Below are 127,042 nucleotides of genomic sequence, written 5' to 3' on the forward strand. Positions count from 1 at the left end.
ATTAAAGAAAGGGAGTAAATTTATTTTATTTTCTGTGCATTTAAAAGCTTATTATTAGACATGTTTTTACATTTGTTTTATTTTCCACTTTTAAGTAATTCGATCTAAATGAAGTGAGCACAGTAGCGTAGCGAGGGGGGGGGGGGGGGTGGTGGGACGGCGGGGGGGGGGGACATATACAAGAGACAATCATCTGCTCCTTATTAGTCCACCGTCGACCCTGATAGCGGACTAAGAAGGAGCTTTTTAACTAAATTAAAATGATCAAGTGACAAGTTCAAAGAAGGGCGGGTGGATTTTAAAAAGTTTTTGCCCATTAAAACATTTGCATCAAAGTACCTTTCAAAATTTGGAACAACATACCTGTGTGAACAAACATTTTCAAGAATGAAATACGTGATGAACAATTATTTGAAAGCAAACTTGGACCTCGAGTGTGTTGTCGACCCCCGACAATGTTTCTTTCAGATTTTTTTCTCCGGGTGGGGGAAGGGGGGGGGGGAGACTTGAAATTTGTATATATTTCTATATACATTGTTTTCGTTGGGGGGGGGGGGGGGAGGTGGGGGGGGGGGGTGTCTCCGCCACCCAAAAGAGATTCCTTGAAGAAACCGGACCCCAAACTGATATTTGATAGTTGAGATGCGGCCCTCGGGCTGAAAATTTTGAAGACCCCTGGCTTATATTACATTATATATATATATATATATATATATATATATATATATATATATATATATATATATATATATATATATATATATATATATATATATATATATATATATATATATATATATATATATCAGGAGTATCGATATATCTCACGCCTCTTAAGCTTCAGCAAAGGGGTCGTCCATAAATGACGTCTCACTTTTTTGCAGATTTTTACCTCCCCCCCCCTCCCCTCCGTCACACATCGTCACAAAGTCAGAATAACGCCTTAAAATGACGTCACCTCATCTTACAACCCCCCACCTCTCAAAATTGCAGTTGAATTTTTTTTTTAAATATGATATTTTTCCAAAATCTTGTCTGAGCTCTGTCAACAGAGAGTATTTTTTATCAATTCCTATTACAATTTATTAAAACAATTTTCTAAAACACGAAATAACGGCTAAAATATTCGCTTTCTTACATTGCCTTTTTTACAATGCAAAAGTGTGACGTCACACCACCTGGAACCCCCACCCCCCACCCCCCACCCTCAACACATCACCGTCACGAAATTACGGACCCCCTCCCCCCTACGATTTCGAAGTCATTTATGGAGGACCCCCAAAGCCGATTCGTAATTTCTCGAGAACATTTCAAAACATTTTGACTGCTGTCATGTTGTTAAGTTACAAGATGAAAATAATAAATCTATACTGCTTAGCGCAAATTTCTCTTGACGATCTCACACGTTATCTAATACATTTGTCATAATCTATACGAGTGGCGAAGAAGGGAGATTGAAAGGCAAGCTGCAAAGTTGAATTCTTTCAATGTTTCTTATCAAAGTTGGTAAACAATTTTAGTAAGGATAGTTGTTAAATCTCCCTCTTCCAGAATAACATTTTTTTTTTTACTTTTTTTTTTCTTGTTCGAATTGATATGAAATAATAGTTACTTATTTATAAGTACTACCAGTGGGCAATGAAGTTTCTGTATTAAAAGTTTAAACAGTTTTGTTTGTTAGGTATAAAGTTAAAAGCGTCTAGTCAGCAAACTCATCCTAAATTGTTACGTCAGAGATGGTCTCGTGTTTTTGTCTGGGAAATGATGGCCTGAATGAAAGCCGAGGTGGCAGCGAGCTGGTGGAAATGTACTGAGTGAAAACCAGGAGTGCCCGATGCGGTTGGGCGCCGCCCGGTCAGGTTGCTGTTACACCCATCTAACCGCTGCAGCTGAGGAAATTCCAAAATAATTCGATAGCCCCACTCCCCCGCATAATGCACGCGGCGACCCAGGGGGGGGGGGGGGGGGTGAGTGGTGAGGTGGGGGAGTACGCCCAGCCTGTCTGGGCTGAGGCAATGGTAAAACCAGATTGCAACATTTATTTTAGAGACATTTTCTGTGCATTAAAAAAAAATCATCCGTTGAAAATCATACTCTATTTAAGCTTTTTAGAACTACAGTTGCGATATTTTGACATCTTTGAATTGTATGATGGTAGTTTGTGGATCACAATGGTAGAGATTTAAAGTTTTAAAAAACCTAAAAATTGTATGATGGTAGTTTGTGCATCACGATTTAAAGTTTTAAAAACCTAGGAATTGTGTGATCAATGGATACTGTCCTGTTGCGTTTAGCAGTACGATACACTGCAAGGGTGTATCCAATAACCACACCACCCTATGTAAATCTATAATAATCTTTAACAATAGACTTAGGCCTTGTATAAACTCAGACCGTCAACTTATCTCTATACCAATCTCAATAAAGAAGAAAACAAAACTTTGGTGATTTCAAACTGACAATGAAGTTTCGAGTTTTAATTTTCCATAAGTATCATTAAGTCATAATCAAATATCACGCTCAACTTTCATGATCAAGTGCCATTATCAAATGTTTTGATCAACTTTCGTATTCAACTGTCATTATCAGCTGTCATCATCAATTGTCATAACCAAATGTCATAATCAACTGCCATATGCAACTGCCACAACCAATTGTCGTAATAAACAGTGAGAAACGTATAAGTACTAAATGAGTATAGCGTCCCAAGTTGGCGGGAATGTACTTATCGCATATGACTACAGTATTACAGAAACACACATATTTAAAAGAAAATCTTATGTTTTGTAATGGGATTCATGTTAATTAACGAATGTAAAATAATTTGTCAGCTATTTTTAACATTGAAACCTAAAACATCTTGCTCCTTTGCAATTATTTCTTTTAAATTTAAAAAACAACAACAAAAATACACAAAACAACAACAACAATAACAACAAAAAACAAAAAAGTCAACCAACAAACAAACAAAACAAACAAGAACAAAAAACAAGACAAAAAAAAACTTTCCTAATAGAAAAAAAAATGCTTCTGTTACTTAACCAAAATGTATGTACGGCTGTCCCTTTAAAATATGTCTGAAGTTTTTACTTGTCCTGAACTCTTGAACATTCGCACCGAGAAGTAAAGTGTTATTCCCCCGCAATCTGGTGGATAGTTTCATATATATATATATATATATATATATATATATATATATATATATATATATATATATATATATATATATATATATATATATATATATATATATATATATATATATATATATACATACATATATATATATATATATATATATATATATATATATATATATATATATATATATATATGTGACCTAGGCTAGTTGCATCTATCCTGTTCGCAACGCCAAATGTGACCTTTCCCGAGTCTATCCTGCCCGACAACGCCAATTGTAACGAGTTGAACCACTCATGCTACACAACATCGACTACAGTAGAAAGACTCGAAGATGCAGGTTCGCTATTGATCCTTTTATTACATGAATCAAGAAATGTTTCAATATAACACAATGAATCAACAGAAATGTTTCACAATAATAGTCTGAATCAACTGACCCCCTAACAGTCCTCACTAGGCTTCATATAACTGAATCCACATGTCTATTGTCCTTCTTAACACAATATAACCAACTTGAGTATGTCACACAGACTGACTGATCTAAAGCAAGCGACGACGACGGAAGAGAACGAGTTCAGTCGTCCCCTCCTATTTATGCCTTGTATCCGTACTCGTCTCCGTACTTGTATTCCTCCGTAATCGATACTTGTACTCGATGTCTCCGACCACTAGTTGCGTAGTTCTAACATACAGTCCGTGGAATAACATCTGCATCCTATCAATCAAAGTTGACAGGCCGTCTCACTCCTCGTACCGTCTCCCAAAATAGCACGCGTTGGCTTTGAGATTGTTATCAGCCCGACCCAATAAGCCACCTGTTATGTTGCGTCAGACTGCAATACTGCGTCTCGGCTTCTCGTTCGTTATCAGATTTGTAACTAGTAGTTAGGCCCACCCTAGCTACATCCACCCCTGCCTTTTTTTGTGTGTTTTCAACCACAAACAACGCCTGGCAGGTGCACTCCTCCAAAGTCAATCGCATAATCGTAAAAAATTTTATTGTTCCACTCACTGTCCACGACGTCCCATTCGTATACGATTGCCAGTTATACCTATTTCACATATCAACTGTGTCTACATCGTCTTCCTGAGACACAAAACAGTTCTAGAATTCACATCCACCCTTCTCGTTTGGTGCCTTCACCAGTTCACTTTTATAGCTTTTTTGAACCGTCTGTTCTCATACCAGCGCGACCATGAAAGACTTGATGGTTGCTGACAAAAAATTTCGTCTTCCTTCTGTTCCTCAAACTTCTCCGCGGACCACTTATCTGATGGTCTACTGTCTCTCTGCTTCTGGAAGGAACGGGATCCTCTTTGTTGCCGTTATCCTCCACTTGTGTATCGCGGTTGTTCTGATGATGGTGATATGGTTCCGGGATGGGTATGTGAATTTCCGTTATAGTTTCCGGTTCCCTAATTGTCTTGGATTTCCTTGTGTGTAACTGCTCTTCTTGCCTATTCCAATATTTCTTTAATTGAGCAATGTTCGCCCACCGATCCGGTTTGGCGTGATCGATGGGTCTTATCTTAAAGGGGCCACCTGCTGCTTTAGGCATCTCCACGACTTGCCATATCTCCTGTCCCCAGAGATCGTGGATTTTGTTTCTGCCTAACGGGTGGCTACGCAGTAATACCCTGTCATTCAGTTTGAGTGGCGGGTCCTTTGTCTGTACCGGCGGTTCCCTTCGCCGTGCTTCATGTTCTAGTCTTTCCTGTACTACCCTGTACATTTCTCTAATTCTTCTCATATGTTCATTCACATATTCCAGTGCGGTGTATGAGCCAGTCATACTCTCCCTTTTTCCTAAGAACAAATCAAGAGGGAGTCGAGCCTCCCGTCCGAACAGCAACATGTATGGCGTAAAGCCGGTTGTGGCATGGGGTGTGCAGTTGTATAGATATACCAACTCTGGGAGAAAATCAGGCCAACGTTTTTTCTGTTCAGGTTCTAGCGTACGCAGCAAATCATGCATGCTGCGGTTGAACCGTTCACACTGTCCGTTTCCTTTCGGATTAAATGTGGTTGTTCTAGATTTTTTAATCCCGTAGTGGCTGCACAGTTGGTTAATTACTTCTGACTCGAAAGCCCTTCCTTGGTCAGAATGTAATTGTCTTGGTATGCCATATTTGATGAACCAATGTTCTATTAAGACCTTTGCCACTGTTTTGGCAGTCTGATCTCGCGTGGGCACCGCCACCGTCCATTTGGTGAATACATCAGTCATTACCAACACATGTTCCGTCCCATCCGATGATTGCTCCAACGACGTAAAGTCCATAGCCACAATCTCTAGTGGTTTTGTCGCTAGTAGGTGTCCTGATGGCTGTCTCATTTTGACAACTGGCATTTTCGCATGCTGACACCTCACACAAGCCTCACAATGGCGTTTGACCTCCATTTCCATATTGGGCCAGTAACACCTCCGTCGTAATATTTTGTGCGTCCTGTCCTGACCCTGGTGTCCTGCCCTGTCATGTGCCAACCTTAGCACTTCTTCTCTTAACTGTCCAGGCACCACCACCTGGTGTATTGTCCCATCAATTTGGTCATGAATTCTCCGCATGAGAACACCATCCTCTATACTGAGACGGTCCCACTGACTCAGTATTTTCTTTGTTTCTCGACCAAATTGTTCTCTTTCCCTTCTTCCTGGGAATTTTTGTTCCTGGACGTATTTCAATAGCGGTTGTAAGCCACTATCCGTTTTCTGGGCATCTCTTATCTTTTGGTGATTAAGGCAATTAAAATCACTATTGTCCATATGTCCGGGTTCCGTGGATATGTGCTCCACCCCGGTCTGCCCGTTCTGCATCACTTGTACCCCATGAGGGATATCTGTTGACGCTCTGACCACACATATTCCTGTCAGTGTTTCTTCCTCATCACCCGGTCTCTCGTAAGGATTCCTTGATAAGGCGTCCGCATTGCCATTGGACCGCCCCGGGCGATACTTTATCTCTAGGTCAAAGAGTGCCAATTCTGCTGCCCATCGCTGTTCGATGGATCCCAACTTTGCTGTCTTTAGGTGGCTCAAGGGGTTATTGTCAGTGTATACCACACATTTAGCACCTAATAGATAGTCCCTGAATTTCTCAGTCACAGCCCATTTTAATGTCAAAAGTTCTAGTTTCATGGCGCTGTAATTTGTCATGTTCCTCTCTGATCCCTTCAGAGCTCGACTTGCATACGCAATAACCCTGAAACCTTGCTTTTGTTGTTGTGATAGCACAGCTCCCAGACCTTTAGAGCTGGCGTCAATTTCTAGCCGAAATGGTTTGTCAAAGTCTGCGTATCCCAATATCGGCGCCTCTGTCAAAGCCTTTTTCAATAGCTTAAACGAGTTCAGGCATTCATCAGTCCATAATTCACCTATCAGTTGTGTTTTACCTTTCTTTTTCTCCTTACTGTGTTTCTTTGTCATTTTGTTTACCAAGTCATGCAATGGTGCGGCAATTTTTGCAAAACCCGGCACAAATTTTCTATAATAGGAAGCAAAGCCCAAGAATGACCTGACCTCTACCGTAGTTGTTGGTTGTTTCCATTCTTTAACAGCTGCAATTTTATCTGGGTCAGTGGCGATGCCATCCGACGAAATCACGTAACCCAAAAAATGTACCGATTTCAAACCAAAGCAGCATTTGTCTGGGTTCAGCTTTACTCCTATCTCCCTAAGACGGAGAAACACTTGTTCTAATCTTTTTAGATGGTCCTCCCAAGTTTTTGAGTAAACTAGAATATCATCCAAATACACCAACATTATTTGAAATAGAAAGTCACTCATAGCACTCTGCATTACTCGCTGGAATGTAGCAGGTGCATTAGTTAGACCAAACGGCATACGGGTCCACTCGTACAGTCCCAGTGGAGAAATAAATGCAGTTTTATGTTGATCGTTGGGGTGCATGGCCACTTGGTGGTAGCCACTAGCCAAATCCAAGGTAGAAAAAAATCTTGCTCCCCCCAACGCATCAAGACATTCATCAATACGAGGCAAGGGGAATGCATCCCTTCTTGTGATATTGTTCAATTTCCGGTAATCACAACACAGTCTTATCTCCCCTGACTTCTTTTTTACCACTACTATCGGTGCCGCATACGGGCTCGTACTGGTTGTAATAATTCCCTTTTTTAGTAGGTCATTCAGGTGTGCTTTCACCGCAGAGTAGTGACTCGGTGGTAATCTTCGGTAGGGTTGCGCCACCGGCTTGTCTTGTAGTAAGGGTATCTGGTGTTTTATTACTTCCGTGTACCCCAAATCACCCTCATACGAGGCAAATATATCACTGTATTTATTCAGCAATTCATTTAGTTTTGGGTCCTCAGTTTCCGGGAATGTATATGATCGGCCATCCTCTTTCTTCACCTCGGCCGTCACATTGACCGACCTAATTGTTACTTCATTACTGCTGGTATTGCTCAGTTCGATGCACTGTGCCGACCTTTGTACCTCGACGTTCTGTGGTACTCCTACCAGAGTATTAGGCGGTATAAAAATTTCTTCATCCAAAACATTTGCCACTAATCCTTGAACTAGTCCATTTTCCGCTGATGTGTATGTCCGCAGTAACACGACGCCTGCCCTCAGTGCGGCGCCACATGGTTCTATCATCACATCACCATTCACGCTTCTATCACCAATTTGTAATGTGATTGCCTTGACCGTGTTTGCCGGGACTGCTGTCCTTCCTCTGGTCTTGGCAAACCTGGCCAACTTGGATCCCCGACCTGGTGTGGTCGATCCGACAATATTTGTAAGAAATTCTGGCAACTGGCCAAGAATATTCATGCCCAACAGGCAAGGTATATTTGACACATTTGTCTCTAGGTTGTGTTTCGTAACGAACACCCCAACCTGCTTCAACCTATGTCCTGCCACCACGACATCCGCCAGAAAATAACCACAGTATGGAATGGTTAGTCCATTAGCTGCCGTCAGGCGCATGCATGTGTCAGACCTCAACCTATGGTCTTTTCCTTTCATCCATTTGGTGTAAAAATTTTCCGTGATTGTCGTCACCTGGGAGCCTGTATCCACAATTGCCTTCACCGCGATGTCCCCAATCGTAATCACCATTTCGGGACAGACTCCCATCATTTTGCTTCTTGGGCCATACCCTCGCCCCTCTGTAGCCTGGCCCTGCCTTACAGAGGACGACCGTTTCCCTGGCAGTACCGTGCCATATGTCCGGGTTGTGAACAAGACAAACAAATTGGCCGACCGTCGGCCGTCCATTGGAGTGATGGCTTGGCAGGACGCGGCCGTCCAACCCGTCCCTGTTTTGTCCCGTTCTTTTCCCGATTCTCAGCTGTTGTCCTGCTTTCTAACCTCTCCAAACGTTGGTCAACCTTATCTAGGTGGGCCAACAGTTGAGCCATCATGGTCTCCATCGTGTCGGCCCCTGTGGGTGGGGATTGTCTCTGTTCAGGTACAGAAACTTTGTCCACCGAACAGTTCGATTGGTCCTCATCCTCGGACCTGCGGATCGCTGAGTTCCTGACCTGAAGGAAGGTCAACTGCGGGTCTTTGTGGACCTCCTCTTTCAACTCTCTTCTTAGGATCGGGGTTGCCAGCCCCTCAATGAAATGGTCCCTCAGTAGGCGCACCTCAATGTCCGGTGTTTTGACCTTTACCGAATCAAAGGCCCTGTTCATCCGGTGTGAGTACTCCATCACACTCTCCGCCAATCTCTGCCTTAGGCCTACGAACCCTGCCAGCAGTTGCGATCCCGACCGTCTCTCCCCAAAGGTCTCCATAATCAGATCCAGCACCTTATCTGGATCTGATTGGATGGTTTTATCGTGGCATTTGACCTCTGCCCTGACCGTCTCTCCTATGCTGCCCATCAGCAGTCTTAATCTTTCCTCTGGTGACATGCCTCTCGAGGCCCAGGCCGCTTTGACCTCTTCACTGAACCTGTTGGTTAAAGTGGGATCCCCGTCCCCGTAAAATTTGTTAATGTGGGACTCTCTGGGTAGGACCACTATATGGGTCTGCTTCTCGTCCAGAGTAGACATTTTATTCCGTAAGTAAAACAAAAGAGTTCTTTCTTACCGTGTGTATATGAAAAAATTTTCCTCGATTTTTCACAGTTCCTGAATGTCCGAATTCACATACACACAAAACACAGTTATGCACAAGGTTGACTATGGGTGCCTAAATCGGCAAGTCTAGTTGAATTCATCCTGCCCGCAGCGCCAAATGTGACCTAAGCTAGTTGCATCTATCCTGTTCGCAACGCCAAATGTGACCTTTCCCGAGTCTATCCTGCCCGACAACGCCAATTGTAACGAGTTGAACCACTCATGCTACACAACATCGACTACAGTAGAAAGACTCGAAGATGCAGGTTCGCTATTGATCCTTTTATTACATGAATCAAGAAATGTTTCAATATAACACAATGAATCAACAGAAATGTTTCACAATAATAGTCTGAATCAACTGACCCCCTAACAGTCCTCACTAGGCTTCATATAACTGAATCCACATGTCTATTGTCCTTCTTAACACAATATAACCAACTTGAGTATGTCACACAGACTGACTGATCTAAAGCAAGCGACGACGACGGAAGAGAACGAGTTCAGTCGTCCCCTCCTATTTATGCCTTGTATCCGTACTCGTCTCCGTACTTGTATTCCTCCGTAATCGATACTTGTACTCGATGTCTCCGACCACTAGTTGCGTAGTTCTAACATACAGTCCGTGGAATAACATCTGCATCCTATCAATCAAAGTTGACAGGCCGTCTCACTCCTCGTACCGTCTCCCAAAATAGCACGCGTTGGCTTTGAGATTGTTATCAGCCCGACCCAATAAGCCACCTGTTATGTTGCGTCAGACTGCAATACTGCGTCTCGGCTTCTCGTTCGTTATCAGATTTGTAACTAGTAGTTAGGCCCACCCTAGCTACATATATATATATATATATATATATATATATATATATATATATATATATAAATATATATCTATATCTATATATATATATATATATATATATATATATATATATATATATATATATATATATATATATATATATATATATATAGGACTAAAGATACTTTAAAGTTCTCAAAGCCTAGCAGTGTTGTTGTCAGTGGCGTATTCAGGGTGGGGGGTTGACTAGACTGGATCCAGGGACCCTGGTTGTAAGTGTGGTATTCAGATTGCGTGGGTGGTAAAACTTCATCAGAGACCACAGACCTTCAGGGCGTAAAGTTTCCCCTGGCTACGTCTTCATGATATAGCTTCACCGCTCTCTCTTTTTTTTTCATTTCTTCTTTCGCCTTGGTCAAAAGAAAAAAAAACATTTGCAGTCAAGGGCGACAAAACTTTCATCCTTGCCGCTGAAGAAAAAAACAACATCTCTAGTTGCAGATGGTTTACTAGACGTTCATCACTTGCTCTTGAGAGCACCGATCTCCTGCGTCGAAAAAAAAGGCAACAACTGAAATCACCGTTTAATGGGGGTGGGCGTAGAGGCTGTGTCTAGACAGGAGTGAAAATGGGAAAAAAAAATCAACCATGTTTGAAAAAAAAAAAACCGTTTATCTCGTCTGCTTACGGGTACACCGTCTGCCGGTTTATTTATCTAACTTTGTTAAGAGACATCCGTTCACGTCCAGGACTGATGGTTATCTATTCTGGTCCTTAACGTCTTCCCCCACCCCTCTCCCCTACCCTACAGACCCGGAATTGTTGTTGTTATGACTGTCGGGGTATTTATTATCGTTTTTTTTGTTCTTCGTTTGTGTTAACACATTGCTGAAAATAGATGACATTGGCTGGGACTTTGCAGTCATGTCAAAAAGGTCGACTCGGCTCTATCAACATTCGAACTTTTTCGACTCATCTTTTTCAACATACATTATCTTTTTCAACAGACGAACTTATTTGTGGGAAACAAAAAAAAAACTAATTCGTCTGCGGGAGTTGACTGTCCCGCCGGTGTACCGGGAAAATTCCCGGTACTGTAATAGACAAAACCGAGTTAGATTTTTTAAAATGTTGGTATTTTACCATTCCTTCATGCCAAGGTGTAACATTAAAGCTTTAACGGAGAGAAAAAAAATGTACAATTACATTTTAGACTGGGGTTTACTTGGGGTCCCTTTTAAAAATTCTCCAGGCCCTCGGACACAGCCAGTCCATCCCTGCTCGTTTGTTCCGAAATTCGAACTTGTCGACTCATCTGTTTCAATATTCGAATAGATTTGTGGGGGAAAAAAATTACTTTTGCTATTGATGTTGATTTATTTTAAGATGTAATAATATAACATGGCTGCTTTTTAGTTTTAGTCGATTAATAGTTTAGATTGTTGAATTGTTATTCTAAAAATGATATTTCTGAAGTGGTAGGCCTACATCCTTTTTTTCTTGAGCTATAAGTTTTTATTTTGGAGGAATCTTTAAAGCTTACACCCACTCCACTCACTAAACGTTTAAGCTACGTTTTCCTATACAAGAATCAAGAACCACTGGCCGTTTCTCACCATCAAATTATTGATTCATTTGCATAAAGTGATGCGTCTATATGTACAACAAGAGTACACGTTCGACGATAAACTATTACATAGAAATAGTGGTTTGAAAAAAAAACCTTATTCTAGTGATGCGATCGATTTAGAGTTTTAGTATCTTCAGCAATCTTACAAGATAGTGAGTCTCTTCACTAAACGGACAACAGACCGTAATCGTTCAATGTTTAAAAAAAAAGTTCTTTAAGATTCCTGGAGATAATGTCTAAGAGACGTTTCATTATATAACTGACACTTACAAACACGTACGTCTGACGAATGTAAGTATCAGCGAATTGACTCTCCTGCGTCATTACCTGACCCCCAGACATCAGCTCCCCCACCGCAGGCTAATGTGTTTAGCATGTATTTATCTAGCCCCTGTCGTGGCGTCTCGCCAGGTATAGAGATGAGCGGAGCTCTGCAGCCTCGCACTGTCTGAACCGCTCAACAAAAACATGGTCTGCTGGCTGTGCACTTTTCATGATGTATCAACAGACTTCTACTTGAGGCACTCCAGACTTGACGGGTGTACACTTTTGTACACTTCAAGCTGTTTCAACAGACTTCTACTTGAGGCACTCCAGACTTGACGGGTGTACACTTTTGTACACTTTTCATGATGTATCAACAGACTTCTACTTGAGGCACTCCAGACTTGACGGGTGTACACTTTTGTACACTTCAAGCTGTTTCAACAGACTTCTACTTGAGGCACTCCAGACTTGACGGGTGTACACTTTTGTACACTGTTCATGATGTATCAACAGACTTCTACTTGAGGCACTCCAGACTTGACGGGTGTACACTTTTGTACACTTTTCATGATGTATCAACAGACTTCTACTTGAGGCACTCCAGACTTGACGGGTGTACACTTTTGTACACTTCAAGCTGTTTCAACAGACTTCTACTTGAGGCACTCCAGACTTGACGGGTGTACACTTTTGTACACTTTTCATGATGTATCAACAGACTTCTACTTGAGGCACTCCAGACTTGACGGGTGTACACTTTTGTACACTTCAAGCTGTTTCAACAGACTTCTACTTGAGGCACTCCAGACTTGACGGGTGTACACTTTTGTACACTTTTCATGATGTATCAACAGACTTCTACTCGAGGCACTCCAGACTTGACGGGTGTACACTTTTGTACACTTTTCATGCTGTTTCAACAGACTTCTACTTGAGGCACTCCAGACTTGACGGGTGTACACTTTTGTACACTTTTCATGCTGTATCAACAGACTTCTTGAGGCACTCCAGACTTGACGGGTGTACACTTTTGTACACTTTTCATGATGTATCAACAGACTTCCACTTGAGGCACTCCAGACTTGACGGGTGTACACTTTTGTACACTTTTCATGATGTATCAACAGACTTCTACTTGAGGCACTCCAGACTTGACGGGTGTACACTTTTGTACACTTTTCATGCTGTATCAACAGACTTCTACTTGAGGCACTCCAGACTTGACGGGTGTACACTTTTGTACACTTTTCATGATGTATCAACAGACTTCTACTTGAGGCACTCCAGACTTGACGGGTGTACACTTTTGTACACTTTTCATGCTGTATCAACAGACTTCTTTAGACTTCACCATCACGAGTGTCAGAATTTATTTTTTAAAAATGTAGTCACATATTTCCGGTAGGTAGTTTGTGGATTCACTTTTACCTTCGAGGAGTGTGATAGTAAAAAAAAAATGAAGCCTTGCTGCCAATTCTGATTAAACTGAATGTTTATAAGGAATATGCGTAATTATTAGCTGATTATGCTGATTGACGGGGTTATGAAAATAGCGGTGTCTAAAAGTTTCTCCCCGACAAGCACCGAACTCCTACAAAAGAAAACAACACTTCAGATTTTTCACTTTTTTGAAAAGTTAATTGAAACGAAAAATCTTGCACAGCGGTTGAGTTCGTTAACTTTACTACTAACACATTGGTTTTCTGTCGTTTGGTGGTGAATTGTTCACACAGGGTGTGTGGTACTTGCACATCCAGGGCCGAACTTTGTGTATTTGGGACAAATCGACATCCAGCGCCCCGAATCACACACCGCTAAATACGCTTCTCATAAAATTGTCTATCCCTAACTCTGTTCGCATTAATGGCGTCCCAATAAAGGAGTAGGGGTGTGAAAAAATCAGCGTTATAAATTCACGAATATTTACACCCCCTTCCCCTTCATAACAATTGTTCAGACATTGGAAAGGGGGGGGGGTAGATATGTTTCATTAGCATTGCTACCATTACTAAGCCATTCATCTGATCTAGGTGCTTGAAAAATAATTTTCTTTAATCCAGCTAGGTTGTTGTCAGAAATAAGATAAGGACAACTTTTAGGACAAAAGTTACAAATAGCCTACTCTGGGAAGAATAAAAAAAAAACCGCAGTGCAATACTGCAGCGAAATCTGGAATCAATGCAATCCGGGCGCTCACATTTTTCAAATGATTGTTCAGGTTGGTCTGTTGGTTACTGCTAGGAGAATTTGATGATAAAGTTATTAAACTAAAAAAAAATTACCATTTGTTAATACTTTATGATTTTAAGTAATAATTTATTATGATTTATAACTTTTTAACTTTACTAAACTCAGAGCTTGAAATTTATTTTCGTTAGAAATGTGACTCAAATTTGTGATTTAGAAACTGAATGGTTCTGAACACTTTCGCACTGTTTTTAAACACGCTTTACGTCACCGAAATGGGTGCACTACTCTCAAACCTGAGAGCTGTGCTTCACAGCACACCAAGAAGCTCTCTTGTTTAATCCCACCATTCACTGTTTATTCCAGCAAATTACCATCGCTGCCGGAAGAGAAATCAACATTTTTCTTACTTAGGGAAAGACTAGACCCGGTCACGACCTACTCCTGGCGGAGCTTTCACTATGTCCGCCGTCGATGCGCGGCAGGACGATTCAGTGTCCGAAGAATCAGCGATGTCCACATCGCTGAAATCGGATTTCAGTTCACAGGTAGAGTTTATAAGTAATCTAAGAGAGAATCGTCATCGAAAGATACAAAACAAAGTACGATTAGGTTTAGCGCGTCGGGATTAATATGAATGCGAACGTTGTTGCAAACAGCTTTGTAGTATATTGTAAAAAAAAAAAGTCAGTTACCAACTCGAAAGAAAGAAATCGGTAATTAAAATCAACCCATTAAAAAATGAATATAAAAAAAAAATGTTTAGTACTTCCATTAGCGTTAGCACGTTAGTACCATTAGTACCGGTGGCGTCAATAGGTCGGGTGTCGCCCATGCGATCCAGAACCCCCTTTAGTTGATGCTATCTCTATTTTACTCACTGTCCCTCACATTAACAGAGGTATATTACAGCCTTATTGCTAATCAGAGAAATACAAATTAGGTGGTAAAAATATATGCCAAATAAGCAAAATATATGTGTGAGGAATAATACATATAAAAAAACCTTAATAATAATAAGCTTTTAAAGTAGGAAAAAAAAACAAATTTGCTTTTTTTTAATAAAAGCTTTGGGTGCTCATAAAACCTCAAACATATTTTGAGATCTAAGCTTTTAATTTAAAAGCATGGTTGTTTTATTTTCTTATTTTCAGTGCATTTAAAAGCTTGTGATTATAAAGGTTTTATTTGTGTTTTCATGTTCCACTTTTTAGTAGTTCGTTCTAAATGAAGTTGACACGACATAGGCTACGACTAAAAATATTTGTTTTAAAATCCGATCAGTAGCTTTCAGTATCTAGAGCACAATTATCGGTTTCTGGAGCAAGAAATCAACCAGCCCTGACAAATAGTTCAGCGTCATCGATTAGCTGATCTAGCGATCGCTTGTTGTTATCTACCCTTTTATTATTGGATTCAGTAATTTGAAAGTGAATTTTTATGACGAGCATAATAATTGATATTTAGTAAAAAAGTAGATATTCTTGCATTATCATCGGAGATGAATGCATCTGGAAAGTTCAAATGAAATCGCTGCATTAAAAGCAACTGAGCTACAAGATTTGCCACACATCCCACAAACAAACGATACAACATCAACATAATTACGAGCTAAATACAAGCTTGTAATGAAAAGAGATTAATTTTTAGTCCGGCGGTAGGGGTCCGGGAGGACGGTGGATCTTCCCCCCCCCCTTCCCCCAAAGAGATGTCTGACAGAAACACTGGCCAGAACACATTAAGGGTTAATGCCAATGTTCTAATAACTACCAGTATCATGTCACGATAAATGTAACTGACAACATGGCAGACAAAAATAATTTTTTCCTAACTATGAACTAATACCTTTGATTGATGATTCCGCTCCTATCTTTTGAAAAACCGAAAGCGAATTAACCTTTGACCCGTCCATTATGGGAATTTCCAGCTCTATGGCACTCCCAGCGCATCAGGTTGTTAACTACAGCACCCATTAACACCTGTAATGTCCAGCCGTTAAAATAACCTGTCTAAATAAACTCAATGTACAGAGTGAAGAAGTGAGAGGAGGTAGATTGCACCTGACAAATGTAGATAGTCTTCAAGATGTCATGTTTTAGACTCTTGTTTGATGTGTCATATCTCATCAGGTAGCAATCTTTATGATAGAGAGTTAGGCCAGATAATTAATATATAAGACGTGGCTGTGTTGTTTAATTAGCTTGAGGTTTGATTTCATGTATCTTGTTAGCCTCTTAATATTTGTAGACGATAAACCAACACGTCAGTCCCATGGTTTTGTAATAAGAACTGGACAGTACATAAACTAAAGAAATTTTGTTTTCTGTCAGCATCGCTTTTAGTCTCCGGGTTATATTATAAGTGGGGTGTGTATATTTGCGTGTGTGAATGTGTTTGTAGTAGGGGGTTAGCCATTATATCCCCCCCCAAGAGGTAAACAATAAGAACAGAAATATGTATATACAAAATCAGTATTACAAATATGCAAAAGCTTTCTTTATTTTTAATAAGCTTTTCCCCAAACTGTTATCTTAAAAAAGATTTGAGGTGGGGGGGGGGGCACGAAGCCCCATCTTTTCTATCGACTAGATTAGTCTATGGTTAGGATTAGGAGAATAGGGTCAGTGTTATTTCCAGGATGAGTGTCAGGGCTAAGTTGAGATCTAGGGCTACGGTAGGTATCAGTGGAACGATGCTATGAAAGGATGGTCTTGAATACGTCCATTTAAAACATTACCAAACACCCGTTCGCTGATTGTTGACGGAGATTTGTCGACACTCCCTGCAGTCAATTTAAATATTGTTCCATAGCCGAACCCTTCGATTAGAAATTGACTTTGGGTGCGCGAAAATAGAAAAAAAAATAATGACAAAAAAAAGGGCTTGGTTGCTCGATAGAAACAAAACGGAATTAGTTTAAATAAATTATGACGAATGTGTTATCAGCGGCAAATCTACAAACCTCAGGGCTGGTATACGATATTAAAATAAGTAATGTTGTTCTTTTGTAAAGATTAGCCAACAGTTTTATAACTTGTATATTTAAGGAGAAAGGTTTGAAGTAAATTATGTGCTTCTGAAAAATTTGGACAAAACTGTTTGTTTTGTGTCACCTAAATTAATGTCTGATCTCACAAGTTAATACCCGAGGCATGGATATTGGTGTCAGTAAAAATCTAGAACAAAATGAACGTTCTTATGAGCTAGTTAAGTAACCTTCTATTAATCATATAGACATCGTTTATTTTTTAAGGTGGATTTGCAATGTTCTAGAAGTCAAACTGCAAATAATGTTGTATTCACAATACAAGCCTTTAACATCCTCTATTTAAACCAATGTTCTAGAACTACATACAATGTTCAATGTTCTAGAACTGCAACCAATGCTCTGATTTCTAGAACTACATGTAATGTTCTATGTTCTAGAACTGCATACGATGATATATTCACTTTCCAGGCCTGTAACATCCTATAATTAAACCAATTTAGAACTACAGTCAGTGTTCTGTGTTCTATAACTACAGCCAATGTTGTATGTTCTAGAACTAGAACCAATGTTGCATGTTCTAGAACTAGAACCAATGGTGTATGTTCTAGAACACCAACTAATGTTGTATGTTCTAGAACTACAGCCAGTGTTCTGTGTTCTATAACTACAGCCAATGTTGTATTTTTTAGAACTAGAACCAATGTTGTATGTTATAGAACTAGAACCAATGCTGTATGTTATAGAACACAAACTAATGTTGTATGTTCTAGAACTACATCCAATATTGTCAGTTCTAGAACACCAACCAATGTTGTATGTTCTAGAACTAGAACCGATGTTGTATGTTCTAGAACTGGAACAAATGTTGTATGTTCTAGAACACCAACCAATGTTGTATGTTCTAGAACTAGAACCAATGTTGTATGTTCTAGAACTGGAACAAATGTTGTATGTTCTAGAACACCAACCAATGTTGTATGTTCTAGAACACCAACCAATGTTGTATGTTCTAGAACACCAACCAATGTTGTATGTTCTAGAACACCAACCAATGTTGTATGTTCTAGAACACCAACCAATGTTGTATGTTCTAGAACACCAACCAATGTTGTATTCCCAGGCCTGTAACATCCTGGCAGAGCTGCGCGAGCAGGGAGAACTGTGTGATGCCGTCATCAGGGTCGGGGACGTCGTCTTTCCCATACACAGGAACATCCTCTCTGCCTGCAGCAGCTTCTTCCGTGCTCTGTTCACCAGCCAGGTAGGTGAGGTAGGTATCTGTTTGATTCTTGTTTGGTAGATACAGGTGAGGTAGGTATCTGTTTGATTCTTGTTTGGTAGATACAGGTGAGGTAGGTATCTGTTTGATTCTTGTTTGGTAGATACAGGTGAGGTAGGTATCTGTTTGATTCTTGTTTGGTAGATACAGGTGAGGTAGGTATCTGTTTGATTCTTGTTTGGTAGGTACAGGTGAGGTAGGTATCTGTTTGATTCTTGTTAAATAGATACAGGTGAGGTAGGTATCTGTTTGATTCTTGTTTGGTAGGTACAGGTGAGGTAGGTATCTGTTTGATTCTTGTTAAATAGATACAGGTGAGGTAGGTATCTGTTTGATTCTTGTTTGGTAGGTACAGGTGAGGTAGGTATCTGTTTGATTCTTGTTTGGTAGATACAGGTGAGGTAGGTATCTGTTTGATTCTTGTTTGGTAGATACAGGTGAGGTAGGTATCTGTTTGATTCTTGTTTGGTAGATACAGGTGAGGTAGGTATCTGTTTGATTCTTGTTTGGTAGATACAGGTGAGGTAGGTATCTGTTTGATTCTTGTTTGGTAGATACAGGTGAGGTAGGTATCTGTTTGATTCTTGTTTGGTAGGTACAGGTGAGGTAGGTATCTGTTTGATTCTTGTTAAATAGATACAGGTGAGGTAGGTATCTGTTTGATTCTTGTTTGGTAGGTACAGGTGAGGTAGGTATCTGTTTGATTCTTGTTAAATAGATACAGGTGAGGTAGGTATCTGTTTGATTCTTGTTTGGTAGGTACAGGTGAGGTAGGTATCTGTTTGATTCTTGTTAAATAGATACAGGTGAGGTAGGTATCTGTTTGATTCTTGTTTGGTAGATACAGGTGAGGTAGGTATCTGTTTGATTCTTGTTTGGTAGATACAGGTGAGGTAGGTATCTGTTTGATTCTTGTTTGGTCGATACAGGTGTGGTAGGTATCTGTTTGATTCTTGTTTGGTAGATACAGGTGAGGTAGGTATCTGTTTGATTCTTGTTTGGTAGATACAGGTGAGGTAGGTATCTGTTTGATTCTTGTTTGGTAGATACAGGTGAGGTAGGTATCTGTTTGATTCTTGTTTGGTCGATACAGGTGTGGTAGGTATCTGTTTGATTCTTGTTTGGTAGATACAGGTGAGGTAAGTATCTGTTTGATTCTTGTTTGGTAGATACAGATGAGGTAAGTATCTGTTTGATTCTTGTTTGGTAGATACAGGTGAGGTAAGTATCTGTTTGATTCTTGTTTGGTAGATACAGGTGAGGAAGGTATCTGTTTGATTCTTGTTTGGTAGATACAGGTGAGTTAGGTATCTGTTTGATTCTTGTTTGGTAGATACAGGTATCTGTTTGATTCTTGTTTGGTAGATACAGGTGAGGTAGGTATCTGTTTGATTCTTGTTTGGTAGATACAGGTGAGGTAGGTATCTGTTTGATTCTTGTTTGGTAGATACAGGTGAGGTAGGTATCTGTTTGATTCTTGTTTGGTAGATACAGGTGAGGTAGGTATCTGTTTGATTCTTGTTTGGTAGATACAGGTGAGGTAGGTATCTGTTTGATTCTTGTTTGGTAGATACAGGTGAGGTAGGTATCTGTTTGATTCTTGTTTGGTAGATACAGGTGAGGTAGGTATCTGTTTGATTCTTGTTTGGTAGATACAGGTGAGGTAGGTATCTGTTTGATTCTTGTTTGGTAGATACAGGTGAGGTAGGTATCTGTTTGATTCTTGTTTGGTAGATACAGGTGAGGTAGGTATCTGTTTGATTCTTGTTTGGTAGATACAGGTGAGGTAGGTATCTGTTTGATTTTTGTTTGGTAGATACAGGTGAGGTAGGTATCTGTTTGATTCTTGTTTTGGTAGATACAGGTGAGGTAGGTATCTGTTTGATTCTTGTTTGGTAGATACAGGTGAGCTAGGTATCTGTTGGATTCTTGTTTGGTAGATACAAGTGAGGTAGGTATCTGTTTGATTCTTGTTTGGTAGATACAGGTGAGCTAGGTATCTGTTGGATTCTTGTTTGGTAGATACAGGTGAGGTAGGTATTTGTTTGATTCTTGTTTGGTAGATACACGTTAGCTAGGTATCTGTTTGATTCTTGTCTGAAGGTGAGCGAAGTATCTGTTTGATTTTTTGTTTAATAGATACATGTAAGGTAGGTATCGATTCTTTTGTAATATATACAATAGCACTTTGCTAATTACTGTTTACTTAAATGCGATGAGGCCTGTTCTAACATTCCATGTTTCTTATTTCCCGCGCAGAACCCCACCAATCAACACGAGATCACGTTAACTCACGTGAACAGTGACGTCATGTCGGTCATCATTGACTACGCCTACACTCGACACGCCAAGGTGACGTCAGCGAATGTTGAGCAACTGTTGCCCGCGGCTGACCAGTTTCATTTCATGGGATTAGTCAAGGTACATATTAATTTATTATGTTGTATGTCGCAAATCTCGTCTAGACGGGAACATCCATTGTTTAAAAATTCTTGTACTAATCAAGCTATTCGACGATTTGGTCCAGTCTTAATCAGTCCAGCCCCGCTGCAAGCCTCTATATGGGTGTGACGGAGGCCTGTTTAACTCACACACAATTATTGTGTTCATTAGTATTTTAAAATAACAGCAACTTTACAATGTTAGAGAGGCTTAAATCAATTTAATGACAGACCGGGCTATTAAAGAATTTATTTTCAGACATCTATTTCTATTAGTTAAATGGTGAGCTTGTTTTCATCTAAATTCTCTATGCCGCTTAAGTTTGTGTGTGTGTGCGCATGTGTGTGTATAGCATGTAGCAAATAGTTTGATACTGACAATATTATTGCTATTTCATCTCTTAAGGACTGTTGTGATTTCCTCATATCAGAACTGTGTGCCGATAACTGCATCGGGATACGAAAGTTCGCACAAACCTACTTCTGCTCGAACCTGGAACAGCAGGCACTCAAGTACGTCCTGGTCAACTTCACGTCCGTCTATACCAACAGCAACGAGTTTCTTCAGCTGGACATTGACGAGGTAAGTCAACTGCACGTCGTCGTCTGACATCCAGCATTTGCACAACAGCTGACACAAGCAACATCCTCACTACAGCTGACACATGCAACATCTGCACTACAGCTGACACAAGCAACATCCTCACTACAGCTGACATTCAACATCTGCACTACAGCTGACACAAGCAACATCCTCACTACAGCTGACACAAGCAACATCCTCACTACAGCTGACACAAGCAACATCCTCACTACAGCTGACATGCAACATCCTCACTACAGCTGACACATCCAACATCCTCACTACAGCTAACACAAGCAACATCCTCACTACATCTGACACAAGCAACATCCTCACTACAGCTGACACAAGCAACATCCTCACTACAGCTGACACAAGCAACATCTGCACAAACTTATGGGTTTTGGTGGCTAACATAAAACACGTTAATAGTGATAGAGTGCATGTTTTAACGTAAGTGGCTAAACGGTTGACCTCCCCAGGTGTGTGAGATACTCCAGTCAGAACACCTGAATGTGAGAACAGAGGAGCTGGTGTTTGATGCTTTGTGTCGGTGGATCGACTACAGCCCTGATAGAAGAAAACGTCACATCGCCCGCCTACTGAGGACCATCCGACTCGGTCTACTGACTACAAGTTTTTTCGTCGAGAAGGTCTGTCTTGGTCTACTGACTACAAGTTTTTTTGTCGAGAAGGTCTGTCTAGGTCTACTGACTACAAGTTTTTTTGTCGAAAAGGTCTGTCTAGGTCTACTGACTACAAGTTTTTTTTGTCGAGAAGGTCTGTCTAGGTCTACTGACTACAAGTTTTTTTGTCGAGAAGGTCTGTCTAGGTCTACTGACCACAAGTTTTTTGTCGAGAAGGTCTGTCTAGGTCTACTGACCACAAGTTTTTTTGTGTGCATAAGGTCTATCTTGGTTAACAAGCTACTGGGTTGTTTGTATGGAGAAGGTCTGTCTAGGTCTACTGACTACTAGTTTTATGTAGACATTTTTTAACAAACTGTTTAAACATATTTGTGTTTTTCGTGGATTGTTGAAACTTGTTTTTGTTTTGTATGGCGTCATACGAGCTCCATTGAAGGGGAACTTGTCTGTTGTAATGAGTGTGTACAAACCCGTGACTGTTGCCCTGTGACCGGATGTTTTGCTCACCAGGTGAAGCCTCATGAATACGTTAAAGACAGCGAGCAGTGCCGTCCTATTATCATCGAGACGCTGAGGTTCTTGTATGAGCTGGACATGGATGATAGGAGAGAGGTGGACATGAGCAACCCTATAGCTAGACCCAGGATCCCTCATGAGGTGTTTACACATACGTTAGTTTAGTGGACAACCCTATAGCTAGACTCAGGATCCCTCATGAGGTGTTTACACATACGTTAGTTTAGTGGACAACCCTATAGCTAGACCCAGGATACCTCATGAGGTGTTTACACATACGTTAGTTTAGTGGACAACCCTATAGCTAGACCCAGGATCCCTAATGTGTTTACACGTACGTTAGTTTAGTGGACAACCCTATAGCTAGACTCAGGATCCCTCATGAGGTGTTTACACATACGTTAGTTTAGTGGACAACCCTATAGCTAGACTCAGGATCCCTCATGAGGTGTTTACACATACGTTAGTTTAGTGGACAACCCTATAGCTAGACCCAGGATCCCTCATGAGGTGTTTACACATACGTTAGTTTAGTGGACAACCCTATAGCTAGACCCAGGATTCTTCATGAGGTGTTTACACATACTTTAGTTTAGTGGACAACCCTATAGCTAGACCCAGGATTCTTCATGAGGTGTTTACACATACTTTAGTTTAGTGGACAACCCTATAGCTAGACCCAGGAGCCCTCTCGATTTTATTATTCATCACTTAAATATTTCAAGTATTTCAAACAATCATATTAAGATCGACTTTTCTAATTTTAAATTACTTTTAAGACTGAACCTGAATCACTAGATCGATAGTATCAAATTAAAGAGTTGAGGTAGTGTTAGATTAGTGAAAGCAGCAAACAATTACACCTCAACGACAGAAAAAAATACCACTGTTAACTTGTTAGTTAATGAAATGACAGTCAGACCAGAGTTTCTAAAAGTGACGTGACACTCGCCAGGTGATGTTTGTGATTGGTGGATGGAGTGGTGGGGCACCGACCAACATGGTGGAGACGTACGACACACGGGCCGACCGCTGGGTCGTCTGCCCAGTGGCGGATGCAGGTGAGATTCGACTTACCTGTCAGGTGAAACGTTTTTTTTAGTCAAGTCTGGTTTCTAATTTCTTGTACACTTTACCAACTAGAAAACAGCTGACTTGGAGCGGACACCGGAGAAGCATTTAGAAAAAACAAAATAAAAGAGTTCAGGGTATTGGTAACACATGCATCATACGAGCAGGGTATTGGTAACACATGCATCAGACGAGCAGGGTATTGGTAACACATGCATCATACGAGCAGGGTATTGGTAACACATGCATCAGACGAGCAGGGTATTGGTAACACATGCATCATACGAGCAGGGTATTGGTAACACATGCATCATACGAGCAGGGTATTGGTAACACATGCATCATACGAGCAGGGTATTGGTAACAGATGCATCATACGAGCAGGGTATTGGTAACACATGCATCATACGAGCAGGGTATTGGTAACAGATGCATCATACGAGCAGGGTATTGGTAACACATGCATCATACGAGCAGGGTATTGGTAACACATGCATCATACGAGCAGGGTATTGGTAACACATGCATCATACGAGCAGGGTATTGGTAACACATGCATCATACGAGCAGGGTATTGGTAACACATGCATCATACGAGCAGGGTATTGGTAACACATGCATCATACGAGCAGGGTATTGGTAACACATGCATCATACGAGCAGGGTATTGGTAACACATGCATCATACGAGCAGGGTATTGGTAACACATGCATCATACGAGCAGGGTATTGGTAACACATGCATCATACGAGCATGGTATTAGTAACACATGCATCATACGAGCAGGGTATTGGTAACACATGCATCATACGAGCAGGGTATTGGTAACACATGCATCATACGAGCAGGGTATTGGTAACACATGCATCATACGAGCAGGGTATTGGTAACACATGCATCATACGAGCAGGTTATTGGTAACACATGCATCATACGAGCAGGGTATTGGTAACACATGCATCATACGAGAAGGGTATTGGTAACACATGCATCATACGAGCAGGGTACTGGTAACACATGCATCATACGAGCAGGGTATTGGTAACACATGCATCATACGAGTGGGTCCGACCTGTTGGCTCACATTATGTAGAACTCTGGCAGCTAACAAAACACAACCTGCTGAGAATGAAACCATCGGGTGAAGATGGTGAGGGACTGGTCACCCACTCGGGAGTCCCACAGCCAACATATCAAAACAGTAAGAAAAACATAAGCCTGCAAAGAAAAATTCTAAACTTTGAGACTAGGAAGCTGGGTTTATATAAGTTAAAAAGTTAAGGAGACGATTGCAGGATCGTGTTGAAGGCTCTGTTCGGTGTCCTATGTCCTAGTAGGACAAAAGGTCAAGTTCATTAGCCCTCTGTCCCAGTGTTGACCTCTGTTGTTGTCTCAGGTCCTCGCGCCTACCATGGCATGATTACGATGGGCCATACGATCTACGTCATTGGCGGATTTGATGGGGTCGAGTACTTCAACAGCTGCAGAACCTTCGACCCTGTGAACAAAGTCTGGGCCGAGGCGCCGCCTATGAATTGTAAAAGGTAAGGACTGTCCCTTGGGAAATACTACTGCCCACACCCTTCTGGGTATCTCTTATGTCTCCATGTATGTAACGGTTTATGTCCTTTCCTTCTGGGTATATGATATCTCTAGATTTGAATGTGCTTTTGTCCCCTCCTTTGGTCTATATAACTGCAAATCAAAAGAAACATTTCCTACTGTCACTTAATGCAGAATTTGGTGCACATCGTCAGCCTAATTAACCAAGTTTAAAACACTGAGTATATAAAATTACTGTAACTTAGTTAATCCTTTACTGTACCGCTAATATAGTGTAAATATTCTGTAAAATGATAGTTTAAATACAGGACATCAGGCAAAGTGTTTGAACTGTTCATGAAGGTATTACAAGACCAACACTTACACATTAAATACACTTTCTATAGGTTAGGACAATACATACATAAATTATTATAACTCTACTTGTATTAACCCTAACTACTTGTTATCAAATAGGCACACGAACACTAAATACTACCGTACATTCTAGTTTTGTTTACACCAAGAGATCATTTCCACCAGGTACTAGACTAACTAGTTTATCTCCTTAGCTGCTGGGCCACCTTGCTATAGCTGCTGGGCCACCTTGCTCTAGCAGCTGGGCCACCTTGCTCTAGCAGCTGGGCCACCTTGCTCTAGCTGCTGGGCCACCTTGCTCTAGCAGCTGGGCCACCTTGCTCTAGCAGCTGGGCCACCTTGCTCTAGCTGCTGGGCCACCTTGCTCTAGCAGCTGGGCCACCTTGCTCTAGCAGCTGGGCCACCTTGCTCTAGCAGCTGGGCCACCTTGCTCTAGCAGCTGGGCCACCTTGCTCTAGCAGCTGGGCCACCTTGCTCTAGCTGCTGGGCCACCTTGCTCTAGCAGCTGGGCCACCTTGCTCTAGCAGCTGAGCCACCTTGCTCTAGCTGCTGGGCCACCTTGCTCTAGCAGCTAAGCCACCTTGCTCTAGCTGCTGGGCCACCTTGCTCTAGCAGCTGGGCCACCTTGCTCTGGCAGCTGGGCCACCTTGCTCTAGCAGCTGGGCCACCTTGCTCTAGCAGCTGAGCCACCTTGCTCTAGCTGCTGGGCCACCTTGCTCTAGCAGCTAAGCCACCTTGCTCTAGCAGCTGGGCCACCTTGCTCTAGCTGCTAAGCCACCTTGCTCTAGCTGCTGGGCCACCTTGCTCTAGCAGCTGGGCCACCTTGCTCTAGCAGCTGGGCCACCTTGCTCTAGCAGCTGGGCCACCTTGCTCTAGCAGCTAAGCCACCTTGCTCTAGCTGCTGGGCCACCTTGCTCTAGCAGCTGGGCCACCTTGCTCTAGCAGCTGAGCCACCTTGCTCTAGCTGCTGAGCCACCTTGCTCTAGCTGCTGGGCCACCTTGCTCTGGCAGCTGGGCCACCTTGCTCTAGCAGCTGGGCCACCTTGCTCTATGTGCTGGGCCACCTTGCTCTAGCTGCTGAGCCACCTTGCTCTAGCAGCTGAGCCACCTTGCTTTAGCAGCTGGGCCACCTTGCTTTAACTGCTGGGCCACCTTGCTCTAGCTGCTTGGCCACCTTGCTCTAGCTGCTGCGCCACTTATTCTCAACTTGCTCTAGACTGTACTTTGCCGTTTACTGTATTCGTCGATGTAACGAATGTTCAAGTTTTGTCCTCAACGCAAGCCTAGACACACCCAGGTCTTGTCAAAATGAGAACCTCTGGCCTGACAAGTCGGGCGTTGCAGAATTTTGGCAAGAGGCAACTAGTGATGGCCACAGTTTGACACCTAGTGAGCTTCATCTGGTCAACAGATTTTCTCTTGAAGAGTTATTGAATGATTGTTTTCGCTATATGTTATTTAAAGACAATCTCGATGTAAGCTGATGCATTTGCTCTTTCTGAAATAAAAGTCAATAGAATAGAATGAAAGAAAACAGACGAGAAGTAACAGAGAGATTATTTCCTAAAGTTGTTTTAGTTGAAATTAAGGAATGCCAATAAAGAGCAGAATAGAAATTAGCTCGTGAATCTTGCGTTTTTAACTAATTTTAATCTGAAGCCAGTTAATTAATACTTTATGCTAATTAAAAATACACAATTATCGTCTTAATAAGTGAAGTGACGTTGACGTTTGTTGTTCCAAGTGACTAAATTGTTTACATTTAATGGTAATTTCTTGACAGGATATTTACCCATTTTTTAAATCCCTTTCCTAATGTAAACAATTATCTTGATCAAATATATTCTGATATTTTTGTCTGGAATATTTGCATGCTGAGTTATCTTTCATTTCTGCGAGACGGGGGCGTCATGACGTCAGTCGATGACGTCAGTCGATGACGTCAGTCGATGACGTGCCTGGCTCCGTGTAGGCCTAATAAGTGCTGACAGACGGCATAAATTTGGGCATGGATCCACAGACTAATCGCATGGGTTGTTGTCTGGCATTTGTTCTTCTAATCTCGTTGCTGTCTGCACATGTCCACAGCCTAGCTGGCTTGATTAGCCCTTTCATTTCTTGCTATTTTCATCCTGTCACTCTTATATAAGCTGGCACGTTTGTTTGTTTTGTCTTTAGATAGTACATTTCTTTTTTAGGATTTGATTGAATATTGGGATATGCAAGTTGTGAAACATTGAAATCTCTAGTGTACCTTATGTGTATTAAGAGATGCGAACTATATATTTAGTCCCCGAGGAGGTTTAGACATAGTCAGTTTACGCTGACTCCTATTATCACATTGCAACCTTTATATTAAAATTTAACCACCTTTACATTACAACTTTACCACCCATATACTACAACTTTACCACCTTTTCATTACAACTTTACCACCTATATACTATAACTTTACCATGTATATACTACAACTTTACCACCTTTTCATTACAACTTTACCACCTATATACTACAATTTACCACCCATATACTACAACTTTACCACCATTACATTACAACTTTACCACCTATATACTACAGCTGTGCCACCTTTTCATTACAACTTTACCACCTATATACTACAATTTACCACCCATATACTACAACTTTACCACCATTACATTACAACTTTACCACCTATATACTACAGCTTTGCCACCTTTTCATTACAACTTTACCACCTATATACTACAATTTACCACCCATATACTACAACTTTACCACCATTACATTACAACTTTACCACCTATATACTACAGCTTTGCCACCTTTTCATTACAACTTTACCACCTATATACTACAATTTACCACCCATATACTACAACTTTACCACCATTACATTACAACTTTACCACCTATATACTACAGCTTTGCTATCTTTATACTTTCTGTATTCTCACATATTTCTTACTGTTCCATCTCTTGGACTCCTCCCTCCCCCCCCCCTCCAAAGCACACACATTTTGCTATCGTCCTCTCCTGTAAAGTTCATGGACAGTTGAATCGTCTGTTCAATTAGGGTCAGAAGTTATCTTTTGTTCTGCTGCTAATTCGATCTGTCAACGTCTCATGTAATGTTATGGTCATCCACAGCCCGTAGCAGGTGTAGCCTGCAGTTGATGTAGCTGTCCCCCCTCTAAGACCCCAGGTTTTCATAGCCTCCAATTTCCAACTATTTCCATCGCCTGTTAAAGCTCCCACACCCCAGAGCCAGATTAACGCTTCTCATGTTTGGCTTAAAGTACGCGTGGGAGTCTTCTATCGTCTATCACCGCGACACAAATAATATTTCTGCAGTTATAAAGGGTTGCGCTTATGCATCAAAATACTCTAGAATTAAATGAGTAATGCAATCTAGATTTACATTTATATTATTTTATTAATTTAGATTTTCTACTCTATAATTGCTTGAACCGGCGAGTCTAATGTTTACCCAACAACTGCTAGACTCAAGCTCAGCAAACTAGACGTTTTAATATTTAACACATAAACAGACCTATGTGGGCAAACCGCAGTTCAGAAAGAAATATCATTGAAGTAGTGTGGTTGGATACAAGATTAACATCATCACATGACAAGACCTAATGTCAAAAGATGAAAATAGATTGATGTTGAACAATGAGTTTGAGAATGTAGTCAAGCAGGAGATGGACGATACTAAAAGGACGTGGTTTAACATGAAGAGCACACCATCGGATAAGGTGGACCTAAAGACCTTGTAAACGTCCAGTAGTTGTAACACCATAAGTATCCACATAGACGTGGATCATTGGATAATGGGGACCTAAAGACCTTGTAAACGTCCAGTAGTTGTAACACCATAAGTATCCACATAGACGTGGATCATTGGATAATGGGGACCTAAAGACCTTGTAAACGTCCAGTAGTTGTAACACCATAAGTATCCACACATCCTTAACATCGTGGCTGTATCGGTCCTTGTGAAATAAAACTTTCTAAGTTTAGAACTGCAACATGTTGCACTTTACACGGTTACTGCAGGTGTTCTAGGTAGCTTGGCAGGTAAACAATGGATGCGAGATGAAATATGCTAACTTTTACATACTATGATTTTATGATGTAAATACTCGAAGGTGAGTGTATGTAGACAAAGAATTTGAAACTTCAGATATCTGTAAAAGAAGTCAATTAGTGGCTGCTGCTGTCGTTTATCTCATTAAGATTGTCTAGAAGAGGTCGGTGTTGGTTGGTTTATTTCTTATGTCTAAAACAGTTTGAGGTTGGCATTGTGAGGTACTGTATGCCACCTGGTCTGCTCATGGAGGGCATGACTCTGTGAGTGTTGTAGTGCCAGTTTAGTAGTTTAACTCGTTTCTTCTGTGGCTGTAAGACTTTTGAACAGGAAAGTTAATTGGCTTATTCAGACCCCTGCATCCGTCAGGTGTTACGTCAGTGTGGCTCTACTGGACGGCCACATCTACGCCATGGGAGGCTTTGACGGCCACGTCCGGCAGAACTCGGTCGAGAGGTTCACAAAGGAGACGAACCAGTGGAGTCTGATCAGACCCATGCACCACCAGCGGAGTGACGCTTCGGCCACAACCCTGAACGGCAAGTACCACTGGTGGTTAGACATTGATGTATACATTCTCCTGGACAACTAGACATTGTCTTACATTTATCTACACATTCTCCTGTACAACTAGACATTGTCGTCCATTTATCTAGACATTCTCCTGTACAACTAGACATTGTCGTCCATTTATCTAGACATTCTCCTGTACAACTAGACATTTATCTAGACATTCTCCTGTACAACTAGACATTTATCTAGACATTCTCCTGTACAACTAGACATTGTCGTTCATTTGTCTAGACATTCTCCTGTACAACTAGACATTGTCGTCCATTTATCTAGACATTCTCCTGTACAACTAGACATTGTCGTCCATTTATCTAGACATTCTCCTGTACAACTAGACATTGTCGTCCATTTATCTAGACATTCTCCTGTACAACTAGACATTGTCGTCCATTTATCTAGACATTCTCCTGTACAACTTGACATTGTCTTCCATTTATCTAGTCATTCTCCTGTACAACTAGACATTGTCTTACATTTATCTTCCGTGTAAGTTTGCTATTGACCAGGAAAGGTTGACACGTGTAACATTAGTTTGCTATTGACCAGGAAAGGTTTACATATGCGGTGGCTTCAACGGCCAGGAGTGCCTGAACTCGGCTGAGTACTACAGCCCAGACACCAGCCAGTGGACGCTCATCAACAACATGAACAACAGGCGCAGTGGCGTCGGCGTCATCGCCTACAACGAGTGCATCTACGCCCTGGGCGGCTTCAACGGCGTGACCAGGATGAACACGGGGGAGAGATTCTGTCCCAGGACACGCCAGTGGGTGGACATCCCGGAGATGTACAGCCCCAGGAGCAACTTCGCTACAGAGGTGGGTGGACCATGGGGGGGGGGGGGGTGGACTAGGGGAGGTGGGTGGACTATGGGGGGTGGGTGGACTAGGGGAGGTGGGTGGACTATGGGGGGTGGGTGGACTATGGGGGGTGGATGGACATCCCGGAGATGTACAGCCCCAGGAGCAACTTCGCTACAGAGGTGGGTGGACCATGGGGGTGGGTGGACTAGGGGGGGGGGTGGGTGGACATCCCGGAGATGTACAGCCCCAGGAGCAACTTCGCTACAGAGGTGGGTGGACCATGGGGGGTGGGTGGACTAGGGGAGGTGGGTGGACTATGGGGGGTGGGTGGACTAGGGGAGGTGGGTGGACTATGGGGGGTGGGTGGACTATGGGGGGTGGATGGACATCCCGGAGATGTACAGCCCCAGGAGCAACTTCGCTACAGAGGTGGGTGGACCATGGGGGTGGGTGGACTAGGGGGGGTGGGTGGACATCCCGGAGATGTACAGCCCCAGGAGCAACTTCGCTACAGAGGTGGATGGACCATGGGGGTGGGTGGACTAGGGGGGGGTGGGTGGACATCCCGGAGATGTACAGCCCCAGGAGCAACTTCGCTACAGAGGTGGGTGGTCTATGGGAGGTGGGTCTACAGAGGTGGGTGGACTATGGGAGGTGGGTCTACAGAGGTGGGTGGACTATGGGAGGTGGGTCTACAGAGGTGGGTGGACTATGGGAGGTGGGTCTACAGAGGTGGGTGGACTATGGGAGGTGGGTCTACAGAGGTGGGTGGACTATGGGAGGTGGGTCTACAGAGGTGGGTGGAGTTGGGGTTGTGGATCTACAGAGGTGGGTGAACTATGGGGGGTGGCTCTACAGAGGTGGGTGGACTATGAGAGGTGGGTCTACAGAGGTGGGTGGAGTTGGGGTTGTGGATCTACAGAGGTGGGTGAACTATGGGGGGTGGCTCTACAGAGGTGGGTGGACTATGAGAGGTGGGTCTACAGAGGTGGGTGGACTATAGGAGTCGGGTCTACAGAGGTGGGTGGACTATGGGAGGTGGGTGTGTGTGTGTAATGAAGTGGTGGATACTAGTTGGTAATAAGTTGTGTTGCAAGTCGGCTGGAATATTGGTGGTGAGGTATGTCTAAAGAGGTAGGTAGACAATTGGTATTCCGTTCAGCCACAGAAAATGAAATTCATAGTTAAAATCACGTTTTTTTACAAGCTGAAATAAACTTTAAAACTAATGGAAAGTAAATGTTTCAGATACAGTAGCTTTACTCGTTATTTAAATAGTATTTCTTTACAAAGAGAAGTACTGCTAGTTATTTGCAATCAAACATACAATATATGATTTTGTAATATGAAATGTTGTAAAAAGAATATAGTTTAGTTATATACAATGTGTTAATACATAGTTTTGTTATTTATATAATTTTGTAATCAAATTTTGTTTATAATTCAACCAAATTTATATATTTTTTACGTAAAGGGGAAGAACAATGAATTTCGCAGGGGGAAATAGTTTTTTAAGTTATTTCCCTTTTATCTTTGAAAGTAGCTGCCCTAAAGTGTAACTATTAAAACTAATAACTATCGTGTAATTATTATAACAAAGGAGCGGGAATCAATTTAATCTAGAATAATTTGCATATTCTTTTAGATAATTGACGACATGCTGTTTGCTATTGGAGGCTTTAACGGAGTTACAACCATCTTTAATGTGGAATGTTACGACTCGAACGCTGACGAATGGTAGGACAGGGTCAATTTTCTTAATGTGTTGACAAAATGGAATGGCAATTTCAAATGTTATCTAATCTACTTGACATTTTGGCCTATTGTAACCTTTAGAGTTTTCGAGAAGAAAAAATCAAATGAGCTCGGCTTCTTATTAAAAGATCAAAGCACAATATCATTGAAGTATGAGGCCAGGTGTGGTAGTTAAATCACTGAAGTATTGGGCCAGGTGTGGTAGTTAAATCACTGAAGTATGGTGTCAAGTGTGGTAGTAAAATCACTTAAGTATGGTGTCAAGTGTGGTAGTTAAATCACTGAAGTATTGGGCCAGGTGTGGTAGTTAAATCACTGAAGTATGGGGCCAGGTGTGGTAGTTAAATCTCTGAAGTATAGGGCCAGGTGTGGTAGTTAAATCATTGAAGTATGGGGCCAGGTGTGGTAGTTAAATCACTGAAGTATGGGGCCAGGTGTGATAGTTAAATCAGTGAAGTATGGTGTCAGGTGTGGTAGTTAAATCACTGAAGTATGGTGTCAGGTGTGGTAGTTAAATCACTGAAGTATTGGGCCAGGTGTGGTAGTTAAATCACTGAAGTATGGGGCCAGGTGTGGTAGTTAAATCTCTGAAGTATGGGGCCAGGTGTGGTAGTTAAATCATTGAAGTATGGGGCCAGGTGTGGTAGTTAAATCACTGAAGTATGGGGCCAGGTGTGATAGTTAAATCAGTGAAGTATGGTGTCAGGTGTGGTAGTTAAATCACTGAAGTATGGTGTCAGGTGTGGTAGTTAAATCACTGAAGTATGGGGCCAGGTGTAGCTACACTGAAGTATGGGGCCAGGTGTAGCTATTTTATCAACTGTCTACCTGTCATTTCGCCAGGTATGATGCCACCGATATGAGTCTGTATCGCAGCGCCCTCAGCGCATGCGTGGTCAAGGGTCTACCGAATGTCCAAGATTATATCTACCAAAACAGACTTTTCCGAAACCCAGACACTTCAACCAATGTCGACCCGTCCCCCGACTCTATAACCAACTCCGGGTGACCTCGACTACATCAGCAGTGGGGGTCCTTCATAGCAACTTTAATCCTCCACTACACTCAAAGAATCAACCTAAGAAAAAGGTTGGATTTTATTAAGCTAGAAGATGTTTCACTCATAATTTATAAGAATATACTTGTTTGCTTTGTTTTTTTAATTATCCGGGCATCCATTGTGTTGCTTGTTAAGTTTTATTACAGTTTACACGAAAAATTGATTTGATTTTATATACAAAACATTTGTTTCCTAAATCTGATATCAACTTCTTATAAACACATAGCATCAATAAACATCTTATTTCACAGAGTCCATGCATTTTCCAGCTTTTTGTTGACTTAGGGTGATATTTTTATTTCACAGATCTCCCCAGAGATATGCTATTCCAAACAAGGGCGTTAATCAATGTTTACATCATGGGAGACTACATGGTAAGTCCGTCTACAGTAATATATACATTATATATATATATATATATATATATATATATATATAGGCCTATATATATATATATATATATATATATATATATATATATATATATATATATATATATATATATATATATATATATATATATATATATATATATATATATATGCACAGCCCGCACAAACACATACGCATAATCTAATTGGTATGACTGATATAAAATACTGGCCACAGCACAGCCCTTAATTTGTGCTGACTATGTACCCTCTGGCTCATTTAAATATCGCGTTGTGCCCCCCCCCCCCCCTCCTCCTCCTCCTTTGCTCTCTCTCTCCCAGGTCTTAATGCTTGTATAATGGTCCATCCAGTTCCCTATCGATGTGAACGATTCCGCTGTTATGCTGCTTCTGTATTCGTTGAGCGCTCTTTAATAACCGTCTGACGCCGAGTCAGTGATCCATCGCAGTCAGTGTCAGACTTTGTCTGTAATCAAGTCTTCAAAACACTCGGACTTATTTGTACAATATGTCTGTAATCCGGTCTTCAAAAGACTTGGATTTATTTGCACAGACTCAATGTCTGTAATCAGGTCTTCAAAAGACTTGGACTTATTTGTACAATATATATGTAATCCGGTCTTCAAAAGACTTGGATTTATTTGTACAGACTCAATGTCTGTAATCAGGTCTTCAAAAGACTTGGACTTAGTTAATAGTTAAGTCTAGTCGTTTGGGAGTGTTAAAATTCATGCACAAGTTTGACGATATTTTAAAAATTATTTCTCTCCTTGGCCTATTTGTTACGTTAGCTTGGTCACTTTTGTATTACATGTTAATCATGTGTTTTGCAGTACTTCTAAAATCTGGTTTTTATAATGAAGTAAAATATTAAAATATTGCTTTAACGGATACCGCATCTGATTTAACTAACTTGAAGCTCCTTTCACATGTATTCCCCCAATTTCCTCTGACAGATAATGAATGATCAACAAGAGAGACTGAGTAAACGTCATCAAATTTTAAAGAGTCGAACCATCACGAAACAAATTTAAAATGTTCTTATTTTTAACTTGGTTTTTAGCTGTAAAGTAACAAAAAGCACTAAAGCTTTTCTACTATGTCCCATAACTCTTGGTGTACTTTCAGCTAGCCAAGTACGTTAAAGAATCCCAACCTCGGGTACTTTGATTTCAATTTTTACCTAAGTATTCGATTAAAATATTAACGTAACATTTTTAAAAAGAAAAAAAAACATCTGTTTGAAGCAAATTAAAATCACGAATGCAAACAAAAAATAAATGAAAGATACGGAACATAGCACGGATTTTGAGTTTTTCATAACTTTTCCTAGTGTGGTTTGCAACTTGATTTTTCTGTTTCCTTTAATTGTTGCAACTTGGAGTTATATATAACTGTTGTTTATTTATACTTTTACAGTGATTTTTACCTGTGTTAGTAGCTATTTAAAAAGAAATTATGTATTGGCGGTTTAAAAATTATTCTTATCGGACTTGTTGAAACAGTCATCACTTGATCTTGTAACTCAATTTACTAACCTAGATCCGTATTTGACCTTATACCTCAATCTACCAAATCCATATTTGACCTTATACCTCAATCTACCAACCAATGTTGACGTTATACCATGGCCTACCCACCGAAGAATAGAATCTTTGTAAAGAATGTTTTAAAACACGTCAAGTGCTGTGGTTCCTTTTTTGTGTGTGAACCATAGATTCCCAAGCATACTATAGTAACACAAATTAAGAGCCACGTAGACTGATCGAAAGAAAATATGTATGTTGCCCTGGAGCCGCAGGCTGCCATACGTGAATCATGTTGTCATTAATAGTTCAGGTAAAAACGACTTTTTAAAAAAAATTGTTAGTTTACTTTGTTTAGATCGATGTTGTAATTCTTTTCATATGATTTTGTTACCCATCTTTTATCCTTAAGCTTATACGAAAAAAATGGAAACACGTTAATAAGAAAATAAATAAATGTGTGACACACTGTTAATGTAAAGATCTATAAATTATTCATCTAATTAAGCCCATTAAACATGATGTGCACATCATTTCCCCTGGACGTGCGCGTCTGTTCTAGTAACTTCCCATCAGCGAGGTGTTGTTTCTTTTTTAAAGAGAGGAGCAATTTATTTAATCAACATTTCATCTTCATGCGCTGAAACAATCAAGCAGTTATTGGCCCAATCTTGTTGATGTACAACAAACCACATAACAAATTACACTTGATCTTTTATTTTAAAGCTTCTTTCAAGGTAGCAATCGTTTTTCCAATGCTGAGGACATTGCATGTTTACGATTTAAATGATGTTAAAAACAATAATAATTTCGCGCTTATTTAAAAAAAAACGAATTGTGGATTGTTTTGTTTAAGAGAATCTCCAATACCAGTCATAGCTAGTGTTCAGGTTATATATGCGATATTTGCCTAAAATTATTGGTCAAATTTTGCCTACTTGTGCAGTGTGACATTAGACCACTGTAATAAACATCGTAAATCCCGTCCCAAAGCTATCTGCTGATCTCGTAGATTTATTGATTGGTAACGGGTATGTTTGACGCTGTTGGCTCTAGATATCTGTTCACTAGCCAGTCGACGCTACAGACGGTATTAAAACTCAGCTCAGCATTAAACTCCGTCTAGTTTTGTGTGAGTGAATAGCATGTTCCCATTTGACGCTAGGCATCACAGTTTTACCCAGTAAAAACAATCCTTTGGTTGCCTTTAAAAAAAATCAATGTCGGTAAGTGTTGTAATTTCGTGTATTTATTAATATATTACCATTGTAGGAACGTATACAGTAATTACTGAAATATAACTTACGTAAGTAGTTATTGATATAATGTATCACTATGTAATTGTTGTCGCATACATTTTGATTGTATAAGCTAGTCTCGTCTGTCAGTGACAGTGGCCACAAGATAATCTCGGCAATGTTGGCCATTTTGTTTTTAAATTTAAAAAAAATAGTTTTGATTGATTTCACCATTCTCAATGTTGAACAGCGGCGTCCTACTAATTGATACAGTTAAGTTAATAATAATTTTAGCAGCCACCCTACATCTTGTCAATAGAGCGCTTTGTCTACGTGCTTTTAAACCAACAAATCGTCTAAATAATAATTCTGTTTGTATAATTATCTGATTATCTGACGCGTATTCGTAAGTTTTAATATTTTATCTTTAAAGCAAAAAAGAAAGAAAAACAAAAGCAAAGATTTCAACATTTAATTGCATCAAGGACAAACGGTAAAAGGTGTATTTTGATTTAAAAAATTATGTATTATGTATAAATCAGTTTTGATAAATATTTTTTCTATTTCATCAGTATTTTGACCCATTATAACCCAGTACTTGATAACGTAAAAGTAAACTTAACATTATATCATCGATTTTGTGAAAAACTATAAATTAGTACTTGATAACAAAGAAATCTGTGTTTTTGACCCACTTCTAACCAATATTTGACCACAAAAACTTGACAAATAGATCAATACTTTTGACCCAATTTAAACCAGCATTAGACGACAAAAACATGCTAATTTAATCCATATTTTTGACGCAAGTTAAACCAGTATTTGACCACAAAGACTTGATATTTTAACCGATACTTTTGAGCCAATTTAAACCATGATGAGACAACAAAGAGCTGACATAGTGTTTCAAGTTTTAATGATTAGACTGGACAGACAGAGATAGACAAGCAGCGTCGGTAGCTGCTGCAAGTCTCGTCCACCCGGCTCTACATCCATCCGTTGTTCAACATCGCTGTGGAGAGATAAGAAATTCAGTTGTAACACAGTTTACAATAGCAAATCACACTAGCGTTTTTTAACTTTATTATTTGGATTGTCCACATCTTGTTTAAACGTTTGGGAAGGCATAATTAAAGATGATGGGGATATTTTATGTACAATTTAAAATACCACTGGCATTTCTTGACTTTTTTTGTATTTACATTTCCCTTAGCTTTCCAGTTAACGATAAATGTGTATTATAATATCTTGCTAAAACTCATTTTTTTTGTGCTACCATTAATGCAACATTCGGTGTATAAAATACATATTAAAATCGAGATATTCATTTCTGAGATGAAATATATCATAATCCTAATGTATCACCAACTTTAATCCAAAACGATGTATTATTTGTGTCAGTGGCGTAGCAAGGTCGGATGTCACCCGGTGCGGCACTTAATGGTGTCACCCCCAGAGGCGTAGCGACCGGGGACAAACTTTCAAGTTTTCGATTTGCACCCCCCCCCCCTCAAACTTTCGATTTGCACCCCCTCAAGGTTTTCTCTATATATTTTGCTACTTTTTGCCTTGGTGTCACCCCCCTAAATGGTGTCACCCGGTGCGGTCCGCACCCCCCGCCCCCCCTCGCTACGCCCCTGATTTGTGTATATTATTTTAATTAGCTTCTTAAAAATGTCATTAAATATCCCATGTAAAGTTGTCTATAACAGTGTAATGTGTATGTAGCCATCACTGATGTAAACTTGTTTATAACATAATGTGATTTGTGTTTGACCACGACTTATTTGGTTTTCTGCCAGAGAGTGTGTAAGGCAATCGGCGCCTGAGTAGATTTACACAGCTATCTCAAGTAGCCAGACAGGACTAATCTAATCCTCTAATGAGTGCTCATCTGGACAGCTGCACTTTCGGACATGGGTGGCCCGTGTTACACTAGTCTACTGATGGGTGGCCCGTGTTTGTCTAGTCTACTGATGGGTGGCCCGTGTTTGTCTGATGGGTGGTCCGCGTTTGTGTCTACTGATGGGTGGCTCTTGTCTGTCTAGTCTACTGATGGGTGGCCCGTGTTTGTCTACTGATGGGTGGCCCGTGTTTAGTCTACTGATGGGTGGCCCGTATTTGTCTGATGGGTGGCCCGTGTTTGTCTAGTCTACTGATGGGTGGTCCGTTTTTGTCTAGTCTACTGATGGGTGGTCCGTTTTTGTCTAGTCTACTGATGGGTGGCCCGTATTTGTCTGATGGGTGGCTCTTGTTTGTCTAGTCTACTGTTGGGTGGCCCGTGTTTGTCTACTGATGGGTGGCCCGTGTTTGTCTAGTCTACTGATGGGTGGCCCGTGTTTGTCTAGTCTACTGATGGGTGGCCCGTGTTTGTCTACTGATGGGTGGCCCGTGTTTGTCTGATGGGTGATCCGTGTTTTTCTAGTCTACTGATGGGTGGCCCGTGTTTGTCTACTGATGGGTGGTCCGTGTTTGTCTACTGATGGGTGGCCCGTGTTTGTCTAGTCTACTGATGGGTGGCCCGTGTTTGTCTACTGATGGGTGGCCCGTGTTTGTCTAGTCTACTGATGGGTGGCCCGTGTTTGTCTACTGATGGGTGGCCCGTGTTTGTCTACTGATGGGTGGCCCGTGTTTGTCTACTGATGGGTGGTCCGTGTTTGTCTAGTCTACTGATGGGTGGCCCGTGTTTGTCTACTGATGGGTGGCCTTGTTTGTCTACTGATGGGTGGTCCGTGTTTGTCTGATGGGTGGTCCGTGTTTGTCTAGTCTACTGATGGGTGGCCCGTGTTTGTCTACTGATGGGTGGTCCGTGTTTGTCTAGTCTACTGATGGGTGGTCCGTGTTTGTCTAGTCTACTGATGGGTGGCCCGTGTTTGTCTAGTCTACTGATGGGTGGTCCGTGTTTGTCTAGTCTACTGATGGGTGGTCCGTGTTTGTCTAGTCTACTGATGGGTGGCCCGTGTTTGTCTAGTCTACTGATGGGTGGCCCGTGTTTGTCTTATGGGTGGTCCGTGTTTGTCTAGTCTACTGATGGGTGGTCCGTGTTTGTCTGATGGGTGGCCCGTGTTTGTCTAGTCTACTGATGGGTGGCCCGTGTTTGTCTACTGATGGGTGGCCCGTGTTTGTCTACTGATGGGTGGTCCGTGTTTGTCTAGTCTACTGATGGGTGGTCCGTGTTTGTCTAGTCTACTGATGGGTGGCCCGTGTTTGTCTGATGGGTGGTCCGTGTTTGTCTAGTCTACTGATGGGTGGCCCGTGTTTGTCTACTGATGGGTGGCCCGTGTTTGTCTACTGATGGGTGGTCCGTGTTTGTCTAGTCTACTGATGGGTGGTCCGTGTTTGTCTAGTCTACTGATGGGTGGCCCGTGTTTGTCTAGTCTACTGATGGGTGGTCCGTGTTTGTCTAGTCTACTGATGGGTGGTCCGTGTTTGTCTAGTCTACTGATGGGTGGTCCGTGTTTGTCTACTGATGGGTGGTCCGTGTTTGTCTACTGATGGGTGGCCCGTGTTTGTCTACTGATGGGTGGTCCGTGTTTGTCTACTGATGGGTGGTCCGTGTTTGTCTAGTCTACTGATGGGTGGCCCGTGTTTGTCTAGTCTACTGATGGGTGGTCCGTGTTTGTCTAGTCTACTGATGGGTGGCCCGTGTTTGTCTACTGATGGGTGGCCCGTGTTTGTCTAGTCTACTGATGGGTGGCCCGTGTTTGTCTACTGATGGGTGGCCCGTGTTTGTCTACTGATGGGTGGCCCGTGTTTGTCTACTGATGGGTGGTCCGTGTTTGTCTAGTCTACTGATGGGTGGCCCGTGTTTGTCTACTGATGGGTGGCCCGTGTTTGTCTAGTCTACTGATGGGTGGCCCGTGTTTGTCTACTGATGGGTGGCCCGTGTTTGTCTAGTCTACTGATGGGTGGTCCGTGTTTGTCTGATGGGTGGTCCGTGTTTGTCTAGTCTACTGATGGGTGGTCCGTGTTTGTCTGATGGGTGGTCCGTGTTTGTCTAGTCTACTGATGGGTGGTCCGTGTTTGTCTGATGGGTGGTCCGTGTTTGTCTAGTCTACTGATGGGTAGTCCGTGTTTGTCTAGTCTACTGATGGGTGGCCCGTGTTTGTCTACTGATGGGTGGCCCGTGTTTGTCTAGTCTACTGATGGGTGGCCCGTGTTTGTCTACTGATGGGTGGCCCGTGTTTGTCTAGTCTACTGATGGGTGGTCCGTGTTTGTCTGATGGGTGGTCCGTGTTTGTCTAGTCTACTGATGGGTGGTCCGTGTTTGTCTGATGGGTGGTCCGTGTTTGTCTAGTCTACTGATGGGTGGTCCGTGTTTGTCTGATGGGTGGTCCGTGTTTGTCTAGTCTACTGATGGGTGGTCCGTGTTTGTCTGATGGGTGGTCCGTGTTTGTCTAGTCTACTGATGGGTGGTCCGTGTTTGTCTGATGGGTGGTCCGTGTTTGTCTAGTCTACTGATGGGTGGTCCGTGTTTGTCTAGTCTACTGATGGGTGGCCCGTGTTTGTCTACTGATGGGTGGCCCGTGTTTGTCTGATGGGTGGTCCGTGTTTGTCTAGTCTACTGATGGGTGGTCCGTGTTTGTCTGATGGGTGGTCCGTGTTTGTCTAGTCTACTGATGGGTGGTCCGTGTTTGTCTAGTCTACTGATGGGTGGTCCGTGTTTGTCTAGTCTACTGATGGGTGGTCCGTGTTTGTCTAGTCTACTGATGGGTGGTCCGTGTTTGTCTAGTCTACCGAGTGGTTAAACTGGCATATATTGGTATCATCTGTACATAACGGCTCGCTTCCCTGTTTAGCTATCATTGACTTTTGGTTGTTGCCACTTTCTATACCAACTTCTATCTCCACGCATCTCTAATTTACTTAAAGCTTTAACATGTTTAAAAGTATTAAATTCTCTATAGACCCAGATCAGTTTTTCTTTCAGACATTTTTTCCTCCGTGTAGGCAGTTAAAACATTCGGTATTGGGTGTGCTTAAATGTCCGTGGGAGTATGTATTTTCTTTATAAATTATATTTTTTTTCTTCCAGTAGAGCGGTGGGTGTGCTCCAGCGAAGGAGGAAGAGTAGGGTGTCTTTTCTGCCCCCCCCCCTATACCCCACCCCCCACCCCCACCCCGCCAAATTGATGCCTGAAAGAAACTGGTTCTCAGATGTCGACAATTCAAACAAATAACGCGATGTTTTTGTTACATAATTTAATCCGTGACACGGGGTGACACGGGGGGTAGGAGCTGATGAGAAGAGATGCCGACACATTCATTAAGACAATGTTTACAACCTGACCTACGACACATTCATTAAGACAATGTTTACAACCTGACCTACGACACATTCATTAAGACAATGTTTACAACCTGACCTACGACACATTCATTAAGACAATGTTTACAACCTGACCTACGACACATTCATTAAGACAATGTTCACAACCTGACCTACGACACATTCATTAAGACAATGTTTACAACCTGACCTACGACACATTCATTAAGACAATGTTTACAACCTGACCTACGACACATTCATTAAGACAATGTTTACAACCTGACCTACGACACATTCATTAAGACAATGTTTACAACCTGACCTACGACACATTCATTAAGACAATGTTTACAACCTGACCTACGACACATTCATTAAGACAATGTTTACAACCTGACCTACGACACATTCATTAAGACAATGTTCACAACCTGACCTACGACACATTCATTAAGACAATGTTTACAACCTGACCTACGACACATTCATTAAGACAATTTTCACAACCTGACTAACCTTTTTTAACAAGCTGTCCGAAATTTGTCACCTCTGGAAACAGAGAAAGAAAAAAAACTTGTTATTTAGCAAAGGGAGAAATGTGTATCTACTGTCAAAAAGAATTTTAATGTGTACATACAGGTAAAAATAATTTGTAAGGGGAGAAATGTGTATCTACCGTTACTATAACAAGTTCTGAAACATCTTTTACTGTATTCAGTAGACTGGGCAAATGAGGATAAACTTTATCGAGACCCACAAACTATAATCTCAGGTAAAAACGGAAAGCTTTATTTTCCCCTCTAAATCAATCTTTCAGCGATTGAAAACAACCCACTTATACAGGTAAATCAATAACTCTTTTTGTAAAAACAATTGATTGGGCCTTTTTTATACTCTCTTATTGTTTGATTTTAAGCCAGGTTTGTATTTGATACGTCATTATTTTGGTCGGTCGTAGTACGAAACTTTCGTTACACGAGTCATGCGTAACTTATGGTACCAATAAAACGCCATTTGAAATTAAATGGACACCCGTTAATGCAGTCCCCTCAACCCAATTTGATTAGTGCTACGATATATTGACCAGATTTTACCTTTTTCGCTGTCCTTCTTGATAGCTGTCTTTAACCGGTTGAGGACGATCCAGCACACCTCACATTCTAGACTTGTCGGTTCCGACCTTCTGAATAGTTGACGCTGTAACCTTGACGACAGTAGTTGTAGGGTTTCCCCGCTTTCTTCCGGGCGGTCTTCACCTGAGGATAGGTGGAGCTGTAGTTACGTCACTCAAAGTGACATGCGCATTGGAGTATTTCTTGTGTATTGCAGTATGTCTTGTGTGTTGTAGTATGTCTTGTGTATTGCAATACGTATTGTATTTTATAACGTTCACTTTTCGAACCTGACGGTCCATTGGAGAAGTGAAGTAGAGTTCACCTGTTTCTGTGACCTCAGCATAAGTAGGGGTAGTGTGTTCAGCACTTCCCCCAGCCGCCTTTATTGCCCATATCGTTTGTTAGGTAGGCCTATATATCAGAGCTGGGTGGATTCAGGGACGTTCTGCTTACTTAAAACTGGATTCGAACTCGAGACTTTCGGGTTAGCGATTCAGCGCTCTACCGCTAGGCCGCGTTGTCCCTTCTATTGTATAATTTATATTGTAGCGTAATGTGTACTGTACTTTCGTGTTTTGCATTTTAGTTTGTTGTTTATTATACTGCTTTGTGTATTGTAGTATGTGTTGTGTAAAGTAGTTGCGTATTAAAATATGCTTTATGTATTGTAGTTTGTGTTGTGTAAAGTAGTTGCGTATTAAAATATGCTTTGTGTATTGTAGTTTGTGTTGTGTAAAGTAGTTGCGTATTAAAATATGCTTTGTGTATTGTAGTTTGTGTTGTGTAAAGTAGCTGCGTATTAAAATATGCTTTGTGTATTGTAGTTTGATTCCTGTATTGTAGATTGAGACTTAAGTCTTAAAGTATAGTGTAATATTTGATGTGCACTCTGTTACGATTTTGAATCAGGACTGGGTACTATGATGGCACCAGCTTACACGGCTAGATGTAGCTGTCCGACTTACCCCTGTGGTTGTAGCTGTCCGACTTACCCCTGTAGTTGTAGCTGTCCGACTTACCCCTGTGGTTGTAGCTGTAAGACTTACCCCTGTGGTTGTAGCTGTAAGACTTACCCCTGTGGTTGTAGCTATCCGACTTACCCCTGTGGTTGTAGCTGTAAGACTTACCCCTGTGGTTGTAGCTGTAAGACTTACCCCCGTGGTTGTAGCTGTCCGACTTACCCCTGTGGTTGTAGCTGTAAGACTTACCCCTGTGGTTGTAAGACTTACCCCTGTGGTTGTAGCTGTCCGACTTACCCCTGTAGTTGTAGCTGTCCGACTTACCCCTGTGGTTGTAGCTGTCCGACTTACCCCTGTGGTTGTAGCTGTAAGACTTACCCCTGTGGTTGTAGCTGTCCGACTTACCCCTGCGGTTGTAGCTGTCCGACTTACCCCTGTGGTTGTAAGACTTACCCCTGTGGTTGTAGCTGTAAGACTTACCCCTGTGGTTGTAGCTGTCCGACTTACCCCTGCGGTTGTAGCTGTCCGACTTACCCCTGTAGTTGTAGCTGTCCGACTTACACCTGTGGTTGTAGCTGTCCGACTTACCCCTGTGGTTTTAGCTGTCCGACTTACCCTTGTGGTTGTAGCTGTAAGACTTACCCCTGTGGTTGTAAGACTTACCCCTGTAGTTTTAGCTGTCCGACTTACCCTTGTGGTTGTAAGACTTACCCCTGTGATTGTAGCTGTCCGACCTGAGTGTGTTGACCAGGTCATCCATCTCCAACCAGCATCCACCACAGTGCTCTTCATATCTGCTCAACCCTAGAGGGAAATAAGTAAACTTTTTAATTTAACTTACATAGTGATTGGGCATTCAACCTTAGAGGGAAATAAGTAAACTTTTTAATTTAACTTACATAGTGATTGGGCATTCAACCCAATATGTAAAACAAAACGCTAGAAATAGCTGTTATATATTGTGGTTGTATGGAAGCAACCCGTATTGTGTGTGAAATACATATAAATTATCGTTACTACTAATTTGTATGCATAGAGTGCTAGAACAGCATCGAAACCCAACTTTACATTTATTATTCATACAACTGAGCAACAGTAAGTATTTATATTTCCCAATTTATCTCTATAATGGCCACTTGTAAGATGCAGACCTTTTTAAAGATGCTAGAAATATGTCTTCAGGTATAAGAACAGTTATAGAGAAGATAGAATAGATACTTCAGAACAAATGACATATCGAAATACTCCTACTCAACACGCACAATCCCACTAATTACATATACCCCCATTCATTACACATACACTCATTACACATACTCCCACGCATTAAACATACACCCACTTACTTAACATGCACCCCCCCCCATCATTAGATGGTAACAAAACGTGCATACACCTAATCCAACTCTCTGGATCCCAGTAACTCTCCGTGTAAAGAATATACAACGACACGGTCTATTGATTTTCCTCCATTCACTATCAACTCCTTGTGTTTGTATACATTATAATTAGCCTTATACAAATCGACCACCTCTGATTCAAACGTCTTATGCATCTAGTCAACAACAGGTCTATTTTTTGAGTAAAACATTTTTTAAAAAAAATACTCATAATCGTTACCGCCTGTTGTCTGATTACATGGGTGGGGGGGGGGGGGGTTGTTCAAAGCTTATACTTTATACTACAAAGAAAATAAACCTATCAATGCATCAGCTAGACGATCACGTGTTTGATCGACACGTTGCCTCTATGACGTGGTTGTCACGTGACCCCCAGGCTACCAGCGACCGGCCAGAAATAAAGCAGCTCACGCTAGGATCTGACCCCGGGGGCGCCTGGCATTACAGCCAATTGTGGCCTTGAAATCAAATTAATAGCATTTTTATTTCGTTACAACACAACTGTGGCAACAGTAATCGGAGGCGTTGTGTTATAAGGGCGACGGGTTTGGCCGTCTTCCTAGGTCATCTCATCATAGGTGCGTCTTCATATATATATATATATATATATATATATATATATATATATATATATATATATATATATATATATATATATATATACCACACTGAATGGCTAGCCTACTTCCAGCCGTCCCAATCTAGGCCACTGTCAAGATAACCGCACAAATCTCGCTCTAACCTGCTTAAAACAAATCTTTCCATTGAGAGTAGGTTCCCTTTGTTATTGGGACACTCCCTCCGCATCATTAGCTCATGCGGCACAAAAGATGGCATTTAGTTGGGACAATGACATATCACTGGCCGTAATTAGCATAATTTCACGAGGAAAATCAATGGGTTATCAGATTTTAATTAACCTCACGAATGGGACAAGAATCGATTACAAAGGCCAAGGGTAGAAATTAAATTTAATTCACTGTTTCCTTATTGACGACTAATTAGTTCATTTTATTTTAATATAATCGAAGCAGGAATCTCAAGGATTTGATAGTTTTTACAACCGCCATATTGTTGCTTCTTCTATTCTGCATTTTTGTCTTAAACTCCACTATACAATTATTCATTACCGGGTAAAAATGGATTCTATTTTTTAATTTACTTTTGTATTTTAAATTATCTTTTAAAATGTGTAATTCTGCAGTTATATATATATATATATATATATATATATATATATATATATATATATATATATATATATATATATTACGTATGTGATATGAAGGTGCGGAAAAAAATGACCAGTCCAAAATTGTAGTACCTCCTAGCAAATGTCGCTTGAGGATTTTGTAGGAACAGCTGCAGTAGATTCTACAATATATCTCTAATTTACATGATTTATGTGGTCTGTCTCATCCATTCAAACCTTAAATGTCAAGTTAGTTCAGCAATGAACGTGAGCCACCGTGTGGAGATTGTAACGTTTTATGAATGGAAAAATGAATGTACGCGCTGTATCTCACGAGCATCGGGGATCTACGGTCTTGACTCAGGTGACGATACAGGCCAGTGATATTTTAATGGCGTGTAAACACTAAAGCTTCGTAAGTCAAACACACAAATATACGTACACACATACATATGAAAACACCTGTATACCTCAATTATACAGAAACACATACGTTGACTAACACACAGAAACACATACACACAGAGATTCACACATTCACAAGCACGTATACACATACACCCATACAACCCCAAAACACATGCACACACGTATCAACACAACACGCTCCCCCCGTACCTCGCAGTTATTAAATTTCCTGAACAAAAGCTAACAAAATAACATCCCTGAGAGGGGCGGGACCTAATGGTTCGTGTCTCCTGGTCACTTGCCGGTGTCACGGCACGCACCTAATGATATAATGGACTCAAAGTGAATTTTAGTTACGGCCCTTGTCAGGTTCGATAACCGGGATAAGGGGAGGTAATGGTGAGAGTAACACTCACTCTTAAGAATATTACACGTTCTGAAAGTCTATAAATAGATTTGAAGGGTTAAATTAGGTTGTAGCTGGTATTAGTTGAAATCATAAAGAAATGAATAATTACCGTAAATTATTGTTTTTAAGTAGCTTTATTCAATTGAACAGATTTGTATATTTATACTTTATATACCCACAATTCACGCGAACTACACATTATAAAAGATCCATCATGAAGAGAACAGTTATTAATTACTTGGATTTTTGTACACTGCAACTCAGACACCTGCCTAAAATGTGTGAGCATTTGAGGACTCGCGCTCTTGACGGCGTCCAGCTAGTAGATGGACAGTACAGGGCAATTGAGCCTTGGGATGCAAATGATAAAGAAGAAGTTAGGGAGCATCTAAGTAACAATAGAAATTTCTTAAAGCATTGGGACAGTTATGATGTTGACGGAGAAAGACAAAATGAAATGCTTAGAGAAGCAAGGCATAGAGAGGTAGAAGATGCCTTTGGAGTAGATGGCCAAACTGAAGCACATCATACTACTGCAGCATCACAGCAAGTTAACGAAAGCGTAACAGAAACCACCATAGAGGCCGAAGCCATGGAGACAATAGCGATCAGAAATTCCATAGTAACAGGGTCTCAAAAAGATGGGAATCAAGAAAATTTGGAGGCTGTCGACGAAACAATAAATGATATTCTTCAAGATAACACTAGTTCAGAAAACATAACGAAACCGCTAAAGAAAATTAAAAGCTCACAAAGTATATCAGCAACAAAGGTATCAGGTCAACTGTCATATAGTCAAGCAATCAGTTCAAGTAAAAATCAATTACCTACAGTAAAGCCACCTCAAAGGGTCGTGACCAGTGCCAAACGGGATAGCAAACCAGCGGCTGGAAAGTTTGGCGTTAAAAGACCACCACCATCCAGCCCTCCAGAAACAGATGTTCGAAAGAAAACCCCAAATAATTCATGCTAACTCTGGCAACATTGAACATCAGGGGGGCTAGGGACAAACACATTATATAAACAACATAATAAATAAACACAATATTGACATCCTACTTTTTACAGGAAACTAACATTTGAACTACAGAAGAAGCAAATAAACTAGATGCATAATTAATATCGACAGTCTCAAGCTAAACATCACTCGATCAGCCCTCAAGTAAATTAACATTAGAACAGTCTTCTGTTTCCCAGGTTTTTAAAAGTGCACAACCTGAATGGTAGAAAGAGATACACACCTCACCCCCCCCCCCCCCCCCACACACACACACACTTCCCCCCACTCAACCTGACTGGCGGATTTTTCAAGGTAGCGTGCCCTCTTTGCCAAGGGTCAATTTTATGTCATGGAAAGTTTTGGAATGATAGATCAGTATGTGTACTGCAGAGACACTTCTCCCAAGGTCGTTTCTATTTCTGTCCATGGGCGGCTACAATGTGAACTTTTGACTCCTCAGCTAAGGACAAAGCACAGTAAACTAAGCAGTCAAGAGAAACCTAGTTTGCACACCTTATTTTAGTCTAGTTCTTATGCCATTTTATTTTCTCCATTTGATTATTATATATGCAATTGATGTTCATGTCTTTGATGCTGTGTAAAATCTATCAAATAAATAATTATTACTGATCTAAAGGTTTAAAACAATTGAATTAATAAAACAAAAAAAAAACTAAAAAGGAAAAAAAAAACTAATTGAGGACTGTATAGATATAGATGTTTGAAAGGGAAGAGTGTTTGCTTTTACGTGTCTCATTGTAATAACATAACTTTTCCGATTGCTTAAAATTTGTATCATTTTTACAAGCTTTTATTTAACTCACTTCCTCTGTCTGTCTGTCTAGACGGAAACGCAGGAGTGAAAATTCGGACAGTTCTACTTGACCGATACGATTCACAGTTGGCACGTGGGTCAAGACATGAAGACAATGCAATCTGAAACTAAATTTGACTTAATTGGATGCCTAATTAATTTTTTATGAATTAATTAAAATTTGGACCGAATTAGTAGGCATGTCTAGCCAACCACACCACACGCGTCATCACCTTCAATAGCTTCAATGGCTGCGTTCAAAAACCATTGCGCGCCTACTGAACGTGATGTTCAGTAGGCGCGCAATGGTTTTTAGTCATGTAACTCTATTGTAAATAAAACATGTAAAGTACTGAAAAAAAAATTCATAAAAAACGTTTTAATAACAAGCTTTTATGTAATGATGCACTAAAAAGTAGAAAATAAATTATAGACTACTATTTAAATAACTATAAAGAAAAGCGTGGGTGTCTTCCTTAACATTAGTAAAGGTATCCAATAGATACTAAAGTGACCCACGCTTTTCTTTATAGTTATTTAAATAGTAGTCTATAATTTATTTTCTACTTTTTAGTGCATCATTACATAAAAGCTTGTTATTAAAACGTTTTTTATGAATTTTTTTAATTCTCTGTTATCCCAAATTCATTTCAGCTCTACTTTTAAAAAAAACAAATTCCCCCCCTCCCCCCCCCCTCGTCCCCTCAGCCCACCACGCCGAGAAAAAAAAATCCCTTGAATCATCATTTAATTTTAATTACACATTTGCATTTTCAGTTTCAGGTTAGTTTTTAATTTTTAATTTTTCTTTATATTTAGACGTTTTGTATTACATCTATGTATATGTAAACCATCTTTAACGAATGAAAGCAGGCTACAAGTAAGAAAGAAATATTACTATTGTAATATATTGTAATATATTGTATTACTATTTTCGTTTTCATTTGATGTTCGAAATTATGTAAGAATTTGATGTTGATGTACTTGTTTTAAATTGCAAATAAAAGTATTTAAAAAAAAAAAAAAAAAAAATTCTCACAAATTCTATTAAACCTGTTTGATTAGAAAAATATTGTTCCCTTTCTTTTTATTTAATTAGTTATCACAAACATGTGAAGTCTACTTCATCTGCCATAAGGCCTGTCAAGTATGAAAGTATACATTCTTCATGCCATCTGAGCATTTGGGGTTTTTAAAAGTGAATTAGCGCTATTTGATACCTTACAAAGTGATAATACAGTAATTCTATGTGATTGGTTTGTTTTTAAAAGTTATAAACCTTAAAATTGATTAAGCTTGTTTGTAAGAAGATTGTATAATATCTGAGTCCCCTCAAGTGGAGGTGATATTTTGTATTAAATATTCGGTTTAAGTTTTATGGTATGTTTGTGAGTATTGAAATAATTTCTTCTAAAGGGGGATACATTGAAAGCTGTCTGCTCGATGTATATCTGCTTTTATATAAAAACAAAATGCATCTACCAATTCATTAATCATTTCAAGTTTTATCATACATTGTTACATCTATTATACGCATGCTTGAGTCCCTATTGCGGACTTTCATTCTTTATATTTGTCTGGTGTGAGTTAGTGTGATGTTGGAACTCTGTAAAATGTCTATGAATGAAGATTTATTTTAAAATTTAATTTTAAACCTTTTTATTTTATTGTAAAAGTATTACTATTAAGATATAGCACATATTAAACATATCTTGTATTGAAAAAAAAAAAAAAAAATTCTCACAAATTCTCACATATACTCACACTTCCTCAATCGCAATCTAACTGTGTCAGCTGACACACATTCTTATAAAAATACATACATGTATCTCTTACATCCACATCTACATACACGTACACATACAGAGGTATTCATACAATTAACTTTATCCGCTGTAATGTAAAAGCTCCAACCTAGAATGTATGTTTATAAACATATGCTTGGATCCACACTTGGGCCTGACATAACTATCTATTGTCGTTATCATTTCTACACTTTAAACCAATGAATCGACTCACACACATAAATTATCATAAAACACATGTCCTATTGTTATTGTTTTAACTACATGTAAACCTTCTGCGCACATAGTTACATGAAAAGACGCACAAACATATACTAGCATAAACACACACACAGAGTAGCATTAACACACAGAATAACACAAACACACACATAGTAACGAAAAACACACACTGTAACATAAACACACACACACGCAATATCATAAACACACACACAGTAGCATAAACACACACACACACAGCACACACTATCTAAAAACCAAACCACACAGTAACAGACACATGCACAATTTCACCACACCGAGCCCTCTGTCTCACACAGATTCTAATGTAATATTTTAATAATCACCATTCGCTTAATTAAATTTAAAATCATTCAAATTATTAATTACAAAATTTCTAATCGAGTCAGGATCTCAAGTGATTAAAGTCATTAAAACCTCCCCAATCATCTCTCATCCGAGCCTAACCTGCTCACTATTTGCCAGGTTTTTCCCGAGTGTTGAAACAGAAGTTGGGCTAGTTAGGGCTCATGATGATAATTGACACATAAACCTCTAGCAAATAGAACGCGAGTGTCGTCCGTGGCGAGAAAAGGTTTAGTGTCTCCCACGGGACAGTCTACAGACAGGGACCAAAACTTTTCTCACTAGCGTCGTGTTCAGACAAAACTATGTTAAATTAATATGGCGTTATATGAACAAAATAGTTAAATCGAAACGTGGGCTATAAAATAACCACTTATATCATATATATATATATATATATATATATATATATATATATATATATATATATATATATATATATATATATATATATAATGTATGTGTATTAAAATATTGCAAGTTGAAACTAATTGGGGGGTCGGCGTGGTCGAGTCGGTAAAGCTCATGGTTGCTAAACCGAAAAGTCTCGAGTTCGAACCCTAGGGCAGATGAGGCTCGCTAGCTGGGGACAGCCCCTCTTCTAGGAGAGACAACTCCAAAATTAAACAACTGCTGCCTTGTAATTTGTTCTTGGTTGGACAAAGGCTATGGAAGCAAATCCAAAAAGAAAAGCAGGCTGAAATCGGAGTCAAAGGCCTCAATGGCGCATAACCAATTGACACGTAACGCTTAATTGTGTTGGAGACGTGGTCGAGTCGGCAAAAAGCTTGTGGTTGATAAATTCGAACAAAGTATCGAGTTCAAACCCACTGGCAGATAAATCTCGATCACCTTCAACACTAATAATTAAGAACGAAGAAGAAGAAGAAGAAACTAATTGGGAAAAATGTTTGTTTCTTGGGGTAGTGGGAGGCGGGTGGGGTGCAAATGTATTGTGTAGCTACCATTTCTGACGGGATGAAAAGCTACCATTATTGTGTGTATGTGTGTGGGGGGGGGGGGGAATACCACTCATGGCTGGGGGTGGAGGTGGGGTAAATTTATTGTCTGACCACCATTCCTGAGGGGGGGGGGGTAGAAATATTGTCAGACCACCATTCTTGCACCAGCCAGTGCTAGAGATGAATCCTCACTGATAGAATTCAAGTCGTAAATCTCCAGGACTTAGCGCTGATTGCATGGGTTAATCTTGTCTGGTCACTTCTCGTTAGCCGTCAGGTAGCCGGTGATCTTAGATAGAAACCAGTCGTCTAAATGTAGAGACAGATACTTTATCTGCTGTCATCTGATGCTAGCAACAGATACCTACCACACGTTGAAACGGTGGGTTGACGGTATGAAAAGATACTGTTATCTTATGATGGTAGCAAAAGCTACCTTATAATAATCGCATGATGGGACCTACAGCTACCCTTTAAACAGCCGTCTGGTAGTATATGCTACCATCTCAGGACTACATGTTGAATACTAGTATGTGTACTACCAGCACCTGAAACCGGATTTGATCATCTGGTGCCAATCTATGTTAGACTATGCTAATCTTGTCGCTAAATTAAGTTAGACATGGATTTAAAGGATAGACTGCATGTTCCCCACTTCAGTCTATTTCCGTCTGTAGCTTGCTCGTACCCAGACTAAACTCAGCAACTTTCCCTCATCACCAGTGACATTCAGACAGGCTTTAGTCACATGATCTCTGCAAGCCTCTGTTCATGTTAAAACTATCTATTTTTGTACAGCAACTAATTTCTTATTGCTGGAAATTTTATTATATGTACTTATGAATAGTTCCATGCATTTAAAAATATATTTTGAGGTCATGGTTGCTGAACAGATAAGTCCAGAGTTCGAACCCCCGGGCAGATGAGACTCGATAGCTGGGGACAGCTACTCTTCTAGGATAGACAGCTCCAAAATCAAACAACTGCTGTCTTGTAGTTTGTTCTTGGCTGGACAAAGGCTATGGAAGCAAATCCAAAAAGAAAAGCAGGCTAAAATCTGAGTCAGCAGTCTATACGGCGCATAACCAGTTCACAAGTAATACGTAAATGTGTAGGAGGTAATCTTTTCCAACACTAAAATTTAGTAGAAAGAAGAAAGATAAATACATTTTGCACAATGGAAGTTGGATTAGTAAGTCAAACATTAAACTAAAATTGAATTAGAATTGTGTTCTAAATCTTGTGTAATGTCCATGACGTATAGAAATTAGGTAGACATATGTGATATCTGGGTCAGAACTTTCAATGCACCTAATCAATAGCTGAACATCCACGGTAGAGGTTGGAGGGGGTGGCTTATGGTCCAGGTTGGATGAAATGACCGAGTGGTAAATTATCTAGTTAGTAGCCCTAGAATTCACGATAGAGAACGTAGCAGATGAATAGATTACACAGCTCAGATTAGTAGCTGGTTCATGCATGAGGATCTAAGAATAGCTGGACATAGAGTTAACCACACAGCATATCTGCATGCTGAAATCACAGAGACAGACCAACACTACTTCCTCTACCCGATTGTTCATCAGGCTACGTTACTTAATTGATAAGCTTAAGATTTAGATGTCACATACAAATTATCTAGAACATCAAAATTAATACATCTTACATTTTTAAAAAAAATTGTTGCTACTGGTAGATGTAGCCTACATGTATTACTTGTCTAGCATAGTTATTACTCTTATTTGTATATAACATTTCTCCCCTAAAAAATCGACAAAAAAGAGTGGAGACGATTATTTAAACAGCGCAAATCCGTTAGCAAGGTGTATGCGCATGTCGGTGCAGTATCTAAGGGACTTCCGGCCATTACGAATGAAGTGTTTTGATTGGATATTTTCGGAGCTAAAACTGGACACATACGCGCTTTTTTAAAAGGGGAAAAACCCAAATCCAAACGAGACAAGATTTATATATTTAAAATCAGCGGTTCTAAACTCTTTACTCTGCTAGTATTGCATCTACATAATTTAACTAGTTGTCAATTATGTTGATAGGTCATCCTTCTAATTGTTTCTAATATGACTTTAAATTGTTCGATATTTTTTTACATAAACCATACAATTGCCCGGGTTCTTCCCCCGCCCCCCCCCCTTTGTATTCAGGTATTCAGGGGTACGAGCACCAGTAGTTGAGAACCACTTTAAAAGGAAATTTCCAGAGAGACTGGTTGAGGTCTTGTTTAAAATGTCCATTAAATATGTCAGGATGTGCTTGTGTATGTTAGGGAATATGAGCTGGAATGGTTGTCTTAACAAACAGAACTCGACATATACTTGAGGTTAGATGTCTGTAATGGTGGCAGCTGTATGTATCATGATGTATGGGTTTTGTATGATGTTATATACATTTTTGGTGGGTTTTGTATGATGTTATATACATTTTTGGTGGTTTTTGTATGGTGTTATGTACATTTTTGGTGGTTTTTGTATGATGTTATATACATTTTTTGTGGGTTTTGTATGATGAAATGGTGATTTCTATATATATGGTGGGTTTTATGTTGAGCTACTGTATCAGCAACATCTTTGATAGGTCTCGAGTTCGGAGCTCGGTCCGGACCTGTGACTGGGAATAGTGCTCACCACAATACCCCCTCATCTGCCGTGGTCAACAAAGAAATGAACTATACTTTATCAGCCCAATAGATCCCTAAATCTAAAGAGGAACTTGATTGCACTGTTGATCCGCTTGTACAATTTAACTGTCAAAAAACGACACAGCCACTGAACATCAGCCACTGTGTAAGTTTTAATTACTGACAGTTAATTAATCAGGCCACCTTAAAACTGCACGACCGTGCTAAATATGCTCTTCGTATGGACGTGTTCACATAAACAAGAGCGGGTTTCGCAAATAAATAAATACTAATATGAATAGCGAATCACTCAAAGCTAGTTATGACCGTGTAGTGCCAAATTCATAAAGCTGACTTGTTAAAACTCCATTTTCTCAGTGAAAACCGTAGAACGCCATATCGTTGTCGACCCACACACCTCAACATCGCCCCCCCCCCCCCTCCTCCCTCGGCGAACGCCATAGTGTTGTAGGACATTAGTTTTACAGTTCATCATCCGGATTTTCTTGTCCTCATGTAAATACGAGCAGACGACAGTAATCTTGATTGTGTCCCCCCCTCCCCACATATAACACGTTTTTTAGGTTAAACATGTGCAGTCTGCAGTAGGGATTCACTTACCCCCCCCCCCCCCCCCCCCCCCCCCCTTTTCGCAAGTTGATGCTTTTTTTGGCACAAAAATAGCGTGTTAAAATTTCCTGTCGAAATAAAATAAAATAAAATAAATCAGCATATCGAAATATGGGACAAATAAAATCCTTGAGAGGAATATGTTCTACAACAAAAGTTGGATATAGAAACTGAAACTAGGACAGGATTATGTTCTCCTACAAAAGTCGCTAATGATGAAATGGATATTAGGGCCATTACCATTCTCATCTGCAGTGTAGTCAATAAATGATATAATCAGAGGCAGTAGAGCATATCTGTTTTTTCCGCTCGATACATAATGACGAACACATCATAGATGAGTCACTTTTTTTCCCCAATCGACAATACAAAGACTTACAGGAGCTGGCTTTGTAAGGGGAGGGAGGGAGTAGCTGGGTGGGGTTTGGTCAGGTTTGGCTAATTATAATATACAAAATATGAGAAATAGATCGACACTATTAAGAAGGTCTGTGTTTTCTTTAAACTGGCGACAATATTAAAACCATGATAAACATGCTACAGCCATAACCATAATGGGATATGTACAGCACTCACAGAGGAACGTGTACAGATAGCAATACAACACATAATGGGACGTGTACAAACGGCAATACAGCATTCACAATGGGACGTATACAAACAGCAATACAACACATAATGGGACGTGTACAAACAGCAATACAGCATTCACAATGGGACGTATACATAGAAAAATAACATGCCACAGTAAGCATTACTGTAGAAAAAAAGTTTCTGAAACCGTTGTAAACTGAAGTCTATGATGTCAATTTAAGAATAGATTGTTCATCTTCCGCCCGTCTGCCCTTTAGGCTTTAAAGTATGGCCTCTTATCTTTAATCCGCATTTAAATTAATCCCTGAACTATTAAATTGTTTTACATTCATTGATTTAATTGTAAATCCTTGCTACATAAAAGTTAGAACGCGTTTATTTATTTTCTTGCAGATTTTTTTGCTCGTCTTTATAAGATTTAAAACCTGTTGAAGCAGAAGCCTTGCATGTTGTTTTCAGAACATAAAGTAAAAATATAGATCTAATTTTAAATTATGACGTCGCAAATTAAAAGTAAATTGTTTTATTAGGATTCGTAAATATTTACATATTGTTTCATTAAAAATAATCTGAGTAAAATCCTTCATTCGTAGTAAAATAGCATAGTTTTTTAATACATCAAAAGAAGTGTTTAAAATATTCTGCTTCAGTGACTTCGAATAAAACTATTAAAACTAAAGAGGAATATAAAAGATATACTGGAATTCTCAAAGAAAACCGCGCTTGTTTGTTTTTGACGATATTTAGCTAACGTTATGTTTACAGTTTAGGATATTAAAGATAACCCGTGTCAGAGTTATACGGTCATTGGCTTAGTCGGGATGGTTGATTTGGGGGTGGGAGAGGAGAAATTATTTTTAAAAAATTAAACAGTTTAAACATCTTTGTCACAACAAAATTTTGAGATAAATGAATTTAAAATTTAAATTGGCCATAAAAAAAAATCCCCTTTTATTTTACTTGTTTGTTTGAAAGAGGCAATTAACAATTCACTCTTAATTTGTATATTATAAGATCAAGTCACGCTGGACAAATAACACCCATTGCTGCTTTGATATTCACATAAATGTGACTCAAACTTTTAGCACGTCTCTTCTTTTGGATCGCCAGATACAACCTATTATCCTCCCTTAACTACCATACAGTCTAAAGTCTTTGTATGTAGGCCAGTGGCGTAGCCAGGATCGTCTCAAGGGGAGGGGGGGGGGTCCAATTTTTACCCGGGGACAAACTTTCGATTTGCACCCCCACCTCAAACTTTTATATATACCGAGGGGTCTATGGGGGGGGGGTTATGACCCCCCCCTAACCCCCCCTGCCTACGCCACTGATGTAGGCTACAAAACTGTGGACCGCACCGACATTAATTACACTGGTTGATAAATGTGCCAGATTTTGCTGACACAGGCAGGAATATCATACGTTTACAATGTTACCGATTTATATTTTTTCATTTAAATACATTTGCTTACACTTTACAGTTATAGTTAATATTTAGATAAAATGTACAAAGAGTTTCAACACTTTTGATGATGAAATTAAAAATTATTTGATGAAACCCTGAACTTTAATTAAAAAGGCCGTGTAATTAAAATCAATAAAGGGCATGTCATTTCAATGTTTTTGAGGTAAAATGTTAACACATTGCTAAAATATCAAAAATTTTAAAACTCGTTCACTCCCGTAATGTCTTCTTAACCTGACGAATTTTTTTTTCGCCACCCACAACATTTCAGACTTGTCTCCCTTGAGACGCCCACATTCGCGCCGTCTCAGTTACCGCCCATTCCTAGTCCAACCAAAGCGACTCGGCATAAAGCCAAATGTGATTTAGTAAACAAGTGCTTTCCTTGTCTGTGAGGTAATCCTTACGTATATTAACGCAGTCATGTAGAGTAGAAAACACATATACAAGACATCCGTTTCTTTCAGACATTTATTCCTGTGTGGAGGGGGGGGGGGGGGGCAAGAGGGAATTTCGGGGGGGGGGGGGGGGGGGGTTGAGGTGCGAACACTGGAAAACTTATATATTCTCTATATAAATTCTATCCGGGGGGGGGGGGGGGGCGGGGAAAGTCCCTGTACTGAAACTTGACCAACTGACCGCTGGGTGACCTGTTTTAGCCATATGCGACACAAATATAAAATTGACGTGTCTTTAGCCATATGCTACACCAACACAAACGCTGCAAAAACTTAAAATTGAAGAGCTGTTAACCGCTTAGCCGAGCTTTGAAAAACTGCACGCCAATGAATACAACTGACGTCACAATAGTTGTCTTCCGAAAGGACAAAGATCGCTAACGTCATCACGCGAAAATGGGGACGACACGTGGCGTCAAGGGTTCAACAAAGTTAATCTAACAGCGTTAACGGCCCCGCCCTAAAGTCGTAGTTGACTGACCAGACAGTGGACCAAAGATAGCCTACCCCAAGTCCCCACCCACCTCTTAATACAACACAACGCTAAAGTACGGATCAAATCTTTAAATTAAAAAAAAAAAAAAGAACTTTTCATCTATTTTTAGACCAATAAACATGGTAGCCAGCTTGCATATTTCCAAACAAAAAGGTGTAGCTAAAGTCCGTTGATAGCCAATAAAAAATGTGGACACCGCTTATAAATTAAAACCCACTTCAGATTTTTATCAAGTTTTATTTTTAGCCCGGCTGTTGTACACAAAAAAACGTGGATAGGGGAGAGAGCGCGAGATTGGAGGAGTTAGATGAGTTAAGTCCCCTTCTACGGCGGTGTCATCGGTGGTCCTCGGCTCAATGACATCACACCAGAGCTGCCCGGATGGAATCGTGACAGTCCACGGGCGGAATCGATTTTTATAAAATGCAGCTTTGAGGCGACACTTTTGAGCGATTGAATTTTTCAAAATATTAAATTATAATCTTTCGAAATCGCTTGACTAAAATTTCATACACGCTTGTCTAGGGACGATGAGAAGATAAAAAAAAAAACAACGTTGCGATACTGCGGTGCACTGCGATACTGAAGTACTCGACTACCAGCTCCGCCATCCGCGAAGTAAATTTGAATGTTGTTTTGATGGGATCCCACTACGCCCACTTCCGGTTTTCCCGCCCCTTGAAACGTGCCGCCAACACTCAAATCTTGTCATTTACACGTAGTTCACCAACATGACCGACCCCCCCTCCCCCTAATCACTCTATATATCCCACAAAGTCTGGTTGACTACCTCCTTCCCTCTCTCTCTCCACCCACTCCCCACCCTCTCTTTCCTCCCCTCCCCCACCCTGATTATATCCTCAAAACGTACTTCGACGTTGAACTTTAACAGACCCTCTTGATTGGCTATCAGTATGAGCTATCAGTATGTAAAGTGGTTCCAGTTAGCTTCAAGTCTAATTTCTAGGCATTGATGCGGTATTCACACACCATCAGCGTAGCCTTGGATACAGGGGTGATGCCCACACACATCGCCAAGTTTCAAGTGGAATTTTCAATACGTTGTTCAAAATTAGATTTGTTAACAATTTAGACCCATTCATTTTATCTTAACTCCTGTTAAGGTTTAGTTAAAATAAAAGCATATTCAGACAGAGTTAAAAACGTGGGAATATTTAGTTTGTTATCAAACTTGCCCATGACATATTGTTAGCTATTTTAGATACATATACTAGCAAATATAAGATTTATTTAGCTTAAAGAAATTAACATCTAGGTATCTATCCAAGCTTCTGGTGACATGATAAAATATGTGAAATAAACTATTATATTGTCTATTTCTTCACATAAATGATTACATATTGTCAACTGAAAACCACAGGGTTCGATGTTGTTAAGTTAACAACAGTCGTGGACATTTTTACCAATGTTAACATCAGTCGTGGACATTTTTACCAATGTTAACATCAGTCGTGGACATTTTTACCAATGTTAACATCAGTCGTGGACATTTTTACCAATGTTAACATCAGTCGTGGACATTTTTACCAATGTTAACAACAGTCGTGAACATTTTTACCAATGTTAAGATCAGTCGTGGACATTTATACCAATCTTAACAACAACCTTGACCATCCGCCTGTGTTGTGTAGTTTTTCCACATGTACTACGTAGTTATGTATATGCATGAGTAAATGAAATAGTTTTGGAATTCAGTTGAATGGCTTGACAATCCTTCTCTTCACTGCTAATTTTAGAAAAAAGCTAATGCCAGACGATTGATTCGCGCCCTACAGAGCGCTATCGTCTGCAAGTATTTTATCGCCACCACTCCGCACATGAGAAACACTAACACAGAAAGATCACGACGTTTACTATCAATTTGTGAATGTTCCATTTTATCTGTCGCCATAATATTTGACCTCTCCTTATAGATCAATCAATGTACGAATTAGAAAACGTTAATGGATAATCAGTTTCCAGAAACAGGATTAGTGCTGAGAGTTTCGAGAAATTGCGAGCGGCTTCTCGAAAGTTCGACTTTATTCTTTTGGATTTACTTTCGCTGTTGTATTTTTTGTTTGTTTGTGTTGTAATTCCAATAGATTTCAATATCTGAAGGGTAAAAAAAAAACTAGCTCCGTTTGTAATCTCGAGGCAGTCAATCATGGCCAATGAAGACGAGAATAAGTTTGTTGTAGAGCGTCAGACGGCTGTACGGACATAACAAAACTTGAGATACCGGATGTGGACTGTCAGAGACTGAGATCCGACATGGTCTGGATCTAAAGCCAGCATTAACAGGAATTAACGGCCGGACATACAATACCAGTTTGAAAATAAGTGATATTTACAGGAATCAATTGGATTAAAATTAGGCGTATTTTTCACAAAACAAAAATAAAGATATATGTTGGCATTTTTAAAAAAATGGCTGATGTATACGTGTATGAATGTGTTTTTAGTGTTTAATGTATTTAACGAAAATGTCACCGACCTTGTTTTTTCTACATTTATATGACAATTTTGTCAGCCCCCCCCTCTTCCCCCCTGGACAGATATAGGCCCGACCTATCACCGATCAAATCAGACGCTCGTTTTTCTGTTACTTAAAAAAAAAGACTTTTTATTTGTAGAAGTGAACGAAAAAAAAAAAAACAACATCCACCTAGTTTGATGGCAGTGACAAGTAAATGTCAGACAGTAAACCAGTAGATCTACTTGGATGTGCTTGTGATTACTGCTGACATTTGGCCCGGGACAGCAGGATGCCTGCCCTCAGACCAGCTCCCACCTCGCGTGACAGACCAGCCTACGACAGCCCACTGACAGCCCCGCCCCCCGCTCATCAAATCGTCCTTTCAGACAGTACAATAATAAAAAAAAAGACTCTCACACTCCGAGAAATCACCATGAATGATTGCAAGACATTTTTTTTATACATCTGCTGTGAAGAAAACTAAAGTGGTTTATGACAAGTGTCTGCTAAGGAATGCTACCGGCGTTACATGGTGTAGTTTTTGAATTCTGAAAGTCAGGCTTTCTCAAGTGGTTCAGTGTTGATGTTTTAAAGGTGAGCTGAAATCACAGGAAGGTGATGCAAACATCACAGGAAGGTGATGCAAACATCACCTGTGATGCAAACATTACAGGAAGGTGATAAATAAGTACAAACAACTTTTATATACGCTGGTCTTTTAGCTTAAAAAAAACTCCATTTAATTTTTGTCGGTTTATATGATTTGATAACAAAGACGAATGAGCTAAATGTTTATCGAAGTCTGAAGACGCTTCTATTATAAACATAAAGACCTAAAGAAAGATTGGGATTCAAAAAGTGATGTTAGTATGTAGCAGATAAAAATGGTTTATGTATTCCATCACGCGGCTTTTGACAGCTACAACATGGTGTGTTATTGTTGCAGGCGTGTCTGAATTCAATACCTAACATCCGCAGATCTAGTTATCATCAACATCTAACATTAAACAATTTTTTAACCATTGAATTTTTTAATTATCTGTATATATTTAAAGTTGAATCTAGCAATGCTTTTGTAAGAAACGGGACACATATTTTTGTTTTACAAAATAACGTTAAGTAATAAAATTTTAAAAGTTTTTTTTTTCGCGAAGTACTTTAAAGAATTGACAGAGGAATGATTGTCGATGTCTGATGACGCTGGATGACGTATGTGACATGACTTATGGCCAGTGACAAGTGACATGACATGGCAGTATGGCCGACTGATCAGCTTGACGATACCTGAGATGGCAGCCTGACATAGTTGACATAATGGGCGTACCACGACATGCAACTGTTGTAGAAATAATAATCATTAAAAAAGTTTTTAAAAACCCACGTTTTCTGATTGAACTAAAAAGTAGAAAATAAATGCTATAGGCCCTACATCACAATAATGCAAGCGATCACTCTACTATAAGCGATCAAAAACGTGGGGCGTCGAAGTAAAAGTTATATTACTATTGATTAGATAATACTATTGACTTTTATTAGGGAGCTTGTAGAGAGTCAACAGTATTAGAAACTGTAAGAAAATCACGGCGCCCCACGTTTTTGCTTGCTTATAGTAGAGTGATCGCTTGCATTATTGTGATGTAGGGCCTATAGCATTTATTTTCTACTTTTTAGTTCAATCAGAAAACGTGGGTTTTTAAAAACTTTTTTAATGATTATTATTTTCTACTTTTTAGTCTTTGTCTGTTTGTTTGCATTAAAATCTTGCTATCGATTTTATCTTTTCACTTTTTTTGGGTAAACGAAGACAACTCGTAAAAAGACAACTCGTAAAAAGACAACTCGTAAAAAACACGTTGTTTGAATACGTTACTGACTAGAACACATAGATTTGAACCCGTGTCGAGTGGGATAGCAATCTTGTGCCCAACCACTCGACCATATCGTCTCCCCCAAACTGGCCTACCTTCTGTAAGTTTAAACTCGGTTCAAGCTAAATTCTCTGCCCCTAAGCCTGTGGCGACATGTGATCGTTCGCTTCACTGCGCGCGAGGTACGCGTCGCTGGTTTTTTTTCTAATGGCTAGCAGAGGAGGATTATATATATAGATTATATAGCGGTCTAAAATGCTCAATAAAATGTTTCCATTGATCAATTTAGTAATAATAACAATTGAATATTCAATGGTCATCCAAAAGAAAGCTTCCCTGAAAATTTCAGCGCGCTAGCTAACTGGGAAGTGCCAGAAATTTCGATCGCAAGATTTGATTGGAAAGACAAACAGAGAAAGCAAGTTAAAGAAAACGTGGGAAATAATGTACCTGGACAGCTGGGACACGTCGCATAGCTCTCGGTATATATATATATATATATATATATATATATATATATATATATATATATATATATATATATATATATATATATATATATATATATATATATATATATACATAAACATATATATATATATATATATATACATACATGTATATATATATATATATATATATATATATATATATATATATATATATATATATGTTTATGTATATATATATATATATATATATATATATATATATATATATATGTTTATGTATATATAAATATATATATATATATATATATATATATATATATATATATATATATATATATATATCGAGTGTATAGAGGGCAAATGCAGTATGTACAGTTTTATTTTGTGAAATCGATGTACATTTCTACTTATATTGTCAATAATTCAAGCTACAAAAATATTCGTGTGCAATGCCAGAAAAGTAGAATGCAAATATTTTATGAATTTTCAAACATAATATTTTGCACTATTTTAATTTTGGAATGAGATTTATAAACTCATTTTTCTCGAGATTATGTTTCTGGATATTTATCCTCTATACCCTCGGATATACGTACGTCTTACATAAACACATTTGTACACTGGATCATCTGTGCTCTGAGCTAATCTACACAACCCCACGTGTGAACTACTCATAGACGAGTGTAGGAACAAAGCCAACTCAGAAGACGTTGATACCATACCCTCTAGACAATCGAAACAATGAGGCTAATCGATGACTGATTTGGCACCGGTAATCGAATGCCATCGTAGTCATAACTATACAGCCAAAAAAATCAATTCCTGTTTAATGGCAATCAGACGGGCTAAATATATCGACGACAGTTTTGGTATCGAAGACGTTTGTGTATCGACGGCGAACAAAGCAACATTGAGATGTAATTACAGCCTGCCACTCGCCCTCTGACGATTGACATGTTAGGTATCGACCCTCAAGATTAGATCGACTCTGTCAGTGGTCAATTGCCGCTTAACATATTCAAAAAAAAATTTTTTAAGTTAAAACTGGGATGGGAACAGTCAAAGAAAATTCTTCTCGTCATACCGTTTTAGCGCATACAACAGATGGAAGTTGAAAAAACAACTAGGAATTGATTTAACGTTTGATGAGTTACAAAGTTGTTTTATAGTTGGAGGTTCTGGAGTTCATTGTTTAAATTTTATTTATCTTAATTGAAATAATAATAAAATAATTAAAATAAATTTGTCACCTTGTTACTATTACATTTTCTCCTAAATGGTTTTAATAGATCTCAGTTTTAAGGTAAAGAATTAATCATGATCTAATTAAATACTGCCAGACACTCAAATTAAACATGTGTGTGTTATGGGGAGGACAAATATGTCGCCCTTACTCTGGAATATAATAGATCCCTGCCCAACTGATCTCCCAGATATATGTCCTTCTAATCTGTCCAGATATGTCCTTCTAATCTGTCCAGATATGTCCTTCTAATCTGTCCAGATATCTGTCCAGATATCTGTCCTTCTAATATGTCCTTCTAATCTGTCCTGATATCTGTCCTTCTAATCTGTCCTTCTAATCTGTCCAGATATCTGTCCTTCTAATCTGTCCTTCTAATCTGTCCAGATATCTGTCCTTCTAATCTGTCCAGATATCTGTCCTTCTAATCTGTCCTTCTAATCTGTCCAGATATCTGTCCTTCTAATCTGTCCTTCTAATCTGTCCAGATATCTGTCCTTCTAATCTGTCCTTCTAATCTGTCCAGATATCTGTCCTTCTAATCTGTCCTTCTAATCTGTCCAGATATCTGTCCTTCTAATCTGTCCAGATATCTGTCCAGATATCTGTCCTTCTAATCTGTCCAGATATCTGTCCTTCTAATCTGTCCTTCTAATCTGTCCAGATATCTGTCCTTCTAATCTGTCCTTCTAATCTGTCCAGATATCTGTCCTTCTAATATGTCCTTCTAATCTGTCCTGATATCTGTCCTTCTAATCTGTCCTTCTAATCTGTCCAGATATCTGTTCTTCTAATCTGTCCTTCTAATCTGTCCAGATATCTGTCCTAATCTGTCCTTCTAATCTGTCCAGATATCTGTCCTTCTAATATGTCCTTCTAATCTGTCCTGATATCTGTCCTTCTAATCTGTCCTTCTAATCTGTCCAGATATCTGTCCTTCTAATATGTCCTTCTAATCTGTCCAGATATTCTCAACAATTACGTACTACAAATAAAAAAAATAAAATAAAATAACGATATTTATATATTGAATTATGAGAAGATATAAGATTTTCCTATCAAAGTGCAAGTGTTAATTAATTGTGTGATGTTTGTCAATGAATCGTCATCTTGCTGTAGGAATCTAAGGCCTGACATTCAGATCATTGAGTCAGATCAGACAAACCCATAAATAAAATGAATAAATTATTTTCTTGATCTTACTAAATAGATAAAATCACTACCGAAAGTTATCAAAATCAAATTGGGAAGATCGTCCCATCTTGATTAGACAACCCAATGTGTCGCTAGATCTAAGGATAAATCTTTATTTTTTGTTTCGGTCATTGGATTGACCAGTTACACCCTGACACGTACACTTTTCACAAGACACACTGGTACAAATGGTCGTTTTAATTCCCATCACTTCTCACAAGACACACTGGCGATTACCGTACGTCAAATGATTGTTTTAATTCCGTTTGAATTGGCTGATGCGTCGACTGGTACAATCTATAAACCTAGACTAGCCCAGTGGCGTCACTAGATCGGTTAACACCTACAGCGGTAACTCATGGGTGTAACCCCCCCCCCCCCTCTCAACGACTTTTACAAGAAGTACCGAAACTGTAATTTAAATCCCCCCCCCCCCCCCCCTTGAATATGTTTATAGCGTTACTGAGTTGTTGATTTAACTAGAAAGAGCCTCATTAAAGTAGACGATTTGTTTTTGTTTTGGTGTATTTGGATTGTGTGGCCCGATGCTTCCCCACGTCCACGCGGCCATGTTTTAACATGTTTTTAACACAAAGTTTTACCAGATATAATTTATAAAACTTGGCTAGTCGCACTTAAAAAAAAATACTCATTCACCTGAGACCTGCATTAAACCAACGCTTAAGATTTTAATTCATAGCTTCACAACAGCACCGTTGCTTCAAAAATGTGTCTAACGAGAATTTTCCGCTTGAGTGAATCTTCAGTTTTATGTCGTCTGTTATCCTGACGGGGTAATGGAACTCGTGTCCCCGGCACTCGTCACCTCCATCAGCACCGCACTCAGTACTTGCACACCAACCGTGAACAGAGCTCGTAGTGCAACCAACAGCTTCGTGCGTGCATGGGTAGGCTGATTGGTTTATAACACCAGAGTTATTACCCTTGGTTTATCACAGCAGATTTATTGCCCTTGGTTGAACCTACGACTTGAGGTGTATTTCATCACTTCTGTAAAGTTGTTCGAGTGGGTGGTGTATTGTTGTTGTTTTAAATCTGAAATCAGCGATGTATTGTTGTTGCTACATAGCTGCTATACTTTCTACTACATTGTTATTGTTTGGATATGTATTGGGCTGATGTATAGTTGGTTTAGTGATGTGTTTCAACTAATGTATAGCTGGTAAGTGATGTGTTTCAACTAATGTATAGTTGGTAAGTGATGTGTTTCAACTAATGTATAGTTGGTAAGTGATGTGTTTCAACTAATGTATAGTTGGTTAGTGATGTGTTTCAACAAATGTATAATTGTTTTAGTGATGTGTTTCAACTCATATATAGTTGATAAGTGATGTGTTTCAACTAATGTATAATTGGTAAGTGATGTGTTTCAATTAATGTATAATTGGTAAGTGATGTGTTTCAACAAATGTATAATTGTTTTAGTGATGTGTTTCAACTCATATATAGTTGATAAGTGATGTGTTTCAACTAATGTATAATTGGTAAGTGATGTGTTTCAATTAATGTATAATTGGTAAGTGATGTGTTTCAACAAATGTATAATTGTTTTAGTGATGTGTTTCAACTCATATATAGTTGATAAGTGATGTGTTTCAACTAATGTATAATTGGTAAGTGATGTGTTTCAATTAATGTATAGTTGGTAAGTGATGTTGGTAAGTGATATCGGCTCACCTGGTACAACATTTAGCCAAAGTACTGGTAGTATTGTTTCATTTATGTCATTAAATTAAAAGTAGTCTTAAAAACTTTGACGTTTAATTTTATCGGCAAAAAAAAAAAAAAACCCACAGAACACCCCCCCCCCCCCCGTAACTTGACCCTCACCGCGATCTGTAATGTGTGTTCAGTCACATGCTGTAGAATATTTTACCAAATATTTGAAATAAAAATTAGCTTTTTTTTCCACATTAATGGAGATAACAGAATAATTGATAGGCTCTGTTATTAAGTCCATGCTTTGGTGTTTCTTTTAAAGTACATTTTTGTGTCCAACTTTTTATTTAAATCAATTTTCTCCTATCCCCCCCTCCCCCCCCCCCCCAACCCCTCTTCCATTCCCCGATTTTATAATAACAGAACTGCGGACGGCGTAATTTGATTTAAAAATGATTGCCGTTAATTATCTTATTACCGATAATGATACATTGATTGTGAGGATAAGGGGGGGGGGGGAGCCCACCAACACCCACCCGGTCACGTGATACAAGAATTGCGACATTCGGTGACGTCACCGTACTATCCTGACCATGACGGCCTAATTAGGTGACGTCACATGAACTACTTAGTGCCGATGTTTAGCCAGGCTCGTCTGTTTGTGTTTTCAATGGGTTTTAATTCCCGATATTGTTTTAACTCTAGTCTAAACGTGACGCAAGGATCTCGGTCAAAGCACTGCGCTCTGTATTAGTTTGATGCGGCTAAATGTCTCATTGGCTGTGTTGGTCTTCATGTTTGATCAATTGCCGGGGACAGAATTTTGTAATCAAGTCATTGGCTTTACGGTATAGTGTATCAGGCTTGATTTAATTGGAAATTTAATGATCTTTATCGAACCTAGATTAAGATCTTTATCAAACCTAGATGATGATCTTTATCAAACCTAGATGATGATCTTTATCGAACCTAGATGATGATCTTTATCGAACCTAGATGATGATCTTTATCAAACCTAGATGATGACCTTTATCAAACCTAGATGATGATCTTTATCGAACCGAGATGATTATCTTTATGAAATTAAATGGCATTGGGTAGAGGATGATCTTTATCAAACCTAAACGATGATCTTTATAAAACCTAGATGATGATCTTTATCGAACCTAGATGATGATCCTTATCAAACCTAGATGATGATCTTTATCAAACCTAGATGATGATCTTTATCGAACCGAGAGGATGATCTTTATCAAACCTAGATGATGATCTTTATCAAACCTAGATGATGATCTTTATCGAACCTAGATGATGATCTTTATCAAACCTAGATGATGATCTTTATCAAACCTAGATGACGATCTTTATCAAACCTAGATGACGATCTTTATCAAACCTAGATGACGATCTTTATCAAACCTAGATGACGATCTTTATCAAACCTAGATGATGATCTTTATCAAATCTAGATGATGATCTTTATCAAACCTAGATGATGATCTTTATCAAACCTCTATGATGATCTTTATCAAACCTAGATGATGATCTTTATCGAACCTAGATGATGATCTTTATCAAACCTAGATGATGATCTTTATCAAACCAAGATGATGATCTTTATCAAACCTAGATGATGATCTTTATCGAACCTAGATGATGATCTTTATCGAACCTAGATGATGATCTTTATCAAACCTAGAAGATGATCTTTATCGAACCTAGATGATGATCTTTATCAAACCTAGATGATGATCTTTATCAAACCTAGATGATGATGTTTATCAAAACTAGATAATGATCTTTATCAAACCTAGATGATGATCTTCATCAAACCTAGATGATGATCTTTATCAAACCTCTATGATGATCTTTATCAAACCTACATGATGATCTTTATCGAACCGAGATGATGATCTTTATCAAACCTCTATGATGATCTTTATCAAACCTAGATGATGATCTTTATCGAACCTAGATGATGATCTTTATCGAACCGAGATGATTATCTTTATGAAATTAAATGGCATTGGGTAGAGGATGATCTTTATCAAACTGAATGGCATTGGCATGATGATCTTTATCAAACCTAGATGATGATCTTTATCAAACCTAGATGATGATCTTTATCAAACCTAGATGACGATCTTTATTAAACCTCTATGATGATCTTTATCAAACCTAGATGATGATCTTTATCAAACCTAGATGATGATCTTAATTAAACCTAGATGATGATCTTTATCAAACCGAGATGATGATCTTTATCAAACCTAGATGATGATCTTTATCAAACCTAGATGATGATCATTATCGAACCTAGATGATGATCTTTATCGAACCGAGATGATTATCTTTATGAAATTAAATGGCATTGGGTAGAGGATGATCTTTATCAAACCTAAATGATGATCTTTATAAAACCTAGATGATGATCTTTATCGAACCTAGATGATGATCCTTATCAAACCTAGATGATGATCTTTATCAAACCTAGATGATGATCTTTATCGAACCGAGAGGATGATCTTTATCAAACCTAGATGATGATCTTTATCAAACCTAGATGATGATCTTTATCGAACCTAGATGATGATCTTTATCAAACCTAGATGATGACCTTTATCAAACCTAGATGATGATCTTTATCGAACCTAGATGATGATCTTTATCAAAATCTAGATGACGATCTTTATCAAACCTAGATGACGATCTTTATCAAACCTAGATGACGATCTTTATCAAACCTAGATGATGATCATTATCGAACCTAGATGATGATCTTTATCGAACCGAGATGATTATCTTTATGAAATTAAATGGCATTGGGTAGAGGATGATCTTTATCAAACCTAAATGATGATCTTTATAAAACCTAGATGATGATCTTTATCGAACCTAGATGATGATCCTTATCAAACCTAGATGATGATCTTTATCAAACCGAGATGATGATCTTTATCAAACCTAGATGATGATCTTTATCAAACCTAGATGATGATCTTTATCGAACCTAGATGATGATCTTTATCAAACCTAGATGATGACCTTTATCAAACCTAGATGATGATCTTTATCGAACCTAGATGATGATCTTTATCAAAATCTAGATGACGATCTTTATCAAACCTAGATGACGATCTTTATCAAACCTAGATGACGATCTTTATCAAACCTAGATGACGATCTTTATCAAACCTAGATGATGATCTTTATCAAATCTAGATGATGATCTTTATCAAACCTAGATGATGATCTTTATCGAACCTAGATGATGATCTTTATCAAACCTAGATGATGATCTTTATCAAACCAAGATGATAATCTTTATCAAACCTAGATGATGATCTTTATCGAACCTAGATGATGATCTTTATCGAACCTAGATGATGATGTTTATCAAACCTAGATGATGATCTTTATCAAACCTAGATGATGATCTTTATCGAACCTAGATGATGATCTTTATCGAACCTAGATGATTATCTTTATCGAACCGAGATGATGATCTTTATCGAACCTAGATGATGATCTTCATCAAACCTAGATGATGATCTTTATCAAACCTAGATGACGATCTTTATTAAACCTCTATGATGATCTTTATCAAACCTAGATGATGATCTTTATCAAACCTAGATGATGAACTTAATTAAACCTAGATGATGATCTTTATCAAACCTAGATGATGATCTTTATCAAACCTAGATGATGATCTTTATCAAACCTAGATGATGATCTTTATCGAACCTAGATGATGATCTTTATCGAACCGAGATGATTATCTTTATGAAATTAAATGGCATTGGGTAGAGGATGATCTTTATCAAACTGAATGGCATTGGCATGATGATCTTTATCAAACCTAAATGATGATCTTTATAAAACCTAGATGATGATCTTTATCGAACCTAGATGATGATCCTTATCAAACCTAGATGATGATCTTTATCAAACCTAGATGATGATCTTTATCGAACCGAGATGATGATCTTTATCAAACCTAGATGATGAGCTTTATCAAACCTAGATGATGATCTTTATCAAACCTAGATGATGATCTTTATCAAACTTCTATGATGATCTTTATCAAACCTAGATGATGATCTTTATCGAACCGAGATGATGATCTTTATCAAACCTAGAAGATGATCTTTATCGAACCTAGATGATGATCTTTATCAAACCTAGAAGATGATCTTTATCGAACCTAGATGATGATCTTTATCAAACCTAGATGATGATCTTTATCAAACCTAGATGATGATCTTTATCAAACCTAGATGATGATCTTTATCGAACCAAGATGATGATCTTTATCAAACCTCTATGATGATCTTTATCAAACCTAGATAATGATCTTTATCAAACCTAGATGATGATCTTTATCAAACCTAGATGATGATCTTTATCAAACCTAGATGATGATCTTTATCGAACCGAGATGATGATCTTTATCAAACCTCTATGATGATCTTTATCGAACCTAGATGATGATCTTTATCAAACCTAGATGATGATGTTTATCAAAACTAGATGATGATCTTTATCAAACCTAGATGATGATCTTTATCAAACCTAGATGATGATCTTTATCAAACCTAGATGATGATCTTCATCAAACCTAGATGATGATCTTTATCAAACCTCTATGATGATCTTTATCAAACCTAGATGATGATCTTTATCGAACCGAGATGATGATCTTTATCAAACCTCTATGATGATCTTTATCAAACCTAGATGATGATCTTTATCGAACCTAGATGATGATCTTTATCGAACCGAGATGATTATCTTTATGAAATTAAATGGCATTGGGTAGAGGATGATCTTTATCAAACTGAATGGCATTGGCATGATGATCTTTATCAAACCTAGATGATGATCTTTATCAAACCTAGATGATGATCTTTATCGAACCGAGATGATGATCTTTATCAAACCTAGATGATGATCTTTATCAAACCTAGATGATGATCTTTATCAAACCTAGATGATGATCTTTATCAAACCTAGATGATGATCTTTATCGAACCTAGATGATGATCTTTATCGAACCGAGATGATTATCTTTATGAAATTAAATGGCATTGGGTAGAGGATGATCTTTATCAAACTGAATGGCATTGGCATGATGATCTTTATCAAACCTAGATGATGATCTTTATCAAACCTAGATGATGATCTTTATCGAACCGAGATGATGATCTTTATCAAACCTAGATGATGATCTTTATCAAACCTAGATGATGATCTTTATCAAACCTAGATGTTGATCTTTATCAAACCTAGATGATGATCTTTATCAAACCTAGATGATGATCTTTATCGAACCTAGATGATGATCTTTATCGAACCTAGATGATGATCTTTATCGAACCGAGATGATTATCTTTATGAAATTAAATGGCATTGGGTAGAGGATGATCTTTATCAAACTGAATGGCATTGGCATGATGATCTTTATAAAACTGAATGCATTGGCCGGCAAGATGATCTTTTTCAAACTGCATGGCATTGGCAAGATGATGTTTATCAAACTAAATGGAATTAGCTGGTTGATGCGTATAGGTCTTCTGTTTCCTTGACCAAAATACTATTGTGTTGTCAACGGCTTTTTTCTTTGGACACTTTACCAGAGGAGTAACGACGAGGGGGGAGGGGGTACATATGTCCCCAGGCTCCAGCATAAGCTCATTTTAGCTGCTATTTCGAATTATAAATATAAAAAATATATGGGGGGGGGGGGCGTCGCCAAATTGACAGTTTGTCCCCGGGTGCCGGGAGGGGTCTCTACGCCTCAGCACTTTACCTTGACTAAAACTATGCGGGCACATCTTTGAGTGTGTTACATTATGGTTGCTTCCAATTATATAACACACAAACCTAACAACCACATCCATACCCATCACTTCTACAACCACACCCCTGCCCATCACCTGTACAACCACACCCCTGCCCATCACTTCTACAACCACACCTCTACCCATTAGATTATTTACGAGTGTATGGTAATCTGCGTATAGTCTACCATGAAGGCTATTATGACTGATCCAATCATAAAGATCAGTTTTTCAACTCCCCACATTAGACCAGCAGGCTATTAAACACTAACAATATTCTCTAAATGCCTTGACCATCTAACAGTAGCAGTGCTACCGTCATACTTAGCTCTCGTAAAATCCGACGATTGTCTTCGTAATCCTAGTCATAACATCCTCCCTTAACCTTTATCGATTTGAATAAATTGTCTTGTCACCAATAAATATCGCTCGTAACTGTATACACGGTATTTTATTTGTTGCTCTATAGCTCACGCAAGTCTGATCAGCTGATAATACAGACGGCTGCACATTTCATGTCATCGGGAATATTCTAAGATGCCATTATCAACGTTAGAACGCTAAATAAAATACATCTCGATTTGCTAAGGTTACCACCCAGTGTACTTCATGAGAAATAATAGTATCTTATATCGATATATATATATATATATATATATATATATATATATATATATATATATATATATATATATATATATATATATATATGAAATTTAAAGACCTGTTAAAGTGTTAACTAGCTACGATAAAACAAATATATTTTAAAACAACTATAATAAGTGAGATACGTGATTTGACCTACTGAGGAACAGATATTGTGACCAGTAAAAGTTTATAAGAAGAAAGACAACGGGTTAACCCCTGGTTAACTCAACATCTGTGACCTTGTTTAGCTAGGTCCTGTGACCTTTCTTTACAGCATACATGTTTCCCTTCAACTACCACCACCTCAACATCCCCTACATATCGCACCAGACAGACGTTCGCGGGGAGTTAAACACAAGACCTACCATTCCAACACAAGACCTACCATTCCAACACAAGACCTACCATTCCAACACAAGACCTACCATTCCAACACAAGACCTACCATTCCAACACAAGACCTACCATTCCAACACAAGACCTACCATTCCAACACAAGACCTACCATTCCAACATAAGAACTACCATTCCAACACAAGACCTACCATACATCAGACCTACCATTCCAACACAAGACCTACCATTCCAACATAAGACCTACCATTCCAACACAAGACCTACCATTCCAACACAATCACAAGACCTACCATTCCAACACAAGACCTACCATTCCAACACAAGACCTACCATTCCAACACAAGACCTACCATACATCAGACCTACCATTCCATCACAAGACCTACCATTCCAACACAAGACCTACCATTCCAACACAAGACCTACCATACCAACACAAGACCTACCATTCCAACACAAGACCTACCATTCCAACACAAGACCTACCAAACACAAGACCTACCATTCCAACACAAGACCTACCATTCCAACACAAGACCTACCATTCCAACACAAGACCTACCAAACACAAGACCTACCATTCCAACACAACACAAGACCTACCATTCCAACACAAGACCTACCATTCCAACACAAGACCTACCATTCCAACACAAGACCTACCATTCCAACACAAGACCTACCAAACACAAGACCTACCATTCCAACACAATCACAAGACCTACCATTCCAACACAAGACCTACCATTCCAACACAAGACCTACCATTCTGAAAATATTACCTTCGCCTAGATGAATTTAATTGATTATTTAATTTAAATTTAGTTAGATTTTATGACATATTTTCTATGTGTAATAGTTATGAACCTTGTCCATTGCGTCTTAAACAATACAGAGCAGAAACAAAATCACAACTACAGAGATCAACAAGTTTTTACACGACACACTTAACAGAGGAGTCACGTGGTTCACGTATCACGTTTCACACCACCCAGTTGGCACAATAGTCACGTGTTTCATTAATTACGTCACTAATCAGTACAGAGTAGACTTGAACATTGGCATTGATCAGCTCGCAAAAATCGATCGCTTTAACCAATTTGTACCGTTCTAATGCGATAATTTCCCTTACTAACCGTAACCCACTACACCCCTAATGCAATAACCAGCATGTACCAATCAATGGCGATCAAATCAATTACTGTAACCCAGATGTACATCTCCAAATCCATCTATCCCGTGTAAAACGTAAATCTAACTTTTTTTTTGCTCGTGGTAAATGCTCACCCCGTCCATGTTAGCGGCCAGCATTGAAATGTAATTCCCCTAAAAAGAAACACGGCCATTTGTCTGTTTTCACATAGAGAATAGATGTATAGGACAAGGGCGTTAAGGATGAGCTGTGAGATGCAGCTCGATTTGTTCCCCTTAATATCTACATTTTTTTCTCCAAGCGTGTTTCTCCAATAAATTAACTGGCTGTTTTAAACTAGATTCACGTGTAATGAACATGGTGTTGTTTTCAAATAATTTATGTTTTAGTTACAGGGTAGGTGTCTGGTTCTACATTCTAGAAGTATTTTTGTACTGCACTAGATTGTTTATGATTAAATTCTCTCATATTATATTTTCTCCATTTTTTTGGCTTTAAAAAAAATAAATGTCAAAATACATCGCTGCAGAATTCTCATAATCTATACTGAACTTTGTATTTGTGGGGTGGGGCACTTGAAATTTTCGGGGGGCGGTAGACTTTCTTCGGGGGGGGGGGGGGCGGACACTGTTAAAAGTATCTATTTTCTATATAAATTATATAAATTTCATTTCGTTCGGGGGGACGGTAAAAATTTAAAATTTTTCGGGGGGCTTTGCCCCCCCCCCCCCCCGAAGAGATGCCTGGAAGAAACTCTGATCCTAGTGCATGTACTGGCTTAATGTTTGATTAAATTGACCTTTTTTATTTACCGACTTGGGCATATACTGTCTGTATGTATAGTTAAATTGACCTTTTCTGTACATCAATCCTTGTGTAAATATTGAACGTGTGTATGAGCCTTGAACTACGTGTTAATGTTGATGTAATCAAGCGTACACGTGAGTCAGAAACTCAAGTAACCAACATATCTGTATAGCAATAGTAGACACTCTGGCATAGATCATGGACCAGTCTATCGAACTCTGGAAAAATTGGCGCCTTCCTAGCAGGGCTGGTAATTTTTACAGGTGAGAAAAGGCTAATTGGAGTAAATAGTTGTAATTATCGGCTTATCACCGTATCACATATTTTTAACAGCTGGTTGTAGAGTTATTTTACACGTGTATCAGAGATCATCGTGAGTACATTTTGTGTTAGCATCTAGATATATGGAATATTAGGGACATTATGTGATTTTACAGAGGGAAAACGGTCAAAACAGTGGGGGAGGGGAATCAGGATATATGACAATGTAAACGTTATGGCATTAGCTGACAGATTCAGGCTTCACGAGAGGATGAGTTTCATTCAACCCCAGGCACGGTTGATATGACAAAAATATCACACTTGATCTTAGAATATGTATCATATGACAGACCGCAATGTTTGACAGGATGAAAATCTGACAGGAACAAGTCAAATCAAACGTTGAGAAATATACGACCAAACTATAATCCAGATATCAAACAAAGAAGTTTTCAGTATAAGTATATTTCGCCTTCTCTACTTACAATAGCGGACAAATGTTAATTACTATAAAAACATTGTACAGAATGGTTTAACATAATATTATCTACATTTAAAGAAAAAGTGAACGTAAAATTTCTAATAAAATGGCCATTAAATGTTACGAGTGCTATTGCTGGTTAAATAATTAATGGACACGAAGTCAGTGTCTGTGTAGAGAAGTTCAATAGAACAATACGTTGTCCTAGAACTCATTAATATCTGGTTACAATGATGCAGAGACAAAGAGTTCATTAATTAATTATTGTAGCTTTAGAATAATTCGAATCCACCAAGAAGAAAAAATGCAATGAAATATATTTTTATTTTTTTTCCCCTAGAATAGATCTAGCATTGTGGGACGGCGTGGTCGATTGGTAGAGAGTTTGGCTGCCAGTCTAGAAGTCTCAAGAATTGTGACTGAATGACGTTGCTGAGTGCACCCAGCTGTGATTGTTACCTGACTGACGTTGGGGAAAGTTAAAGCGGCTGGCCATACTGCTGACCACACCATTCATTCATATACCGGTGTAAAGAAACATATGAACTCTACTTCATCCCCCCAATGGATCGCTAGGTCTAAAAATAAATCTTTACTTCCTTTTTACTTTCTCGAATATACTAAGTATAGAGAAAGTATTGTAATCGTGCAAAAAAAAAATCGAGATTTTTACAAATCTCGACGTTTTACACCTCATTGATACGGAAAAACATAATTTTGCAATCTTGTCCGTATGTCTGTGTGTCTGTCTGTGTGTCTGTGTGTAAACACGATAACTTGAGTACCGTTACAGCTAGGTTGATGAAATTTCATATATAAGTATTTTATCAAAATCGTAGATCCTGATCAACTTTTGAGCGATTTCCGATAACCGGAAGTGGTACTTTTTCTACTTTGAATTTTTAAACTTGAGTACTATTTCAGATAGATAAATGAAATTTCACATGTAAGCAAAAGATCAAATTCTCTACCTTCTATCAAATTTTGAGTAATTTCCATTGACCGGAAGTACTAATATACGCTATTTCCGATTTCTCAAAAAACGCATGTACATTTATATAGTACTAATAATATTGCGCACTATTATGCACATTTTGTTTTGGCGTTCGCTTGGTGCGCAATTCTTTTTTCTATGAGATTCTATTATATTTTTAAAAGTTTAAGTAATTTAAAATCATGTCTATATTCCGAGTTATATAAGAATATTCGAGAAAGTTTAGGGGAGATCACTCCCGGTTTATTTCCACTACACCTAGTACTGAAGATTCCTAAAACGGAAACTGATCTTTTATTTTGGTGTACGCAATGATGAAGTAGATAAAAAAAAAAACAATACCCCCCCCCCCTCACCTGCGGTGTTCTTTCTCTTTTCTATAGCAGCTAGTAACAGTACTAACAGTAACACTCTCCCGAACGTGATGTAGTGTAATCGTACGCTTACAGTACCACTGCACTGAATTTGATGTAGGATAATAGTTATACTTACAGTACCATTGAATGTGATTTGAATCCGATTTCATTTCAGTTAAATAAACTTTTAAAATGATTTACACAATACAACCCGCATGATGGGACAATTTGGGTCTAGAATGTACAACCCAAATCATAAAACAAGCTAGGTCAAATGTTAACAAAAAACCATCATTGGACAGCGTGGGTCAATGTCTAAAAGGGTAGGATGACAGTTAACATGCCCGTGATTTATGTCTGACTGGTCACGACACGGGTTTATACACGGGTCTCTACACGTGTCAGTCTCCACGCTGACCCCTATCACCCCGGACAGAATACCAAGAGCATGAAGTTCACAGCAATTCCGTCATCTTTTTGGTTTTTAACGAAAATGCTTTTTATCAGGAAATTTAAAATATTAATTGTTCCACTCACGATTCCATTTCTGAGGAATCTTTTTTAAATTCCTAAATGATGTGACTCAGCTTCCAGTTGCCAGAAATTAAGTATTCCAGCAACATGCGGTAATTAAAAATAATCTTAACATTAATCCATTACAAAAAAATTTAAGTTTCTCATACTATAATGGTTTTTTTCTTGGCGGATCATTTTGATGTAGCAAAATTAAAACAGATTAAAAACTGGCAGAGTTATGCGTTCTTTTCATTTAAATACGTCGCAATAAATTACAAAAAATGTATTTTAAAAATGCGTTAACAGTTTTCTAATTCAGAATTTTCCCCATTTCCCTCACTTAAGATTAGAGCTAGAATTGCTATTTTCCGTGTTCAGACAGGCAGTCCACAACCACACCCCCACAAATCGTCCACAACCACAACCACTACCACATCCCCACAAACCGTCCACAACCTCAACCACACCCACACCCCCACAAACCGTCCACAACCACAACCACAACCACATCCCCACAAACCGTCCACAACCTCAACCACACCCCCAGAAACCGTCCAAAACCACAACCACACTTCCACAAACCGTCCACAACCACACCTCCACAAACCCTCCACAACCACAACCACACCCACACAAACCGTCCACAACCACAACCACACCCCCACAAACCGTCCACAACCACAACCACACCCCCACAAACCGTACACAGCCACACCCCCACAAACCGTCCACAACCACAAACACACCCCCATCCCTACCCCATCTTACTGACACCAATTAAATCATCTCCACGTCCAACCGTCCAAATACCCTCCACAACCACACACCCACAAACCGACCACAGCCACACACCCACAAACCCTACACAGCCACACAGCCACAAAGCCGACTCACTGTTTTAATTTCTTGTTGCCTAGAGAAGCAGGAACCGCTGGGATAGTTATAAAACGCTCAAAGATAGAAGATAGATACAGGGACAATAATAGGACAATGGGAAACAATAGAACAACAGCGAGAAAAAAATAGGACACAAACTCGCGGTTGGTAGGAGATTGAAAGAACTGTGATAGAGAAACAGTTTGGCAACAACATACCATCAACATGTCATGTCATTTCGTTTAGGTTTTTATCATACATTGCATAGTTATTTCAGTTAGGTTTTTATCATACATTGCATAGTTATTTCATTTAGGTTTTTATCATACATTGTATAGTTATTTCATTTAGGTTTTTATCATACATTGCATAGTTATTTCATTTAGGTTTTTATCATACATTGCATAGTTATTTCATTTAGGTTTTTATCATACATTGCATAGTTATTTCATTTAGGTTTTTATCATACATTGCATAGTTATTTCATTTAGGTTTTTATCATACATTGCATAGTTATTTCATTTAGGTTTTTATCATACTTCGCAAAGTCATTTCATTAGTCTTTGCCATTTAAGTCACTTATATAGTTTTTTTTCGTCATCTTAGTCAAGGTCATCAATTTAGGTTTTCGTCAGTCTCGGAAAAGTCATTTAATTTAGATTTTTGTCACCCAAGGCAACGATTGAATTAAACAGCACTTGTTATGGGGCGGGTATCACCAGCAAGCGACGACTTGCTTTAATGATGTTCACGTGGTGTTTTAACTTTACATAATTGCACGCGCACAATCTCCTCACATCAGCGCACTTGAAACCTGGACTTTTTTTAGGTGAGGTATTTAGAAGTTTGAATTTTGTACTGGTGGAGTTTTTAGGTGCTATATTTAGAAGTTTGAATATTATAATTTTATTATACTAATGGAGTTTTTAGGTGCTGTATTTAGAAGTTTGAATATTATAATTTTATTATACTAATGGAGTTTTTAGGTGCTGTATTTAGAAGTTTGATAATTGTACTGATGGTGTTTTTATGTGCTGTATTTAAAAGTTTGATAATTGTACTGATGGTGTTTTTATGTGCTGTATTTAAAAGTTTGATAATTGTACTGATGGTGTTTTTATGTGCTGTATTTAGAAGTTTGAATACTGTACCATTGGTATTGTAGTTAACAGCGCTAGTTTTGAACAGGCCAGTTAAGTTAACAAACGGAACTTGTTAATCAGCTAATCCTCAGAAACGTTGCATTAAAACCAAGTGCAACCATGACACACAATTGTGTGTGTGTGTGTGGGGGGGGGGGGGCCTCTAACTGGCTTCGACATATTAATTTTTTGGGGGGTGGGGGGGGGGGAACCACGACGACGACTACGCCTATATTCTTGTGAGTTTTTAATCCCATTCTTTATTTCAAACCTGCTTTTATTTACTTCACTGACTGTTGACTTAACTATTCGTATTTAAAAAAAAAAAAAAACAAACAACAAACCAACAGCAGAAGTCTAAAGGCATCTATTGGCAGTTACCTACTTAGCCTATCCTTTAAAATGCCCCCTCCCTCTATACAGCACCGTGTGTGTTAAGTCTCTGGGTATTTAGTTAGAAACTTTGTATGACAGAAACATCACGTAAACCGTGTAGAGTCTCTGGGTATTTGGTTGGAAACTTTGTATGACAGAAACATCACGTAAACCGTGTAGAGTTCCTGCACACATTAATTCACCCTCATCCCCACTCTCTAGTAACCGAATACAGCATCGATTCTGTATGGTATCGATCTGACGAGTTTCAGTTACTGGTATCGTTCTATATTTCTACAGTATCGATCTTACCAGGCAGAGTAACTGGTATCGTCCTGTATTTCTACAGTATCGATCTTACCAGGCCGAGTAACTGGTATCGTCCTGTATTTCTACAGTATCGATCTTACCAGCCGAGTCACTTGTATCGTTCTGTATCTCTGAAGTATCGTTAGACCCAAAAGTATCTAGTTTAGATCCCAGGGTCGAGCCTTTAGGACGTCTCTGAGCCCACCCAGGTCTAATGGGTACCTGACTCACGTTGGGAAAACAAAAACGGCTGGGGCATGCCGAGTTCACTGAAACAGATGAACCCTACTTCGTCTACCCCATGTGTCTTGGGCAGTAACTGGAAAAGATGTACAATGTACACAATTATTGTCAGCCTGTCTGATTTGTGTACATTCTAGACCGCATAATGCTGTACACAACTTGTCTGATCATAACGACCTGCCATGTACACATTGGTTGTCTGATTAGTGTACAATCTCAAGCTGTACACAATTTGTGTTTGAATAAGGTGTACAATATGTTTGAGTTTGCTGTCTTCCAATTGCTTGTTATAAAATACACCCCCGACCCCCATGGCATGTCTTTGTGTCAGTTTTGTTTATTGAGCGAGGATTTTAAAACATGAACGCTACCTGCAGCGTTATAAATAATTGGAGCTTTTTATTTTACTAAAGGGGATATGTAAAGTGGGGAGGGGGGGGGGGGGCTACTCATACAAATAAAAATAAGCTCCATATGGGCAGATAAAGAGGGGTAAAGGCTTTAGTTATATTGTCCCTTGGAGCCATTGTGTTGTGAGGTATAGGTTTAACTGATCTCATTACTTGAATCCCGTGCTTTCAGTGTTTGACTTGAGTTTGTTCTGCGAATCCCCGCCAAGGAAAGGAAGGTGCGAGGACCTTTGACCACAGGTGCTTTGACCATAGGGGTTTGACCATAGGGGTTTTGACCACAGAGGAGCTTTGACCATAGGGGCTTTGACCATAACCGAACGGAACACATGAATAAGTACACACTAGACTACAATGTAAAATAAAAATAGTTTTAGAGAAATTATTCCACTTTATTTTTCTCATCTAACTAGCAAAGCAATGAAATGAGATTTCCCGAAAGGCGCTGTTTTATAAATTAATGATAATAGTGTTAACATAATCATCTATAAATTAAAACATGAATTTGACATATTTGTGACTTTATCTTGAAAGGTGTTAATTTGGTATAACCTATGCATAAATGGTATTGCCTAAACTGTATATTACCTACATTTCGCTGTAAATACACGTGGTATTACCTTAACAACATCACCACTATATCGCGCGCAAACTCTGCTTTACCCGACATTTCAATCATTATTGAACTGCACGCTACTAGGGTACATTTCCATTTCAGCTAGGTTTTCATGAGTTAAATGGAATCACTAGAGGCCCCATTAAGCCTGCCTGTAGATAGGTGTGGCTGATAGACTACACATTTATCTCCAGTTAGCGAACCTGATTTTGTTCTATTCGGAGGAAACCGTCGATGGCTAAATTGGAAAGTAACCTAGTGTACGTCTTACTGAAATCAGCAATACAAATAATCTGCTTGTAATTTAAAGAACTTTAAAAAACAAACAACGGCGCATGATTATTTAGTGGTGGTGGTGTGGGGGTGGGGGTATCTGGAGCAGAGGCAATGGCGCCGGCTAGATTTATGGCAATGGCGTCCGATTGGACCTAGCTAACAGCGCCCGTCTAGGCGTACGCTAGTAGCATACGGCTAGGCGTATTTTAATGACCTTCCGTCTAGGCGTACGTTAGTAGCGTCCGTCTAGGCGTATTTTAATGACCTTCCGTCTAGGCGTACGCTAGTATCATCCGTCTAGGCGTATTTTAATGGCTTCCCTCTAGGCGTACGTTAGTATTTTAATGACGCCCGACTAGCCTATATCCAGATAAATGGTGTACTGATTGAAGATGAACTATACCAAAAAAGCAACATTAGAGAACTACTTAACATAGTACAAATAAAAAAAGAACTAATTGACCCAGATGCAACAAAACCTAATAAGCATAGAACTAAGCGAGAACTAAGCCAAGATCTAAATGAGAACAAATTAATCAAGATTCAAAACAAGAACTATCTAAGCCCATTACTATTAGTTATTTTGAAAAGTTTCATACAGAATCATTAGTGATTTTGGAACAAAATGTAAAGATCTAAATTAAAATTAGCCTCTGTTTTGGTCCTTAGATCGAACAAACTGAAACCCAGCAAGCCAAACTTTTTAAAGTCGCCTCTCAGAACAGAAGTATCGGATTAATTAAAAAAATAAATCCACTTTAGTCCAAACTTAAACTCAACTTTAGGAATAAAACGACAAATAAAGTACAGCTCGCCTCCTAAAACCAAATAGTACAGCTCGCCTCCTAAAACCACAGAGTACAGCTCGCCTCCTAAAACCATAGAGTACAGCTCGCCTCCTAAAACCAAATAGTACAGCTCGCCTCCTAAAAGCACAGAGTACAGCTCGCCTCCTAAAACCACAGAGTACAGCTCGCCTCCTAAAACCAAATAGTACAGCTCGCCTCCTAAAAGCACAGAGTACAGCTCGCCTCCTAAAACCATAGAGTACAGCTCGCCTCCTAAAACCAAATAGTACAGCCTCGCCTCCTAAAACCAAATAGTACAGCTCGCCTCCTAAAACCACAGAGTACAGCTCGCCTCCTAAAACCTTAGAGTACAGCTCGCCTCCTAAAACCAAATAGTACAGCTCGCCTCCTAAAAGCACAGAGTACAGCTCGCCTCCTAAAACCACAGAGTACAGCTCGCCTCCTAAAACCAAATAGTACAGCTCGCCTCCTAAAACCACAGAGTACAGCTCGCCTCCTAAAAGCACAGAATACAGCTCGCCTCCTAAAACCATAGAGTACAGCTCGCCTCCTAAAACCAAATAGTACAGCTCGCCTCCTAAAACCAAATAGTACAGCCTCGCCTCCTAAAACCAAATAGTACAGCTCGCCTCCTAAAACCAAATAGTACAGCTCGCCTCCTAAAACAAAATAGTACAGCTCGCCTCCTAAAAGCACAGAATATAGCTCGCCTCCTAAAACCATAGAGTACAGCTCGCCTCCTAAAACCAAATAGTACAGCTCGCCTCCTAAAACCAAATAGTACAGCTCGCCTCCTAAAACCATAGAGTACAGCTCGCCTCCTAAAACCAAATAGTACAGCTCGCCTCCTTAAAGCACAGAGTACAGCTCGCCTCCTAAAACCATAGAGTACAGCTCGCCTCCTAAAACCAAATAGTACAGCCTCGCCTCCTAAAACCAAATAGTACAGCTCGCCTCCTAAAACCACAGAGTACAGCTCGCCTCCTAAAACCTTAGAGTACAGCTCGCCTGCTAAAACCAAATAGTACAGCTCGCCTCCTAAAAGCACAGAGTACAGCTCGCCTCCTAAAACCACAGAGTACAGCTCGCCTCCTAAAAGCACAGAATATAGCTCGCCTCCTAAAACCATAGAGTACAGCTCGCCTCCTAAAACCAAATAGTACAGCTCGCCTCCTAAAACCAAATAGTACAGCTCGCCTCCTAAAACCATAGAGTACAGCTCGCCTCCTAAAACCATAGAGTACAGCTCGCCTCCTAAAACCAAATAGTACAGCTCGCCTCCTAAAACCACAGAGTACAGCCTCGCCTCCTAAAACCATAGAGTACATTAAACCACATAGTACAGCTCACCTCCTAAAACCAAATAGTACAGCTCGCCTCTAAAAAAACCACATAGTACAGCTCGCCTCCTAAAACCACAGAGTACAGCTCGCCTCCTAAAACCACATAGTACAGCTCGCCTCCTAAAACCACAGAGTACAGCTCGCCTCCTAAAACCAAATAGTACAGCTCGCCTCCTAAAACCAAATAGTACAGCTCGCCTCCTAAAACCACAGAGTACAGCTCGCCTCCTAAAACCAAATAGTACAGCTCGCCTCCTAAAACCAAATAGTACAGCTCGCCTCCTAAAACCACATAGTACAGCTCGCCTCCTAAAACCACAGAGTACAGCTCGCCTCCTAAAACCACATAGTACAGCTCGCCTCCTAAAACCACAGAGTACAGCTCGCCTCCTAAAACCAAATAGTACAGCTCGCCTCCTAAAACCAAATAGTACAGCTCGCCTCCTAAAACCACAGAGTACAGCTCGCCTCCTAAAACCAAATAGTACAGCTCGCCTCCTAAAACCAAATAGTACAGCTCGCCTCCTAAAACCACATAGTACAGCTCGCCTCCTAAAACCACATAGTACAGCTCGCCTCCTAAAACCACATAGTACAGCTCGCCTCCTAAAACCATAGAGTACAGCTCGCCTCCTAAAACCAAATAGTACAGCCTCGCCTCCTAAAACCAAATAGTACAGCTCGCCTCCTAAAACCAAATAGTACAGCTCGCCTCCTAAAACCACAGAGTACAGCTCGCCTCCTAAAACCATAGAGTACAGCTCGCCTCCTAAAACCAAATAGTACAGCTCGCCTCCTAAAACCAAATAGTACAGCTTCGCCTCCTAAAAGCACAGAGTACAGCTCGCCTCCTAAAACCAAATAGTACAGCCTCGCCTCCTAAAACCAAATAGTACAGCTCGCCTCCTAAAAGCACAGAATATAGCTCGCCTCCTAAAACCATAGAGTACAGCTCGCCTCCTAAAACCAAATAGTACAGCCTCGCCTCCTAAAACCAAATAGTACAGCTCGCCTCCTAAAAGTACAGAGTACAGCTCGCCTCCTAAAACCATAGAGTACAGCTCGCCTCCTAAAACCAAATAGTACAGCTCGCCTCCTAAAAGCACAGAGTACAGCTCGCCTCCTAAAAGCACAGAGTACAGCTCGCCTCCTAAAACCAAATAGTACAGCTCGCCTCCTAAAACCACATAGTACAGCCTCGCCTCCTAAAACCAAATAGTACAGCTCGCCTCCTAAAACCAAATAGTACAGCTCGCCTCCTAAAACCAAATAGTACAGCTCGCCTCCTAAAACCACATAGTACAGCTCGCCTCCTAAAACCAAATAGTACAGCTCGCCTCCTAAAACCATAGAGTACAGCTCGCCTCCTAAAACCAAATAGTACAGCTCGCCTCCTAAAACCAAATAGTACAGCCTCGCCTCCTAAAACCAAATAGTACAGCTCGCCCCCTAAAACCAAATAGTACAGCTCGCCTCCTAAAACAAAATAGTACAGCTCGCCTCCTAAAAGCACAGAGTACAGCTCGCCTCCTAAAACCATAGAGTACAGCTCGCCTCCTAAAACCATAGAGTACAGCTCGCCTCCTAAAAGCACAGAGTACAGCTCGCCTCCTAAAACCATAGAGTACAGCTCGCCTCCTAAAACCATAGAGTACAGCTCGCCTCCTAAAACCAAATAGTACAGCTCGCCTCCTAAAACCAAATAGTACAGCTCGCCTCCTAAAAGCACAGAGTACAGCTCGCCTCCTAAAACCATAGAGTACAGCTCGCCTCCTAAAACCATAGAGTACAGCTCGCCTCCTAAAAGCACAGAGTACAGCTCGCCTCCTAAAACCAAATAGTACAGTTCGCCTCCTAAAACCACAGAGTACAGCTCGCCTCCTAAAACCAAATAGTACAGTTCGCCTCCTAAAACCACAGAGTACAGCTCGCCTCCTAAAACCAAATAGTACAGCTCGCCTCCTAAAACCAAATAGTACAGTTCGCCTCCTAAAACCACAGAGTACAGCTCGCCTCCTAAAACCACAGAGTACAGCTCGTCCTCCTAAAACCATAGAGTACATTAAACCACATAGTACAGCTCACCTCCTAAAACCATAGAGTACATTAAACCACATAGTACAGATGGGACAGTGAGTAATTCACCAGTTGGAGCTCAGTTGTCGTGGGTTCCAATCACCGCGCACAAGGGATTCCTTCTGTCATGAAATCTCTGCAGCCATTTCCTAGTTTTCCATCAACGCCTATGTATTTTCACGCCGTTAACAATTCTAGGTATTTTATACCATTTTCCCAAACTGCTAATTGGATTTCTTTTAATTTGGTAAACTGGGTTAACTGGATTACGCAAAAACAATGTTTTGTTTGAAATATTACAGTATGTAAAGTCAAGTTGACTTTAATCTACAGTCAAACGACATTCTAAGGTTAAATTAATTCTAACGTATAATCAAGAAACAATAATAAGTTGTTTCTAACTTAACAGTCAATCCAAATTTTAGAAACTAAATTGATTTCAACGTATAGTCAACACAATGTTTAAAGGCAACTAGAATGACACTAGAGCCTATAAACACCTCTCGATTTTCCAATTTTTACAACGAGAAGTTTAATAAGTTAAACAAAGATCCTCTGATCGAAAATATTATCATGAGCTTTAACTTCCGATACATGTCAAATTTTCTGATCAATGTTGATTTAAATCAGTCCGAATAACATAAAAACAAAGTGTTTTATTTATCAAGGTGGGGATCCGTTTTGTTTCATCAGTGTACACGGGAGGGGTCGTACCTGGCGAGTACATGGGATCGTGGGATCAGAGGGGTAGATCACGTGTGAGATGTTTGTTTTTTAAATAGCACGTGCAGACAGCCGTAATTAACAGATTGAGAATTAATTGGTAAAAAAATATCACATGTTTACTCACTGTGAACTCTCTGGCTCAGTCAACTGTCTGCGTTTTCAAGCTGGATGTTTGAGTTTACAGAATCGGAGGGGATTTTACTAAAGGGTAGTATAACACTAAGCATTGGTCTGAATTGGGTCCAACGGCAGTGTAGAGAACTGACCTTTAATTATAATTTGTCCACGATAGACTATCTCACAGACCACTGGTATGAATTATGTCAAAAGACAGCATACTGCAGTGACAAATAATCATAATTTGTCCACATGAAAGTCTCACCCATTGACCATTGGTCAGAATTCGGTCAAACGTCTGTCCAGAGCTAGGGTGCACGCGCCTATTTTACTGACCAGTTGTAACCGTAGTGAATCTATCAGGGACTTTTACTCAACGCATCTTTTATTAGACAATGAAATCTCTAAAACACACATTCGTTCCAACAAACTCCTATCTACCCTGATATAATGAGGGCATAAAACTCCTATCTACGGGTCAGTTATGACGTCAAAAAAAATTGGAATCTTAAACTTCCTCCCACACGCCTACACTTTGGGAACCTCCGAGTCCCTCCCCTACTCCCCGCAACAACCCTCTCCAAACTTATTTCCAATCTGTTATTACTGTAAGTTGAAAATTATTTTTTATGCGTATCTAATTACTTATAAATAATTGTTTTATTCTTTTTCTGAAAAATATTTAAAAAAAAAAATAGAATGAGTTGAAAAAAATTAATTTTTAAAGTATGCAATGGATGATATTTTTTGTTTTTACTTTCTCGTATATACGAAGTATAGAGAAAGTATTGTAATCGTGCACAAAAATAACATGAAATTTTGACAGTTTTCACATTTTTACTCCTCAGTCCTTCATCACATCCGGAGTATAGAGGACTTATTTTAATCAGGCAAATATTATAAATACAAATATATAAACGTTTTGGCGTTTTATGCGTTATCGAGTCGTAAAAACTGGACTTTGCAATTCTGTCGGTATGTCTGTGTGTGTGTGTGTCTGTGTAAACACGATAACTTGAGTACCGTTACAGCTAGGTTGATGAAATTTCATATATAAGTATTTTATCAAAATCGTAGATCCTGATCAACTTTTGAGCGATTTCCAATAAGCGGAAGTGGTACTTTTTCTACTTTGAATTTTTCAAAAGCCTATAAATTGAGTACTATTTCAGATAGATAAATGAAATTGTACATGTAAGTAAAAGATCTAATTCTCTACCTTCTTTCAAATTTTGAGTAATTTCCGTTGATTGAAAGTACTAATTTACGCTATTACCGATTTCTCAAAAAACGAATGTAAATTTATAAAGTACTAATAATATTCCACACTATTATCCACGTTTTATTTGGCGTTCACAGGTGTGCAGTTCTTTTTTCTTCGAGATTTTATTCTATTTTAAAAAGTTTAAGTATTTAAAATGGATTAAAATTCATGTCTTAGTCCCGAGTTCCCGTCACCTGTTTTTTTATGAAAGAATATTCGAGAAAGTTTAGGGGAGATCGCTCCCGGTTTATTTAATTATTTTTTTTCCTACTCATTGCAGTGAATGAAAAATTAATTTGTTTTCTGGAAAGATTTTAAAATAAATGTTTCTGTTGATGTAGGTTGCATTGTAATAAATCATAAAATAACATCAAGGTCATGTCTATATAATTTGTTTCCTTCATCGTCTGTGTATAGTGGAAGTACCAGATTTATTAACAGAGATTCCACGAACTTTTTTTTATTCTTGCGTATAATAAGTTAGCTATAACATACAAAATAAACCGGGAGTGATCTCCCCTAAACTTTCTCGAATATTCTTATATAACACTAAGGGGGATGGCAACTCGGGATATAGATAATATTTTTAACCAATTTTTAACTACTTAAATTTTTAAAAATAGAATAGAATCTCGTAGAAAAAAAGAATTGCACATCAAGTGAACGCCGAATAAAATTTGTATGATAGTGCGGAATATTATTAGTACTTTATAAATTCACATGCGTTTTTTGAGAAATCGGAAATAGCCTAAATTACTACTTCCGGTCAACGGAAGTTACTCAAAATTTGATCGAAGGCAGAGAATTAGTATCTGTGAAATTTCATTTATCTATCTCAGATAGCACTCAAGTATTAGGTTTTGAAAAAATTAATAAAAAAGTAGAAAAAGTTCCACTTCCATTTATCGGAAATCAATTAAAAGTTGATACGGATCTACAAATTTGACATAATACTTATATATGAAATTTCATCAACCTAGCTGTAACGGTACATAAGTTATTGTGTTTACATTTACACACACATACACACACACACATAGACATACGGACAAGAATGCAAAACTATGTTTTTCCGACTCAGGGAGGTGTAAAACGTCGAGATTTGCAAAAATCTCGATTTTTTTGTGCACGATTACAATACTTTCTCTATACTTTGTATACGAGAAAGTAAAAATTTGATGATTAAAGTTTTACGTATGTTTGTCAACTTGGACTCGACCCTTCCTATCTGACCCCCTCCCCCCCCCCCCCCCCCCCAACAAGAAAGGTAGCCTCATGTAAGTTTAGCTCAGATAAGTTAAACCTGAGAGTTAATCACAGCCCTAAACCCGGTCAGACTGCCATGATTTAATTACATTAAGCCGCGTCAATCAACGAATGAACACGGTGTGGGATACACTTAATGAAATCAATGCTTAACTACTCAGCTAATTAGCACTAGTGTGAACGTACGTAGATCATATTCCTTGTCTGACAAATTTGCAAACGTTGCATTTATGATATGGAAACCTAAAAATCGGATGAACAAAAATTGCTGAAATGTTACGCATTTAGATCACAGCACCAGTGTTTTGTCATTTGGAACTCGATGTTATCTAGTAAACAATGGTCCTCATAAAGTAAAGAGCTAGCATAGACCACCGCGCAGGCTAAATGACTAGGCTAAACTAGAAAGTCAAGTAGGTTTGTAGAACAAAACGGATGCTAAAAAAATGCCAAAATACTGTCAATTAAAAACAGTTTTATAAGTTTTATAACTAGCTTTATATTTGCATATAAAAATCAAGAAATGATTTTCTTTAATTATATCATATCATAGCGCACTACATTTTAAATAACTGAAGAGAAAAATGTGAATCGCTTACACAATGTTTGCTCGGATGTTCAATATCTGATATGAGGATCCCGCGCTTTGCTTTTTAGTTTATTAAAATAGTGGCCCAACTTTACAAATTTAAAGAACATCATTTAATTTTTTTCGTTTTGGTGTGTATAAAAAGGCTTGTATAATAAAAGTGTTTTTTTTTTAATTTAATGTTTATTTATTTTTTACATAGAATCAAATTGCAAGACAGCAAAAAAAAAAAAGCGCGCCAAATGATCCTACTGGGTTGTATTTAATCGCACGATAAGAATAGAAATGTATATAGCAAACTTTAATTAATTTTTAAAAATTAATTAAACGTAAAATTAAAATTATGTCAAAGTTCATGCCCCATTGCATTGTCACCGGGCATTGACCTAAGTGCCCAGTGTGAAAAAAAAAATCGGTTTGATAGAATTTGTTGAAATTTCGCTCTCAATTTTCGACACAAGACCATATAAAAAGCATTAAGCCTAATAAATCAAGTTAAACAAGCTAGTAAATATATGATAAGACATTCGTCTTCCGAGTTTAGATATCAAGAACTCTTCACGCATTTTGTATCCACCCAGCAATGCAAACAAAGCAAATAAAACCAGAAATATTTTGGCTAACAAATTTCTTTCTTTTTATCCAATCTAAATAAATTCAACAAACATGATATAACTCATAAACTTGCATTAAAATAAGTAAATCATCTGTTTTGATAATGTTTTGTTAGCTTTTAAAAAACAGTGAGGCAAACATACTTCATTATTTAGAACCGAAAGCATGTTAATTTGTTTGCGCTTCACAAAGAAAAGCTAAGAAAAAAAAATCACCAGCAACTATTTTATACTTCCAAAACGTAACTTAAATAAAGGCAGAATATCTTTACAATGACCATCGGATCTTGGCGACACGAACAAAAATTATAAACAACGCCGAAAGATCTCGATGGACAGAAACAGGATCACAACGAACACAGAAAAGATCATCAAAGAACCATCAAGATCTTACCTTGAGCGTGCACTAAAACGACCATGAGTAGAAGACTAAATAAAACAAGAGCTGCGTTGGTCGAACTTGTCAACGATGCGTTAGCCATTTGGTTTTTTTTTGTTACTCTGGTCTTCAGATGGGATGGAATTCAACGTGCCTTCAACAAGGATGGTATCAAAACTTTCTTTGAACTCGGATGGTATCAACGGTTCTTTTATCAGAGATGGTATAAACGTTTCTTTTAGGTTCAATAGTATCAAAACCTGAATAAACTAGGGATAAGTATTAAAATTACTTTGAAGTTTCTATTTTAAAAATCTATATCAACTGATGCTTTTTGCGTGATATCTTCTTTAGAATATTTCTAGTATAGAATCTCTCTATTTAAGAATCTCAAGTTTCGAAGTGTCCGAAATGAAAACTCCCAGAACCTTTTGACGATGCTTCCAAGTTGACGAAAGGCCCTACTTCTCCCCCTGGGTCTAGTCTGCAGCGGTGAGCAGCGCGAAATGTGAGTGCTGACGCCGTCGGTTATGTCTGCGACACTTATAGCATCACCTCTGTGATTGGTGCCACCAACTCGCGCACTCCAAAAAAAAAAATGTTAAAATAAAAAAAAAAGTTATTTCTTTTTTTCTTTTATAAATAAACCAGCAACTGTTTATAATAAACCACCACCCGCCGTTTTCACCGCCACCACGCGCGTGTACGTCATCAACAAAATGGCACAATAATTGATGACGACTGTCACAGCGAGGCTGCCATTTCACCTCGTGACCAGCTCGCGCCGTGACGTAGCTCGCGTGATGCCGTGGTCTCTACCCCCCCTCCCCAAGTCTCAACATGGAAAGACTCAACTAGCAATTATTTTGTAGGCTAGTATTAACATTTAGTATTTTCATCATGTGTTCATTTATAAAATGGACGAGGTTTACAAAAGTACTTAAATTAGTTGTTAGTACTCTAACACCTAGGCAGCTATTGTATATTTTACGAAGTTGGGGTTTACAGAAAGTTAAGGAGCGATAACGAAAGAAAGGAGTTAATTCTGGTCACACGCCGACAAAATCTAAAATTCTAATAATTAGACAATATTTAGGTTTTAATTAAACAACTAAAATAATACCATCGATAAAAAATTAGAACTTGTTAAATTACTGTAAATTATTTATCAAGTGTTTGAATTTTAAATAAGGAAAATACCGGCTGTGAATATGTTGGCCGTTACAAATGGAAAATATATTCTAAGGCAATACTACCTTGTTTCCAGGTTCCATCCGCCTATCATGGGTTAGTAATGTTGAATTTCAGAGACTAAACAATATTGAACAGGAGTATGATAGGGGGGGGGGGGGGGGGCTGGAGGGATTTGCAACTTAGGTTAGGCAACGGCGATTGAGTTACCTGAACATAAAGAGATCACTGTTCAAAGATTTAAAGTTGTATTCATTTACAGATTTAAACAAAGTAACAAATGTCCGTTCAAATTTAAATTTCTATATATTAGGTATTTAATATACCTCACGGTTTTCTAAATAAATTCGAATCAAATACTAAGAAGTATTATATACAGTACTAAATACACGTTTTGGTAAAAGTTCGAACGTACACGTTTAAAATAAACCGGGAATGATCTCCCCTAAACTTTCTCGAATATTCTTATATAACACTACGATGGATGGCACCTCGGGATATAAACATTATTTTTAATCCATTTTTAATTACTTAACTTTTTAAAAATTCATAAAACCTTTTAATAACAAGCTTTTATGTAAAGGTATCCAATAGATACTAAAGTGATCCACTCTTTTCTTTATAGTTATTTAAATAGTAGTGTATAATTTATTTTCTCCTTTTTAGTGCATTATTACATAAAAGCTTGTTATTAAAACGTTTTTAATGTTTTTTTTAAAAGTACTACACATGTTTTATTTACACTGTAGTTGCATGACCCAACTTGACCCACGTACCAACAACGAACCGTATCTGTCAGTTGGAATTTCCTGCAATTTCGCTCGGGCGTTTCGATCTAGACAGAGACTGACGAAAGACTAATGACTGGACCGACAGAGGAAATGAGTTAAATAAAAGCTTGTAAAAATATAATAGAATCTCGTAAAAAAAAAAGAATTCCTCACCAAGTGAACGCCAAAAGATCTGTTTATAATAGTGCAGAATATTATTAGTACTTTATAAATTCACAGTAAAAAAGGGAAAAAATGTACACAAAGCTGCTATACTGAGTCGATCAACAGACTAAAATCATCATGCAGAAAATTAGTCAGTCAACCAGCAGTCTAAAATCATCATGCAGGAAATTAGTTAGTCAACCAGCAGACTAAAATCATCATGCAGGAAACTAGTCAGTCAACCAGCAGACTAAAATCATCATGCAGGAAACTAGTCAGTCAACCAGCAGACTAAAATCATCATGCAGGAAACTAGTTAGTCAACCAGCAGTCTAAAATCATCATGCAGGAAACTATTGTAGTGAGTCAACCAGCAGTCTAAAATCACGATACAGGAAACTATTGAAGTGAGTCAACCAGCAGTCTAAAATCACGATGCAGGAAACTATTGTAGTGAGTCAACCAGCAGTCTAAAATCACGATGCAGGAAACTATTGTAGTGAGTCAACCAGCAGTCTAAAATCATCACACAGGAAATGCACGTCGTGTTATTAGCAGGTTGATTGAAGTTTTTCCTGTTTGGATGACGAGCAAACACAAATGTTTCAACAGCGGTGAAAACTATGACCCGGATATGACGATAAGAGACATACTGCGCATGTCACAGTTGAAGTTAAAAACTCATTAAAAGGGAGAGAAAAGCTCGTTTTTCTGAAATCAGAAATTTCAAGATATTCCTTCATGTTGAGTATCGAACTCGCTGAAGTATCGAGATTTTAATATTTTATCGAGATTGTAAACAAGTTATGCAGGACATATACATAATATTATCAGTATTGCAACGATATGTATCATTTCTAAATACAAATAGACTTCATGCTTTTATTATCTTTAACCTTCGACCCTATTAAGGGTCAACCAAAAACAAAACAAAAAAAAAAACAAAAAAAAAACAAAAAAAAAAAAACAAAAAACAAAGCACATAACAATGAATCAGTTTTATAGTTACGTAATTAAAATCTACTTAGTGGTGTAAGAAACCCAGGAGAATTGCCTGTGTTTTTGGTTGTCAAAATGTCTGTTGAGTTCTTCATGTAAGACGTCACGAATTTATTTAACCCGTGGGTGGTTAGAAGCTGTTACGCAATACGTCACGTGGGAGGATACCATACCTGTGGTGGGACATGAATTATGATCATTACCATGGTGTATGGGAGCGGATGGTGAAACGTCATTGGGGTTGTAGCCTAGAGCACGTGGGTGGGATACGAAATGGTTTTTTTTTGTTATATCGTTGCATGCTGGGGGGGGGGGGGGGGGTGGTGGGTGGGGTAGGGAAATACGGACTGGTTTTTTGTTTTGTTGGTTATATTGTAGCCTGGGGGGTGGTTACGAACTAGTTTTTTGTTTTGTTGGTTATATTGTAGCCTGGGGGGTGGTTACGAACTAGTTTTTTGTTTTGTTGGTTATATTGTAGCCTGGGGGGTGGTTACGAACTAGTTTTTTGTTTTGTTGGTTATATTATAGCCTGGGGGATGGTTTTTTGTTTTGTTAGTTATATTGTAGCCTACGTGTGTAAGTGCCTCCAATGTAATGTGTATGGGACATATTGTGATGGTCGTCCCATCAAAATATCAGCGACGTGATGTTCGCAACATATCAGTCATATACTGTGATTACATAATATAGGTAAACGCTACTTTGTAATTACCTTATACCAATCAATCGATGGATTACAATAATGAACCCATTTCTTCGTCAAAGGGGCCTTCTGTTCGAAGCCCGTCTTGTCGGTTATCGGGACGCTATTACTACCAGACGATCGGAACATTCTGAAACATATATCACTTTAAAAAAAAACAACGGCAACTGTAATATAAAAATGCAAGCATCAATCCACAGCATAAAGTTATCAGAAACTCACAATGTTAAAATATGCCACATCATTCTTTATTATCTCACAAAAAATTTGACTCTTAATGCTTTGAAATTCAATTATCTTTTTTTTAAAAAAGCTTTGTTTTCCAAATTAAACATTCTAAATTCTGCTCATGTTTTTAATTTCAACTGGTCTCTATATTTTATTCTGCTTCTCCCTCACCCTTTGACTTCAACAAACGTTGGTATGTATACGATTTTTTCCCTAATTCATAAAACAAAAACAACTACTTTAAAGTTGAAGTCTCACCTCCCCCCCCTCCTCTTCCATACAATCACTGCACGTGAAGGCTATGTTGAGCTCACAGAACAGATCAGTGGGATTTGTTGTCTAATTTTATAACACCCCCCCCCCCCAAAAAAAAAATAACAACCAAAACAGGATAACGCACCTTCAATGCGCGTTTCCAATCATTCTTTTTGTCGGTTATAATTACATTTCAAAATGGCATAACGTAGTTTATTAAACTATTTTATTTTTAGAAAAAGAAAAGCAAAGCTTCGACCCAACAATAAAACAATTTGTAAACACACAAAAACATTCAGCCAGTTAAAGAATCAAAACACAAATTGATTTCCTGTCATTTTGTTTTTGTCGAGGCCAAATCCAAAATACCAACAAATTAATTCAAGCTCACCCAAGGCTTTGTCATCTTGTATGTTCGCCAACTATTCAAATGTTGATGAGCTGTTGTATATCCACTGACCATTCTAATGATGGTGAGATGTTGTATGTACGAAAACCATTCTAATGTTGGTGAGATGTTGTATGTCTACCGACCATCCTAATGTTGGTGAGATGTTGCATGTCCACCGACCATTCTAATGTTGGTGAGATGTTGTATGTCCGCCGACCATTCTAATGTTGGTGAGATGTTGTATGTCCGCCGACCATTCTAATGTTGGTGAGATGTTGTATGTCTACCGACCATCCTAATGTTGGTGAGATGTTGCATGTCTACCGACCATTCTAATGTTGGTGAGATGTTGTATGTCCGCCGACCATTCTAATGTTGGTGAGATGTTGTATGTCCACCGACCATTCTAATGTTGGTGAGATGTTGTATGTCCACCGACCATTCTAATGTTGGTGAGATGTTGTATGTCCACCGACCATTCTAATGTTGGTGAGATGGTGTATGTCCACCGACCATTCTAATGTTGGTGAGATGTTGTATGTCCACCGACCATTCTAATGTTGGTTATACTTAGAGCGCCTATGTCGTCAATACATGGACGGCCGCGCTATACATATCAACAAGGATCACTCGTTCATCTGCACACTAGAATCTGTAATTATTAATACAATCTTTTGTCACATTGACACTAAACAAATATCAAATAAACATACAACTGAAAACGAGCTTTGTAATTACGTAAGTCTTTAAAAAAAAGAAAAACCAATGTAATAATTAATAAGAGCATCCGTCTCCTACAGAGCAAGGTAACCTACAGACCATCCGACCGACATTCCTGAAAAAATGGATGTGGATCATCCTGCGAACGATCGTACGGACAAACCATGGCTTCAAAGTAAAATTCTGCTCAAATCACGTGATCTGACGGCCATTACGGCTAGTAAAAATTAACTGATAATTAATTACACGAGTTGTAAATACGAGCCACCCACGAGTGTGTAAACTAAACTGGACCGTAATCGTGATGACTTATGCTGATTGGATCCGAATCCTATCGAAAGACAACTGTAAAGAACGAATCGATTACGTTATATCTAACCAGAAAAGTATCGATCTCAGGATATGTAGATTTATTTTAGAACAAAAAGTGTATCTCAAAATGTTGGAAATTAAATTTACATTTCATTGTGGGCCTATTTCCTTTCAGATTGCAGTTTTATGAGGCCGTACTTTTGTCGAGCAAAATTTGCAGAGGTTGAATGTTTACAACCGCAACTCTGATGGCGCTTCATGTGACCAAAGATGGTCGTTTTACAAAGTCAAACGAAAAAAAGTGACAGACAGTGTTACTGAAAAAAATATCGAAGCAAGTAGAATCAACTAATTTTTATTAGCCTTATTTCATCGTGGTATGCTCTCGTAGTTAACAACAATAAAATCCTACCAACATGGTGGTGCGCTGTTAAACTAATAGATGTATACGAACTGCGACTTATTCATCTAAATTTCAGATGATTGCCTTTAATCTATGATAACTTTCATTGCTGAATATAACATTCTTACCTATACTTTTCATTTTGGGTTTCAGAAATGGAAGTCAGATATATGTATCTTTGTATTTTTAGATATTTTTGTATTTTCAAGAACAGTTTCAAAAATATATATTTAAGTGTGGAAAAGAGATATTCATAGAAAGATATATAGAGAAAAATTTAAAGATACACAACATATGATGTGTATTTCACCGTGTGACAAGTAAATGAAAAGAATGTGACAATTCTACTCATACATTGCAGATCTTTCTCAAACACTGCAGGAGCTCATTACCCCCCCCCCCACACACACACACACTCCCCGCTACAAATATGCACCTCAGGTGCTTACCTAAGTCACTACGGGTCCCCTACAAAAACATTGCAGCCCCCCTCCCCCAACGTACACTGCAGGTTCACTTCCTAAGCATTACATCACCCGCCTCCCAAACCTTACAGCTCCACCCTCCCAACATTGCATGTTCCTCCATCCCCCTCCCCAACACTGCATGTTCCTCGACCCCCCTCCCCATCACTGTAGGTCCCCCTCCCAACACTGCATGTTCCTCCGTCCCCCTCCCAACACTGCATGTTCCTCCACCCCCCTCCCCAACACTGTAGGTCCCCCCCTCCCAACACTGCATGTTCCTCCACCCCCCTCCCCAACACTGTAGGTCCCCCTCCCAACACTGCATGTTCCTCCACCCCCCTCCCCAACACTGCATGTTCCTCCGTCCCCCTCCCAACACTGCATGTTCCTCCGTCCCCCTCCCCAACACTGCATGTTCCTCCGTCCCCCTCCCCAACACTGCATGTTCCTCCACCCCCCTCCACAACACTGCATGTTCCTCCACCCCCCTCCCCAACACTGCATGTTCCTCCACCCCCCTCCCCAACACTGCATGTTCCTCCACCCCCCTCCACAACACTGCATGTTCCTCCATCCCCCTCCCCAACACTGCATGTTCCTCCACCCCCCTCCCCAACACTGCATGTTCCTCCACCCCCCTCCCCAACACTGCATGTTCCTCCGTCCCCCTCCCAACACTGCATGTTCCTCCACCCCCCTCCCCAACACTGCATGTTCCTCCGTCCCCCTCCCAACACTGCATGTTCCTCCACCCCCTCCCCAACACTGCATGTTCCTCCGTCCCCCTCCCAACATTGCATGTTCCTCCACCCCCCTCCCCAACACTGCATGTTCCTCCGTCCCCCTCCCAACACTACATGTTCCTCCACCCCCTCCCCAACACTGCATGTTCCTACACCCCCCTCCACAACGCTGTAGGTATACCTCCCCCACACTGCAGGTTCCCCCCCCCAAACCCCCCCAAACACTGCAGATTCACCCCACCCCCCCAAACACTGCAGGTTCCCCCCCCCCCCCCACAAACACTGCAGGTCCCCTACTCAAGTATCGATTAGGTACCCACCATTTACTTAAATAAATTGAACTCATTCTTGAATCCAATCGATACTTTATAAAAACTGAATCAAACATCTAGAAAAATGGCACGATTTAAGATTGCCAACAGGACCAATCACAGCAGTAAATAAGGAAGTTAGACTCAGGCTAGAGTTTAACATTAACACAGCGAAATCCACCCCTAGGTATTGAATAGAAAATACTGCTATTGTTTTTATCATGATTTGTGTACAAGTGTCTACAGCTCGATATTTCTAAATATAAACTTATATTTTTTATTGAGCAACAGATTTGTATCAAAACAATAAAATCGAGTTTAGATGAGTTTAGATGAACTAATGCAAGGACTTTATAGCCGTACGTGGTAAAATATTTTGTTAAAAGAATCTAAAGTTAGAAAATAAAATGCTTTTGATGAAGATGTTTTTAAAATTTGAATCAGCTTCACCGCATGCATGTTATAAGAGATTGTTGTTTGGTAATACAATCTTCAATAAATAATTTCGTTTATTTTTCAAGTTTTAGTTTTTGATTTGTGTGTATTATTACTGCTGGTGATTCAGGAGTTGGTACACTTGCTGCAGTACGTATAGGTCCGTGTAGGTCTTACATCACCTGACTGCGATACATGAGCCGCGGAATGGACACCAGCGAGTTGACGAGATTCCTTCCGTAATGTTGTTGACATGGAATAAAAATGTGCTTTTTAGATTTAGGACCATAAAAATAATAAATGATAAAATTTTATTAAAAACTTAAGCCTAAAATTAATTCAGAAATTTAATATTTTTAGAATCAATGCTATACAAGTTGCAGATCCAGAGAACTTGAAAATAATTTGTTGAGTTTAAGGCTACATTTCTATTTATTTTCATCAAGCCTAAGTTATAACCCGATGTTTCACTTTCGTAAGACAAACATTGATTGGCTGTAAAGGAACTCCGTGATCGATTTCTGACAGCCCCACTTCATAGTTATTTTGTTTACAAAACTTTGCAGATCAAGTTTTTAAATAACTATGCAAATTTAAACACCATGACCTATTTTTTCTATTTTTAGCTTACAATGTGTACAATAAAATTTATGGCGGCCATTGTTTATGTCGCCATTACACGTGAAAACCAAATTGTTTTAGCTTTTTTTTAAATTTCTATTTAGTTACCAAAAATATTAAAAACATCAAATACAACCAATCTTTAGTAAAGTCCGAAAAAAAAACAGACAGACAGGATTTTATAACCATGTTAATTGTAACTACGCCGTGCAAGATTTTTAAATTAATTTATGTACCTCTCAATTACCTATGAGACTTTTCTCGCTGGTGTCCATTGAGGGCCTACCAGCCAGTGGCGGAACTACAAAACAAGGGCCACCCCGCAAAAAAGTTTTTTAGGCCCTCTTTATATATATATATATATATATATATATATATATATATATATATATATATATATATATATATATATATATATATATATATATATATATATATATATATATATATATATATATATATATATATATAGATCTATATATAAGCACAAAATACGAACATAGGATACTCATTGCTGGCCTGTTCGGGATTTGAAAAACATCAATTTAATGAAATTTCAACATTTTGTCATGTGTATGAGTGCATTAGTCTGTTTTGTGGGAAAACCAGTTTTAATTAATTGTTGACAGAAGCCCTCTAAACCTTTAGTCAGTCAAAATAATATAAAACATGAAAGCTTTGTTATAAGTAATGGTATCTCAAGTTAGGTTTATTTTATGTTTTTTTTGTATTTATATTAATAATTTTTTAAATATTATAGATTTAATACACTTCCTTTTTATACAATGTTATTATTTAAAAATTACTTATAAAAAGTAATAATTAAGGGAAGATATTTGCTTTTTAATTTGTTTAATACGAATCTATTAAAAGGAACTTATGATCACCCCTATTTGACTATTTTAAAAATAAGGGAAATAAGTCAGGGAAGTGGTTTGAACATTTGCTTATCTTTGATAAGTTTAATTGTAGGAGAAAGACTCGGCTTTCACAGTTGTTTAAAACAAAGGGAAAAATAAGATACAAGAGCGTGGGGTGATGTCTATAGAATAAAGATAATCCAACCGCAGCTACTGTAATTTTTTTACAAAACAACCTCAAGTCAAAAATGCAAGAAAATTTACTTTTTTTTAACTATAAATTTTTTTATTATGGTCGGCTCTGGGCCCCTAAATGGCGTGGGCCCCCCCGCATTGCGGGGTCTGGCGGCACTGTAGTTCCGCCCCTGCTACCAGCAGATGCCAAACTTCGAAACAACGCCGTTAAATTATCTTTCTGAAAATTCCGATGACATAGCATTTCTATTTCTCGCATTTAATAGAAGAGAAAATGATTGGCAGTCTATTAAATCGGATCTTGTGTGTTTTATTTTAACATAGCAACAGACCTAAAATACACTTGTTGTATTTTTAAAAATGTTTTTATAGTCTATACTTAGCGCAATTTCTCTATTTTAAGATGGTGGACGAATACATGGACGAACACTCAGCAAATTTACGATATCCTGGATACTCTACGTATTTCATCTCGCAGTGAGGCTAATTGTATGTGTGTGTGTGTCTGTGTGTGTGTAACTCTCTGTGTGTGTGTCCGTGTGTCTGTGTGTGTATGCGTGTGTGCAATGCAGAAATGTAATCCCATATTTGTTTAATTGCGACGTTAAGTGTTTTATTTCAGTTTTTATCCAAATACCTGATGCCAAATTTGAAACTGGTCTGCAGACCAAACGATATTCTCCCACACAATATTGTTGTAGGTTGTGGAATTAGACCAGGAATATCATGTCGTTCATCAGACGACCTTGTTCTAAGTGATGACTCATCTAATGACTGACTTTAGATGTATCACTTTTTTAATAATAATAGCTTGTATATTATATTTTTTAAATTTGTATTTTTTTCAAAACATTTTATGTAATTAGAAACATCAAATTTAAATCTGGCTCTAATTGGACATTTCAATGCTTCTATGTGCATTATTCCTTTTTTTTTTCACTCAACACGCTACTGCGCACCTCCTCCACTCCTAGTTTCCGTTGATCTAAAAATACCCTCCTGCTCACGTGATCCAAGTGTTTGAACACACAGGAAAATTACCTCCCTTAGTCGTAGTTACCGAAAGACGTCTCGAGGTAATTAATTACCACTTTCTTCGTCCAGTGAGATTTCTGCCCCCAGCTGTTGCAATCAAACAACCATAGAGTGTGTGGGATGTTTTTTTTACGGGAGTGTCGCCTTTCGGTGATTAGAATATACTTTAAATCTTAAAGTCGTTAGCGGCCGCCCAGTTTTGCTGATTGTGCTGTGTAATTGTGAAACAACCTTGGCTATGGGGAGCCCTGACGTCCGTTGTTAATTCCTCTGTCTCCTCCAATACCCCACGCTTAACTTCAATGTATAATCGGATACACTCGTTTTAAGAAGGTAAAGTTCTGAAAGGTAGCCAGATTTTTTCCCCTAAATAGGTAAAGTTATGAAGGGTAGCCAGATTTTTTCCACTATTGTTATTTAGGTAAAGTTATGAAGGGTAGCCAGATTTTTTCTCCTATTGTTAAATAGGTAAAGTTATGAAGGGTAGCCAGATTTTTTCCACTATTGCTAAATAGGTAAAGTTATGAAGGGTAGCCAGATTTTTTCCCCTAAATAGGTAAAGTTATGAAGGGTAGCCAGATTTTTTCCCCTAAATAGGTAAAGTTATGAAGGGTAGCCAGATTTTTTCCACTATTGTTATTTAGGTAAAGTTATGAAGGGTAGCCAGATTTTTTCTCCTATTGTTAAATAGGTAAAGTTATGAAGGGTAGCCAGATTTTTTCCACTATTGCTAAATAGGTAAAGTTATGAAGGGTAGCCAGATTTTTTCCCATAAATAGGTAAAGTTATGAAGGGTAGCCAGATTTTTTCCCCTAAATAGGTAAAGTTATGAAGGGTAGCCAGATTTCTTACAGTTTTCTCTGTAACTAATTTAAGCACGAGTTAAAAATAAAATGGGATGCTAAATAGATATTGTATATTTATCTTAATTAAGGATTATAGTAAGGATTACTGTTCTGGTGGTAGATGTTTATATGGTTGAATATGGTGTGACTCTAGGTGACTTTCATGTGTCTGGTGTTGGTGTTGATGTGTCTGATGTTGTTGTATCTGATGCTGAAAGTGATGTATCTGATGCTGGTAGTGATGTGTCTGATGCTGGTAGAGATATGTCTGTTGTTGGTGATGTTGTATCTGATGCTGGTAGCGGAGTGTCATCGTAAACTAATGAATAATATAAACACACTCATAGACACAGACATGGGCATAGTTATTCTACTACTGTATCACATCACCCAATGAAGTCAGCAACAACATCACCCATGGAACGCAACAAGACAACAGCAATTTTGTTTCCTGCACTAATAATTTCGCCTTTAAAAAACCATTATCACAAAGTTAAAGCCCATATATTGTAACTGCTATTTAATTTACACCATACTAGAACACGTCTAATACTTAATTGAAGATTCTTTTCTTCAGAAGCTTATTGTAATGACTAGATTATTTTGGAACACCGACTAACATTGGATGTAATTTGGAACAGTGAGAAAAAAGCACAAGTTTGTCTCAGCCCCTATGCACGTTAAAGTATTCCCCATATAGTTCACCTCTGTTGTTGATCGCCTACATAATTAACTAGAAGAAAATATCCGCGTCTTGAAAAAGATCTTCTCTTTTGTAACTGTCGCGTTTTTTGCCAGTTATTGCCGGTTATTGAAAACATTTGCTGGTTTGATTCGATTCTGTATTACGAACTGATCATAGTTTTAGAGATATAAATCACATTTTGAACACAGAGGACGAGAGGAAATAGAAACTTAGAGGCGTAGGATACACCCTACAGGTGTGGTTGTAGTTAGAATCTGGAATAAGGCTGGAATTATGGTTGGCTTTTAGAGGTAGATTTAGTAATGGGGTTGGTTCCAGATTTTATCCTACACTTGCTAAGTGCTAAACCCTCGACACCGAGGAGATGTATTGCTGTGTAGTCCATCCCACTCAGTTACAATCATACACATCACACAAACACTTAAACATGTACTCACGTATGTACACACAAGCATACACAAAATATATGTATGCATATTTGTATATACAAAAACATATATCTCTAATATTAATGCATACATAACTTGTAATCATAATGTACAGTTTTCAAATAAAAGTTTGAGTTACTAAAGAGACAATTCTACATAAAGCGCGACATTAATAAAAACATATAAATTATTCCCAGATCGTCTTTATATAGCTGGGTGGTTTCCCTTAGACGAGTGGCTTATAAAATATTGAGTCGCGCGCTATTAACTGCGTTACAGTTTTTAATTTGACAACTTCATTTGGATCTCAGTTCATCAAGTTTTTTTTAACAGAATCATTTTTAGAATCAGGCTCAGCTGAGGGTATTAAATTCTTCTGCTCAGGGGAGAGAAGTGGCGTGTTCTTTTTTTTTCAATATCTCGCGAGGTGTCAAGATTTAAAGGCACTAAACACGTGGAAGCTTTTTAAGAAAATGTAAAAGATTAATTGGGTTGAGTGTTAGTAAAGAACATAGTGCTGACCACATTATTCCTTCACTTGACCCACTGACCGGCAGGTTCAAAAGGGGCGAGTTTACTTTAAGTATCAAGGAAATTTAAAAGTAAATGTATGGTATCTTGAATATCAAGTCCCTAACATTGCGTGTGTTTATGTAATTGTGTATCTGAGTACAAACTAGCGTCAGGTTTAAGCTGATTTCTATTGAGATTTGATGATACAAAACAGCGTCGGATTAAGGCTGGTTTCTTTTGAGATTTCATGAAAAGAATTGATGAAGATAGTTGTGGTGTAGTACATTGTGAAGTTCGCTTCAGATTTTGTGTCGATAAGGACGAAGGAAGTAGCGCTTGGACTAAATTATTACAACGACACTATACTTTAGTTTGTGACTGGGTCCACATTTTGTGTATTCAGAGAGTTCTATCTCCGTCAACTTGTCGAGCCTTTGAGCCTGGGTCCACCGGTCAAAAATCATCATTGCTGGTTATAAGGAGAAAAGATGTACCCAATACAGCACAAGTAAAGTTAGATTTCGAACGTGAAGGTCCATGGGGCAAGTGATGTAGAGTTCACCTGTTTCTGTGACCTTGGCTAATGAGGGATAGTGTGATCAGCACTATGCCTAGCCGCCTTTACTTTCCCTAACGTGAGTTAGGTACTCATTAGAGCTGGGTGGCCTCAGGGACGTTCTACTGACTTGAACCCGGATATAGGCAATACTAAATTATAATAACTGTTTCTGAAAAAAAAAGATTGTATACGCAGTTTCAAGTCTAAATGTTTAGAAGAACATATTCCGAAATTTACACAATTAAATATTGAAAAAATATGATTAATGCACCTATAATATCACAAAATGTAGAACTAAATGCATGGTAAAATATTGTACTAAACTGCCAACAAACATGGAACTAAATTCAGCGTGTGCTAAGAAAAGAAAAACGACGCCTCCCACTGGCACTTTACACTATTCCACCGCTGGTACCATTAAAATATCCGACTGTCAAAAATTGTAATCAAATAATTTCAGCCTAATTCGTTGCAGGATCCATAACTAACCTATTCCTGTAACTAGATTTCTATAAATAACTTCCATCCTAGAATAGTTATTGATGATGGAGGGCGTAGCGCCTAATTTGCTTTAATTATTCACAACCCTAAATCAAAACAATGAGCTCAGATTCCCAAAATAATTTCCCCCCCGAAGGCGGAGACCACAGCGTACAAGCCCCCCCCCCCCCCCCCCCCCCCCCAAAAAAATATAAAGAAATTTCAATTCGTTTTCATTTTCCTATTTGTTTTTTCTTCTCTTCCACCCCGCACCCTCCCCTCCCCCAGTCCGCCCATGATCAATATCTTTACCTTGCGAAACGAATCTCCTTCTTATAATCTTATTGGCATTGTTTTTATTTGATAGAATCGGTCAATACAGCTAAACAGTGTTGGAATATGTAAACTCGATTTCGGAATTCGCCTGATTGTAATAAGATTGACCTTATTGATTCTACCGATATCCCGATGTCAAAGTATCAACAGACGGTTGCATTTTCCGCGTGATTAGGGGTGAGGACGTGTGGGGGGGGGGGGGGGGGGGGGGGGCAAGTCCCAAATGGTCACCGGCATCAATCATCAATTCGTTAACGATCCAAGCGACAAGTAGCAATTTGTGTCAAGTCTCTGCGCTTTCTGGAGTCGGCACGTGGGTTACCTATTAACGATAGATTATCTTTTGTTCGCTGGTCAGCAGAGTGAGGTTGTGCTCCGTGGGTGGCCTTGATCAGTATTTACAGCGGCACTTAACGTTCTTATGCTATTTTGTTGTTCACTTCATTTCTTGTTGTTTATCAATATAATGATTTTTTTCCACTAAACAAAGTTCTTCCAAACTTTGCTAAGGTATGTAGATTATATATATAAATAAAAAATGAGGCATATATATATATATATATATATATATATATATATATATATATATATATATATATATATATAATACCTGTATAAGATACGTCAAGTAAGCATTAGAGTCATTTAGTGTGCACTTTAATATTTTGTAGGCCCCCTATACTGCCCTATAGGCTTAAAATCTCTCAGCACCTACTTTTCACCATTTATATTGTTTTAGATTTGTTTACGCATGTATTTTCACTTAAAAAATTTGATATACTGTTTATAAAGATCTACCATTGCCCTCTTTTTCAACATTTATATTGTTTTAGATTTTAAAATTTTTTTTAAAGTATTTTTACTTATAAAATGTTATATACTGTTTATAGTTATTCATCTGAATATATTCATGTGGTATGAATATTTAAAAAAAAAACATTACCTCCATAGAACTAAGCTTATTTCTAAAGTGTATTGGCTAAATCAATGCAAACCATAATTCAATACATCCTAATTTAAAAGATCAATACGTGTCTAGAACGAGAAATTAAAGAAACAAAAGGGGAAGAAAATATGTGCCTGATGGCACTGGGATCATTGTTCTAGACGTCTCGATCGCCTGGGGTCAACCTCACCACCAGGCACTTAGTTCTATGCAGGTAAGGTTACCTAGAGCCGTAAGGTAAGGTTACCTAGAGCTATACAGGTAACGTTACCTAGAGCCGTACAGGTAAGGTTACCTTACAGCCATACAGATGAAACTTTAAGCAAACACATCTGATTGGCTAGTGTTGGAGGTGCTCAAGTTTCTCCACAACAAAAGATGTTTTAAGTCTGGGGATTGTGTTATTTTTGGAAGAGGGGAGTAAGCTACTATTGACGCAGTAGAATTAGTTGGTTGCATGAATGCTCATAAGTTGGTACAGTTTTGGTGAAGTACTGGTCATGGTTGGGTCCAGTAAAGGTGAAGAATTGGTCAAAGATTGGTAGTTTTGATACAGAATTGGTCAAGGATTGGTAAAGTTTTTGTAAAGATATGGTCAAGGATTGGTAAAATTGTGGTGATATTTAGTCAAGGGTTGGTAAAGTTTTGGTTATTTTCAGTTTTTTTTAAACAGCGTAATTATGCCATCCAATTAAAAAGACTAGATGATTGTTTGATTAACTGTATATTTATCAAAGAGTGGATGATCAAAGCTGGCGTCTGAAGTAAAGACTAACAGTGAAATATCTGCACACACAATCAAACACAAACAACCACTTTTTTTGTTCTCTATGAAAACAATCGTTCAACATGATAGCCGGTAGGTGGCTGTTGTAGTGCTGATGGTATGTGGTTGTTGTAGTTCTGATGGTATGTGGTGTGTCACCGGCTTTTAATCCGTCGAATAGATACAAATTGTGATGTGGTTTTATTGCTATGTTTTTTTTCTGACTATCTTCTATGCCATCGAATAGATGCAAAAATTGATCAAGTTTGTGTCGACACCGGCTTTTAAGCCATCAAATCGACACAAACTGATGTTTTAAAACTGTTTACAAAAATAATTTCTGTCCTCAACTTTACTAGACGACCTAACGATGTTTAACCTGATTAGTTGAAATTAGCTTACCCAACAACAATGGAGGTGTAGTTAAATAGTAGGCTACGTCCCTCCCCTCCACCGCCCCTCTTTCTATTCAGCTCATGATGATAAAACTCCCCACTCCCCAACGCCCCCACACACCCCACCCCTCTACTCCCATTGAACTCAAAAAGCACGAGCGTTTAAAAACCTTTCATTCCATTGTTCCCTAGCATCGCTGGCCGTTACGTGCCCGGTGGCTAGTACTCACACTCTGCACGTGTAAACCAACTCCAGCACCAGGCAAAAGCTGTAGTTCAGTGACGTCAAGTTGGCGTTGGTTACCTAACGTGATGGTACAATCAAATAAGGCTGATAGACACAGACACACTTTGGTGTCTTTCTACTGGCTCAAAAGTAGAAAGAAGTCGACATATTTAAAGTGCAATCTTTTGTTGAAAATGTTGGAACTTGACACATCTTAACACCCATGTTACATGATGTACTGTGAAAACATAATTAGGTAATGAATATGGGGAGGGTGTTGTGAAGGGTGTTGTGGCGAGGTGTTGTGATGTGTGTTGTGGTAGGTGTTGTGGTAGGTGTTGTCGTCGGTGCTTGAATTATGAAACATGACAAATGGCCCTACAGTTCCGTATTGTAAGTAGAAAATGAAATCCTGATGTCTGTTAGCCTAACGATGTACGATCACATGCCTTTTTTTGTCCTGACAGAGAGATAAACTGTAAATATTTTTCTTCACACAGATACAAGCAATTCTCATTTCCGCACAATAGTAACCAAACTTTCTCATATTCTCCCAATAATATTTGACATATTATCCACATACATACCGGCATTTCTCATATTTTCACAATACATTTCTTAATTTCTTCTAATACATTTCTCATATTCTCCCAATACATTTCTCATATTCTTCCAACACATTTCTCATATTCTCCCAATACATTTTTCATATTCTCCCAATACATTTTTCATATTCTCCCAATACATTTCTCATATTCTCCCAATACATCTCTCATATTCTCCCAATACATTTCTTATATTCTCCCAATACATTTCTCATATTCTCCCAATACATTTTTCATATTCTCCCAATACATTTTTCATATTCTCCCAATACATTTCTCATATTCTCCCAATACATTTCTCATATTCTCCCAATACATCTCTCATATTCTCCCAATACATGTTTCGTACTATTCCAATACGTACCGGCATTTCGATATTCTCTAACGTGCTAAATATCACGGACACAGTTGGTCACTCAATGAGAAGACAATTCAACACATACACATTGTTCATGTTATTAACTAAGGCAAGCTAGTGTTAAATTACAAACGTGTCAAAGAGTGACCGATTGTGGGGGTGGGGCGGCGAAAGGGTGGGGTGGAATTAGGGGTGGGGCGGATTAAGGGTGGGACGGAGTAGTAGTGGGTTGGAATAAGAGGTGGGGTGGAGTAGGGGTTAGGACAACACCAAACGTTAATTATACGCTAGGTTTTGTCCTGAATACATGAAGTTCTGTAGGTCAGTAGCTCGCATACTGTGGCTTGGTTTATGTAGTGTGTTTGGGGAGGGGGTGGGCGGTGGATGGAATAGAATATAATAAAAGACACAAATCATATTGGTAAATTAAGTTGCAGGCCTACACGTATGTGATTGTTTGTGACATACAGAAGGTTGGAACAATAAACAATTCTACAGATTCATTTGTCATTTTTTTTTCTTTCGTTATTTTGACATTCACCAAGTAGGCCCCTAATCACAATACTTTAATATTTCTATTGAATAGAGAACGGAGTTACAGTAAAAAAAATTCTACTGAATCGAGACCGGAGTTACAGTAAAAAAAAATTCTATTGAATAGAGAACGGAGTTACAGTAAAAATATTTCTATTGAATCAAGAACGGAGTTACTGTAAAAATATTTCTATTTAATAGAGAACGGAGTTACAGTAAAAATATTTCTATTGAATAGAGAACGGAGTTACAGTAAAAATATTTCTATTGAATAGAGAACGGAGTTACAGTAAAAATATTTCTGTTGAATAGAGAACGGAATTACAGTAAAAATATTTCTATTGAATAGAGAACGGAGTTAAAGTAAAAATATTTCTATTGAATAGAGAACGGAGTTACAGTAAAAATATTTCTATTGAATAGAGAACGGAGTTACAGTAAAAATATTTCGATTGAATAGAGAACGGAGTTACAGTAAAACTATTTCTATTGAATAGAGAACGGAGTTACAGTAAAAAATATTTATTGAATAGAGAACGGAGTTACAGTAAAAATATTTCTATTGAATAGAGAGCGGAGTTACAGTAAAAATATTTCTATTGAATAGAGAACGGAGTTACAGTAACGTAGTTGGAAGTCTGGGTCACGAGTCTGACCGTGTATGAACCAGATAAAAACACGGCCACAGTTACATTACACACTAGGGGAGATAACGCCACCATCTTCTGGCACATCGACAAGATGGCCGTCCACAGAGCCGTCAGATTGCACGGCAAACAAGATTTACGTCTGGTCAGTATGTTTTGTCCAGGTCATTTGATGTCATTCGTTTTTATTTTACCGCTCTATGTCTATGTACTTCTAGTTTGGTTTTTGTTTGTTTGGTAGTCTGTCAATGTATATTTGTATATCAAACAAAGCGATACAAACGATTGTTCTAGTAACCCAGCAAATGTAGAACGGTTGATATTGGTGTTAAAGCTCTGAAAATTTTATCCAACAGGAAACTGTGCCGGTGCCAGAACCCGATGAAAATTGTGAGTCGTTTAAATTCTGTATGATCAGGTTTTTTAATGTCTGGCCTAGTGACAGAGATACCTCAAGATATCTTTTGTATCTGTTGTGGTACTCTAGACTCTTTCATTAATGATATAGCATACACAAGACATACCACCCACACTGTGGGGCACACTACCCACATAATGGGATGGACCGCCCACATTATGGGACATACTACTCACATTATGGGATGTACCGTCCACATTATGGGACGTACCGCCCACATTATGGGACGTACCGCCCACATTATGGGACGTACCGCCCACATTATGGGATGTACCGCCCACATTATGGGACGTAACGCCCACATTATGGGACGTACCGCCCACATTATGGGACGTACCGCCCACATTATGGGACGTACCGCCCACATTATGGGATGTACCGCCCACATTATGGGATGTACCGCCCACACCATGAGACATACAACTGTCCTGATTTTCTCTCTCTGAAAATGTAACCAAACCTTACTGTCAAGATAAGCCGTTCAGGGTTGCCTTATTAGGAAGGGCTTGGTTGGGTGGTAGAGATTACCACTGCTTACTCGAAAGTCGTTGGTTCAGATCCCGGACTCAAATGAGTCTGTGACATATGATGGAGAAAGTCAAGGTCGAATGGGCATAGTGCTAACCACACTTTCCCTTGAAATGCTGAGATCACAGAAATAAGTAAACTCTACTTCGTCTGCCCCATGAACCCGTCACAAAATACCCACAGGTCTATTTTTAAACTGGTCAAATCCCGAAAATGTAGTCTGAGTCAATTTAAAAGAAAAAAAAAACAACTTCCACGGCAAACAATTGTATCCCTACCCCCTCATCCCCCTTCAATCCCACCCTCCAATGATTGAGTCAACACCGAAGGTCAACATTTCAGATGTCCTGCTGGAAATGTCCACTGTCGGCCTTTGCCGAACTGATGTCCATCTCTTTGATGAAGGTCAACTTGACCACATCGTCATTAAGGAACCAATCACATTGGGTCACGAAACCAGCGGCACAGTCAGCAAGTTAGGCCCGGGGGTCACCAGTTTAGCCGTGGGTCAGTATGTACTTGTCTTTAAATCATTGTAACTACCAGCTGCGTGCTTTATAAAGTGTTAAATTTCAACATTTAATTCAACAAAAACAAAAACTAGGCAGAAATGTAGATCAACATTTTGGGATTTAAAATGTATACGTATTCTAGCGTACCTTTTTATACATATTAGAAGCTGGTTTAGCGTTCATAGAAGACTATATCTAACAGATGTTAAAACAATCTCTACCCCCCCCCCCTCTTGTCTTGTGTGTCCAGGAGACCGTGTGGCCGTTGACCCGTGCCGGACGTGCGTCACGTGCCGCTACTGCCGTGGGGGGCGTGGTAACCTGTGTGAGAACATGCGTGAGGCGGGGGTCATGCAGGTGGACGGGGGGTTCGCCACATTCATGACGGCCCCAGCCGACAGGTGCTACAGGTAAGAGGGGGGGGTCAGGGGTGTGGAGGGGTGGGTGGGGTAGGTGGGGAGGTGATGGAGGACAGGGCCAGTCGACAGGTGCTACAGGTAAGGGGAGTCAGGGGTGTGGTCTGGTGGTGGGGTAGGTGGGGAGGTGATGGAGGACAGGGCCAGTCGACAGGTGCTACAGGTAAGGGGAGTCAGGGGTGTGGTCTGGTGGTGGGGTGGGTAGGGAGGTGATGGGGACAGGGCCAGTTGAAAGGTTCTACAGGTAAGGGGGGTGAGGGGTGTAGCCTGGTGGTGGGGAGGTGATGGGAGACAGGCCTACCACACGAGCCGACATTTAAGAGAAAGTTTTTTCCACCTAACTTTTACATGAGTCAATTTAAAACAAAAAAAAAACATTTAATTTTTATTTGCACTAATATTTCATTAACATTTATAATTTTCATCTTGGAAAAGCCCAAAAAACCCCCATACCCATTTTTAAGCTCAATTTTTAGCTCTGTTAGCCTTAAGAGTGTGAGCGAGAGTATGTGTGTATGTATGTGTGTGTGAGAGAGAAACCCTGGTTGGTATACAGGGATGGGGGAGACTGCTAGATGCTATAATCTTACAGGAATTTAAATTTTGAGAGGACTCTAGACGCCTCTTCTGGTGAGTAAGAAAACATGGCTATCCCCTCTCTCTACCCCCCCCCCATCTATCTCTCTCTCTCTCTCTCACATACACACACACGCTCACACACACGCTCACACGCACACACACCTGAACATGGAAAGAAACATCGTAACGCTAGCTGACTGACTGGTGAAGATCTCAAATCTTTTATTCCTGCAAGTTTCACGGTCGAGTTCCTATCGTGATGGTCTGGCTCAGACCGTTTTCTTACCATCTCAAGTCAGTATTCATCTTGTATTGTTAAAGATTAAAAAAAAAAATAAATTGCTCGACCGGTAGGGAAAAAATTTACAACCGTAATAAAACCTGACAAAAGCACAATTACAATGGACAAGGAGAAGTTATGTAGTAATCGATGATCATCGTAGGATCATTTTAAAATCAACGTTCAATGAAAACAATAAAACGCGCAATGATTAATTGAGTGATCTGAGTAGGCCCGTAACTCAAGTTTTGTGTTACACTCCAGTAAGGCCTGTCCGCTGCCCCTTACCTAATACTTAAGTAAGTTATAATACCGTTACCCAGTAACTAAGTAAGTTATAATACCGTTATTGACAAATGAAGTTCTTTATGTGCCCGCTGTTTTCCGGTACAGTAAGTCAACTTTAATAAACTGACATGTGAGGTCATTCAAATACTCGTGATTGACTTAAGTCTTCAGTCATGTAACTTGTATTGACTGCTAAGACAAGTCACATACTCATTTTTTGACAGAATAATATACTAGTGAAATTATTCACGAATTAATATTACAAAAGACTGTTAAGTATGTTTTATATTTCACTATTTCTTTAATAAAATTGCCATTGTGCGCATTTCTTTTCACAACAGTCAAAGGGAAATAACCCTATTTATTCTTGTTTACAATTGTAGACTGCCGGAGAACGTGAGTCTTGAAGAAGGAGCTCTGATAGAACCTCTGTCTGTGGCTGTCTACGGTGTCAAGCGGGCTCGTATGGTGCCTGGTGATGCCGTCGTGGTTTTTGGAGCAGGTGATGAGTTGGGTTTTTTAGGAGGCGAGGTGTATTTTTTTTTTTAGGAGGCGAGGTGTTTTTTTTTTTAGGAGGCGAGGTGTATTTTTTTTTAGGAGGCGAGGTGTTTTTTTTTTTTTAGGAGGCGAGGTGTATTTTTTTTTTAGGAGGCGAGGTTTATTTTTTTTTTAGGAGGCGAGGTGTATTTTTTTTTAGGAGGGGAGGTGTTTTTTTAGGGGAGGTGTTTTTTTAGGAGGGGTGGTGGTTTATTTTAGGAGGGGAGGTGTAATTTTTAGGATGGGTGGTGGTTTGTTGTATAGATCTACCCCCATGACAAAACTGTATACATTGTTAGCAGTATGAAATAGGTGTGGTTGGGTCGGTTAAGCTCATGGCTGCTGAACCGAAAAGTCCCCAGTTTGAACTTCCCCCAAAAGGCTATGAAAGCAAATCTAGAAAGAAAAACCGTCTGAACTTGGAGTCAGTTGCCTGTATGAAACGTAATACTTGTGTTGTGGGGAGAATCCCGACCAACACTAGAATTAAGAACGAGGTAGAAGTTAGCAGTATATCAGGTCAACTCTACTTCACTAGCCCCATGGTCTGTTACTTAACTACTTACTTATAACTTAACTATACCCTCCAGCCAGAGCAGTAAAGATATCCTTAAACATATCCTTATCTCCAGGTCCCATAGGTCTGTTCACCATGCAGAGTGCTAAAGCCTACGGTGCTGGGCGTGTGTTGATGGTCGGTGAGTGGATTTATATCTTGACCATTGGACGGTTATTTCTGGACTATTGGGCGGTTATTTCTGGACCATTGGACGGCCGTTTCTGGACCATTGGACGGCTATTTGATCACTTAGACGTGTGACCAGTGCGTCAGTTGGTGTGACACTCCCAGAGACCTTGCATGGCCTCACCTAACTTCAAAAACGTTTTGTGTATCCTGTGGGGGAGAGGGAGGGGGGATCTTTGGTTACCAATAGCGCAATTTGTTTTTAATGTCTAATTTCCAGTGTACTCATTATGGTTGCTTGTTAATTTCAAGATAGTTTCTTAAAAGTATGTATATTTCCTTATTAAAACCCAGTTTTGGTCAGTGTTAGTTACCTTGTGAAAACTAGTTTTATTTAGTACAGGGTGTTTGTGTTACCTAGTGAAGTTTTATTCCGTATGTTTGTGTGCAGTGTTTCTTCCAGACTTTTTTCTCCGGGGGGGGGGGGGGGGGGGCACTTGATATTTTCGAGTCCGGGGAGGGAGGGTGGACACCAGTAAAATTGTATGTTTACTATATAAATTCCCTAATTCCCTCTCGATCGGGGGGCGGTAGACTTTCTTCGTGGGGCGGGGGGGGGGGAGGGGGGGGGGGGGAGGGCGGCGGAGTTTTTTTCCGTACGTTTGTGTGTTACCTTGTCAAGACTAGTTTTATTCCGTACGTGTGTGTGTTACCTTGTCAAGACTAGTTTTATTCCGTACGTTTGTGTGTTACCTTGTGAAAAATGGTTTTATTCCGTACGTTTTTGTGTTACCTTGTGAAGACCAGATTTCCGTTTACCGACAGACATCAATGAAACTCGCCTGGTTCTGGCGTCCAAGCTTGGCGCTGACGTCACACTAAAGCCACGTTCACCAATGTCCGACCCCCAGGCACTGGGTGAGGAGTTGAAGTCTGCTCTAGGGGGCGCTGCTGACGTCTGCTTTGAGTGTAGTGGAGGGAAGGGAACGGTGGATGCAGCTATTCATGTAATCAGCACGTTTTAAATCTTGTTGTTATGTAGCCAACTTGTATATGTTTACATATACGTATACCTATAGACCTTTGTTCACTTTGATATTTATGTACATACAACTGTCATTATATTTGACCATCGGCTAGATTGTCATTTGTTTAGTTATGTCTTAACTGCTTTAATGTTTTTCTATTTGACCTTTGACCCCCACCCCCACCCACCCCAGACTTGCAGACCCGGGGGTAAAGTCCTGATGCTGGGGTTTGGTGAGATGGCCATGCACGTGCACCTGGGGATGGCGGCCTTCAGGGAGATAGACGTCCTGGGGGCTTTTGCCAGCATCGGCAGGTATGTTACAGGTAGTGGTAGCTTTTTGGTAGCATAGACAGGTATGTCACAGGTAGTGGTAGCTTTTTGGTAGCATCGACAGGTATGTCACAGGTAGTGGTAGCTTTTTGGTAGCATCGACAGGTATGTCACAGGTAGTGGTAGCTTTTTGGTAGCATCGACAGGTATGTCACAGGTAGTGGTAGCTTTTTGGTAGCATTGACAGGTATGTCACAGGTAATGGTAGCTTTTTGGTAGCATCGACAGGTATGTCACAGGTAATGGTAGCTTTTTGGTAGCATCGACAGGTATGTCACAGGTAGTGGTAGCTTTTTGGTAGCATTGACAGGAATGTCACAGGTAATGGTAGCTTTTTGGTAGCATAGACAGGTATGTCACAGGTAGTGGTAGCTTTTTGGTAGCATTGACAGGAATGTCACAGGTAATGGTAGCTTTTTGCTAGCATCGACAGGTATGTCACAGGTTGTGGTAGCTTTTTGGTAGCATTGACAGGTATGTCACAGGTAGTGGTAGCTTTTTGGTAACATTGACAGGTATGTCAGAGGTGGTGGTAGCTTTTTGGTAGCATTGACAGGTATGTCACAGGTAGTGGTAGCTTTTTGGTAGCATTGACAGGTATGTTACAGGTAGTGGTAGCTTTTTGGTAGCATTGACAGGTATGTCACAGGTAGTGGTAGCTTTTTGCTAGCATTGACAGGTATGTCACAGGTAGTGGTAGCGACACTTGACATTTTGACACTGACATCAACCATTGACATTTTGTCATTTTACCATAACATTGTAACACTGACATTTTGAGTTAGATATTTATCAACATACTAGTAGCATTTTCTCTAAACTAAAAAGTGTGCAAATATAAATGTTTGGGTAGGATTGGTGAAATGATCAACAATTACACCTGTAGTCTTCTGATTGACATATCTATTCAATAGCTTTCATTGTCAAACTCGTGAACTATTTGAACTCTACAATTAGGGTTGTCTTCATCTGATACTGAAGTATATGGCTGTTATTACTCAGTTAAGTTGCTTTAGTATGTTACAATGTGATGCTGTATCATAAAATAGCCAGACTAATGTTTAACCGTGTCCAGTTTCCCAGAGTGTGTTGAACTAGTGTCCAGTCTAATGTTTGACCGTGTCCAGTTTCCCAGAGTGTGTTGAACTAGTGTCCAGTCTAATGTTTGACCAGTTTCCCAGAGTGTGTTGAACTAGTGTCCAGTCTAATGTATGACCGTGTCCAGTTTCCCAGAATGTGTTGAACTAGTGTCCAGTCTAATGTATGACCGTGTCCAGTTTCCCAGAGTGTGTTGAACTAGTGTCCAGTCTAATGTTTAACCGTGTCCAGTTTCCCAGAGTGTGTTGAACTAGTGTCCAGTGGAAAAGTGGATGTCAAGTCTGTCATCTCACATCGGCTGCCATTAGACAAGGTCAAGGTCGGAATGGACCTGATAAGACGAGGAGAATCAATCAAAGTTGTCATCAACTGTCAGGCATAGGAAGATGTCATCAAATGTCATGTGCTTACATCTATGTAAGTTTGGGTGATCTTTAGTCTTTAGATGTCATGTGTACATCTATGTAAGATTGGTTGATCTTTAGTCTTAAGATGTCATGTGCTTACATCTATGTAAGATTGGGTGATCTTTAGTCTTCAGATGTCATGTGCTTACATCTATGTAAGATTGGGTGATCTTTAGTCTTCAGATGTCATGTGCTTACATCTATGTAAGATTGTGTGATCTTTAGTCTTTAGATGACATGTGCTTACATCTATGTAAGATTGGGTGATCTTTAGTCTTCAGATTCATGTGCTTACATCTATGTAAGATTGAGTGATCTTTAGTCTTTAGATGACATGTGCTTACATCTATGTAAGATTGGGTGATCTTTAGTCTTCAGATGTCATGTGCTTACATCTATGTAAGATTGGGTGATCTTTAGTCTTCAGATGTCATGTGCTTACATCTATGTAAGATTGGGTGATCTTTAGTCTTCAGATGTCATGTACTTACATCTATGTAAGATTGGGTGATCTTTAGTCTTCAGATGACATGTGCTTACATCTATGTAAGATTGGGTGATCTTTAGTCTTTAGATGTCATGTGCTTACATCTATGTAAGATTGGGTGATCTTTAGTCTTCAGATGTCATGTGCTTACATCTATGTAAGATTGAGTGATCTTTAGTCTTTAGATGACATGTGCTTACATCTATGTAAGATTGGCTAATCCTCAGATATCATATGCATACCACATCTCTATAAGATTGGCTAGTTTCTAAATGTCTCTATAATTAAAAAGTATACAAATTCATAAAATGTAAATTGATTTTTAAAGCAATGTTACCAAGTGCCTTAAAAACAATACACAATGATAAATCTACCAAATTTCTTCACATTTCTTGTGTTACTTATGTTTTCTGTCGTCTTTATTCACTGTGTATAAAATTGTTTACAGCAGTACTGCTTACAAGCGATCATGAATGAAATAATTGTATTTTTCCGATGTGTGTTAATTCAAATTACATTTTGAACTTTTGAACATGCCTCAATTTATGTCCTGTTATGATGTGTTTTGAAATATGTGATGAGCAAGTATATTCAGATGTGTCGGCATGGTTGAACGCAAGAGTATAGGACTGATAACCAGAAAGCCTCGAGTTCGAATCTGGGTTCAAATCAGTACAATGTCCCTAAGATACTCAGCTCTGATGGTTACCTGAATCTTGTTAGCACCAGCAAAGACAACTAGATATACTGCTGACCACACTATCCCTTCATAGTTCATATGCCGAGGTCACATAAACAGGTAACTTACCCCGTGGACCGTCAGGTTCAAAAGGGAAGTTTATTTACTTTAACATGCATTCATTCAGACTTACATAATTGGTGGATTTCAACTAAAAAGAGACACCACTAATTTCAATCTAGAATGTGTAGAACTTCAGGGACAATTAAAGTACTCAACAACTGCCAGACAAGAAGATAAACAAGGCCATTCCCTGATCTCAAGAGATTACCAAAGATCTATTTACTATCACAATAGGCAGATTTGGCTAAAAATAATTTTCAAGACATTTTTCAACCAACTAGCTAGAAAAATCTGTTTTTTTTTTTTATAAAAAATATTATAAAAATTTAAAATGAAAGAAACAAAACAGAAATGTAAATTGAAATATTCACATAATTTAATTTCTGAAAATTAATTATTGTGCATGTGAGTCAGACATTATATGGCAATTTACAACCATAGCTCTGTAAATAATTCCATTCAAGGAAGAGTTCCAGAGCTGAAAACATGTTTATCTAAATATTAATAACATTAACATCCACAATTAAATAAGAAGAAAATATTTTAAATACTAATAACACATGAATACACATTTGATGCATAAACTGCTTTGTCATTTTAAAACACGTTGAAAGTAAAATTCAAGTAAAATTTTACTTTCTAACAAACATTTACATAAGAGGATAATCTGAAAAGATATTTTTTTGTTTCACTGTTTATTTTATATTACACAATTTACAAACAAAATTTGTTCCATTTCTTTTTAATCATATTCATAGTGCATTGTACAAGTTACAGTGGTTTCTAATTTTTAGATGATCAGTTAAAAAATTATACTTTTTTTTTAGCTCTGTCAATCTTTACTTTAAATCTACGCACAGAACTTAATAAAAAATTACCTCTGAATAATTACTGTTTAGTAAAAATACTAAATAAAGCAAACATCTTTAATTATTTACCATACATAGTTTTTTTTTCAGGAAATTATTTTTCTGAGATAAACAATTTCATCAAATTAGTCATCTCTATGGGCTATTATAAACTATGTACAAGTCAATTTGAAATGATCTTTTTGGAACAACGCAGTTAAAAAAAATCATAACATCTAGTATTTACAATCATATGCAGCCACTAGCGTTCTGTTACAGCATTTACAATGATGTCATTCATCTTGGTGTTAAGCAAATAGCAGTTTAAAAACAAACAATTAGCAGTCTAAAAACAAGCGTGGTTTAACAGCCCAGGATAACCTTTTATACTTTAAAAAATATAACTTTTACAAATGTACATATCATACTGTAAATGAAATATATATAACATTTTCAAAGTCAAATGATAATGAGATAGTTAGCGTGGAATTAAAAATTAATGAATATCTTTAAAAACATTTTCTAACACATTTTATTTATTGCACACACGTTGTCTAATTTTGAGGAAACTCTACCCACTTTAATGCCTTGTGTGTTAGACAATTTATGCATTGAAAACCAAATCTGTTTCATAATGAGCATTTGTACTGAGTATATTATGAATATCATATGGTGAAGTCAGTTGTATAGCTACGTGTCCTGCATGGCATTTAGGAGATGTTATTTTGGAAACAATAACTTCAGCTAGAGATGGCATAATTGTTACACACCAATATAGCAGGTCTTATTTTAACACTTGCTAATGAGATAAGTCTCATGAGGGAATACCAAGTTTTTTTTTTTAAATTTAGATACAAAAGATACACAACATATAAAAGAAGTTTCCCAATGACAACTAGAAATTATGACATTTGACTTGTTAAATGGTATGTGCATATTCTAAAAATTAAAAAGTTTACAATCAGACCTAAACATTGTACTTCCTTAATTTGTAGTAAAGTTTCTAGTGGAATACCATAAGTTTTCAATGACTACAATTTGTAGTAAAGTTTCTAGTGGAATACCATAAGTTTTCAATGACTACAATTTGTAGTAAAGTTTCTAGTGGAATACCATAAGATTTCAATGACTACAATTTGTAGTAAAGTTTCTAGTGGAATACCATAAAATTTCAATGACTACAATTTGTAGTAAAGTTTCTAGTGGAATACCATAAGTTTTCAATGACTACAATTTGTAGTAAAGTTTCTAGTGGAATACCATAAGATTTCAATGACTACAATTTGTAGTAAAGTTTCTAGTGGAATACCATAGTTTCTAGTGGAATACCATAAGCTTTCAATGACTACAATTGGTAGTAAAGTTTCTAGTGGAATACCATAAGATTTCAATGACTACAATTGGTAGTAAAGTTTCTAGTGGAATACCATAAGATTTCAATGATAACAATTGGTAGTAAAGTTTCTAGTGGAATACCATCAGATTTCAATGACAACAATTGGTAGTTAAGTTTCTAGTGGAATACCATAAGATTTCAATGACTACAATTTGTAGTAAAGTTTCTAGTGGAATACCATAAGTTTTCAATGACTACAATTTGTAGTAAAGTTTCTAGTGGAATACCATAAGTTTTCAATGACTACAATTTGTAGTAAAGTTTCTAGTGGAATACCATAAGTTTTCAATGACTACAATTTGTAGTAAAGTTTCTAGTGGAATACCATAAGAATTCAATGACTACAATTTGTAGTAAAGTTTCTAGTGGAATACCATAAGTTTTCAATGACTACAATTTGTAGTAAAGTTTCTAGTGGAATACCATAAGTTTTCAATGACTACAATTTGTAGTAAAGTTTCTAGTGGAATACCATAAGAATTCAATGACTACAATTTGTAGTAAAGTTTCTAGTGGAATACCATAAGTTTTCAATGACTACAATTTGTAGTAAAGTTTCTAGTGGAATACCATAAGTTTTCAATGACTACAATTTGTAGTAAAGTTTCTAGTGGAATACCATAAGATTTCAATGACTACAATTTGTAGTAAAGTTTCTAGTGGAATACCATAAGCTTTCAATGACTACAATTGGTAGTAAAGTTTCTAGTGGAATACCATAAGATTTCAATGACTACAATTGGTAGTAAAGTTTCTAGTGGAATACCATAAGATTTCAATGATAACAATTGGTAGTAAAGTTTCTAGTGGAATACCATCAGATTTCAATGACAACAATTGGTAGTTAAGTTTCTAGTGGAATACCATAAGATTTCAATGACTACAATTTGTAGTAAAGTTTCTAGTGGAATACCATAAGTTTTCAATGACTACAATTTGTAGTAAAGTTTCTAGTGGAATACCATAAGATTTCAATGACTACAATTGGTAGTAAAGTTTCTAGTGGAATACCATAAGTTTTCAATGACTACAATTTGTAGTAAAGTTTCTAGTGGAATACCATAAGATTTCAATGACTACAATTTGTAGTAAAGTTTCTAGTGGAATACCATAAGTTTTCAATGAAAACAATTAGTAGTAAAGTTTCTAGTGGAATACCATAAGTTTTCAATGACTACAATTGGTAGTAAAGTTTCTAGTGGAATACCATAAGATTTCAATGACTACAATTTGTAGTAAAGTTTCTAGTGGAATACCATAAGTTTTCAATGACTACAATTTGTAGTAAAGTTTCTAGTGGAATACCATAAGATTTCAATGACTACAATTTGTAGTAAAGTTTCTAGTGGAATACCATAAGAATTCAATGACTACAATTTGTAGTAAAGTTTCTAGTGGAATACCATAAGTTTTCAATGACTACAATTTGTAGTAAAGTTTCTAGTGGAATACCATAAGTTTTCAATGACTACAATTTGTAGTAAAGTTTCTAGTGGAATACCATAAGAATTCAATGACTACAATTTGTAGTAAAGTTTCTAGTGGAATACCATAAGTTTTCAATGACTACAATTTGTAGTAAAGTTTCTAGTGGAATACCATAAGTTTTCAATGACTACAATTTGTAGTAAAGTTTCTAGTGGAATACCATAAGAATTCAATGACTACAATTTGTAGTAAAGTTTCTAGTGGAATACCATAAGTTTTCAATGACTACAATTTGTAGTAAAGTTTCTAGTGGAATACCATAAGATTTCAATGACTACAATTTGTAGTAAAGTTTCTAGTGGAATACCATAAGAATTCAATGACTACAATTTGTAGTAAAGTTTCTAGTGGAATACCATAAGTTTTCAATGACTACAATTTGTAGTAAAGTTTCTAGTGGAATACCATAAGTTTTCAATGACTACAATTTGTAGTAAAGTTTCTAGTGGAATACCATAAGAATTCAATGACTACAATTTGTAGTAAAGTTTCTAGTGGAATACCATAAGTTTTCAATGACTACAATTTGTAGTAAAGTTTCTAGTGGAATACCATAAGTTTTCAATGACTACAATTTGTAGTAAAGTTTCTAGTGGAATACCATAAGAATTCAATGACTACAATTTGTAGTAAAGTTTCTAGTGGAATACCATAAGTTTTCAATGACTACAATTTGTAGTAAAGTTTCTAGTGGAATACCATAAGATTTCAATGATAACAATTGGTAGTAAAGTTTCTAGTGGAATACCATAAGATTTCAATGATAACAATTTGATTGTCTTTGACATGATATATTTGTATAGAGATAAAGAAAAATTGAGAAAGTAAACCATGACCTACACATGTCTACACAAGTACCTTGAAATGGTGCATATTTTCTATGTGAAGTTATAAATGCCATTTTAAATAGTTGTTTCAAATGTCTAGAATTAGCTTCATTAACTGCAGAACATTTTTTAATAATCAAGAAGTTAACTTGTATTGAAATGTTTGAATCTATTATCGTAAGATTTATTTTACTGTTTTTAAACTAATATATTTCCAAACGAACAGTGCTCATTTAAACACTGCTTGAAATGCAGTTCATATCACAAAGTCATGACAAGTCTATAATGAAGCCAGCTATGGAACTTGTTTTATATCTTTTGTTTCATTATGATCTTGACAAGTCAGGCAACATTTAGCCTTCATGTGCTGTTTGTTGCACAGTCCAATCTTCTTGACCACCTGGCAAAGATGTGAATTTTTTTCTTTGAATACACAGGAGACAGTCAATGCTGGAGCAAAAGGAAGGCAAAAGTTAGCACAATAAACAACGGCGAATATTTTTAAAAAATTATCCACTTTAGTGTGCATAACTAACAAATTCCTAAACACCAAAAACTACCTCCATTTCAGCAACCCCAAAAAAAAAAATTTTATAAACTCAATTTTTAGTTAACTTAAAAAAAAATCTTAGTTTACTTTAATATAACTAAAGCACCTAACTAAAACACCTACAAACACAAAAAATAATAAGTTTTTTTTAATAAATAACAGCTGCATCTACATACCCAAACACTAATTAGTTTTTTTATAATAAAAGTATTTGCTTACATAAATAATAATTTTCATTGCTGTTTTTGATCACCACTTGATCATAGAGATCTGTACAAGCCCTTGAGATCCCCACAACTCTAGAGATCCCCACACAGCCACTGAAATCCCCACAAAAAGATCCCCACAAAGAGATCCCCACAAAGAGACCCCCACAAAGAGATCCCCACAAAGATATCCCCACAAAGAGACCCCCACAAAGAGACCCCCACAAAGAGATCCCCACAACGATATCCCCACAAAGAGACCCCCGCAGGTATGACCATCCTTACCTGCATTGTCCTCAGGTGGACAGTCATGCATGTTACAGTTCTGTGTGGCTACTGGCTTTGTGGCGCCATCACAGTCTTTGGCCAGTTGCTGGGAGGACAAGTTGACACACTCGACTGACCTCTCCTGCTGGGCGCCCCCACATGTTTTGCTACACTGTGACAGAAGAAAATCATTAGACTTCATGAGTGGGGCTTTCTTCTTCCATACAACACATAACCTACACATCACCTCCTATGTCTAATGTTTTAACTAGCCTAAGTGGGAACAAATGTATGCTTAAGTGTCCTGATCTTTAGTTAGATAACATCAGCTATCTTTATTGTTTATAGATTTAATTCAACATTAGACATATTTAATGCAAACATTTTTTTCTCTATAGGATTAATTAATGCAAGATTAAAAATACATTTAATAATGAATATTTTATCAAAAAATGTAATATATTTAATGCAAATTTTTTTTTTCTCTATTGGATTAATTAATGCAAGATAAAAATACATTTAATAATGAATATTTTATAAAAAAAATGTAAACTCTAGCTCACTTAACTGCACTGAACATTAAGCCAGGGTTAATTTTAATTCCAATTTACCTAGCTCTTATTTTTAATCCAGGTGAAATTTGAACTCCACCTAACCTAGCTCCAGTTACAGTTAATCCAAGCAACAATTTTCTTAACTCAACTTACCTGGCTCCAACTACCATTAATCCAGGCCAAACAAGCAGGTAAGTTTTCACATGGTTGGGTAGTCTCAGGTCTCCGAGAGAGGTCACACTGACCTGGGGTGGGACACTCGACCTTTCGTGACCTGTTTGCGTGACCACAGGTGGCTGAACACTGAAAAATATTTTTTAACAACTTGAACTGACATCTGTCACTCAGGGGCGGAACTACAGTACCGCCAGACCCCGCAATGCGGGGGGGCCCGGGCCATTTAGGGGCCCACAGCC

General features: G+C 38.6%; 4 protein-coding genes across 7 annotated transcripts in view; 2 read left to right on the forward strand and 2 right to left on the reverse strand.

The window, feature by feature from the left end:
* Positions 1–14,393: 14,393 nt before the first annotated feature.
* Positions 14,394–35,507, forward strand: LOC131951235 (kelch-like protein 10). Of its 4 annotated transcripts, none has more exons than XM_059313576.1 (15): positions 14,394–14,663; positions 18,225–18,374; positions 20,643–20,804; positions 21,231–21,407; positions 21,890–22,028; positions 22,198–22,229; positions 22,565–22,711; positions 23,526–23,631; positions 25,039–25,186; positions 30,004–30,173; positions 30,754–31,025; positions 32,656–32,747; positions 33,609–33,854; positions 34,132–34,199; positions 35,174–35,507. In XM_059313576.1, exons 1-13 carry the CDS (start codon positions 14,577–14,579, stop codon positions 33,772–33,774), a joined length of 1,848 nt encoding a protein of 615 aa, XP_059169559.1. In that variant the 5' UTR covers positions 14,394–14,576; the 3' UTR covers positions 33,775–33,854; positions 34,132–34,199; positions 35,174–35,507. The 4 variants fall into 4 exon arrangements, with proteins under 4 accessions (XP_059169559.1, XP_059169560.1, XP_059169558.1 ...); XM_059313577.1 differs by having other exon boundaries at positions 18,225–18,365; XM_059313575.1 differs by lacking the exon at positions 22,198–22,229 and having other exon boundaries at positions 21,890–22,060.
* A 1,933-nt stretch (positions 35,508–37,440) lies between these two features.
* LOC131951236 (uncharacterized) lies at positions 37,441–93,549 on the reverse strand. Its single transcript, XM_059313579.1, has 5 exons — positions 92,961–93,549; positions 45,039–45,131; positions 43,348–43,509; positions 42,770–42,802; positions 37,441–37,993 (listed from the first exon to the last, which is right to left on the reverse strand). Exons 1-5 carry the CDS (start codon positions 93,046–93,048, stop codon positions 37,968–37,970), a joined length of 402 nt encoding a protein of 133 aa, XP_059169562.1. The 5' UTR covers positions 93,049–93,549; the 3' UTR covers positions 37,441–37,967.
* An 18,593-nt stretch (positions 93,550–112,142) lies between these two features.
* LOC131951237 (sorbitol dehydrogenase-like) lies at positions 112,143–120,070 on the forward strand. Its single transcript, XM_059313580.1, has 9 exons — positions 112,143–112,238; positions 112,450–112,483; positions 113,382–113,546; positions 113,802–113,961; positions 115,498–115,616; positions 116,284–116,349; positions 117,162–117,343; positions 117,557–117,678; positions 119,026–120,070. The coding sequence occupies exons 1-9, from the start codon at positions 112,188–112,190 to the stop codon at positions 119,174–119,176; spliced, it is 1,050 nt and encodes a 349-aa protein (XP_059169563.1). The 5' UTR covers positions 112,143–112,187; the 3' UTR covers positions 119,177–120,070.
* Positions 120,071–124,844: 4,774 nt separating this feature from the next.
* LOC131951247 (A disintegrin and metalloproteinase with thrombospondin motifs 7) overlaps positions 124,845–127,042 on the reverse strand; it is a 116,768-nt gene continuing 114,570 nt past the window's right edge. The window contains exons 23-25 of the mRNA XM_059313598.1: positions 126,780–126,929; positions 126,091–126,244; positions 124,845–125,499 (exon numbers count right to left, since the gene is read on the reverse strand). Coding sequence (XP_059169581.1) covers positions 125,345–125,499; positions 126,091–126,244; positions 126,780–126,929 — 459 coding nt within the window. The 3' untranslated portion in view covers positions 124,845–125,344. The remainder of the gene's footprint in view (positions 125,500–126,090; positions 126,245–126,779; positions 126,930–127,042) is intronic.

Source organism: Physella acuta, unplaced genomic scaffold, assembly GCF_028476545.2.
Source record: "Physella acuta isolate Inbredline_101_S28 unplaced genomic scaffold, ASM2847654v3 ptg000805l, whole genome shotgun sequence".
Classification (NCBI taxonomy): Eukaryota; Metazoa; Mollusca; class Gastropoda; family Physidae; genus Physella; species Physella acuta.

Coding starts and splice junctions, on each gene's coding strand:
- LOC131951237 (XM_059313580.1), top strand. CDS start 112,188: ATGGCCGTCCACAGAGCCGTCAGATTGCACGGCAAACAAGATTTACGT. Junction 112,484..113,381: donor GCCAGAACCCGATGAAAATT/GTGAGTCGTTTA, acceptor TCAACATTTCAG/ATGTCCTGCTGGAAATGTCC. Junction 115,617..116,283: donor CGTCGTGGTTTTTGGAGCAG/GTGATGAGTTGG, acceptor CCTTATCTCCAG/GTCCCATAGGTCTGTTCACC.
- LOC131951235 (XM_059313575.1), top strand. CDS start 14,577: ATGTCCGCCGTCGATGCGCGGCAGGACGATTCAGTGTCCGAAGAATCA. Junction 14,664..18,224: donor AATCGGATTTCAGTTCACAG/GTAGAGTTTATA, acceptor TTGTATTCCCAG/GCCTGTAACATCCTGGCAGA. Junction 30,174..30,753: donor TTCGGCCACAACCCTGAACG/GCAAGTACCACT, acceptor GCTATTGACCAG/GAAAGGTTTACATATGCGGT.
- LOC131951236 (XM_059313579.1), bottom strand. CDS start 93,048: ATGGCTAACGCATCGTTGACAAGTTCGACCAACGCAGCTCTTGTTTTA. Junction 45,132..92,960: donor CGTTTTAGTGCACGCTCAAG/GTAAGATCTTGA, acceptor ATTTCCCTCTAG/GGTTGAGCAGATATGAAGAG. Junction 37,994..42,769: donor CGGACAGCTTGTTAAAAAAG/GTTAGTCAGGTT, acceptor ATCTCTCCACAG/CGATGTTGAACAACGGATGG.